The sequence below is a fragment of the Aedes aegypti genome, chromosome 1 (genome assembly GCF_002204515.2).
Source record: "Aedes aegypti strain LVP_AGWG chromosome 1, AaegL5.0 Primary Assembly, whole genome shotgun sequence".
In the NCBI taxonomy this organism is placed as follows: domain Eukaryota; kingdom Metazoa; phylum Arthropoda; class Insecta; order Diptera; family Culicidae; genus Aedes; species Aedes aegypti.
In genome coordinates this window covers 295,613,085-295,757,263 of record NC_035107.1, presented here as the reverse complement: position 1 = coordinate 295,757,263, position 144,179 = coordinate 295,613,085, and the positions used below count along the sequence as shown (strand labels likewise).

The following is a 144,179-nucleotide window of genomic DNA, read 5'->3' as shown; positions in this document are numbered from 1 at the left end:
AATTTAAAGTTCAATACAGGATCCAGAAACACCAGAAACTGTGATAGTTCAAAATATAATTTAATATTTTTTGCAGATTCCTATTTTTGTAAAAAAAATGTGCAATTGTTTTTCATACCAATAATTTTATTGAATTATCAAAGAACGTACTTTTTGCAAAAGTAGATTTTGTTCTAGCATGAAAAGTCTGGCAGAAACTTTGTCGAAAATATTCATATTTTTGTATAAAATGATAATAGCGCGCCGCGCTTCTGATAAAAAATGTCAAAGGGCGCCGTGATTACAAAAAGTTTGGGAACCCCTGCTCTAGCTAATCCATATGTAGTTACTAATAGCTGATATTACCAGTTAGGAATACTACAAGCAACTTCTAAAGGTACTAAAATGACAGGTAACTTCTTAAATTTAGTACCATACACTTCTAGTCAAAAGTTTGGGGTCACCCCTTGAAAAACATGTAAAAGTTTTATGGTCATATCTCTGCGAATTTACATCCGATTTCAAATCTTTTAAGCTCATTTGAAAGATAAGGAATGAAACTAATTTTGTACAAAGTTGGCAGGCAATATTTTTTTACATTTAATATATGAAAAATTGACACAAAAGTCATTTTGGTCATCGACCAAAAGTGTTGGGTCACCCCTTAGTATGAAGCAGTCCATAAAAGTTTGAGTTCATTTTCGTAAGACTTATAATGAGTACTATTCATTATCCTTCACCAGCAGTGTAGAAATATAATTTTGAAAAAAAAAATGATAGAGATATGAACGAAAAATTGTTACATTTTTTATGAAAGAGACTCAAAACTTAAGGATTGCATCATACTAAGGGATGACCCAAAAATTTTATCAATGACATCAGTTGATATTTTTTGGAATACCTTTTTTCCTAGATTTTTCCGCCATGATCTCTTAAAAATGGCTGAGAGGGTATAGAACTAGGCTTCTATTACAACTTTCATCTCAAAATTTGGTAGGCGCAATTGAAAATATCAAAATTTTGGGTCATTTTTCCATACACTATATGGTCGATGTCCAGTCAGACCGGACCATGTATTTTTCAATGATTTTAGAAAAATGTGCTTCAGGCACTTGGGATATCACATCAAACGCTTTATTTTCTGAAATACCATAGTTCTTTTATTATTACATCTCTAACAAAATAGCATCGAAAAGTTCAGAGTTGTCAAAATTGTTGGCTTCATTCCTTGCTTAGCGCTTGTACGAGTCGGTTGACTGATTCCCGGTCTCATCGCACGGCACTCTTGCAAAGTATTTTAGGCCTTTTTCTCCCACCGCCCGCGTGGGTTTTTGGTTCAATTTGTGCTCACAATCAATATTAAATTAGTGCAATTGTGTGCTTAGGCGATCGCGCTTCGCGAAGGAAGCGAGCTAGTGAAACTAGCATCGTTCCACCATAAGGAAAGTCATCACCAACTGCATCAACGGTGATTGATTTTTTTCTCCCCGCACCAAGAGCATCAACAAGGCAGAAGGCAAATCGGTCGTTCTGCTACCTACGGTGCGTGGACGAGCTGCTGTATACGGATAAGTATCAATTTGGATATCTATTGAATTGCTTTTACTTCTCCGAACAAACAGTGCTGAGTTCAAGGTTGTTTTCGCTTCTCCTCTGTCTCTCTCCCGGTGCGATTCTTTCGACCGAATTGGGGAGTTGGGTACAAAATAGCCCACTGATTGGTTAAGTTTTTTTTTTCTTTTTTTTTCCTTTGTAATTTTGCTTTGCTCATTTAGGGGAGGTGTGTACAAAATAGTCCACTGATAGGTTAATTTTTTTTCTGCATATTTTTGTTTTGTTTTTTTTTTATTATTATTATTTTTATTATTTTTTTTTTTTTATTTGATTGCGGTTGATTTTTATCCCGCATGGACGATTCGGATGGAGGCAATACGCCTCCAAAAGATCTCGTTGCTCGAACGCGGTTTTACCAACCGTCTTCGGCTGGGCCTTGGGTTGTCTATTTCCGGCGCAAAAATAAGATTTTGAATGTGCTCTCGATCTCTCGAGAGCTGACGCGTAAATATCCAGGGACCGTTATTCACCAAGTGAAGCAATCCAAGCTGCGTGTAACTGCACCTAGTTACAAAGCAGCGAACGAGATTGCTCAGCATGAGGCTTTTGCTGTGGAATACTTTACCTATATTCCGGCACGAGAAGTCGAGGTGGAAGGGAAAATCATCGACGCGAGTCTGACATGTGAAGACATTAAGACTGGCAAAGGTGTTTTTGATAACCGGTCAATTCCTGATGTGGCTATACTGGATTGCAAACAGTTGCAATCAGTTTCCATGGAAGGAAATAAGAAAGTTTTTTCGCCGTCAGCCTCGTTTCGAGTGACTTTTCCTGGTTCCGTCCTCCCGAAATTTGTTTGCATTGATAGTGTTTTTTACCCAGTGCGTCTTTACGTGCCGAAGGTATTCAATTGTACCAACTGCAAGCAGCTTGGCCACAGTGCTAGCTTTTGCGACAACAAGCCCCGTTGTGGCAAATGCAACCAAGCTCATTCAGAAGATGCTTGCACACAGGAAGCTGAAAAATGCAGCTACTGTAGCAAGGATCTGCATGACTTGCAGAAATGCCCGGCATACAAAAAGCGCATTCGAAATGAGAGTCGCTCAATTGTGAAGCGCTCCAAGAAGACGTATGCGGAAATGGTGAAAGCTTTGAATCCGCCTGCAAAAGAGTCTTCATCAGCCATCCCAGTTGGTAACTCTTTTCAAGAGTTGTCTTCCGATGAAGCGAACGACGACGAAACCGATGGGGGAGATTCTTCGGAGGTACACGCACCCGGTAAAAGAAAGTCTCCATCTTCTCCGGGACTGCGCCGTAAGGTATTGAAATCTTCCCTCAGAAGTTTGCCTAATTCCAAAGGAGGTGGGGCAAATTTGAAAAACCCGAAGAAACAGGTCTTTGATGCTTCCGTTCCGTGTTGCAGCAAAGATCTGCCGCCCCCGCCTCCACAGATAAAATACACTTCGAAAAGAAGCTCTAGACAAGAAAGCAAAAGAAATGCTACTGAAGTCCCTCGCTCTTCCTCGAAAACGGCCCGGGCTAAGCGAGGACTGATAACTTTTACGGCCCTTGTGGATCGCATATGTAATGCTCTCGGAGTTTCAGACTCATTCAGAGGCATACTCGATCTTTTTCTCCCCGCAATAGAAGGATATCTCAGGGAATTGACTATCTCGTGGCCCCTCCTTGCTTCGATCATATCTTTCGATGGCTAATTCATCATGCGAGGTACAAGATATGATCACAGTGCTACAGTGGAACTGTCATAGTCTAAAACCTAAATTAGACACATTTAAGTTTTTGCTTCACAATTCCGATTGTGATATATTTGCACTCTGTGAAACATGGCTTTCTTCTGAAGATGATCTTAACTTCTACGACTTTAACATTATACGCCAGGATCGAGATGATAATTACGGGGGTGTGCTTTTAGGGATCAAAAAGTGCCATTCATTCTACAGAATCCCCATTCCGACTCATCCAGGCATAGAAATCGTTGCTTGCCAAATAAACGTAAAGGGTAAAGATCTTTGCGTAGCTTCTGTTTATATTCCTCCAAGAGTTTCAATAAACCGCCGTCATCTTTGGAATGCAGTTTCCATGCTCTCATTCCCGATTTTAATACTGGGTGATATGAACTCCCATGGTACTGGATGGGGCGAATCTTATGATGATTATAGAGCGGCTATTTTCTATGACTTATGCGACGATTTCAACTTGAACATTTTGAACACAGGTGAAGTGACACGTATTTCATCCGACGGCAAAGAAAGCCGCCTTGACCTGTCTCTGGGTTCAAGTTCACTATCATTCGATTGCATGTGGAAGGTTATCGATGATCCCCATGGTAGTGATCACTTGCCCATAATAACCTCTATCAAAAATAATTGTGAAAGGTCAGAACAGTCAATTCAGGTTCCTTTTGACCTCACTAGGAATATAGATTGGCAAAAATTTGCATCAGCGGTAACTTTCGGTATCGAATCATTCAACACTCTCCCACCGTTGGATGAGTATCGATTCCTAACAGAATTGATTTATAAAAGTGCATTAGAATCCCAAAAGCAACGAGTTCCAAGTGCATCCTTCAAAAGACGACCAGCCACACCTGGTTGGGATGATGAATGCACTCAGTTGTATCGAGAAAAATCTAATGCCTTTAAAGCTTTTCGTAGATATGGTACCTCAGAACTTTATTTAGAGTACTCGAAGCTCGAAAAAAGACTGAAGAATCTTATTAAAGCGAAGAAGCGTAGCTATTGGCGACGTTTCATCGATGGCCTCTCACGAGAAACTTCAATGACGACGCTTTGGAGAGTGGCTCGCAACATGCGAAACCGCTCATCCTCAAATGAGAGTGACGAATACTCCAATCGTTGGATATTCAACTTCGCAAAAAAGGTCTGTCCAGACTCAGTTCCAGCTCATCCGCCTTTTTGGGAAACCCAGAGAGACGATGCGTTGGACAGACCATTCACTATGCTGGAATTTTCTATGGCTCTTCTTTCATCAAACAACTCCTCTCCGGGACGCGATATGATTAAGTTCAATCTTCTTAAAAATCTCCCCGATATCGCTAAAAGACGGTTGCTTGACCTGTTCAACTCATTCATGGAGCACAACATTGTTCCACCTGAATGGAGACAGGTCAAAGTAATAGCTATTCAAAAGCCTGGGAAACCAGCGTCTGATCATAATTCGTACCGCCCGATCGCTATGTTATCATGTTTAAGGAAATTGTTAGAAAAAATGATCCTATCCCGACTCGATCACTGGGTCGAATCAAACAACATGCTTTCCAGTACACAATTTGGCTTTCGCAAGGGCAAAGGAACAAACGATTGTTTAGCGTTGCTTTCATCAGATATTCAACTAGCCTTTGCAGACAAGGAGCAATTGGCTTCGGTTTTCTTGGACATTAAGGGCGCTTTTGATTCAGTTTCCATAGAAATATTGTCAGAAAGCCTGCACAATAGTGGACTACCTGGAATGTTAAATAATTTCTTGTACAATTTGTTGTCAGAAAAACACATGTGCTTCACTCTCGGTCAACTGACAACTTCCAGAATTAGCTATATGGGTCTTCCCCAAGGCTCATGTCTAAGTCCCTTGCTTTATAATTTTTATGTTAAAGATATTGACAACTGTTTGGAAGAACCTTGCACGCTTAGACAACTTGCAGATGATGCTGTGGTCTCTATGAAGGGCCCACGAGCGGAAATCTTGCAAAGACCATTGCAAAATTCCCTTGATAATCTATCCACTTGGGCTAGAAATTTAGGGATCGAGTTTGCGCCGCAAAAAACTCAACTGGTTGTATTTTCTAGGAAGCGGAATCCAGCCCAACTAAAGCTTAAGCTATTGGGAACAGACATCGACCAGTCTTTGACTTCAAAATACCTTGGGGTCTGGTTTGATTCAAAAGGCACTTGGCGAACCCATACTAGGTATTTAACGGAAAAATGCCAACAAAGGATCAATTTTCTACGAACAATAATTACCGGAACATGGTGGGGTGCTCACCCGGAAGACCTCATAAAACTTTATAAAACAACCATTCTATCTGTTCTAGAGTATGGCTCTTTCTGTTTTCTCTCAGCAGCAACTGCCACCTGATTAAATTGGAACGAATTCAATATCGTTGTTTGCGTATCGCCTTAGGGTGTATGCACTCAACACATAATGCGAGCCTGGAGGTGCTGGCAGGGGTTTTACCACTACAGAACCGATTCTGGGAGCTCTCGCTAAGAATACTTATTAAGTGTGGGGTGAGCAACACACTCGTTATCGAAAACTTCGAAGAAATGCTCAAACTGAATACTCGGTCAAAATTCATGAGAGTTTATCTCTACTACATGTCATCTGACATAAGTCTTCCATGTTATAACGCTCCACGTGTACACTTCACCAATGACAGTTCCTCTGTTGAATACGATCTGTCCATGAAACAAGCTATTCAGGGAATCCCAGATCAACTTCGATGTATAACGATTCCACGTATTTTTAACGCAAAGTATCAGAATGTCGATTCCTACAGGAGATATTTCACTGACGGGTCCCGCATCAATGGATCCACTGGCTTCGGTGTCTTCAATGAAAACTCTTCCGCCTTCCGAAAACTTCAGGAGCCTTGCACGGTTTATGTTGCTGAGCTGGCAGCAATCAACTTCGCTTTGGGGATGATCTCAAACATGCCCGCAGACCACTTCTTCATCTTTTCGGATAGCCTCAGTTCTATTGAGGCACTTCGATCGATGAAACCTGTAAAGCATGCATCTTACTTTCTTACAAAAATAAGAGAGCAGATGTGTGCACTGGTCGAAAGATCATATAAGATTACCTTTGTATGGGTCCCCTCACATTGCTTAATTTATGGCAATGAGAAGGCGGACTCTCTCGCAAAGGTGGGCGCTGAGGAAGGTGAGATTTATGATAGAAGAATTTCACACGATGAATTTTTTCATTTAGTACGTCAAAGTTCTCTTCACGGTTGCCAAAGCGATTGGCTAAATGGCCAACTGGGACGATGGTTACATTCCATAATTCCTAAAGTTTCCTTGCGAGCGTGGTGGAAAGGTTTGGATGTAAGTCGAGATTTCATTCGCGTGATGTCAAGACTTATGTCCAACCATTACTCGCTAGGTACACATTTGCACAGAATTAACCTCGCGCTGAGCAATATTTGTAATAGGTGTGGTTCAGGTTATGATGACATCGATCATGTAGTTTGGAAATGCCCGGATATGGACGCCTCCAGAGCGCAACTTTTGGATACCCTTGCGGCCCGAGGTAGACAACCCTATGTTCCAGTTAGAGATGTGTTGGGCACCCGCGATCTTATTTATATGGTCGCAATTTACGATTTTCTTCGCTTGTCCAGTATAAAAGTTTAATTCTTCTGTGTTCTCTTCTCCAGTTTTTCTTTTCTGTGTTTTGTCCCTTGTATGTTGGATTGAGGATCCTGGCCATCCGGCAGACGAATACCGGCAAGAAATTGGTACCAACGCCACTACACGTTAATCGCGATACCACGATATACCTCCCGGATGTGCTGCAGAAAACCCTAAACCCAATCCTTACCATGTCCTTCCTTCCAAAAAATGTGACCATTAACCTCGAGTTGCCACGAGTACCCTGGCTCCTTCCCATACTAATCTTAGTACAAAAAAGTGAATGATTTGTAAACAATACAAAAAATGAATTTCGGCTCCGTAAAGCGTTAAACGCGATTGAGCCTCAAATAAATGAACTAGGAAAAAAAAAAAAAAAATTGTTGGCTTGTCTACACCTGTCCAAAATATCGCCTAGTTCACTCTGACTTGACACCGACCATATGTAAAAATTATTATCTGCAAACTATGTACAAAGTTTAATTCTTTATCTTTCAGATGAGCCTAAAGGATTTGAAATCGGATGAAAATTCGCAGAGATATCACCATAAAACTTATATATGTCTTTCAGGGGGTGACCCCAAACTTTTGACCGGGAGTGTATGTAGGTACTCTATGTGTAGTAGCATTTACCAAAGAACAAACCTTCATCATTTCAATAAACAAGAAAATAATACAATACTATCTACAAATCACCAAACATGAAAAGTCAACTTTACGCACAATAATAGTTAAAATATTATTCTGTCTTTCACACTACAGTAGTTCTTTACAATAAATGAAAGTATCAACGCAATTTTGTCGTTACATCCTCCTCAGAGTCATTAGCAATATTAGCAATGCGCACCAAAAATCACCAAATTTCAAAAACGTGATTTGGTTTTATGGTGCCAACAAATTCAACCAGAATCAAAATCCCAAAATCATGATTCCAAATCCCAGTATCATGATTTCACTTTATGGTCCGAAAATATAATGATAATCATAAACGATGCGCACCAGAAATGATGATTTGGGATCCCAATGGCATGATTTAGCTGCATGATCCTGTAAAAAACGACCGGAATCATAAACCATGCGCACCTGGAATCATGATTCTAAAGCCTAAATATATGATTTCGCTTTATGGCGCTTGCAAACCCGACCAGAATCATAAAGATGCGCACCGGAAATTATGATTCCAAATCCCAACATCATGATTTAGCTTTATGATTCTGTCAAAAGTATAACGCACTGACTGCGTTACGGGTGCACCGAATCATGATATCATGCTTTCGAATCATGGTGTATTTTCATAAACTGAAAATACCCTAGGCTCCAGAAATCATGAGTCTTTTTTTATGATTTTGGGATCCGATTTTTACCCGTGTGGTGAATAACGGTCCCAGGATATTTACGCGTCAGCTCTCTGGAAATCGAGAGCACATTCAAAATCTTATTTTTGCGCCGGAAATAGACAACCCAAGGCCCAGCCGAAGACGGTTGATAAAACCGCGTTCGAGCAACGAGATCTATAGGAGGCGTATCGCCTCCATCCGATTCGTCCATGCGGGAAAAAATCCAACCGCAACCGAATCAACAAAAATTTAAAAAAAAAATGCGGAGAAAAAAAAATGAGTAGAAAAACTAATCAATTAGTGAGCTATTTTGTACACACCTCCCCTATAAGGGCAAAAAATAAATAATAAAAATAATTAAATAAAAAAAAAAAAAAAACTTTCGAAGAGAAAAAAAAACAGTCAGTGGACTATTTTGTACACACTTCCCCTAACAGAGCCAGCAAAATAGCTCCGGGAGAGAGACAGAGGCGAAGCGAAAAACAACTTTGAACTCAACACTGTTTGTTCTGGGAGATGCGAAAGCAGTTCAATAGAGTATGGATAGGTATAGAAATTTGCTACTTATCCGTTCCCGTTCGATGACCGCAAAGCAGCTAGCCTTCCACGTCGTAGGCAGGCAAAAAATCGTATCGCCGTCTTCGCTGTTGATTTGCACGGGGGGAACCAATCACCGGGGGATGAAGGTGACAATGTTTTATTGTGGCACGATACCAGTTGACCCTTGTCAATCTGGTTCGCTTCCTTCACGATGCGCGGTTTACAGCACTACGGTACAATACTGCACTGGTAAAAACCACACGGGCGGTGGAAGAAAAAACCAAAAACTATTGAGGATTTTGCCCTCTAATAGACTCACACCTAAATAATTTTGTCACACCAAAATATTCTCCCACCATGTTTGCCATATATTGGATGGCGTCGTAGCTAACAAAATCAACAAGTAACGCACATGTAACGCATTATGTTGGATTGTACATTGAATGCAAGTTGCGTGCTTCCATTAAAGTGCCATAGAAACTGACGTGTGAGTATTTTTTTTTCCACGTTCAAAATGTGCACGAGAATCTATTCCTCAATAAAACGAACAATACCGACTGCCAAAAACTGAACTGGCTTGTTCAAGCGCACAGCAAGGAATGATGAAATTGCATAATAAATATATTATTCAACCGCCATCATTACTTTTAGTACTTCTTTTTCTTCCATCGATCAAACACAAAAATAATTTGCTAAATTTCGGTAATCATTGCCGAGATTTTCGGCAACGGATTGCCGATCTCTTCGTAAAATTATGACAGTTGAGCTGGTATTCTCATTTTACAATGTAGTCGGCACTTTGAACTTTTACCGAAATTTTCGTCGAGATCTCAGCCGAGGCCGGCGAAATAAATTGAGTGTGTACTTCACACACGTGAATATCCGCAAACACACCTGACGCACACGAGTGGCAATGTCTGCTCTCAAGACCACGTTCTGGTCCATGACATTTCTCAGATGTCATGGATGTCAGGACCGAGACCATAATATCGACTCAGATTTATTATTTAGTTGTAGAACTAACAGAACGCTGTGCTTCAATACCCAACGCTTGTCAATTATTGATGACCGCCAGCAGAAACAACGTTACTGTGGGACTCTATCCACGAAGCTGTGGCAACAACGGCGCCAGAAGTGATTGGCATTGGTCAACAACGAAGACGAAACGGCTGGTACGATGAACAGTGCCAGACCGTGCTTGTGACCGGTACTCGACAGAACAGAGAGCGATACAAGGCAGCGAGAGCCGAAGAAAAACGAATTCACCGCAGAAAGAAAAGGCAGCACGAAGAAAGTGTGTCGAAAAGGGAATTTGCTGACCGATAAAACAGTGGTGACTGCCAAGTGGAAGGAGCACTTTCAGCAATTGTTGAACAGTGAAAATGAAAATGTAGCGAGAAACAGGATGAACATTGATGATGACGATCGAGCTATGGACCCACCAACCATAGGAGAGGTTAAAAAGGCTATCAGCGAGCTGAATAACTTTAAGGCTACTCGGAAGGACAAGATCCCGGTTGTCCTTCGTCGGCGAATACCAAGCTGGTTTTCGTGAGGGCCGCTCAACAACGGACCAGATGTTTATCTTGCAAATGATCCTAGATAAATTCCGGGAGTATAACTTGCAGACTCAACATCTGTTTATTGATTCATGGCGCCGTATATTTCAGTGAAAACAAATGAGCTGTAACAGATAATGTCTGAACATGGTTTTCCGGTGAAACTAATTATGCTGATACGTGCAACGCTGGATGGTTCGAAATCAAATGTTCGATGTCAACCTCGTTTGTGTCGTTAGACGGATTGAAGCAGGGATATGCACTTTCGAATTTACTGTTTAATGTTGCACTCGATGCTATTAGGAGATCTGGCATGCAGATAAACGGCACTCATCACACGGTCGCACATGCTCTTAGGCTTTGCGGACGATATCGACCTTATTTTTGGAATCGATCCTTCTGAAAAGGGAGACGGCGAGGATAGGCCTGACCATTAAGTCTACCAAAACGAAGTACATGCTTGCAGGTAGATGTAGAGGTAAGCTTGGTGGTGTAGGTGTCAAGGCAGTGTTTGATAGGGATGTGTTTGAAGTTGTTGTAGAATTTGTTTAGCTTGGAACACTTGTGACTAGGGTTGTCGCAAAATCCCAATTAATCGATTAGTTGGTAATCAATTATAGTCCAAGAATGCCGATTATCGATCACGTCTAATCGACTAGTATTTTTCGATTAATCGAATTATTCGACATTTTTTCTGTAAATATGAATTCTTACTGCCATATGGTACACCAGAGTAAGCTAAAACGGTCAGGAAAAATGAAATACTAAGTTTTAAACATGATGCCAATAAGTGTTAGCAGATTTTTGTTTTGCTTTCCTTATTTCTGGAGAATAATTTGATCGAATTTCCATTGCTATTTTGTGTCATGATTCATTGTAAATTGTAGGGAATAATTAAAAGAATTTGTAAAACAATTCGTATTTATCAGAACCACTTGAATGTTTACGGGATTGTAACAAAATTTTAGGGATATTTTGAAATGAATTTCTGCATGATTTTCAAATGAACTTTTGATTAAATTTTCAAGAATTTTTAATACCTACTAAAAATATTTAGATTGACTCGGGAATTTCTAGCTAACATCGGCAAGATTCAGTTTTCTCAGGTAAGTTCTGTTTAGTTCCTTCAGAATTTTCTACCTTCTGAATATTTTTTCCACAATTCTGCTAGGAGCAAAACGGCAAAGATTAATAGAATTTTTACTATTAATCCATTCGTTTTTTTTTTTCACATTACAACCTAGCTATCCCGGCATACTGCGCGTTTATGGGCGTTCATTATACAAATTATAACACACAATTTCCTAACGTTATCTTCAAAGTTTATGGAATTTTTCCTCGCACGAACGCGTCGAAGTCATGGACAATTGCATTAGTAAAAAAATGCAATTCCTTTGACCCGTTGCCTTGTCAACTCTTGACCAGGACTGGTACAGCACTGGAACTTTTTAGTTCATTCCTGAAAAAAGACACCAAACTGGAACCAGAAAAAAAAAACAATAAAAAACAAACAAAAATTAAGAAAACAAAAAGAAACTTAACAAGAAATAGGGGATATGAGATCGATTTATCATAAAATCTGACAAGGAATTTCTTCAAGAGTATCTTGAAAATTTTTTTGCATTGCTCGTGACATTATCATAAGTGTTACTTTTCATATTATTTTGTATGCATTTTGTCATGATTTTCACTAGGAATTTCATCTGAATATAAATAAGACTTCCCAGTTATTTTTCTAAGGATGCCTCCAAAGAAACATCAAGGATTTTTTCAGAAATTATCAGTAATTGAAATACCGAATTTAGTACTATACCATTTAAATCCACTACAGTTTGTATCCTTTGACAGGTACGCGTATTTCGACCTCAATTGTAAGGCCGTCTTCAGTGTCGTGTACTAGACTCGACTATGAAATTTTTAGATTATTTTTTTAAATAAATCTGGAATAAATTCTAAAGAAATTTTAAATGACGAAAACTAGCCGCACGGTTAATAGTCACATAGAACGGTACGAGGCGATCTTAACATGACATTTGTAAACACAGTTTTTGAGTAATTTTTTGCATAACAAATTTTATTTTTTTCTCTGTGTGCGACGCTTTGTATTGGTATACTAGTTCGCTTTAAATTATTTGGAAAAAGTATGCAATTATTTGAAGTGCAGATTTCTTTTTAAATACACGGGAAATGGTAGCTTATGGGTCTCCTTCTGAAATTTCTTCAGAAATGGCTGCAAGTATTTTGTTTGAAATTCCTCTAGGGAAGAAGAAGAATTCTTTCAAGAATTCTTTTAGAAATTTGTTTAGGGATTTCTCCAACCATTGCTTCAAATATATCACTTGGCTCCTCCAAAACATTTTCTGTGATTCTATCAAGAGTTCCTCCAGGAATTTCATCAGGAGTTAAACAAATCCTCCAAGAAATTCCTACGACTTTCCTTTATAAATTTATCTAGCGATTACTCTACGCCTTATTCTAGGAATTGTTTCAGTTTTTTTTTTTCAAGAGATTCTACCTGTTTTTTACAGTCATTCCTCCTAAAATCGGCCAGAATTTTCTCAAGTTTTTTGTTTTTATTTCAGAAATACCTTATTTGTTCTTGCAAGATTTCCATGAAGCCTACCGAAAATTCCTCAACAAATTCATCCTGAAATTCATTCCAGGGTATCTGTAGTAAAAAAACAACAAGTATTATTCCTGAAATTCTTTGAAGAATGCCTGTAAAAATTAATCCATTACATTGATACATCTGAAAACTCTTCTTGAAAATGACAGTTTTTTTTTCGGAATTTCTCCAGTTATTTCTTCTGTTTTCTTCAAAAATTTCCTCCAGATTTTTTCCTGGAATTCTTTCAGTAAATACCCCAAGAATTTCTGCAAGAAATCCGAGGAAAATTTTTCATTAGGTATCCCGTTTGAAATCGTAGAAAAAATCTCTTGGTAACGCCTGGAGAAATTTGTGAAGGAATTCTCGCAGGAATCCTAATAGGATTTTTTGGGGGAATCCCTTGAACAATTACTAGAAAAAATCAGAAGGAATCTGTGGACGGCTCCTGGTGGAATTCTTGGAGGATTTTCTGTAAGGATTCCTAGGGGAAAATACTGCAGGTGCACATAGAGGACGTCGTGTACGGTTTCATGAGGGTTTTCCAGTAGAGCGTTCCATAGGAATCCCAGATGGAACTGATAGAGAAATATTTTGGAATGTTTTTGGGAATGGCTGGTGATTAATTCGACACATTTTTTTTTTCTTTCTTTTTGAAAGATGCCTTGAGCAGTAGTCTTGGAAATAATGCCTGGAGGAATCTGGAAATTAAGGAAAGCGGTATTACTGTAGCAACACCTGGAGGAATCTCCATAAAAATTCTTTATTGATTGCCTAAAATAAAATTCGGGACAATCTCTACCAACTTCCTGGATAAATGCCAAGAATCATTTGAAGAAATGCCTGGTTGAATCACGAAATAATTTAGGAAGTAATCCATGAAGGAATTTCTGAAGCAATCCCTGAAAATATGAAGTAATCTCATATTTGAGCTTCGTATTGAATTCCTACAGATATCTACAGGTATTACACAGCTATAAATATTCCTAGAGATCTCTATAAAAAAATCTTCGCAGTGTGATTCCTGGAGCAATTTTAGGATTTATCTATGGAAAGATCCATACAAGTTTATTAATCTAGGAATTCCTGGATAAACTGTCGGGAGAATCACTCTGGAAATTTTTCATGCAATATTTGATAAGCATTCTGGAGAAATTTATGTAGCTCTATCTGTACTGATTCCATGATCTCAGTTATTGGTACCCTGCGACCATTTTTTTTACTTTTGTATTAAAAAAAAATTCGTTCTATCTTGATTTGTCATAAAATGAAGGATTCGGATATAACCTATTCAATATTTGCTATGGTACGACGTCTCTCTGAATGTGGATAAAAATCATGGATTTTGAGCTGTCGATGGTACAACATGATGATCAGAAAATGTCCACACAAAGATCTTCTTCTTCTTGTCAGCTTAGTGTTCTTATAAGCAATTCCACATTAATTAACTGAGAACATGAATATCTTCACATGCTGCAGAAATTCCTTCAAATTTTTTCATGAATCCCAGAAACTATGTTTTTAAGAATTCTTACGAGGTATTTCAGACAACTTTTCCATAAGGATGGTAGCGCATGCGTATCTAATGAAAAAGGGAATTTTGGAAACCTTGTGCTTAAAAAAAGAACAAAAGCAGGAATCGAAAAGAGACCAATCAGAATCCGAAAAACAGAACAGGAATCAAGGACATTTCGCGGAAGGCACTTCATAGATATTCTTAAGGAATTCTGCGTGCAAGTACGCCTGGTATCATACTAGTAATGATATTTTCCAGGAATTTCGTCACGAAATGAGTCGGGCATTCGCCCTTCAGGTATTACCAGAAAAATACTACTGGAATCTTTGCGAACCTGGCTGCAAATCCGACTGAAGTCTTTGCAAATCTGACTGTAAACCTTTTGAATATCACTGGAATCCTTGCGAATCCGGCTGAAAACCTTGAACTGAAATCCATGAGAATCTGAACGGAAGCCTTGAAATCCTTACGAATCCGACTGGTATCCTTGCCGAACCAATATAGATGCTTGTGATTAACACTATAATCTTTGTGAATCCGACTGGAACATTTGCGAATTTTACTGGAATCCTTGCGAATACTACTGGAATCCCAGCAAATCTGACTAGAACCCTTGCGAATACCACTGATATCCTTGCGAATCTGACTATAACCCTTGCGAATATCACAGAAATCCATGCGATTTCGATTGGACTTCTTGCAAATCCAACTGGAATCCATGAGAATCCGACTGAATTCCTTATGAAACGTAATCAAATCTTTGCAAATCTGGCTGGAATCCTTGCGAATCCGTCTGGTATCCTTCAAATCAGATAAGATTCCAGTCTAAATCACAAGGAGTGAGATTTCGACTGGAATCTTTGTGAAGCCAACTGAAATCCTTGCGAATTCAACTTGGATCCTTGCGAAAACCACTGGAATATTTGCAATTCCAATTGGAATCCTTGTGAATTCGACTGGATTCCTAGCGAATACCACTGGAATCCTTGCAAATCTGAATTAAATTCTTACGATTTCGACTGGAGTCCATGAAGATCTGACTGTAATCCTTGCGCATGCAATATGAATCCTTACAAATTCGTATGGAATCTCTGTCAATCTGAATAGAATTCTACTGGAATCCTTGCGAATTCGACTGGAACCCCTTATGAATACCACTGGAATCTACATAAATCCGACTGAAATAGTTGCGAATTCTTGAGAATACGACTTGAATCCAATTCACAAGTATATTATTCGCAAGAATTTCAGTCAGATTTGCTAGAATTCCAGTCAAAATCACAAGGATTCCAGTCCGATTCGCAAGGATTCCATTAGGATTCGCGAGGATTCTAGTTTGATTCTCTGGAACGCCAGTCGGATTCGCAAGAATTTCAGTTGGATGTGCAAAAATTACAAAACATCAAATCTTCTGAAGGCTGTTCGTATTCCTCTTTATGCGCAATCATTTGTGCAAGTACTATTATACGGTCGGTGTTCAGACAAACCAGACCAGTTGAAATTGTGTCCTCAATTTTGATGTTTTCGATGCTATTTTTTATACAAGTATATCCATCAAATAGGCAAATTCCAATATAATATTAAATAATGCAATTTTTTGTTATTCCAAATATTAGGAGTACGTTTATCTTAAACCACTAAATAACACTTGGTCCAGTCGACTAATTTTTCAGGTATTCTTCCTGGGAGTTCCCTAGATCCTTAGGATTTTACCCAACACTTTGGAATTTCAACCGGAAACTTCTTATCCTCTAGGAATTATTCCAAAACGCGTTACTTCGGAGATTTAAAAATAAGTGTATTTGTTTCAGGATTTTCACCACGTATTCCATCAGAGAATTGGCAAGAATTATTAAAGTAACCTCTGATGATACTCCTTAAGAAATTCCTGATGTTTTTTTTGTCACCTGAGGAAGTCGTCTATCAATTCTAAATTCTGTAAATTTACCAGAGAAATCGCTCAACAAACTGGGGAACAATACCTAGATCAATATAAGAAATCTCTGGAAGAATGTATATAGATACCATAGAGGATGTTCTGTAGTTTTATAAAACTCCTAAACGAATGGATTCGTTCAGCAGATTATGAAGCTTGTAGTTTTGAGTGAATTTTGTTTTTTTTTTCACACGAGATGCTTCAATAAAGAGCTTTTACAAGAGAGTCTACAAAACATGCAGACAGTCCTCATTTGTATCAGGGATACCTTCAAAAGCTCCTAATGAGAAAATTCAAATACCTACAAAAGCTTCTTAATTTGCATGGGTTTTACTGAAATGTCTATACCTGTACGTATTGTTACTCGTTTTCAAGTTTTTCTTTAAGGAACTATAGCTAATAACCTGATCCATTTTGGTATTTATTTAGGCTTTATTGAAAATTCACAAAACGCGCTGGTTGAGGCTTTAAATCGGAAAAAAAAAAACGATTTGCAGTTTTGGTAAAGTATTGTGTAACCAAAATTGGACCTGAAAACATAATTTAAAAGATCTGTTTGAGTGGATGTACGCAAGTCTCTAAGAAAATTTCAGAATGGTCATCTGAATAAACTTTTGGGAAACATTTGAGTGAATATGTAAAGTAACTTAAGTATAAATTCAATAATGAGCTTCTTAATAAGCAGCCTAAGATGAACTGTTGAACAAAATTTTAAAAGAACTGTGTAAAAAAATCTATAGTAGTTTGAAGTCGCTTTAAAAGATCTTTTAGATGTAACAAGAGTAGCTGATGATGATTTTAATATTAATCAATGATCGATACAGCGAATTTGTATTTACATACCGATGCTAACCCATCTTGTGTTCTGTTCTGTAGCTCTGGTATTTGATTCCAAAATACTAATTGGAATTTTAAGAAAGAATTATCTTGTTTGCACAGAAATGAGACATATAAAATTCAACTGTTTCGCTTAAACTATCGGAAGCTACATGAGAGTAGTAATTTCTGTTATATTGAGAGAATCCTTGTTGGAATCCACAAAGGATTCTAGAGAGAATCTTGAAGGAAGCTGAATCCTAGAATGTTTCTAATGAAATTCCTGGAACAGTAGCGTAGCTAGGGGCCCCAAAACCGCAATGAAGATTTCTCCTAGCATTAAATGTTCGATGTAACTTGTATGAAAATGACAATTTGTAAGAAAATGAGTATGCAAACATAAGTTTTGGTGAATACTTGGATCAACGATGTACAGGAGCCCCTTGATTATCCCTTATTTTTTTATATTTTAGAGCTAAGTTTATAGTGAACCGAGGGCCCCAGGGACCATGCCTGTGGGCCCCCTTATTTCAGGGGCCTTTCATAAATATTTGTTTTGTAAGTTATTTTCCTTGTTATTGTTCAATAGATTGTACGCAAGACTCTCTCTTCTAATAGCTAAACACGGCCCTGTGGATGTCACGGCTCTCGGTCTAATCACGGCTTGGAATTTAAAAATATTTATATTTCTATAATATTCTTCATGAATTCTGATTTCTAATCAAATATACCCAAGTTTGTAGGCCTCCAAAAATCGGAAGCATTGATGAGCTTTTAACTTGTACACACTTTCTTACGATCTACATACAGAGACCTTCACTTTTCAGCAATCAACATTGAAATTTTGTAGAATGAGTAAGCCAAAGATTTTGATTTTTTATTTACTCTTCAAATCGATGCAAATATGTATTCATTTTCTTTTATGTTCGTGACCACTTTGGAGCCTCAAGGAAAAAAAGGAGTACAAACAAATTTATATACAAAAAAAGTTAATTTTACAAATTTTAGTTTCATGTTTTTATTTGAAGCAGTGACTGTGAATCGAAATTCCTTCAGGTATTATTTTTTAAATCATCCGAAAATACCTACCAGAAATCATCGAAATTTTATTCTGCACGACCTTAAACAATTAATCAGTATATTTATAATGATATTAATTTAATTTATATGAGGATTTAATCAACATTTTTTATTAATCGTATCCAAAGATACATCTAGGATTTTGTTGAAAATACGAGAAAATACTTTCAGGAATTCTTTCAGAAATTCTAACATGATTTCTTCAGAATCAACATTTGCAAAAAAATCCAGAGAACATTTTCCAGTGCTCTGCAGAAACTTCTAAGCAATGACACCAGGATTTAAAAAAAATCTTTTTCCAAAACCACTTGAATATTGCTAGTAATATTTCATCTATCCATCATATATATACATTTATTCATTAAGGGACTTTCAAAGAAATTGCCACAAAGATTCCAAAACTTCCTACCAGGATTTTCTCAAGGATTCTTCAAGATTTTTTACAGGAATTATTCTAAGAATTTATCAAGGTTTCAACCAAGAACTCCACTGAGTAGAACTCTAAACATTGTCCTCTAAAACCACTGAAGGGATTTCTTGGTGTACCCTTGGTGAAGAAATTCCGTGGGTTTCTCTAGTTCTAGTTTTCCTTTACCAATTACTTCAGGGGTTCTTCAACGAATTATTTTATTCATTTCACAAATATACTCCTTGAAATTTATCTGAGGATTTTTTTTCTAGTATTCATATTAGTAGTTTTAATTCCTCAGATAATTTTAAATCCTTTTAGATTCGCCCTTTATATTTTCCAGAGAGCCTTTCTTAGATTCGTCCATTACTACAAAGAGCTCTTCAAGTGATAAAAGCAGTTGTCTCCCCTGAAACTTCTTAGCGATTCTACCAGATTTTTTCAGAATTCTCTGAAATATTCTTGCAATATTTCTCTAAGACTTCTTTTATAAGGACTTTATAGAAAATCCGAGAGTTTAAGAATTTTGACAGAGTTTCAGGAAAATATTTTAACTTCAGAAGAATCTCTGTTCGTTGTTTTTTCGATGTTTATTCCAAAATTTTCGCTAAGGGTACCTCTATGAGTTTCGCTGTGAATTCCTCGATAATAATATATTTAAGAAAATCAAACATTTTATCTTGATTGCATCCTAGATCTGTATCAAAAGCTACAACAAAAACTCAGTGATTAGAGCAATACAGGAATTTGTTCAGCGATTTTACCAGATATTTTCCTATGAATTGTTTCATTCACGACTCTTTGGAGAGTTCAACTAAGAATAACCATGAGCATACTACTTAATGTTGAAAATAACATTTCAATCTCACTGCATTGCAATACAGTGAAGAAAGAAATGTAGATAATAACAATTTGCCATTCATCAAATCACATATGGTCATCCGACATGTGGAACGAAGCTTAGGAAATTGTATCCAATAAAGTTGTTTATCCTATTGCGTTCAATATTGCATGAAAAGCTTTCAAGGGGAACTTGGAGCTTTGCATTATTTAGGCAGCCATTAGATGAAAGATAGACGTGTGCTGTAGTCAATATAAATGTGTGCAATAGGATGCGAACGTGAAACAAGAAATACGCGTGTAAATATTATAGTGTATCGATAGAGTAGAATACTTACTGATAATGACCTGATGAGATTATGTTCAATAAAATTATCCTTAAACCGTGAAGTAAATCAAAGTGTTTTTCATTTGATTGAATTATTCACAACAAATGGTTATGGGCCCAGTGGTTAACTGGCTCTAAACAGTTGGATAAACTGACCATATATCAAATCAGTGGTTAACTGATAGTCGGAAGACAAGTTGACGGACGAGCTGTTGGACGATTGCTGGACGAGACGACTACAGACGATCTTGAAGAGGAGCGATGAACGCAAGTAGCAGCAGTGGTCGGAGGAACGGTGGCTACGAGAGGGGAACTCTCGAGCGCACCATGCCGATGACCGGAGTTCTCATCGGTGGAGACCGCGCCAATGTCTTCGATGGAACAGAAGCCAACTTCGGAGCGTGGAAATGGCGGGTGCAGAATCGGCTAGCGAAACTGAAACTGCTCTACACATTGCTGAGAACCCCTGTAGAGGAGACGTATTATGAACCCGTTGCCGGTGCTACTCCTGATCAAGAGAAGGCGAGGAAGGATAAGCTACAGAAGCGGCTAGATGATGACGTCGAGGCACTGGACGAAATTGTCATGCTGGTTAATAATGACGTGTTGAACAAATTGATCGGCCTGAACTACGCAAAGGAGGCAATGGACATTCTAGTCAAAACCTACGAGAAGACGGGCACTGCGGCGATGGTTAACATGCGGGAGCGGCTGAACACGATCAAATATCGCCATCGAGATTCTCTGCGCAAAATCTTCGATGAATATGACCTGATTGTGCGGGAATTAGAGCGGATGCAGTCCGGCATTACCCAGGAGGAGAAGGTACACGCCCTTTTGTCCGCTATCCCCGAACGTTATAAGCACGTGAAGGGAGCGTTGTTGGTTCTATCGAATCAAGAACTGTGCCAGAAGTCAACGACCGAAATAAAGAGGATGTTCTTGGATGCCGAAGCTGGAGAAGAAAAAGTGGAGCGCAAAAACGTTGCTCTCAAGTCAAAGAAATTGACGACGCGTTGCTTTGGGTGTAATGAAGTGGGCCACTTCAAAAACAAGTGTCCTCTAATGAAGAAGTTCGTAGCAAAAGAGAAGGAGAAGAATAACAAGCGTTCATATGCCATGATGATGAAGACCAATAGGAAGAAGATGAATGACAAGCGCGTACGTTTCGTCGTGGATTCCGGAGCGAGTGACCATATGATCAACAAGGAAGATCTTCTGGAAGACGTTGAGGAACTGCCGAAACCGTTGACCATATCAACTGCCAAATCTGGCGAGAACCTTCGGGCTACGAAGGCGGGTAAGTTGAGGCTGAAGTCAGTGATTGGTTTGAACAAAATAAAGAAAATTGAATTGTATGATGTTTTATTCGTTCCTGGTCTTGAAGAAAATCTTCTTTCGGTTAGAAAGGCAAGTCTTCATGGGAAAAGGGTTACTTTTAAAAACAAAGAGGTCATCTTTGAGCATGGAACCGAAGTTATTGGTAAAGGTGAATTCACTGAAGGATTGTTCTACCTTGATTGCATTTGGGATGGAAAGTCTGAAGCAGAAGAGGCGCGTGGGTCAGCCTATGTTGGAAAACAGGCGAGCTTTGATACTTGGCATAGAAGGCTTGGCCATATAAGCGCTACAGGTTTGGAACAACTGATAAAGAAGGGGATGGTTGAGGATATCAATCTAGCTTCTAAAGATGAAGATCAGTCTGGTGTATGTGATGGTTGTTTGGCTGGAAAGCAAGCTGCTTTCAAATTTCAGGATATGAAGTTGCCAAGATCGAAACGACCGTTGGAATTAATACACACAGACGTATGTGGGAGCATGGAACAGGAAACCTACGATGGATATCGCTATTTTGTGACTTTTATTGACGACTATACGCATTTTGTAGTAGTCTATCTGTTAAAGCACAAATCTGAAGTATTTGAGAAATTTAAAGTGTTCGAAGCCATGGTATCGGCATATTTTGAAGCACGGATCTCAATGCTTAGATGCGACAATGGAGGAGAATACACATCTAACGAATTCCAAAGATATTGCAAACAAGCCGGGATTCAGATGATGTATACAGTTCCATACACTCCACAACAAAATGGAGTTAGTGAACGAATGAATAGATCATTGATGGAGAAGGTAAGAGCTATGCTTTATGAAAGCGATTTACCTAAAGATATGTGGGGAGAAGCTTTATATGCTGCCACATACCTAATCAACAGATCTCCAACAAGAGGGTTAGAATCTAACAGAACTCCTTATGAAATGTGGTTTAACAAGCGACCAAGTTTGAAGCATTTAAAAATCTTTGGATGCAAAGCTTTCAAGCAGATTCCAAAGGAAAAACGTCAGAAATTGGATTCCAAAACTAAATCGTTGATTTTTGTGGGATACGCAAATAACGGTTTCAGATTATGGAACGAAGAAACACGTTCCATTGAAATTGGAAGAAACGTCGTGTTTGACGAAACTAGCATACCTTTCCATGGCAATAGATCGATTGAGACCGAGCCTGGGGAACAGGATTTGGTTCTAGGTGCTCGAACTAGAAAAGGAGAGAACCATGATGCCTTTGATGAAGATCCAAGACAAGATAGTGAAGAAGAGGAATCGTCATCCGATAGAGAGCAACTAGAAGATGATACTCTAATCCAAGAAGGCCAAAACTCATTGGAAGAATCAGTTAGCGAGACTGATTATCAGAGTACATGTGAAACTGAAGCTGATGAAGGTGACAATGATTCAGACGACGACCAAGAATTGAGACGCAGCAAGAGGGACAGGAAACCACCTCATTGGTACTCGGATTACACGGCAAAGAAGGCTATAATTCATAATCATGAAATCCAGCAAAACATTAAGGATCTAAAGGAGCTAGCAGATTGGGAAGAATGGCGACAAGCACTTCAAGAAGAGCTAGATGCATTACATAGTAATGAAACTTGGACAGTGGTTAACTGTGTACCAAAAGGAGTAAAACCAATATACTCTAAATGGATTTTCTCATTGAAAGAGGATGGGCGACACAAAGCACGGTTAGTTGCTAAAGGATGTTCACAACGACCAGGATTCGACTATTGTGAAACATTCGCACCTGTTGCCAAGCTTGAAAGTGTGCGATTGGCACTAGCACTTGCAAATGAAAACAAGTTACACGTACACCAAATGGATGTCAAAACAGCATTTTTGAATGGGCATTTGGAAGAGGAAATCTTCATGAAACTGCCGCCTAACGAAAATGGGGAGATTCAAATTGTTCGTTTAAATAAAAGTTTGTACGGTTTGAAGCAAGCGAGTAGATCTTGGAACAGATGTTTCAACGATGCTATGGAAGAACTAGGATTTATTCCATTAAAGAACGATTGTTGTATTTACATATCGAAAACCACAGGAATAATTCTCATTCTCTATGTAGATGATATTCTATTAATTGCCGAAAATATGGATAAAATATCCTGGATTAAGGAAAAACTTGGAAGGTTATTCCAAATGAAAGATCTTTCCGAAGTAAAGTATTTTCTGGGAATGGAAATATATCGTGACTTTGAAAATCAAATAATCGAAATTTCTCAAGAACAATATGTCGAGAAACTTCTCCAAAGATTCGGAATGGCTGAGTGTAAACCAGTGGGGACACCTCTGGACAATAACACCAAATGGTCAAAATCCGAAGGAAAATTAACTGATCAACCCTACAGAGAGTTAGTAGGATGCCTTCAATATCTCTCTTTAACATCGAGACCAGATATTTGTGCTGCAGTGAACACGTTGAGCAAGTACACAAACTGTGCAACTGAATGGCATTGGTCAGGACTGAAACGAATTTTGCGTTACCTGAGGGGATCAAGTAATACGAAGATTGTTTATTCAAAACACAAAGACCATCCAGCTGTAATAGGGTATGCAGATGCGGATTTTGCAAATGATCCGGATGACAGAAAATCCGTATCAGGATACGCATACCTGGTGTATGGAAATTTGATTTCGTGGTCAACGAAACGTCAACCAACAATCAGCCTATCAACGAGTGAAGCAGAATTAATTGCACTGTGTGCTGCAACAAAAGAAGGTTTGTGGATAACAAAACTTCTCAAAGAATTGGACGTGGTAATAACGCCATTCATCATTATGGAAGATAGCATCCCGTGCATCAGCATAGCAGAGGAGCCCAGATCACACCAAAGAATGAAACACCTGGACATCAAATATCTCTTCATCAGGGATCTCATCAAGCAAGGTCGACTCAAAGTTCAATTTCTTCCGAGTGTAGATCAGCCAGCTGACGCGTTTACTAAGGGGCTACCTAAGAATACGCATAGAAGATTATTCAGCTTGCTGAACGTGCAAATTGCGGGGAAGTGTTGAAAATAACATTTCAATCTCACTGCATTGCAATACAGTGAAGAAAGAAATGTAGATAATAACAATTTGCCATTCATCAAATCACATATGGTCATCCGACATGTGGAACGAAGCTTAGGAAATTGTATCCAATAAAGTTGTTTATCCTATTGCGTTCAATATTGCATGAAAAGCTTTCAAGGGGAACTTGGAGCTTTGCATTATTTAGGCAGCCATTAGATGAAAGATAGACGTGTGCTGTAGTCAATATAAATGTGTGCAATAGGATGCGAACGTGAAACAAGAAATACGCGTGTAAATATTATAGTGTATCGATAGAGTAGAATACTTACTGATAATGACCTGATGAGATTATGTTCAATAAAATTATCCTTAAACCGTGAAGTAAATCAAAGTGTTTTTCATTTGATTGAATTATTCACAACACTTAATACCGTGCAACATAGAGACAGTTATCCAAGAATATCTATAAAGATCCTTTTAAACAGAAACATATAAAAACTTGTGTTTTGATTCTACAAGACATAGCAAAAAAAACTACTTCATGGTGGAAATCCTGGCTACATTCTCGAATGGGTGAATTTTTACCGGCAGAATATTTTTCGACATTTTACTCACGAAAGTATTTCATAATGGTCAACTTTTTCGAATAAAAGGTATATTTTGCGAACCTCTATTTGTAGGGCCCCCAAATCTACCTCCGCACCGGGCCACCAAAACTTTAGCTACGCCCCTGCCCTGGAAGCGTCAAGTCTAGTACACGACACTGAAGACGGTCTTACAAGGGAAATACGCGTATCTGCCAAAGGGTACAAATTCTAATAGAATTAACTGGTACAGTACTAAATTCGGTTTCTCATTTTTTTAGGTATACTGTTGGAGTATTTAGAATTAAGCTGTGGTTTATCTAGACCATTATCTGTGCTGGCATATTTGCTTTAACCCATATTTCCCTAAACGCGAGTTAGCGTGTAAGTTTTTTGCTCTATTCAAATAAATCAGTTACTGAATAAATGATCAACCGATACGGACGTTTTTCTTTTCTCTGCGCGTATTATCTCCCCATTAGGTTATGGGCCGTTCGCGAATGTTCTATCGGTACGGAAAAAGTAGTTTCTCGGTTGTTTTTCGCGAAATCGAATAAAAAGCAAGCCGGAAGCTCGAGCGCTAGCGGTAATAATGCTGCTGCAGCTGGAAGTGGGGCAGTCCACAGCATTTCGAGCCTTCCGGGAATCGCGCGGCTCACAGGACGCGATAATTGGCCGACATGGATGTTTGCTGTACAAACTTACCTGGAGCTGGAGGACCTGTGGAGTGCGGTGAAACCGGAGAGGAATGCGGATGGAACCTACAAGGCTGTTGTTGGGAGGTGTTCGAGGCAGCATAACGAAAAACCAGTTTCTGGAGTACTGTTGTTCGACACACTCAAAACTAGAAATATATTGGTTCTTTAAATTCACAACATTACACGTATTACAATAACTTACAAATTTAGTCTTCGCAATATCAATCCAACCTTCGAACAGTTCAAACTCCCTACAATTTCCTTCCTATTATAAATCAACATTGTACCATTAGTATTTCAGTTTGTACAGTTATATAATTACTACTTACGGCAACTATCAATCACTTTGGTATCGTTTTAGTGCCTTTCTTCTAGCTATTCCAACACTTGCAGCTCTACGGTTGAGGCAATAAGTTAGATAAGCAGATTCAATGGTTACAACTTTTATACTTACTTTTTGCTTGAATACAATTCAAATTCAATTTTATTATCTAAATTATTCTATCTCAATTCCTTTATGTTTAATAATTCAATTAAAGAGCGGCTATCCAATCAACAACGTCTTGTTTGTGGCTGTACACATCAAAGATGTCAGCGCCCTAGATTTGTCAGTCATTGCATCTGTCTAAAGCCTTGACATATTCCACCACACACTTTGAAGGTCGCGTCCACGGAGCGCACCCTTTCTATCCCGGCGTAACATCTCCCCGCCCCGTAAGCCCTGTAGTCGATGGTAGTCACTACTGCGCTTACCACTCTTAGGCTCCGATCTCCAGAATTGCTAATTTTGCCACTGCTCGCTTCTTCAATCCTGTGCTAGTACGTACCATAGCTGATCGTATTCTTCCATCGTTTCCAGGAAAAACGTCTTCAATTACTCCACGCTCCCAAGTTCTTCGTTTCTCTGAATCCGCGACATATACCAAGTTACCAATAGCCACGGGTTTGCTTTCGTCAAACCACTTCGTTCTCCGGTTCAACAAGGGTAGATACTCCCGTTGCCAACGCTTCCACAATTCGTCAGCCAAGTACTGAGCTTGGCTATAGCTGTTTCGTAGTCGATCTGCTAGTTCTGTTGGACTTCTTGATGCCATACAATCTATTAAAGGGCAACTCATCAAAAAATGATTTGGAGTAAGCGCCTCTTTATCCTCCTGTATGTTAGTGGATACATATGTCAATGGCCGTGAGTTGATTAAAGTTTCTGCTTCTACAAGAGTAGTTTGTAGAATTTCGTCTGTCAATTTTTCTCCATCCGCAAATACTGCCATCGCCTCTTTCACGGATCGTACCATGCGCTCCCAAACGCCCCCCATATGGGGAGCTGCAGGTGGATTAAACGTCCATTTTGTTCTCGCTCCAGTGAACGTATCGGCACATTCAGCGTTAATAGTTCGAATTTGTTCTTCCAAATCCCTGTTCGCTCCAACAAAGTTTGTCCCATTGTCGGAAAAAATTTCAACCGGGCTTCCACGTCGTTTTACGAAGCGGCGAATTGCCATTTCGCACGACTGTGTTGTCAGGCTGTGGACAGCTTCTAAGTGCACGGCACGTACTGTCATGCACGTAAATAATGCTACCCAACGTTTCTCACGCCTCCGCCCAACAGTCACTTCTATTGGTCCGAAGTAATCTAGACCAACGTATGAAAACGGATGTTCATTTACCGCCAACCGAGATATTGGAAGTGGTGCCATTCTAGGAACAATTGGCTTCGCCTTTCGAACTTTGCACCAAAGGCAATCTCGTATTACTCTTTCTACCAAAGATCTCAGTCCTGCAATGTAGAATCGCTGAAGAACTTCGTTTATCACCATTTCTCGGCTACCATGACCACATTCTTGGTGATAAAACTCTACCAATTTCCGGACAATCATGTGCTTTTTCGGTAGAATTACCGGGAACCGTACATCACAAGTTGCATAGCTGGCTGCAGTTGTTCTGCCTTCCATGCGCATTACTCCATATTCATCCAAGAAAGGTGACAGCCGGTACAAGGGACTGCTTTTCTCGATTGTTCTCAACTGGTCAATGGGCGAATTTTGATGTTTTATTAACGTCTTTACCTCGTCAGCATACTCTTCACTCTGAGCTACACGCCAAATTAGATTCTCCGCCAACAGATACTCCTCCTGACGTAACGGAACTAGCTTTGCTGGAATCTTCACAGTGCCTTTTTTCGATGTAGGTAACGCTTCTATCGGTTGCTTGTTAATCCTGCGTCGACAGTTCGAAACGAAACGGTGCATTGATGCCACCATTCGAATAAGTACCTTCCATCTCGAGATGTGCTTCACCCTTGATAATACTGCATCTGGCAAGATGATGTCATGGAAAAGCACATTAGCTCGTACTTCTTCTTCTATTTCCAAGGCTTTCCACCTCTGTACTGGCCAGTCGCATTCTGCTTGATATAGGAATTTTGGACCGCAAAACCATCGATTACTGGAACTTATTTGTGTCGCCTCTCCCCATTTGGTAACATCATCTGCGGGGTTGTCTTTTGAAGGCACCCAATGCCAGTCTTCTGGACTCGTTATGCTCAATATTTCTCCAACACGGTGAGCCACGAACGGTTTATAGCGCCTGACGTCTGATTTTACCCATGAAACAACTGCATTCGAATCAGTCCAAAGGAAACGTCTCTTTAACTCGAAGGAATGATTCTCACTTATCGCCTTCAGCAATCTCGCTCCCAATACAGCTGCTTCTAATTCCTTCCTCGGGATAGACAAATGTTGTAAAGGAGCTACTTTTGCCTTTGACTCTACAAACGCACAGTGAACATTTTCTCCGTCTGTAAATCGGAAATATGCTACGCAGCCATAAGCATCTTCTCCAGCATCCGCAAACACGTGAAGTTGAACAGTATCATATGTATTCGAACTCATCTTTCCGAGATAGCAGCGAGGAATACTAATATTGTCTATCAGTGGAAACAATCCTGTCCATCGAAGCCATCGATCATAATGGGCTCTTTCAACTTTCTCATCCCAGTTGATGCCGCTCCGCCACAAATCCTGCATCAAAATACGTCCGTGGATCAATAGTGGCGCCAAAAACTGCTTAGGATCAAACATGCTCATAATACAGCGTAATGCGATTCGTTTTGTGGGCCAAGCTCCTTCTCGAATATATGGCCGCAAATCTTCCCTGAATTCAGTGGAGAACACAAACGAATCACTGTCCGGTCGCCACATAACTCCAAGCACTCTTTCTGCATCAGAAGCTGTATCAAAGGATTTCGTCATGTTTGAATCTGCTTCGCCGAGTTCTTTGAGCACTTTGGGTGAGTTGCTCAACCAGTTTCGTATTTCAAAACCAGCGTTTGCATGCACTTCCCTGACATCTTTAGCTATTGCTATTGCTTCACTTTCCGTATCTGCACTATCAAAATAGTCGTCAACGTAATGTTTGCGAACTATGGCGTCCGATGCTATTGGATGATTCTTTTGATGTTCCTGAGCGTTGAGGTTTTTTACAAACTGTGCCAAGCAAGGGGAACAGCTTGCTCCAAAAATTACCACGTCCATTACGTAAATGTCCGGTTCAGAATTCACATCGCATCGAAATAGAAAACGTTGAGCTTGTTTATCTTCTTGTCGCACCAAAATCTGGTGAAACATCTCTCGAATGTCTCCGCCAAATGCCACCTTTCGCTCACGAAACCCGTTGATTACTCCGGACAACGATGTCATCAAATCAGGTCCCTTCAGAAGACTATCGTTGAACGAGACTCCGTTAGTCCTTGCTGCAGCGTCCCACACCATTCTTACTTTTCCGGGTTTCTTGGCATTAACAACATAATTCAAAGGTAAATACCAACACTGTTCCGGTGGTGTTTCTAACAATTCACGTTCCGTGATCTTGTGAGCGTAACCCTTGACCACATACTCATCAATTTGCTTCTGCAAAATTTCCCGGATACCCGGATGCCGTTTCATTCGATTTTCTAGATTCTTCAATCGCTTGTAAGCCATGTAATAACTGTTTGGAAATCTCGGTGCGCCATCCTTCCAAAGAAGACCGATCTCGAACCTTTCGCCTACTCGTCTTGTCGTCCTTTCGAGAATCTCTCGCGCCCTATAGTCATCCGTTGATTCTAACCTTACAGGAGACACTCCAACGGCTTCAAGTTGAAAACTGTCACGCAACATCTGATTCAAATTGTGATCCGCTTTACTGCACTCCTCGCAGACACATCGATGATGACCAAGGAAGTGTACAACGGACAGTAGATTCGGCCGAGGGCCGTAGATTGTCCACCCTAATTTGCATTTAACAGCAATTGGCTGTCCCTTCTCTCCGATTCGAGATGCAACCGGAGCGATGAGGTGCATATTATCGATCCCAATCAACAGTTTGGGAGTGTCCAACTCATAACTCAATATTTCAACTCCTTCTAGGTGACGGAATTCTCCAATCAACCTATCTGCATGCAATTCTTGAGCCGGAAGATCCAGTTTATTAACCGTCCTTGCTACACACACTCCTGATTCCTTTTTTCGCTCGATTCCCGCAATCTCCATCTGAACATTCCTAGAGTGAGTTTCGGTTCGACTAACTCCATTCGTCCAGCGCATTTCAAATGGTTCGCGTGGTCCATCAAGCTGCAGAAATTCAGCTACTTCATTGTCTATGAGTGATGTAGACGATCCTTCATCTACTAACGCGAGTGTATTGTAACTCCGATGTTCTCCATACAATGTAACGGGAAGTATACGAAACAATACTGTCTTATTCGGTAAACAATGACTATTACAACGTGCCTCTGCTTTGGTCGCCTCCGTATTAACCGGGTCGTGAAGTAATGTGTGATGTGAACCATTACACCCTTCTATTTCACAACGATTCTTCGTCCTACAAGGCCATTTTCCATGGTTGAATATACAAAGTGGACACAAACCCATATGCTTCACAAGCATCCATCGTCGTTCCAAGCTGGTGTTACGGAATTCTCGGCAATCCCGCCCGAAATGTCCCGGTTGGTCACAGATAGAGCAACTGATGTCCTTTCTTTGAGCACTCTGAAATTGTGGTGGTTGTGTCTTGTTATAGATATTACCTTTAGCGCCGATTGTTTCGTTATCTTCTTTCATCATGTGGGTGAAAATTTTGGCCTTTGGTTTTTCCCGTCTTTTCGATGAGCTTACATCAATCCTTTCGAACGTCACCTCCAGTGCTTTATCAACCAAATCCTCCATGAATTTTCCAAAGGTTTTCAAGTCCACCACTTGGAAGTTTCGTTTATATTCCACCCACTGCATGGCATAACACGGCGGAAGCTTCTGTATCAGACTCTGCATTAATATGGGGTTCTTCAAGTGATCATGCAGTTTTGAAACCTCTAGATGTTGCGTGAATTCTCCAATTGCACTTCCAAATTCGATTAGGGATTCCAAATTTTCCGAATCTGGTCCCTCAAGTTTTTGAATCCGTTGTGCCAGCATAGATGACAAAATTTCAGGATTTCCAAAACGTCGACGTAACTTATTGATGATCGTTGGTACATTTTCGGGTAACAGCATCAGATTCCGTACAATTTCTAACGCTTTTCCTTGCAGTGACTGTTGAAGTCTGACGAGGTTCTCTGCATTGGTGAAACCACAGGATGCGTTCGCTTGTTCATAAGCGCTGATGAAAAGTGGCCAGTCTTGTGGGTGCCCTTCGAAAGCAGGAAGATTTCTCGGGAACACCTGACGTGCAGCAATCTGGAACGTTGTCGGACCTACTGCCATGGTGGAACTCCTCTGCTGTACGTGCTCTGGAGGCAAGAAGGAGAACTGGCGATCATTTGCCTCTGAAGCGGTATTCGACTGCCGCAACATCACAGGATCCACTGCGTTACAAGAGTTCATCCATCCCTGTACCTTACTGGTGTAACTAATATCGCTTTCACCTCGCTCGTCGATTTCCTCATTGCACTCGGAATCTTCTTCGACCAATTTAGAAAGTTGTTGCAACTCTTCCAACTCGCGTCGCTGCCGTTCAATCTGCTTCTGCTTTACCTTCAACATCTGTAATTGAGTTTCTTCTTCCAGCGCTTCCAAACGACTCCTTTCCTTCAATTCTTCAATCCGTTTCAACGCCAAATCACGTTTAGAACTACTCGACTTACTGGTGCCACTTATCTTTGAATTTTTACCACTTTTGCTACTTTCCGAACGAGAATTTTCACTGATAATCGAAACGCGACTACGCGACGGCTTGACTGACTTAGGAATACTTGTTTGTCCTGCCGCTGATGTCCCTGCCTGACATGTTTCTTGACCTTTATTTCCTTCTTGCTGGCTTGTCGGCCGTTCAGCCACTTCCTTCTGCCCTTTCGTTCCGACTAGTATATCTATTCGTTTCTGACTGGTCTTATCGCTTATCTTACCGGTGTGATCTTTACCCTTCTTTGCTGCCCTAGAAGGTTGTATACGTGTGACGCCTGGCTGCCCTAACGACTCACGTGCTGAAACGTCCTCTCCGAGGCACTTACGGCAGTACCACACTAGCTCCGCTATGCTTTGGTCCACCCCGACACATGAAAAGTGGTGCCACTTTTGACACCGACTACACTGCACCATCGCGTCATACTGGTCGTCTTCCTCGCAGCACGGGTAGATCACATCCATCGATAAATTTTTTTGAGGTTTGTTGGGAGGTGTTCGAGGCAGCATAACGAAAAACCAGTTTCTGGAGTACTGTTGTTCGACACACTCAAAACTAGAAATATATTGGTTCTTTAAATTCACAACATTACACGTATTACAATAACTTACAAATTTAGTCTTCGCAATATCAATCCAACCTTCGAACAGTTCAAACTCCCTACAATTTCCTTCCTATTATAAATCAACATTGTACCATTAGTATTTCAGTTTGTACAGTTATATAATTACTACTTACGGCAACTATCAATCACTTTGGTATCGTTTTAGTGCCTTTCTTCTAGCTATTCCAACACTTGCAGCTCTACGGTTGAGGCAATAAGTTAGATAAGCAGATTCAATGGTTACAACTTTTATACTTACTTTTTGCTTGAATACAATTCAAATTCAATTTTATTATCTAAATTATTCTATCTCAATTCCTTTATGTTTAATAATTCAATTAAAGAGCGGCTATCCAATCAACAACGTCTTGTTTGTGGCTGTACACATCAAAGATGTCAGCGCCCTAGATTTGTCAGTCATTGCATCTGTCTAAAGCCTTGACATATTCCACCACACACTTTGAAGGTCGCGTCCACGGAGCGCACCCTTTCTATCCCGGCGTAACAGCTGTCGATGCTGCTGCGGATCGCCGAGCAAGGGCGAAAATCATTTTGCTTCAGGAGCCGGAAAATTATGTGCATGTGAAGGAGGCGCAAACGGCAAAAGCCGTTTGGGACAAGCTACCCAAGTAACCACAAGCATTATAACATTGCACGTATTCTACTGCATATCAACAACATTGAGGTAACATTGCTTTTATTCGACATATTTCAAGAGTTGTCAAGCAATAAAGCATTAACTCTACATTTCAAATGTATCAATGCACTTTATCGGAAACCCGGAGCGGCCGGTCGAGGTAAATACAAGCCAAAAAGCGAACCAAAAAGTGATAACCCCAAAGGGCCGAAATGTCGCAAATGTCATAAATTCGGCCATATTGCACGAGATAGAGTGCCTGTAAACAAGAGTGAAGTCATGTTCCAGTTTTGACAGGTCTCCTGCTCAATTGGAACGCGGATTTGTATGGAAATGACAGTTCGTCGCTGTTCCAATTTTGACATTGACGCCACTCTTATCTAGATCCACTCTGGCACGAGAGTGTCGAATCACAAGAAAGGACGATGCATTTTGTGCAGTGTTGTCGACGTTTTCGTCGACGAGGAAAAACGACTGGTTCATCGACTCCGGTGCAAGCGTGCACATGACCAGTCGTCGTGAGATTTTGGATAATGTAAAACCTTCGAATGGAACCGTCGTTGCTGCTAACGGGAATTGTATGAACGTCGGTGGAATAGGGTCAACCACCCTGAAGCCAGTCTGCCAGGAACATAGCATTCCAGTTCAGGAAGTACAATTGATTCCGGATCTTTCGGTGAACCTGCTCTCCGTAAACCAGATTGTCAGGAAGGGGTACACAGTCGTGTTTTCAAACACCGGATGCAAGGTGATTAACGGACACGGTGACACTGTGGCAACAGGTAAGCACGAAAACGATTTGTTCAGGCTCGAACAGCGGCAAGATCCAGACAGCACTCTGGCCTGTACGACGGCAGTCAATCTAGAGACCTGGCACAAGAGGCTGGGGCATCTGAACACAAAGAGCGTTCGTAAGCTAGCCTGCGGATTAGTGGACGGTATTTCGATCGTCGATACTAACGCCGGTGACTGTAAAGTGTGCCCAATGGGAAAACATTGCCGGCTTCCATTCAGCAGGAAAGGCTCGCGTGCTGCAGAGGTGCTCGACATCTGCGGGCCGATGGAAGTGAAATCAATCGGAGGAAGCAGATATTACATCGTTTTCGTCGACGATCGATCAAGAAAAATGTGGGTGTATTTCTTGAGGACGAAATCTGAGCCTGAGGTATTGAGAACCTTCAAGGAGTTCCACGCATTAGTTGAGCGGCAGTCCGAGCGGAAGATTAAAGTGCTTCGCAGCGACAATGGGATGGAGTATCTCAACAAAGGCTTTCAAAATTATTTGAAGCTGCACGGCATCCAACACCAGACGACAAATCCTTACACTCCGCAGCAGAACGGAATGATGGAGCGTGCCAATCGTTCAATAGTTGAGCGAGCTCGATGTCTTTTGTTCGAAGCTGGGATGGCGAAGACGTTCTGGGCCGAAGCTGTGAATACTTCCGTTTACCTGCTGAATCGATCGCCCACGCAGGGACACGATTGCACACCGGAACAGGTGTGGTCCGGACGAAAACCGGATATTTCTCATCTCCGGATTTTCGGTACCAAAGTGATGGTACAGATCCCGAAGCAACGGCGACAAAAATTGGATCCAAAGTCTCGAGAGTGCATTTTCGTCGGATATGATGTCAACACGAAAGGGTATCGGCTCTACGACCCGGAAGCGCGGAAAGTTTTAACCAGTCGCGAGGTATGCTTCATTGATGAAGGAATTTCAAATCCACCGGACTGTGTAAAACGTCGGAATGTCATCGAGTTGGACTACGAATTTGTCACCATGAAGTCAGTCGTAGGAGGTTCGGGCGACCATCCATCCGACGACGAAGAAGACGAGTTCTACACGGACGATGAGAACGCTAGCATCGGCAACGAGGAAGAATTCAACGGTTTTGACAACACAGTGGCCGACGTGACTTCTGTGCTCCCACCGCGCAAAACTTCACATCCGCCTATGTCACAGGTGTCGAGGCCTAGCGGTCGGGAGCACAAATTACCAGGCAAGTACCGTGATTTGGGGTTTCGTTCAAAGGTCTGCCGCATTTCAAATCCTTACAGGGAACCGAGCCGGTTCAAAGCAACCAACCGGTGCAGGACGACGTGCCAGTACCATCCGATGACCAGGCACAGTTCAGCGGGGTCGCAACCGCGATCGACATGGCAGTAGCTAGGAGTCCACTAGTTGACGGTGATCCAGCCACGCACCAGGAGGCCCTGTCCCGGGAGGATGCGAGTCTCTGGAAGCAAGCGATGTGTGCCGAGTACGAGGCACTGATGACCCTCACCGAGCTGCCACCCGGTCGGAAACCGATTAAATGCAAGTGGGTCTTTAAGACCAAGCGCGATGCGAATGGAAACGTGGATAGGCACAAGGCACGCCTAGTTATGAAAGGGTTTTCGCAGCGAAAGGGGGTGGATTATGACGAGACCTACTCCCCCGTGGTTCGTCATAGTTCACTTCGATACCTTTTTGCCTTGTCTGCCAAGCTCGGACTTTCCATCGACCAAATGGACGCAACGACAGCGTTTCTCCAAGGAGAATTGTCGAAGGTCATCTATATAGAACAGCCACCCTGTTTCGAAAGGTCGAATAAACGCAATTTATTTATTTATTTATTTATTTATTTCCATACCAATACATGTAGAGTAAGGTTATTACCTTTTTTAATTCTACATTCAGAAAAAAAAAAACAATATGTATGTGACGAATTCATTTGGTTTGCCGACTGAATAAGGCGTTATACGGGCTCAAACAGTCCAGCCGGGTCTGGAACGCCAAGCTCGATGCAGTTTTACGTAGTTTTGGATTGCTTCGATCCAAGTACGACCCGTGCCTTTATTACTTGATTGATGGAAATCGGATCTTGTTTGTCGCTATTTACGTCGATGACGTGATTATCTTTTCCAACGACGAGGCACTCACTAACGACATCAAGGCGAAGTTGAGCGATGCTTTCCGCATGAAGGACCTAGGAAAGGCTAGCAACTGTCTTGGAATTAGGATCACTCGTGAGAAGAATGCTGTAGCACTAGATCAGGAGGCGTATATCGAGTCGGTGCTGGCTCGATTCAACATGGAGAATTCTAAACCAGTTTCAACTCCGATGAATCCAGGTGTGAAACTGACCAAGGACATGGCGCCGCAGACCGCGGACGAAGCTGAGAAGATGAAAAAGGTACCCTATCAGGAAGCGGTGGGCAGTCTTATGTACCTTGCCCAGTGTACTAGGCCCGACGTTCTCTTCGCAGTCAATCAACTAAGCCGCTTCAACACGAACCCTGGACCTAAACATTGGAACGCTGTAAGACACTTGCTTCGATATTTGCGAGGCACGTCGAAGCTCAAGCTACGCTACACCAAGCATGGAGAATCCGAGTTGCAAGGTTATTCCGATGCTAGTTGGGCTTCAGACTTGGACGACAGGAAGTCAACTAGCGGCTACATTTTCATGTTACAGGACGGTGCAGTGTCTTGGTGTTGCAAACGCCAACCACCGGTCGCTCTTTCCACCTGCGAGGCTGAATACATGGCCCTATCTGCTACAGTCCAGGAGGCCATGTGGTGGCGAGGTTCGACATCACAGTTCAGATTGAAGCAACCCGTCGAACTTCGTTGCGTGAGTGCAATATGCATCGCCAAAAATGGAGGGTACACACCACGTACCAAACACATAGACATCCGACACCATTTCATCCGGGATGCTCTGGATCAGAAGGCTGTCGTTTTGAACTATGTAAGCACTGATCAACTAGTCGCGGATGGTCTGACAAAACCGCTTGACCGCATCAAGCTTGAACGAAATCGAACATCGATGGGAATAAACGCATCACCTTAAGGGGGTGTGTTGGAGTATTTAGAATTAAGCTGTGGTTTATCTAGACCATTATCTGTGCTGGCATATTTGCTTTAATCCATATTTCCCTAAACGCGAGTTAGCGTGTAAGTTTTTTGCTCTTGATATTTTGCTCTATTCAAATAAATCAGTTACTGAATAAACGATCAACCGATACGGACGCTTTTCTTTTCTCTGCGCGTATTATCTCCCCATTATATACCACTAAACAGCTCGAACATTTAATATCACTTGGAAGCTTTCTGATAAGGTCCTGGAAGGTTTCTGATGAAAACTGATGACAACTGATGAAAAGGTTTCTGATATGAATCGTAGAAGGTATCGGATGAAAACTCTGGACAATCCTGATGACAATGCTGGAAGGTCCCTGGTGAGGAATTCTGATGAGAATCCAATAAATATGAGAAACTTGGAAAAATTGTGATGACAATCCTGATTTCAGATGAGATCTCTGCTATGTTTCTGATGGGAATCCTTCAAAGTTTGAATAAGAATCGTGGAAAGATTTGATGTGAATCCTGCATGAGTTATGATGAAAATCCAGGAAGGATTCTGTTGAAAATCAAGGACGAATTTTTATGAGATTCTAGAAAGGATTCTAATCAGAATATTGAAAGGATTTCGGTAAGAATCCTGGAAGGATTTTGATTTGATTACTGAAGGATTCCGAAGCCTGGAAGGGTTCTGTTCCGACTACATTAAAGATTCTTATGAGAATCGTGGATGAATTCTGATAAGAATCCTGGATTAATTTTGACAAGAGTCCTGGAAGTATTCTGTTGAGAAGGTATTCAGTGGAGAATTCTGAGAGGATTCTGATGAGTGTCCTGGAATAATTCGAATGAGTAAACTGGAAGGATTTTGATAAGAATAATGGAACGATACTGATAAGATTCATGGAACGATTCTGATGAGAATTCGGAATCCATGCTGATGAAATCCTGGAAGGATTTTTAAGAGAATCCTCAGAGGATTCTCATGAGAATTTTGAAAGTGTTCTGATGAGAATTCTAAGACTATTCTGAATCTGATTTTAATGAAAATCTTAGGACGAGTCTGATGGGACTGGAGGACTGAGAGGACTCTGATGAAATATCTTAAAAGCTTTTCAAAGAGAATCCCTCAAGGATTCTAATGAGAATCTTGAGAGGACTATGAAGATAATTTTAAGAGCATTCAGATGAGAATCATGGGAAAATTCTGAAGAGAATCCTGATAGAATTTCGATGAGATTTCTGCGAAGAATTTAATGTGATTCCTGCGAGGAATCTTATGTGAATCCTGCGATTATTCTGATAAGAATCCAGAGAGTACTCTGATAAGAATCATAAATAGATTCTAATGAGAATCTTTAGAGTAATACGATGTGAATCCTGCGAGGAATCCAATGATAAAGAATTCTGAGAGGATACTGATGAGAATTCTGTGAGGATTCTGAGAGACCCCTTCTCTCAATGGAATCAAAATTTCAAAAATAAATCCGCGTTTCAGCACAATGATCGTATATATCCAAAATCAACGTTAGCTTTCGATGATTTTACACATTCATAATAGGAGGTGTACACTAATGGCCACCTGTATCCAAATCTTGGTGAAGATGCAACTAATCCCCTTCACAAAAACGGTAAAATTTTAAAAATTGATCAATTGAGTCAAAAGATATGAGCAAAAGAGAGCAACAAAGCATTTTTGACAGGTTGTGAAAAAATACAACAAAAGAGTTTTAGCAATTCTTGTTTTTTTTTTGTAGTAATAAACTGATGCTGCTGATAGAGGGGTCATTCAGTGAATTTATACATAATAAAAACATTTTCACTTCAAAGTTTTCGGCGTAAATCTCAAAATAAGTCGTTCGTTTAAAATAATTTATTTCCAAAATCACTCCTCCAAATCTCGATACACTCTTCAGCCCAAAATTGTTTGCTCGGATGGCTAGAACTACATTGCTATTATGAGATAATATGACACGTGAATGTTGAGTCAGGCAGGTGCGTTCGATTCCAATACCCTTGTAACACGCACTCTGCCCGCGCACATGGAAGATGATTAAATGGCCTTACTTACGTTTCTAGTTCCTACAATCGATATAAATTGTCATAGATGGGATAAAGTTGTACCAAGAAGACAGTAGAAATAATAAATATTGTACGTTTTTTTTTAATGTTAAATATTTTATATGAAATTAAACCTAATCTGGGCATCCTTGGGCTTTCAGCCGAAGGCTCCGAATTGCAAATGCGATTGCACTGGGTCGAGATGGTTCTCCGCGGCTTCTCACATGTTCTGCAGCAGCTCCTCCGTGTCCCGGTTGTAGGCCTCCGATGGATCCGCATCCAGAACCCTTCCAGCTGCGGCGGATGACGTCGAAGTGGAGCTTCTCGGTGTGGCCGCTGTGGTCGCAAGCTGGAACTTGGTTCGCTTCGGGAGATTGTGCTCCAGTTCTTCCTGTTCGTGCAGTGGACTGTCGAAGGCATCCGAATCGCTGAAATCGATCACGGACGAGCTCTTACGGCTGACGACGGACTCAACGTCCTGGCCCGCGGCAGTGGACGCCATTGGACCACCCCCGGTGGAACGACCTTCCATGCCGCCGTCTCCGAGCTCATCCCGACGAAGTTGTTGCCCTGGATGATGGTTGTCTCCGTCCAGGTCTTCGTCGTCATCATCGGCCAGCTGTTTCTTCATCTGATTGATGACCACTTTCTTCTCGTTCAGAATAGTTATACACTTGGTGATCAGTTCGATTTCATACAACCGATTGTCCTCCTCCTGTTGGCGTTGAAACTCAAGAAGCTCTTCGTGCTCCTCCTTCAGCTCCAGCAGAATCTGGTTCCTCAACTGGACTACACCGCGCAAATGGCTCTGGACGTTGATCGAGTTCTGGAGAACATCCGACAGTAGACAGGGTGATCTGAGAAGAATCACCGAACCGTACGTCACGGTCAGCGATCCGCCCAACTTTCGCCAGACAAAGTTGTTGTCTTCGACCGAGTAGCTGAACCCGGGTGCACCGCCATCGGTACAGAGGGCCACCTTGGTCTCGGCCAGAAAGTCTTCCATACTCTTCTCCAACCGGATCGCCGTCTGCTGGAGAACTTCGTGGTCGATTTCACTCAGGAAACTCAACGGAGTGTTGTAGATTGGGCTGAAGACTATGATCTTGAGCAGAATCTTCCTCTCACCCCAGCTACTTTCCACCAGGGCATAGGGTACCATGACGCTGTCCCCCGTGGCCGCCGTTATCGGCAGCTTGTTCAGATAGATATTGTCGTAGTCGGCTTCCATCCTTCGTTGGTCAAATGATTTCGCCAGGGTAAATAGCAAACAGTTAAAAATTGCACACAGAAAATTTCTTTTCAGCAGCAGTAAAAATCTTCGCACGGAACTTGTTTCTTCCTTCTGTCCCTTTAAACACACTCAACAATAATTGGACTAGGCTCTTCTCACTCGTTCGCACTCACGCACGTCGGTCCCTCTTTAAAATATCACCAGGGTGTGTAAATGCAATGGGGAAATCGGTGCGTTTGTGAGATGTGCGTATGCGTCGCGAAGATGTCTTTAGCTCGATGTTTTCCGCGCACCGTGCTTTTGTCTCGTTCATTGACTGATATACGACTGACCGTCAATTCGAACCCATCCTCCAGTGTGCATGAGTAGAGTGGCAATAGTTGTGCTGTACGCTTCACTCCTGTATCAGTCGAACGCGAGTCGAGTGGCTTTTCACGTAAACACACGAATGATGTGTGAAGCTCTACTAAACGCGCCTCTGTCAAACGTCTCGTCTAGTAAAACGGTTCAATGAAAAATTCATTCATTTTATTGATGCAGTTTAGGTTGTGTGAGTGAGTTACGATTGACTAGCGGTACTGTGTGTACGCAATTTCAAAGCGAAGCACATTGGTGGAATCGCTTCATTATGGCCAAAAGAGAAAAATGGATATTTTTCAGCGGGTGGATAGGGGAAATGTTAAACACTATAAGCAAATGGACTATCGAAATACATAGGAACCCCTTTTGAAAATTCGCCACAAGAAATCGGGTTGAATTCATAAATTTGCCTTATGAAATCAAAAACTGAAAACAAAAAAATGTTTTCGCAGCGACCAGGAATCGAATCAAGAACCTTGCGATCGATAGGCCAGTGCATACATCACGCGCCTATCGACGCCTTGTTATAAAGTGATGCTAGAACGATACATAAAGCGCTCGTAATGCAATGGACCATTGCATGAGTTCATTTTTTGACGTTTGAGCGGTGCCGTGTTATTTATGTGGCCATGCAAACGAGTGAATTTGGCACCGCCCAAACGTCAAATTAGTGAACTCGTGCATAGGTTCATAATCGCTCTCGCTAAGAATACTGATTAAGTGTGGAACGAGCAACACACTCGTTATCGAAAATTTCGATGAAATGCTCAAACTGAATACTCAGTCAAACTTCATGAGAGTTTATCTCTATTACATGTCATCTGAAATAAGTTTTCCATGTTATAACCATCCACGTGTACGCTTCACCAATGAAAGTTCCTCTGTTGAATACGATCTGTCTATTGTCGAATTCGTTTTTGAACCTAGGTTGGAACTGGCGCAACCCGTTCTGAATCAACCTTAACCCGATTCAGGTTCGACCGAACTACAATTTGCCTAACGTTGGTTTGTTTATGTGTTGATCACCGACCCAGTTCCTAAAAACGAAAATGACATATGAAACAAGCTATTCGATGTATAACTATCCCACGTGTTTTCATTGCAAAGTACCAGAATGTCGATTCCTACAGAAGAAATGTCACTGACGGGTCACGTATTAATGGATCCACTGGCTTCGGTGTCTTCAATGAAAACTCTTCCGCCTTCCGAAAACTTCAGGAACCTTGCACGGTTTATGCTGCTGAGCTATTAGGGTCCTAAAGCCCTGTCTCAATTTTGGTACCAAACGCTTGAGTTTAGACCAGAAACACATGTTTACGCAATTTTTAAATAATTATCGTTTGTTTAAGCCCAAAAATCGATTTTTGAGATTTTGTCATACCCCTTGGTTTAAACTCAAATTTTGGGTATATTTTGTTTTCCGTGTCCCTTCCGAAATGTCAGATAGGAACAATCCCAGTGGTGAAACTAAAACCCCTGTGGCATTTTTGTCGACAAAGTGAACGTCAAACATGGTCAAAAGTGTCAAGGTTCATATTTGGAACTATTTTTAAAATTGAAGTTTAAAGATGTTATAGCAGTTATTTGAGCTGGAAAAATTGCTGAAGTGGCTGAAAGAACATGCTCTTTCATATTATTAAATAAAAACAAGAATTCATTTAATGTTTTAGGACCCAATTAACTTCGCTTTGGGGATGATCTCAAACATGCCCGCAGACCACTTCCCCATCTTCTCGGATAGTCTCAGTTCTATTGAGGCACTCCGATCTATGAAATCTGTAAAGCATGCATCTTTCTTCCTTACAAAAATAAGAGAGCAAAGGTGTGCACTGGTCCAATGATCATTCAAGATAATCTTTGTATGGGTCCAATTACATTGCTTAATTTATGGCAATGAGAAGGCGGACTCTAAAGGTGGGCGCTGAGGAAGGTGAGATTTATGATAGAAAAATTTCACACGATGAGTTTTTTTCATTTAGTACGTCAAAGTTCTCTTCACGGTTGGCAAAGCGATTGGCTAAATGGATAACTGGGAAGGTAGTTACATTTCATAATTCCTAGAGTTTCCTTGTGAGCCTGGTGAAAAGGTTTGGACGTAAATCGAGATTTTATTCGCCTAATGTCAAGACTTATGTGCAACCATTACTCGCTAATGTATTAAAGTTATGTGTCAGTCCACATGGAAATTAAAAATGAAAACCATGAGCTCTATGGGAATGATCCATGGATAAAATAATTGATTTTTATTCCATACTTGCTTAGATTGAAAACTCTTAAATACAACTCGTAACGAAGTATGGTAATAAATTTATTAGCATTCTTATTACCGTATTCAAACAACTTCATCTAATGAATTAAATTAGTCACAATGTTAAGCAATGTGAAGATTATTGTGTGGTGCAGAATCGCGAATCCACGAACAGTGATGGCATCTGGTTATTCTTGATTGTATCCCAAATAACTCCATGGATGGAACTTCCCTCAGTTGGACTATATATAGACGCTTCCTACTCGCACCTACTGGCACTAGTGGGCAACAATTTTATTTGCTTATTTCTCAATCAAGTGGTGTTAGATACAAAGTTGGTGTCTTGGACAAGTTGAACAACTAAATGAAACTTATATGCCTAAAACCTTATTAGTTCGGAAAACATTCACAAGATGGCGCTAGTGCTTAAAAGCTTATTTTTATATCTCAGTCCAGTGATTAGGGAAAGTGTACCAGTTATGGCTATAGTGGTTCCCTATTTCGTCATGTGTTTTTATAGAAACGTTTACATTTTGAATATTTATATTTATTTTTATATTTGATATCGAACTACTTAAACACACCGAATGATTAAAAATTTGAAGATAATCAAATTATCACATATGGCGAAATAGGGAACCGTTATGTCCATAACTGGTACAACTACCCTAGATACGAAATTGGTGTCCTCGACAAAAGTGTTGAACTAAATGATATCTATACGCCTAGATCTGTAGTTTTTTTTATAATCAGGATTTCCAACACACTATTTTGATTTGTTTTTAGTATCAAGGGTGTAAGTGTGCAAAATTGTAAACCTGTTTGGTTATATTTATATGTATGTCTGTAGTTTCCTTATGTGATAGACCAGAAAATTGGATTGAAGCCACTGAATGATTTAACATTTTTTTTCAATCTTGCAAATATGTAGCCCAGAACCGAAACTAATTTGATGCCCCGAATAAAAAATACAATTAATTTAATAGCTGAACCCTGAGACGAGACTCGCGAAGATGGTCTGTGTCTTTTTCTGTGATTGCTCAGTTTTATTTTACTCTGTGTTTACGACCATCATGTACAAGCCGGTCAAACCCTAACATGAACATCTCAGTAAAACATATTGCATTTGCATTACACCGAAGCAAAAATAGCCTTTGAGCGAAATTTCATGCCAGCAAACGTAGCAGACATTGGAAAAACTGCTCCCACTGAACCCACGACTCCCTATTCGCTAGCTGGGCGCTTCAACCTACAAGCTGCGGAATCCCTTGAGAGACCCCGACGCTCCTTTTATATCCTGCAACTAGAGAATAATAAATACCTCGTGAGATAGGTAGACATAACAGCTCCAAGGCGAACTGAACTCGATTACCCTAAAGCTTCGATCCCTGGGTTCGATCCCCACAGGAGCACGTGGTTTTCTTTACGCAGTTTCAATTTCGATATGTACATTTTTAAATTTTTTTCCTCCTAAATTTCCACAATCTCTGAATTCATAATGAAATTTTGTCAGGGATGTAAGCTAAAATCAACCTAAAAAACATTCATGATACCATGGGAATTACAATTGAAACTACAACGCAATCAAAACCCTTTACAGTTATCAATGCAATACTACCATGAATTACCAGTCAAAAGAGCCGTAGAGATAATCCCACAACTATTCAGAATTTTTTTTTTTTTTTTTGATCTCGACAAATTAGTAATTATCTTGATTTTCCTGGGCATACCGTATCCTCTTACTTGCCGAAATACAAAATTGAATGCAATAATGGTCAATTCGTACGCTCTCAGTTAATAACTATGAAAGTGCTCATTAGAACACTAAGCTGAGAAGCAGGCTCTGTCCCAGTGGGGACGTAACGCCAGAGAGAAGAAGAAGAAAAAGAATGGTCAATTCGTAAAGATAGTTCTCAGTTAACACTAACCTGAGAAGCATGGTCTGTCACAGTTAGGATATAACACCGAAATAAACAGGGTATTTATTCAAAATCAGTTTTCTTATTCCCGAATTTTTCCAAGATTCTTATACAATTAAAAACGGATGACAAAATGATCCTCCTTTTGTTTTTTTTTTCATGCATATAAAGTAAATTTAGAGATCTTGATATAAGTTATTTATGAATTATTTCAGAGTAAATTTATTAAATGATGTTCGAAATCAAAAGAGTTTTGGACAAACATACATAAACGGTTTGTTGAAATATCTAAAACACCATTCCCATAAAGAGAACAGTTCAATAGCCAATCCATTCCCATCTAAGAATGCCTTGGAATCATGCGTTAGACACTGGATTACTGGACTGGATCCGGCAAAGCTCTTGTCGGATCCCAGGAGAGCTATGGATCTAGCCAAATTTTTTGGCATAAATCCGAAAAAGTATCTTCCAATCAATCTATCAAAGATTGTCCTAAGAATCTCTTCAAGAACTTAATAAGAAACTGTCCAAGAATACCTCAAGATACCACGTTGTAAATTTGCATAAATCCATAAAAAGTCTCTATCATACTACATCGAGGACTAATCAAACTAGTAATCTTGGCTTCATCAAGAATCCTTTTCACCAACCTCTACAAATCTATCAGGAATTAAAAAAAAATCAGCCAAATGTCCTTTCTAAGATTCTTATTACCTTTACATCTAAAAGAACTAATAAGAAACTATTTAATTATTACTTTGATTTGATTGATTACTTTGATGAATTCCTGCAAAGATCTCGTTAGAAATGTGTCATGAATTCAGATGGAAATCAATCTACAATTCACCAAGAACCTTGCCAGAAACCCCTAAGTGCCCTTCTAGACATGTTTCATTTAATGACAGGATTTTAATGATGTTCTATAAGAACCCCATTGAATCCGTTCAACATATTAACGCTAGAAATCTACAATTTTACAAGAAAACGGCAAAAAAATGTTAGTAAAATCTACTACTAACCAACTCCCTAGAAAACAAACGATTTTTCACAGGACTTTCATTAAAAATATTTTAAAAATATATAGAAACGTAGAGAGATATACCAACTCATCAAAAGTTAGTCATGCTGTCACACCAAATTTTCAATCAGTCTTCCAGCAATTTCGTTTGCTGAAACCCATTCAGCAATACACAATTTTACTGATTTACAGCACTTCTGAAATTATTTACTGGAATTCAGCAATTCAACTTGCTGGATGATTGTCAACACCATCAGGTTTACTGATTTTCAATAATTTATATGACAGGTGATTGATAATCAGCAATTGGTTAGAAATTTTGCGGTAAACCAGTAAATATAATTACTGATTTCCAGCAACAGTTGTACTTGTCAACCGAGAAACTTAAAAAGAGAAAAAAATTCTCCCACTTTCATTTGCAACAGCATGGAGGTTGTTTATAGCAACGGAATAACATTTTCTATGTTTTTGTTGACGAACTTCACTTAAATTTTGCTTCAATCAGAACGGCGGCCCTAAATTGCTTTAAACCAGCATGAAATCGAACAAGAGTAACAAATAACCAAGTGCTGATCATTCAGCAAATTGAAATGTTCTTTGCTGGATGTTCAATAAACCTGCTGTCATTTTTATGAGAATTTGATTTGCTGAATGATCCAGCAAATTTCATTTTGCTGGATCAATTGCTGAATTTACAGCACAAAAAAAATCAGCAAAAATTTGCTAATTAACAGCAATAAAATTTTGGTGTGTAAAGTACGAGTTGTCAGGCCGTCGCACTGAGAACAGCGTTGCAGTTGAAAATACTATATTAGAGGGTTAAATTAAATACACAACGCCACTTGATTTGTGCAGACTACATTTGCATTTGTTTCAAATATTTTGTGCATTCAATTTTACCATGGTACCATTTCGACAGTAAAAAATACTATATCATGGTTAAAAACTTGCAGCAAGCCAGAATCGAACCGAGGATCTTGCGATTGTCAAGCGCGAACGCTTACCGCTCGGCTATCGATGCGGTTGGATTGAGAGGGATCAAAACGCAAATAAAAAGCGTTCTTGACAGCTCAATCGTGACTGAAATAGTAAATTCAAAAACTTGTTCATGGAAACGCTTGTTTCAGTGCGTGCACTTGCAGGCATTTTTTTTATTTTCACCCATGGTGCTTAAAATTGAAACAAACCGATATATACATCATACTCGCATTTTGCGTATTTTCCCCTGTTACTTGTAATTTCCGGATTTTTTTGGATTTTAATGGGAAGTTTCTCCAAGTGCTTTGTAAAGTTAAATTCTAAATTCCAGAACAATTTTGCTAACTTCGGATATTTTATAATGAGCTGATTTTAATTTTGTAATAATGCAATATAATTATTAATCCTGTGGTACATTTCCGTGAACTGTTAAATTTTCCAAACCACTCGGTATGGCAATATTTACCGAGGTAGACTGAGGTCAATAAAAATGAGAATCATGCGGAGACGGTGAGCGCCACCGACAAACACAATCGAAACTTTTCGCTCCACTTTGGTGTAGGACATTTAACTGTGTGCTCATCAGTGATGCCACATACACAGATTTATCTGTAATTACACAGATTTTTCCTGCTCTTGCCTACAGATATCTGTGACCACAGATCACAGATTTTTGAGATAAATAAGATTTTTAAAATTTTATGATATTTCACGAGTTTAGGACACAGTTCTGGAAGATATAAATCAGAAATACCATTTATCTGTTTAGTTTTTCTCAAATACATCAATATTTCAATATTTTAGAAACTATTACGTACCTTTAACTTTTTGACGTTGGATAACGTCTTACGGCAACATATGGGGGTACAATTCAGAAAAACGAAAAATTGAGCATGTAACGAAAAATGGTCAGGTTTTGACCGCTAATAACTCAGTCATTTATCGATAGATTTTCAATATTTATCCATGAATCGATTGGAAATTTATCTACGCGTCGATTCAAATGGAGGACACTATTGATTATTAGCAACAAACTATTGAAATATCGTAAAATGTTGACCCCTTTCTTATCTAACCAATCACGTTCAAGCACATTTTTCGGTTCCGCTTCCCACTATAAAAGAGCACCGATGCCTTGACGCCTTTGTTGAGTACGCTTCCACCTGGAAAATCAAAATTAATGCCTCCAAAACCCAAGCGGTGATGTTCCTCCATCGGCAGTCCTACAGACTAAAACCCCCACCAAACTGCACTGTGACAATGGATGGCACAAGGGTCGAGTGGTCGTCAGAGGTAGTGTACCTCGGCCTACTGTTTGACGACAAGTTACTGTTTCGCTGCCACGTCGATCGATCTCTTACCAAATACTCAGCCCTTACAAGAAGCCTTTATCCGCTGATTGCCCGCAGATCTCGCCTCTCGAGGGCGAATAAACTGGCGGTCTACAAGCAGGTGATATCCCCTGCATTACTCTACGCAGCTCCGGTGTGGGGTCAATGCGCACAAACCCACATAGCTAGGATCCAAGTCGCAAAAAATCGTGCGCTAAGGATGATCCTTGATAGCCCTTTTGGCACAAGGATCATCGACCTACACGAGGAGGCAAATTGCCCCAGAATTAGCGAGAAAATTAGGTATACGACAGAGTCTTTTAAGCAGAAATGCATAATATCTGAACATGCTCTAATAAGCGCCTTGTATATAGTAGATTAGGTTAGTTTTAAGGTGTAAATAGTAGTTTTAAGCGAGGGGGGCGACACATCCAGATCACCGTTTAGATGCTCTCTGGGATAAAATCCGATTTTTTATATCAGTGTATTATTCTAGATTTGACGTGCTGACATCTTCTGCTGAACGATGCGTGCAGATTGATGAGATGCATGGAGATGTGAATGGGTGGAAGAAGAATCAATAATGATGTTGATGATGTGGAGCGTAGTGCTACAGTTTTTTGTAAACAGTTTGTAGAAAAGTGAGCTTTTGTGTAAAAAGCGAGTAATTGGTAACTATTTATTTCCAGAACTGCGTTTAAGATGCTAAATTATGAGAAATTTTAAGGTAGTTGTTTTTGTTCTGAGATTATCATTATTTACATGCGAGAAAGCGCTTAATAGAAGCAAATCCGACGACCATGATTACGGTACTGGATTTCGGCTTCCGGAAGGGGTAGGTAAATGTGTTCTGTATTATATACAATTTTACTGATAACCTTTCTAATCTTTAGAGAACTGCACAACCGAAATGTCATCCGTAGATATGATAGACCAATCCTCCCCAAAAACATCGGCTTACAGCTTAACTTGCTGCCTCACAGTTTCGTCAAAGTAAACCCGATAGAACTTACGGAATTCCTAGCTTCCGGAAAGCGAAAAAACTATGGCTCTTATTATTATGTATATTTTAAATCAATAAATTGTTCAGGAATTGTCAGTAATGGCATGTACTGAACAACTAGGGAAATTCATTTTATTAATTAACAATGAAAATTCATTCACTACGAGATTCTTCCGCTGCCCCTCTCGATTCAATGCGCCAGGAGGAACCCCGTCAAAATCAATAAACTGGTCAAAGAACGCTATCTGTGGTCCGCTCATGTCCATCCACAAAGCAACTTGATCGCCGAAATGACATTTGTCCCTCAAGCTACATGCCTCTTCTGGTCATCTTCAGTCGAATCTGCCCGCGCCTCTTGGACCTGGCGCCGAACATGACGCATCTCGTCTCGAAGGCAATCAGTGAACAGCTTCTGCTGGGATATCTAGCCAACACATCCGTTCTATTCATCGTTTCCGGTTGCATCATGGGACCGATGACCAGCATCCTGCTGGAACCGGCCCAAACTTCTGACCACTGGTAAACTAGGAGAACATCTACAAGAGTCTGTTGGACTTGAAATGCGTCATGATGTTCGGGAACATTGCACCGATGATGTTCCCACCTCGCGTGCTCTCTTCCTTATCCGTTTTCCTTCAGCAACAATCTTTTACATACTGGAAAATTCGACTTAGTGACAATGTTGTTGTTGAATTAAATTTATCCTACCACTTCAACCTCTATTTTTAAAAAATAAACTATTATAAGTTACTACAGGTTACTACTAATATTTTTGTGATGTTTCGTTGGTCTTCGTTGCTGATCGCAGACGTCTGAATCAATCCGTTAAAACGCTCATGTAAGATGCGGAAAGATGAGCCGGATTTATGAAGCTGGAAAAAGATGTTTAATAAGATGCCACAGATGAAACAAGATAATATGCTGTGAGAAGATTAATGTTCATCTCAAAGACTGGTCAAAGATATCCTAGTAATCTAATATATCTGGATGTGTCGCCCCCCTCGGTTTTAAGTTTGTATATATTTTCCAAATTCCACCAATCCCACATTTGTGGTGAACTTTATATTTCATTTTATTTCTAAAAAACCATTATTATATTTCAAATCGACCACCAAAGATGAAAAGGCATACTCCTGTATCACTTAAAACTAAATATGTAATCCACAAAAACATGCAATAAAGATTATTGAAAGTCAAAAAAAAAAAAGCTTCTTCCCTCATTCTTCTTTTTGCCGTCAGACTGTGAACACGGTCGACGAGCAAATTTCGAGAGTCATTCGCGTCCTCAGTTCAGTTTTCAATAGGACGCGAATACAACACGCATTAGAACCGAAGAACCACGCATTTCGGAGCCGCAGCAACTGAAGCCGCTCATTTGAGTGCACCAGCCAGCATAATCGTTTTCGGCCAGAAATCGTCGCTACCAGCCAGTGCTCCGCTGTCATTGTCATGCGGGAGGCTAGCGCGGTCATTCTGGTTCATTAGATCGAGCGGCACAGCCGTCACCGTCCGTGTAATATTCCCTAATTTGTACGAGATGGCTGAAGAAAATCGACCAAAGTCGCTTGTTGAAGCGCACATCGTCATCCGCACCGCAAATCTCATCGGGCGAGGCAGATTGAAACCAGTGCGCCGTCAAAATGTGTCCGTGTTACGCAAATTCAACAACTCAATCGGCACTTTTCAGAGCCAACAAATGTGTTTAAAGAGTTGATTGTGTAATATTCCCTAATTTGTTCGAGATGGCTGAATAAAATCGACCAAAGCCGCTTGTTGAAGCGCACATCGTCATTCGCACCGCAAGTCTCATCAGGCGAGGAGGATTGAAACCAGTGCGCCGTCGAAATGTGTCCGTGTTACGCAAATTCAACAACTCAATCGGCCCTTTTGAGAGCCAAAAAATGTGTTTTAAAGAGTTATTTGTATAATATTCCCTAATGTGTTTACCACATACTTGCTATAATCTCTTAATTCATCTCATTCTATCATACAATAATTGATTTATTACGAATAATTGACAATACGGCAATTTGAGGCTGTTTCCGAGGACGCAGCGTAGTTAACGTCATGCAATCGGGTCTTGTACACAACCCCCTCTGATTTTTGTATAGAAATAAAAATAAATTAAAATATAAATTGTATGGCGCGTGAGAAATCTGAAACCCCCTCCCCCCATGAACCTTTATGTAATAAATGGATGGCCCCTAAGGATATTATTTCCATGTAATGTAAGGACTAAAGAATATGATTATCTCTGGGATTATTCATAAGGAACGGTCGCATTTCCCAAGTGATCCATTTCATTCATAATTTTCTTGTCAATTATCGCAGTCATGATCATTGATTAGTTGCGAGTTTGGTGATGCATTCCCTATTACGGACATCATTTTCATACTACAAACAGATCACCCAAAACTCTTTCTCTGTTTATTTGAAGAGCAAAAGTTACCGCCCATGCTTCTTCTTCCATCGACCGGTTCTATCGGTGTTGAAGTGTTAACCGAACCAACCAAATAATAACACTTAATATCCATAATAGATCAGAATTGACATGCAATAAATAGTTTGAAAATTGATTAGATTTTTAGATTTCTAGGTAAATCTTTCATAAGTTCGTGACGGTCCTAAATCAGGAAATAGAAGAAGCTAACGTTATCCAACGTCAACTTGGCGGTCGTATGTTGGAAACAACCTCTTACTTTTTTTTGGGGACGGACCTGGTTAGAACACACGCCTCTCACGCCGAGGACCTGGGATCGAATCCCATCCCCGAGATAGTCACTGACAAAAAATTGTTGTGACGACTTCCTTCGGAAGGGAAGTAAAGCCGTTGGTCCCGAGATGAACTAGCCCAGGGCTAAAAATCTCGTTAATAAAGATAAAAAAAAAAAAAAAAAAAAAACCTCTTACTTTTTTAGAAAAATAATTACAAAATTAGAAATTGTTGACATGCCAAAAACAGTCATAATACGTTCGCCATTTTTTTTTACCTTAAAAATGAAAATTTTACATGTTTTTGCGTCACAGATTTTTACCAAGATTTTTGGAGGTTGACTTAAGATAAAAAAGATTTTTTTAGTCGAAAACACAGATGAGAGTCGGAAAAAATGTGGCAACACTGGTGCTCATACGCACGCACATATGAATCAAATAGGAAGCGCAAATGGACTTATCCACGGTCTTCTTTTATCCTCGACTTTCTTTTTCTTTTCTGCTCTAAATGCGGGCAATGTTTACATTAAATGACATCCAGACCAACATCCGGACAACGAATGTTCAGCGAATGAACACGAAGTGGATGAATGTACAACGAAATCGTTCATTTTTTGTAAACACGGCCCGCAGTAAAGGTTTTCTTCTCGCTGGAAGTTGCAGTGTGACGTCATCGTAGATTAGTTCATAGCAACCAAAACAAAGAATCTGATGAACACCGTGAGTGCTATTTTCGTATTTTCGTAGTTAGTCGAACAAAGCTGCTATTGGAGCTTACCTGCTCACCTGGTTGACATTGGATATCAGATGACGAAGAAAACAAAGCCGAATTCGGCAGTGAATATTGTCCTTAGAGGTAGAACATCCAGTGGAATTAACTCCAGGTAAGTGTCGTGGCTCGACGCGAGAGAGTCCTGACCTCACGTACGCCAAGTAGCACACGACAAGCCAAAGGCCTGTCCTGCTCTTATCGCTTACTCATTGTAAAGAGACGAACAAGTCACAACAAACAAATACCTATACGTAAGTACATTTTTATTTCCGAACAGCAGCAGCTGGATCGCGTATCATTATCACTGAAGCTGGTTCGGGCTGCTTCTCCGGGCGGCAAGATTCAGTGTAGAGGAAATCAAGCGTAACTCGGCGGCAGCATCCACGATCAGTAATCGCCAAGGACTCGATCGCGTAACAACTTCTCGGTGAACGATCGCTTCCAGAATACAGCAGAGGAAACATTATTTCGGAAAATGTTGATTCCCATGTGAGCCGTTGATACATTGTACCCCACTTGACGGTGGTTCAACAAATCTGTGCCACAAGAAAGTTGCAAAGCCCCCGAGTCCCCACCATAAATCTTGCTCGCGGGGCACAAATATTGACCGAAGACTTCGACTGTTATTTACACACGACGCCGCTAGCCTCTAAACCAGCCAAACCCTCGGAAATTATGGCGTCGGATAGCTTGCCGTCTTCCTGCGCTCGGATCGGAATTCTGTGGAAGAACTATCTGAATACCAGCAATGACGATCGCGGACTGGACGACGATGGCGATCACAACAACTACAACGACGACGATATGGGATCCTCGCCGCCGTTTGTCGGTGCAAGCAAGGTAATTGCGTCTTTTTAATTTTTACTTGGCGGTACTTTTTATGGCTTAGAATAATTCATAATTATACAGTGATGAATCGAAATCCGTACGATTCGTTTGAATAGTAGGCGGATTTAGATTCGCTCCCAAAGTGAATGAGTTTTGATTTGAAGATTTTCATCCTAGTAACCCGATCATTAGTGTTTAACAAACTTATAACAACCTGAGATACACTCCCACGGTGCCCGACAGACCGTTATTATGCAAAAAAATTGTCCATCAAATTTGAGCACAGGGCTCGGTTCCTTAGGTCATTCTGCACATCTAGGCCAATTTTTTAAAAAAATCCCTAGGAGAAATCTCGATAAATCTTGATATAAACTTTTTTACTTAGAAATTCAATATGATCCATATTAAAATTTTGCAATAGCACTGAAAAAAAAAACTACAAAAACACTCAACATGTTGGCAAAACTGTTCTCAACTAGTATATAACGGTTACCGTTGTTATAGCTATAGTTGTTATAGAAGTATGCCTTATGTTTTTACATGGCTTAAACCAGTAAGCTTAGTTTAATGGAATGAAATCAAAGAAATTAATTCCAGTATATAATTGATGGCACGATAACCGTGAAACATTCAATGCTTAATATTTTTAATTTATAGTTTTTTTTTCTCGACTTTTACACTAAGTGACCAGCCCACCAAAGTCTGCCGTATTTATTTTGCTTAATAAAATTTGCTTTCTTGTACACCTGACACTACTCTTGATGTTTACGTCTAGTTTTCCACCGAGTATTGCAGCACTTTACGTAAAATATATCCTGTTCAAAATTCTTGGCCACAACAGGATGATAACTACACGTGAAAAATGATTGTCATATATATGACATGACATAGGTCACAAGTGTTCGAAGATTAACAGTTTCAAACAAATCCCCAATAAGTACTTCTTTAGTATCAATATCACTAGGACTTCCACTCTATGTACCTGCAATTATTTACTTCGTTTTATTTTTTCGGGATTTCTTCGTCAATCTGTTTATGATTTATAGGTCGCGTTCAGCTCAGAAACGAAAATCTAGTTGCTGCAGCAACTAGCATGAAAATAAGACTTGAAGCCGATGAAGCTGGCAAATACAATCAAGTGCAAGAATTGTTGACGAGGAGCTTATTTTTTGTAAATTTACATGAAATGAAAAGAGATGAGCTTCAGAGTTTAATGTTCAACATTGCGTTTTGTCGCAAATACTCCTTGATTTTGCAGACGGTGACTTTATTGGAGTCGATCGCAGTGCAGTAAAGCAGGTTTTCAGTATTTTACAGATGGACAACTAGGATAAACTTGTAATGACATTCACCCTACCCAAACGTATATGGTTGCATGTAGAGAAAGAAGCTGGGTGAGGTGTGTTGGTGCTAAAGCAAAGCTTTATGGAGATGTAGATGATTTTGTTGAGGAGCCATATAACACATATAATAATGTTTCTCGTGTAGTAAAAACACGTGTACTGGTTGTGAATATCTCCTTTTACGGATTACGTAACCAGCTTAGGGACCTGCAACTTGCAAAGGGAAACTGCTTGATAAAGGCTTATCTGACTTCATAGATCCATTCCCAATGATAGCTGAATAAAAACTTAGTAAGCTACAATGCGGTTTATACATCCTCTTTACAGCTGAATAAACCGTAGTTCAGCTACCAATGTTACCTGGATTTTTTCGTTAACAACTTCGCCAAAACACTTCGCGATCCTTTATCGTACAACAGTGAAAAGTGTATGATAATAATGCAAAGAGAGCAACAATTAATGCAAGCATGCCTTTATGAAACATAATAGTCAATTTGCCCTGTATAAAACGCTTATTCTTGGCTTTAAGCACATTTATTTGAGAACAGGAGCGAAAACTGTTGAGCAAATAAAATAAGCAAACTTCAGTGAGCTGGTCATTTAGTGAGAATGCCGTAAGAAAAAGATGCATCATTCAGGTGGAGGTCAACAGCCCCGTGGAAAACATCTGCGTATATTCTATCAGAATGAATGACGTGAGCGAACCAGAGCAACCAAATCATTCCAGATTTGAAACAAACAGTTGATACTAGCTCTAATTTACTATAAAAGAATTCACATGGCTTATCTTCTAATTAGTATTGTGCTACATTTATTCTCAAATCGTTTTTTTTTTTTTTTTTGAAATAACAACATTGTTAATTGGTTTGATTAAGCTTTCAATCAGTTCAACATAGAAAACAACAATAAATTGAATGTAAACCAGTGAACTATGTAAAAACATACTTTAGTCACTCCGGTAAGTTAAGTCTAAATTATAACAATTACAATAATTATATCAACGGTAACAATTTTATATTGATAGAGAAAAGTCTGGCCAACTTTTTGAGCGTTTTTGTAGATTTTTTCAGTGCTATTGCAAAAATTTAATATGGATCATATTTAAATTTTTAGTCAAAAATTTCAAATCAAGATTTCTCGAGATTTCTCCTAGGAATTTTTAAAAATTTGACCAGAGGTGCAGAATGACCTAAGGAATCGAGCCTTGCGCTCAGCTTACATGGACATTTTTTTTTTTGCATAATAACGGTCTGTCGGGGCACTCCCGTTCAAAGGTTTGGGATAAACCCTTAAAATATACAAAAGAATATTGTCCAGAGAGATTATCTCTGTGATCACACGTCTAACTAAAACTCTTAGCTCATTCAAAAAACAATGAGGTTACTGTTTTTCAACAACAATTATAAATTTAACTTAAAATTATGACCTTTTTCATTGAGTGCTAAGTATACATATATTGAGTATAAGAAAAAAATATTTATATAAAATTGAAAAATAAAGCCAGCGCTTGGAAAAAAAAACACAACTACAAAAACTCATATTTTTGTATTTAATATCGCTTGTGCCACTATAGGAACACATGTGGCTATAGTAGCGCTATTTCTAATTTCTGTTCCTATAGTAGCACTAGTCTCGCGGCGTAGGTAAAACACAAATCATAATCGAGTTTTTACAAAACTTTTATATTTTAAAAAGTATCGATAAGCTTACAACTGATGTCAAAATAATCTTAATTCTTCAATTATGTTGTTTAATAGACAATAGTTTCTCTTACTAGTGCTATAAAAAAAAAAAAACATTGGATCTATTGTAGGTGCAGGAAAGCCTAAATTTCAAGTAATACTATTTATTCCGATCATTATAACTAAATCGAGCTATGAATCAATGGTTCTCAAATAAATAGCACTACTAAGCATCTACTAAGGGTACATCGACCCTATTTTAGTAACTTGAAAATAGTTTTCCTAACAGCGGCTTTACGAACCAAGATTAGAGTAATAACTGACAATTAGTTTCCATACAGACATTTCTTTAAGCCTGCTTGTTGCCTGAATGTATAATTCATCAACACTACATTACTTCCTCACACCTATCTGAACTTATATTATTTTTTATGTGACGTTTCCCCTGAAAAGCAACATATTTAAATATAACAAGCATTGATATGTTTAACAATTGATGATATAATTATGTTACAATTTTGTTACGCATTCCTGATCGGGAATTCATAACTGGTTTCATTCTGGTGATTGAACTCAACTCAAGGATTGCATTACTTATGCTGTTCAATCAATTTCATGTATACCTCTAGAAAGGATTTTGAAACTTTGACGACCATTCCCTTTAAAATCGTATTCATTTTGACCCCTTGCATGATGTAATTGGGGTGACTCCGGGGTTCAACTTTCCGGTTAATAACTGCAAAGATTATCTCCCAGTCTTTTAATTCACAACCGCATTGATTTTTTCAGACTGCATGGTTGGAGGTGTTCCTGTATGAGTTCGGGAAGCTGAACGATGAACGGCGGGCGTACTTTCAGCGATCAAAGTGAGTACACACACAATATACCTACTTAAAATACGAGTACAGCACATAAGAATGGTGCAAGTAGCGGGAATTGCATGTTTGTTTGTACGAATAATTACGTTGGTTGGTGAACAAGTAAATCAAAGCAAATGTTGCAAGAAGGGAAACAGGCTTATCATCGAGCAGTAACGGCAAGATGAGCGACAGGGGAACGATTATCAGCGCGCTGTGCTTTCATTCTAGTTTGTCACTCGAAGGCAACATCATTCATAGGGAGTCGATACCGGTTATGGACCCTTTGCGTATTATGGACCCCCTACAGAAAAACATAAAATTAACACTCAAAGCAACTTTATTCCTATGAAAATCCACCGGGAGAACTTCGATTACATTGTTAATCAGCAGTTTCAGGCAAAATATTTGGTTTGAGACGCATAAATATTTGATATTTGAACAGTTTTGTAAATGAAACCGCACAAGAGGGTCCATAATACGCATTTCCAGGTGGGTCCATAATAGGCTCGTCGGCAGCGAGCCGGATTACATGGGAATCAAATGGAGGGTCCATAATACGCAACGACAAATTTGTAAACAATCCTATTATGGACCCCGGGAGGGTCCATAATAGGCATTCGGACAAAAGTTTTTCAAATGCATATTTCGCTGGAAAAATCGAATGATTTTGTATGTTTCATAGACGTACTATGAAGTAAAGACATTGAATTTGTTGTTAGACTCCACAAAACGTATATGCGTCTGAGATATCATTGCGGAAAAGCGTCTAGAATGAATTTCAGCTACTAAGGGGTCCATTACTAGCATTGAAACCCTATATAGTTTTGACATCGATCAACCAACGCAGTGCGATGACCACTATGGCTTCACGTGGCTTTACCACAAACAACTTTTTATTTTCGATCGTGGATCGTAATCTGATACCTACCTGTTTGGTGGCAAAGAGAGAATGCTTTCTAATAGCCATTGCCGCAACACGTTGCAAAAAATCGTTATTAATCCATAAAGGTAGCTGCCTGTATCTGACTTACAATAATTTATAGGGGACAGAATTATTCCCGCTAACTTATATATTCATACTAATGTAGATTCCAAATTAAGGATTGATGATGGAGGACATTGCTAATAATTTTAAACATCATTTGACCGGAAAGTTTTTCGCTTCAAAAAATTTCTATGTTTTTACATGTCTTACATTTTTTTAGCTTTTTTATTACTAACCCCTAAAGTATAGTATGAATATCTATTTATACCTTTTAGTTAATAGAATTCTGTGAGGAATCTATTAATCAATTCCTGAAGGAAAATGTGGAGTTATTCCTGGATTTATTTTCGAAGGAATCCCTGTAGAATTTTCCATTGAGTATTCCTCAAGCTCCCTCAAAACCCCCTGTAAAACTTTCCTAAAGAAAATCAAAGTTTTTTTTCGAAAACTTCTAGATGAATTCTTAGAAAAACTTCTTTATGAATCAACGATCGATGTATCAGTGATTCCTTTCCTGGAGGAATGCCTTCAAAGAAAAATTTCAAAGCGAAATCTAGATGAGAAAAATCACATGGAGAAATTATTTGAGGAACTAAAGGGTAAGTTCCATTACATAACAAACAATTGTTTTCTCTGACAAGGCTGTCTCCGAGATTTTAATTCTTGAAAGAATTCCTACGAGAATTCTGGAAGATTCCAATTTGCAGTTGAATACCAGACTATGGTATTCCATACGAGATAATTTGCAATACTTACTACCTGAATGAGATATGAAAGAGCTTTGCATAATAGATATAAATAATATCAAATGGTCGGTGTTCAGACAGATTGACTGGCCTTGTAAAGATGAGTCAAGGAATCCATCCATTCTGATTTTTCCGGTACTATTTTGATACAGATGATTCATCAAATAGTTAAGTTCCATTATTACAGCAAACAATGCAAATATTTTGTTATTTCAAATGCTTGGAGTAAGTTTTCCTGAAATCATTAAATAACACTTGATCAAGTCTGTCTAAATATCGATCAATTAACCTTTGTGTCCCTGACCTACAGGGGATAGACAAAATAATAGGCAAAATTTTGCCTAATTTCAAATGCTTATAACTTTATGAAAAATGTATGCAATTGGATGCATCTGGATGCAGTCGACAGCAAATTTGGTCTAGTTTACTTGACCATGCATATTGGCCACCGGACACCGGAGATGTTCCGGATTTTTCAAGGTCATGTTTAAAAGCCATTTTTTTGTCGCTTGTAATGTTTGTGCGTTGTGAAGTTGTATAGATGTAATTTACCTAGAAACAAAAACTAATATGAAGTTTAATGCCGGTGGACGCATTACGATTCGTTGAAAATCTTCCGAAATATGACCATTTCCGTAAAACAGGTTCTGGAAAATATGATTAGTCATGTTTGTATTTCCAATCATGTCCGGAGCTATATCCAAGTGATTATCAAACTTCAAGATGATGCTTCCGGCAGTATATTCAGAACCATTAGACGCACTGACCACTCGATAGTAGATTACAGGTGCTCTGGAGGAAGTGGCCAATTAGGAACATGTTTGGAACCATATCAATATGGGTATCAAACTTCAAGATTTTTGAAGGTGATAATTCCTAAAGTATTCCAGGTGCCTTAGTTTCATGACCTGTACCGGTAATCCAACTCGGACAGTCGGTTCCGGATTTATATGGTTGTCCCGTTCATAACTATTTTGCAAGGGTTAAACAAAACTATAGTGTTTGTATCTGAATCATGAACGATTAGGATATTCCTACTCTTTCAACTCATTTGTACCATTCTGGCCGGTTCCGGATTCCCTAGAACCTGTTCCTGGGCCATCAGTTGGAGACCAAAATGTGATCAGAACAAACCATATCATGCGACACATCAATTTTTAAGATTTCACAACGAGAGTATAATACAATGCATACTGAGTAATTGTACGCAACATAGGGTCGGTCATCTACAAGTACTTTCGGCCAATTCCGGGACCCTGGAAAATGACGTCACAATCCGATGAAAATGTGATCAGAACGAACCCTATCAAGCGACACATCAATCTTCAAGTTTTTTCACCATTAAAGCCTGTCCACGTTAAATTTCGGACACCCAAATAATGGCAGCAAAAAAAAGTTACTCATAATTCAACAAAAACAATTGTTTATTTCAGAATAAAAGAGTTATATCTACAAAATAAACAGTTGACAAGGATGTTAATCCTTCTTTCTGTAAAATTCTCGAACTTTCTGTGGTACACCCGCCATCCGTGTCCGAAATTTATCGTGGACAGGCTTTAGTATAAAACGATGCATATTAAGTAATTTCATGCAACTTAATGTCATTTATAAGTACTTCAGGATGTTCTGGAGCCGAGTCAGGAACCCTGGAAACGGACATCAATCCAATGATTGCAAACCCTATCATGCGATACATCAATCTCTAAGATTTTTCGCCGGGAGTATAATGCGATGCAAACTGAATAATTTCTTGCAACATAGCGGAAAAGGACATTAATCCGATGATTGCAAACCTTATCATGCGCCACATTAATTCATCAAGTAGCTCGGGATTGGCTTCAGAACATCCCGAAAGTACATATAAATGATCCTATGTTGCTAGAAATAATTCAGTATAAATTGTATCATATTCCTGACGAAAAATCTTGAAGATTGATGTTTGCGAGAAAATGTAACGATGTGCAATTACTTACGATAAATGATCGCAGCAAGCCATGCGCGCGACCGGTTGCGTTTTGAATTTGTGCCACGTTAACCTCTTATCGTTTTTTTTTTGATACGGCTGGTGAAAATTAGATTCGGCGGATGGTATTATGCCACGTGCAAATGTTCTGTGGAAACATGTTTTTCAAAATGATAAAAGTGATTATATCTGATTATATCTGTGGCACGGTAAATGGCTGGGCATGGCGTACCATTGGTACCTCGCGTACCTACAGGAATAAAATAGACCCCATTGTGTGGTCCTTAGCCTCTTGCCCAGCAACTCCTATCCCTACCTCCTCGTGGTACTGGCCGGGGTACAAGTAACCTTGGGGAAGATCGGGTAACCAACCCCCGGTGGGAACTTTGGTCGTATGCTGACAGGGAAGGGGGGGTTTGCTTCTGCAAACCTTGAGCGTCTGTACTCCATGTTAGGAGCGGCTCACAGCAGCGTCTGTTCCCCATGTCAGGGGCGGCTGATCATCGTCCGAGTGCCAGAGAAGGACTCTAAGCTAAACTGCGCACTATGGCCCTCCGAACATATAGGGGGAATGGTCCTCCGGAAATCGAGGGGGTTGGTGTCAGGCCCTGCAAGCCAGCCGTAAAAATACACCAGCATAGGAACGTCAACGAGAGAATACGGACCGGAACAATCGGCAAAGACCACAGCGACGAAAATGGACTTGCGATTGGAAACTCGGTACGTGGAACTGCAAATCTCTCAACTTCATCGGAAGCACACGCATACTCTCCGATGTACTGAAGATCCGCGATTTCGACATCGTAGCGCTGCAGGAGGTGTGCTGGACAGGTTCGATGGTGCGAACGTTTAGAGGTAATCATACCATCTACCAGAGCTGCGGCAACACACGTGAGCTGGGAACAGCTTTTATAGTGATGGGTGATATGCAGAGGCGCGTGATCGGGTGGTGGCCGATCAACGAAAGAATGTGCAAGTTGAGGCTCAAAGGCCGGTTCTTCAACTTCAGCATCATAAACGTGCATAGCCCTCACTCCGGAAGCACTGATGATGACAAGGACGCATTTTACGCGCAGCTCGAACGCGAGTACGACCGCTGCCCAAGCCACGACGTCAAGATCATCATAGGAGACTTAAACGCTCAGGTTGGCCAGGAGGAGGAGTTCAGACCGACGATTGGAAAGTTCAGCGCCCACCAGCTGACGAACGAGAACGGCCTACGACTGATAGATTTTGCCGCCTCCAAGAACATGGCCATTCGCAGCACCTACTTCCAGCACAGCCTCCCGTATCGATACACCTGGAGATCACCACTGCAGACGGAATCACAAATCGACCACGTTTTGATCGATGGACGACACTTCTCCGATATTACCGACGTCAGAACCTATCGTGGCGCTAACATTGACTCCGACCACTACCTGGTGATGGTGAAACTGCGCCAAAAACTATCCGTCATTAACAATGTACGGTATCGACGCCCGCCTCGGTATAACCTAGCACGACTGGCCCAACCGAACGTCGCTGCCGCATACGCGCAGCATCTCGAGGTAGCGTTGCCGGAAGAGGGCGATCTTGACGAAGCCCCTCTTGAGGACTGCTGGAGCAACCTAAAAGCAGCCATCAACAACGCAGCCGAGAGCATCGTCGGGTACGTGGAAAGGAGGACATGTGACGATTGGTTCGACGATGAATGCAGGCAGGTTTTGGAGGAGAAGGATGCAGCGCGGGCTGCAATGCTGCAGCAAGGAACGCGACAAAACGTGGAGCGATATAAAAGAAAACGAAAGCAGCAAACCCGCCTATTTCGGGACAAAAAGCGCCGCCTGGAAGAAGCGGAATGTGAAGAAATGGGACAGCTGCATCGTTCACAAGAAACGCGAAAGTTCTACGAGAAGCTTAACGCATCCCGAAAAGGCTTTGTGCCGCGAGCCGAAATGTGTAGGGATAAGGACGGAAGCATCTTGACGGACGGACGTGAGGTGATTGAAAGGTGGAAGCAGCACTACGATGAACACCTGAACGGCACGGAGAACACAGGCGCCGAGGGTCACGACAGCGGAGGAAGTGGCTACGTCAGCACGGCGGATGAAGGAAACCAACCTGTCCCCACATTGAGGGAAGTTAAGGATGCCATCAACCAGCTCAAGAATAACAAGGCCGCTGGTAAGGATGGCATTGGAGCTGAACACATCAAAATGGGCCCGGAGAGGTTGGCAGCCTGTCTGCACCGGTTGATTGTCAGAATCTGGGAAACGGAACAGCTGCCGGAGGAGTGGAAACAAGGGGTCATATGCCCCATCTACAAGAAGGGCGACAAACTGGAATGTGAAAAGTATCGTGCGATCACTATCCTGAATGCCGCCTACAAAGTGCTATCCCAGATTATCTTCCGTCGTCTATCACCAATAACAAATGAGTTTGTGGGAAGTTATCAAGCTGGTTTCATCAACGGCCGCTCGACAACGGACCAAATCTTCACTGTACGGCAAATCCTCCAGAAATGCCGTGAATACCAAGTCCCAACGCATCACTTGTTCATCGATTTCAAAGCGGCTTATGATAGCATCGACCGCGAAGAGCTATGGAAAATCATGGACGAATACAGCTTTCCCGGGAAGCTCACAAGACTAATAAGAGCAACGATGGACAGTGTGCAGAATAGCGTGAAGATTTCGGGCGAACATTCCAGTTCGTTCGAATCCCGCCGGGGACTTCGACAGGGTGATGGACTTTCGTGCCTGCTGTTGGCGAAACCACTGGGCTGTTTCCTAACCCGTTGAAGTGAGTTCCTGAGTATGCCACTCGCTTTAATTGTCCGTCATGCGTTGACAGCTTTGGGGAAACGTCATTGGGAAGATATGTTCATGATCATTCAAAAGCAAACATTTCGAACAATAGAAAGTGAAGATAGAAGGTCGATTTATTGAAGCTAAAGTTAATCCTAAAGTAAAATTCATTGAATTCCTATTATAATTGAATTTATGTACAATTTGTGCAATAGCCAGGTAGATATATATCCTAAATTATAAATGCATTACTCTAAACCTATAAACTACTATCACAGATTGAATTTAGTACGGAGAAAACAGTGAGGACAAATATAACCTAAAATTAGTAAAGAACACCAAATGTAAGTAAACCTTATAAAACTATGAATTTGTCTAAAACTAACATGCAAAATAAAATTCTAGCTTGAAGCTGTTTCTAACGGACTCGCTATCAGGATTGTTCATTCCCGTCCGAACTGAAAGTTCTCCCCAACAAAATCTTCAAGATTTGCGATTGATTCGATGTCCACGTGGTAGTCATCCGGCATAGGAATGGATCCTTCGGAGAGCCACTGTATGTTGTGCAATCGACCAAACAACGTCGACAACCTGGTGCAGTGTGACCGTTGTGATGGATACGTGCATTACTCGTGTGCAGAGGTGGGAGATTCGATTGCCGACCCTGATCGGAGTTTCACCTGTAAGAGGTGCGTCGAAAACGATGATATCGTCACTGTTTCCTCACATCGCACGAGCCATGTAAGCTCCTTACGAACCTCTCGTAGTAGTAACTCAGCACGGATAGCATTACGACTGCAACAGCTAGAGAAGGAGAAGGAAAACCGCCTCCGAGAACTCGAAGACGCAGAGAAGTTCCAGAGGTTGCGACGTCAGGTCGAGGTGGAATTTGAGCAGCAACAATTTGCCATTCTAGATGCACAGCTACAAGAGGAAGATGAACATCGCAGCTTTAGAAGTAGAGTGAGTTCTAAGCAGATCCGAGATAGTACCAGGGAGTGGGTCAGTGCGTCGAAACCGACTGATGTAGTGAATGCCCAGATAGCTACGACGTCGACTCACTTATGTTCCTCCCAGTTGGGTGGAACCCAGCAGAACGCTGATGTCGCATCCATAGATCAGATCGCATCAACAGCAACTAATACCGAGCAAGCAAAAGAGGCAATCCGAACACCGCCGACAGGGGCACAGCAAGGAAGGGCGCCTATAACGTCGACGAGCGCAATCGGTGCATTTAGCGAGCAACAAACCACTCAAATCATCGAACACCAGGGAGAGGCATCGCCAGCTATCATCGGGCCAAGGGCAGACATGCCAGTCGAAACCGTTCCATCATCCCATAGGCATACTGGGGTGCCGAAGACAAATGCGTTTGTACAGCAAAAAACAGCAGAATCTCTGATGAGGGCCAACTTGGAGACGCTATCTCTCGTGGATGGAGCACGTATTGAGAACCCTATCACTGCAGGTTTGTCTACGGAGAGTCAGGTGAGAACTAGTGTCAGTACGTTGCACGTAAGGTTACAGCCTATAGCTGAGGTAACTAGTACACCTTTAATACCATCAATAAAACGAAGCGTAGATAGTCAGTCAGGGCATAAGGCACACCACAAAATTATTGCCCAGCCAAGCAATCAGTTAGGAGTAGTTCAGGGCCAACTAACACGAAATCCTAACACGGTTCCTGGGGCAGAATCGGGTGAACCTCCTCCGGGGTTGAACGTAACAGGGCAAATACCGCTGTCAAAATTCGCGCAGTTAGGCAAATCGAAAAAGGCTGTGCTCCAACCGCCATTGGAGCGAAAGCGTTTAAACGATCCGAATCCGTCCGCTATTATACCCGGTCAGTGTAATGAGTCAACCCTGTTATCTTTGCCACCAACGGGTTACCAGCACTTTAGTGCGTCAAATCGCCAAGAATTACCACCAACATCGGGCCGTGAGCAGTATACAGTGACAAGTGCTAAACATCAATCAGTGATTCAACCACCTCCTGGATACGAAAATTTCGTGAGGAAACCGACTGCAGCATCTGGGATTCAGCCGTGGTCATCAGTCCCTCAGCCTGGAACAAGCAATCTCCAGCCATCATTGCCACATCAACCAGGATACGGCTATCCGGGGTATAAGCTGAATTCGACTGAGTACATGCCGTCAACAAGTCATCCCAGGCTGGAGAATCAACCTGAACAACAGATGTACTCGGAACCACTGTCGCAGTTTAGTCATCAGTTCGTGCCCGATCAGCCGAATCAATCGCGTCGAACAGGGCCCACAGCAGAGCAAATGGCTGCTCGGCAAGTCATCCCAAAGGAATTGCCTGTATTTTCCGGAGATCCTCAGGATTGGCCTCTGTTCCTGAGTTCCTTCAATAACTCGACGGAAGCATGCGGGTACAACGATGCCGAAAATTTGGCAAGGCTCCAACGCTGTTTACGTGGACATGCGCTGGAGAGCGTGAGAAGTCGATTGCTGATTCCGGAGTCAGTGCCGTACGTACTTGCGACGCTGGAGCGTTTATACGGCAGACCGGAAGTGATTATCAATGCACTTCTAAAACGAATGCGGGAAATTCCTTCGCCTCGTGGCGATGATCTGAAAACCCTTATCAAATTTGGAATGGGTGTTGAGAACTTGGTGGAGCACATGATTCTTGCCCAACAATTCCAGCACATCAGCAACCCAATGTTGCTCCAAGAGATGGTAGATAGGCTTCCGCCTAACCTGAAGCTACAGTGGGCGGCCTACAAGCGCAACTACAATCCAGTGAACATGGCAACGTTCAACGGTTTCATGAAGGATCTAGTGACGATGGCCAGCGACGTCACTCTACTGACCAGTGTAGGGCAGCTGCCAGCAGAAAAATACGACAGGGGAAGACGCGAAAAATCCTCTAAGGAAAAGTTTTTTGTCCATCAACAATCCCCCGCTTCAACGGACATGTCTGGGGCCGAATCAAGCGGTTCCATCCCTAAACCCTGCGTCAACTGCTCCAAAACAGATCATCGTATTGCCGAGTGTCCAGTATTCAAACGACTGACTGTGGATGAAAGATGGAAGGTTTTGCGGCAGAAAGGGCTCTGTCGAATATGCTTAGTTCCACATCGATCATGGCCTTGCCGGTCAAAACAAGAATGCGGAGTTGAAGGTTGTCGCATGCGCCATCATGCTCTACTGCACTTAAGAAAAGCGGCATCTGGAGTACCCTCATCGACAACAGCAGCGGAAAGGAACGTCGTCCACCAGAATCACCATTCAGTTACTTCTTGTGCTCTGCTGCGCTATTTGCCTGTGACATTGCACTTCAATGGAAAGAGTGTGGAAATATTCGCGTTCTTAGATGATGGATCTTCGTCAACAATGATGGATGCGGAGGTAGCGGAACAGCTAGGTGTAGTAGGACTTGCTGAACCGTTGTATTTAGGCTGGACAGGCGATATATCAAGAACGGAAAAAGACTCCCAGCATATAAGAGTCGCGATATCCGGATTCAACAAGGCCAAGGAGTTTCCACTGAAAGCCAGGACTGTAGGACAATTAAAACTCCCGAGCCAAACAGTGAACTACGAGGAACTTTGTTTGGATCATCCATACCTTAGAAAGCTACCTCTGTCCAGCTACACCAATGCCGCACCTCGACTTATTATTGGCGTAGACAACGCTAAGCTAATCAGTGCTCTTAAAAGCCGTGAAAGCAGAACTGGACAACTAGTTGCAGTTAGAACTCGACTAGGATGGTGCCTCTATGGACGACATGCCACCACTGACAGCAGCCTTGTAGACTACGTGAACACGCATATGGAGTTGCACGAAGCAGACACAGATTTGCACAATCTGTTCAGGCAATTTATGGCGGTCGATGAAGCAATCGTCAAACGGAGTCCACTTTCAAACGAGGATAAGAGAGCTTTGGATATTCTACAGAAAACAACCAGAAGAGTAGACGGAAGACTGGAAACTGGACTGTTGTGGCGGAGCGATGAGCCTTCTCTTCCAGATAGCTACGATATGGCTATCCGTAGAATGGAAGCCCTTGAGCGTAAATTGTCGAAGGATGACCAACTGCGGGAAAAAGTCAGAGGGTTGATTGAGGAGTACCTTGCGAGCGGATATGCTCATCGGATTACAACGGCAGAGCTGGATACTACGGAACCAGGACGTGTGTGGTACTTGCCCCTGGGGGTAGTGAGGAATCCACGCAAACCAGAAAAGGTCCGTCTGATTTGGGATGCTGCAGCCCGAGCCAAAGGAATTTCGTTCAACGATATGGTGTTGAAAGGACCGGATCTGTTGACTGCTCTTCCAGTTGTTCTATTACGCTTCCGTCAGAAAAGCGTGGCATTCAGTGGAGACATTAAAGAAATGTTTCATCAGTTTCGGATTCGGAAGGAGGACAGACAAGCGCAAAGATTCCTATATCGGGAAAACCCTGGAAAACCACCACAGATCTTCGTGATGGATGTTGCCACGTTTGGCGCTGCGTGCTCACCTTGCATTGCGCAGTATTTAAAAAACAAAAATGCTGAGGACTACAAAGAGCAGTATCCGGAAGCAGCTCGTGCCATCATCGAAAACCACTATGTAGATGATTTTCTGGATAGTGTTGACACGGTGGATGAAGCAGTGGAGCTCATCGAAGATGTGAAGTATGTTCACGCCCAAGCAGGGATGGAAATTCGGAACTTTGCATCCAATTCTTCCGAGGTTCTTGAGCGTATTGGAGAAGCCAGCAGAACTCAACAGAAGTCGATCAACCTTGAAGCGAATATGGAAAGGGTTCTTGGCATGGTATGGAATCCGTCCGAAGATACGTTCACGTTCGAGCTGGACCTGAAGGAAGAGGTGCAGAACATCGTAGCGAACAAAATAGCACCAACGAAGCGACAAGTTTTGCGAACAGTGATGTCTCTATTTGATCCGTTGGGTCTGGTGGCGCATTTTGTTGTGCACGGAAAGCTTATCATGCAGCGAATCTGGAGGGAAGGATTAGACTGGGATGAACAAATAAGCGGCGAAGTACTAGAAGACTGGTGTAAATGGAGCAGATTGTTGACGAAACTTAACGAAGTTACTGTTCCAAGATGCTTCTTTTCTGGAAACGGTAGAGCTCACAACGATGCGCAGATTCACATGTTCGTGGATGCTAGCGAAAACGCGTATGCTTGCGTAGCGTACCTTAGAAGTTACGGCAACGGGCCTCCACAATGTACCCTGATAGCGGCGAAGACAAAAGTAGCACCTCTAAAACCGCTATCGATTCCGAGGCTTGAATTGCAAGCGGCTCTTATCGGGAGCCGTTTACTAGAGACAATTTGCAAGGCTTTAACCATCCCAATTACCACGCGATATCTTTGGACCGACTCTACAACTGTTTTAGCATGGCTAAGATCCGAAACACGGCGATATCACCAGTTTGTCGGCTTTCGAGTTGGAGAGATTCTTACCACGACTACAATCGACGAATGGAGGAAGGTTCAGACCAAACTAAATGTAGCTGATCAGGCGACAAAGTGGAAGGACGGACCTAGTTTTGACCCGGAAGATTGGTGGTATTCCGGACCAAGATTTCTATCCGACCCTGCAGAGAGATGGATTACTGATTTGACTCTGCATTCGTCTGAGGAACTTGCGACAACGGTAGATCTTCGTTCTTCATTCATGCACCATCGATCTCTACATCAACAGCCTTTCATAGCTGTAGACAGATTTTCTAGCTGGCAAAGGTTGCTGCGAGCTACTGCATACGTTATCAGAGCAGCCAAACTGTTCCTTGGACTCAGAGCAACGGGCCCGTTGATACAGGAAGAGCTGGCAAATGCGGAAATACTGCTGTGGCGACAGGTGCAGATGCAGGTTTACCCGGATGAATATGTAACGCTAGTGTACAACAAGGAACATCCAAAGGAAGAACCTAGGCGGTTGGAGAAAACAAGCCCGCTGTACAAGATGTCACCGATACTGGACGACAATGGAGTATTGCGGATGAACAGCCGAATAACCAGAGCACCAATAGTATCCAGGGATTTAAAGTATCCGGTTTTTCTTCCTAAAGAACACCGGGTAACTGCGTTGCTTGTGGAAAGCTACCATAAACGTTTCCTGCATAGAAACAACGAGACGGTGCTCAACGAAATGAGGCAGCGTTTCTTCATCCCTCAGCTTCGTTCGGTTGTGTCCAAGATTGCAAAACAGTGTCAGCATTGTCGTGTATGGAAGGCGACTCCTCAAGTGCCAATGATGGCACCTCTACCCACAATTCGGCTAACGCCCTTCATCCGGCCGTTCACGCACACTGGAGTGGACTACTTCGGTCCAATTTTCGTGAAACAAGGACGCAGTATGGTCAAACGATGGATAGCCCTTTTCACGTGCCTTTCTATCAGGGCAGTGCACCTTGAGGTAGTCCATAGTTTATCAACACAGTCATGTGTTCTAGCCATTCGAAGGTTCGTCGCACGCAGAGGTTCCCCTGCTACCTTTTGTTCCGACAACGGAACTAACTTTGTGGGTGCGAGTAATATACTCAAGGAGCAAATTCGCACCATAGGGAAGAGCTGCGCAGCAACCTTCACAAACACGGATACGAAATGGCTCATCAATCCTCCACTTGCGCCTCATATGGGCGGACCATGGGAGCGCATGGTAAGGTCGGTGAAGGTCGCAATGTCGGCAATTGCAGATCATCCTCGACATCCCAGTGATGAAGTTCTGGAGACCATAGTACTGGAGGCTGAGGCCATAGTGAACTCCAGGCCACTAACCTACGTGCCGCTGGAACATGAGAATCAGGAAGCATTGTCTCCAAACCATTTCCTGTTGTACGGGACACAAGGGATCAATCAACCATGCCAGGAATTAACTGAGGAACACGTACTGCTGAGAGATAGTTGGAAGTTGGCAAAGTACCTCGTCGATACGTTCTGGACTCGTTGGGTGCGCGAATATCTCCCAACCCTTACGAGACGCACCAAGTGGTTCCAGCCTGTTAGACCATTGAAACCGGGTGATCTGGTTGTGGTGGTCGAGGAGGGGAAGCGGAATGGATGGATTCGCGGAAGAATAATAGAAGTTCTACCTGGAAAAGACGGACAAGTACGTAGAGCAGTAGTTCAGACGGGTCATGGATCAATTACCCGGCCGGCCACTAAGCTGGCCTTACTGGAAGTTCAAGGACTGCCAACAGAAGACTCAGGGACACCCAGATATGGCGTACCGGAACTACACGGGCCGGGGGATGTTGGCGAAACCACTGGGCTGTTTCCTAACCCGTTGAAGTGAGTTCCTGAGTATGCCACTCGCTTTAATTGTCCGTCATGCGTTGACAGCTTTGGGGAAACGTCATTGGGAAGATATGTTCATGATCATTCAAAAGCAAACATTTCGAACAATAGAAAGTGAAGATAGAAGGTCGATTTATTGAAGCTAAAGTTAATCCTAAAGTAAAATTCATTGAATTCCTATTATAATTGAATTTATGTACAATTTGTGCAATAGCCAGGTAGATATATATCCTAAATTATAAATGCATTACTCTAAACCTATAAACTACTATCACAGATTGAATTTAGTACGGAGAAAACAGTGAGGACAAATATAACCTAAAATTAGTAAAGAACACCAAATGTAAGTAAACCTTATAAAACTATGAATTTGTCTAAAACTAACATGCAAAATAAAATTCTAGCTTGAAGCTGTTTCTAACGGACTCGCTATCAGGATTGTTCATTCCCGTCCGAACTGAAAGTTCTCCCCAACACCTGCTGTTCAACATCGCGCTAGAAGGTGTCATGCGGAGAGCCGGGTTCAATAACCGAGGTACGATTTTCACAAGATCCAGCCAATTTGTTTGCTTCGCGGATGATATGGATATTGTCGGCAGAACATCTGGAACGGTGGCAGACCTGTACACCCGCCTGAAACGTGAAGCGACAAAAGTCGGCCTGATGGTGAATGCGTCAAAAACAAAGTACATGCTGATAGGCGGAACCGAGCGCGACAGAGCCCGCCTGGGAAGCAGTGTTACGATAGACGGGGATACTTTTGAGGTGGTTGATGAGTTCGTCTACCTCGGATCCTTGTTAACTGCTGATAACAACGTTAGTCGTGAAATACGGAGACGCATCATCAGTGGAAGTCGCGCCTACTATGGGCTCCAGAAGAAGCTGCGGTCGAGAAACATTCACCCTCGCACCAAATGTACCATGTACAAAACGCTTATAAGACCGGTGGTCCTCTATGGACATGAAGCATGGACCATGCTGGAAGAGGACCTGCATGCACTTGGAGTGTTCGAACGAAGGGTGCTTAGGACGATCTTTGGCGGAGTACAGGAAAACGGTGTGTGGCGGCGGAGAATGAACCACGAGCTCGCTAGGCTCTTCGGCGAACCCAGTATCCAGAAGGTTGCGAAGGCCGGAAGGGTGCGCTGGGCAGGGCATGTTGCAAGACTACCGGACAAAAATCCTGCAAAGATGGTGTTCGCGTCGAATCCGGTTGGCACAAGAAGGCGAGGAGCACAGCGAGCGAGGTGGCTTGATCAGGTGCAACAAGATCTGGAGAACGTGGGCCAAAATCGAAGTTGGAGAGACACAGCCATGAACCGAGTAAATTGGCGTAACATCGTTAACGAGGTTTTATCAAATTAATTGATGTAATACCATCTAAATAAATAATAAATCTGAAGATAATTAGTGGAGATTTATTGCGAACTGCAGTTTTTTGACGAACTTTCGTGCAGTATGTGCATATTGATGGGCAGTGCCAAGTTCCGGTTATGCTATTCTTCATTGTTAGAGGAGCGACGGATTGCAGTTTCCAAAAAGGAATTTTATAAGTTTGTTCTGATCAGCAGCGGATGATCACAATGCGTAAATATAAACCATTTGTCGGTCATAACGTCTACCGAACGTATCCTATGGCATTACCCTTTTCATCAACATTCCACAACATCCCGTAACACCTATGAGAGGTCGTAGAGTTCTCTGCATTTTTCTTAAGTAGGTGTTCAAGCAATCATCCTTTCCCATTCCCCCAGCTTTCGCAAGGACGTGGCCAGGACAGCTCTCGACTATTGGAGGATGCGTCAATCTTGTCTAAGAGTTAGAGGTTAGTCCCAAATTTCTGACTTTGGTAACGGGCCGGAAGGAGGATATTACGGAAGTACTTGTAAAAAATCATATGTAGCAAGAAATGTTTCAATATGCATCATATTATACTCTTGGCGGAAAATCTTGAAGATTAATGTGTCGCATGATAGGGGTTGCAATAATCGGATCAATGGCCCTTTTCAGGGTCTCGAAACCGGCTCCAGAACATCCCGAAAGTACTTGTAAATGACCCTATGTTGCAAAATATGCAATCATATTATGCGTCCTCCGCGTTAAGGCTCCCCCAAATCAACGCGATTATTTTCGGCGACATCGATAAAAAATCGCCGCGATTTCGCAGTTGTGTCGTTGCAAGCACTCTCATATGAAACCATCTAGATCTCACGCGACGAAAATCGCAGCGAAATCGCGTCGCTGTGGCTTAGACACGCACATCAAACTGTGCATGCAGTGAAACATACGCGAAATCAAGGCGTCGCAGCTACTTCAAATCGTTTTGGTATCCTCTTCGCGATTATTGCTGATTTGAAGTAACTGCGACGATCTGTTGAGTAATGTATTCAATATTAGTAGATGAATTTATTAAATTCATAAGAAGTCGCTGAAGTGCGTTTTGTTCAATAACATGTTACTCAAACGTAGCATGTGTGGAGCAACACCACGCGAAAGTTTATAAATATTTGACACATCGGAATTTGGTGCCGATGTTGTTTAACCTAGTTTTGGTAAACTATGAACCTGGAACTTTCGGTCTTTTCTTGATTGCTATATGTTTACGTTTGAAGTATATGATTGAATAAAGACGATTCCAACTTCGGACATTGATGAAGAAGGTTCACCTTCCGTGATCATCTTCAGAACTAAAGCAAAGCGTTATAATTACAAAGTGATGCATCACCGGTATCCATTCGAAGTCCTTCTTCACCATTAGGCAAAACCACGATAATACGTAATGCCAAGAAGAAGAAGTTTGAAATAAATTTCACGTGAGGTGGTCTTTGCTTCAAACCGGTTCCAAACGCAAAATAATCAATTTTTAGCGTGAATTGAGTTTTTCACAACACTGGACCTGACACCGGAATCCAGTTGAAGGTTCTTTTAGAATCCTGCCCTTGTTATTCGTGAAAGTTGCTCCTAGCGCTATTTGAGAATGTTGTCAAAGATTTTGTGAAATTTCTATTTTTTATGTTATTTTTTTTAAATTTCTTTATTAGTATCATTCCAAACATTACATTCATTATTTCTTATATCTAGGTGTTCTGTGTTATTACACAACACTATCAGCCTAATTTGGTAAAACAAATCTAAGATTTTATTAACATTTTGTTAATAACATATTACATTCAATATACTTAACCTAACTTAACCTAAACATATAACGCATTAATCGTGGCAATAGAAGATTGTAGCGATTTTTGCCTGAAATTATTGATTATTTTATTTGACATTTGTTCCAATGTTTGAACATTGGATATTCTATGTAAATCATTGGTACTATACCAGGGAGGAAGCCTCAGAATCATTTTCAAAATTTTATTTTGAATTCTCTGCAGAGCTTTCTTCCTGGTATTACAACAGCTAGTCCATATTGGTACAGCATACAACATGGCTGGCCTGAAAATTTGTTTGAATATTTGAATTGTTCTTAAGACAAAGTTTTGATTTTCTATTAATAAGGGGATAGAGACATTTTACATATTTATTACATTTGGCTTGAATGCCCTCAATGTGATTTTTGAAAGTTAAATTCTTATCTAGCATGAGCCCTAGATACTTAACTTCATCTGACCAATTTATTGGAACCCCTCTCATCGTGACAACATGTCTACTTGAAGGTTTCAAATAAAGAGCTTTTGGTTTATGTGGGAATATTATTAGTTGAGTTTTGGAAGCATTAGGAGAAATCTTCCATTTTTGCAAGTATGAAGAAAAAATATCCAAACTTTTTTGCAATCGACTACAGATGACACGCAGGCTTCGTCCTTTGGCGGAGAGGCCTGTGCCATCCGCAAACAAAGATTTTTGACATCCCTGAGGTAACTCGAGTTACCATCAGGTATGTCAGGTATGTCAGATGTGAAAATATTGTATAATATTGGTCCCAAAATGCTGCCTTGGGGAACACCAGCTCTTACAGGAAGTCTTTCAGATCTGGAGTTCTGATAATTAACCTGAAGTGTACGATTTGACAGATAACTTTGAATTATTCTAACAATGTATGTTGGAAAATTAAAGTTTTTTAATTTTACAATCAAACCTTCATGCCAAACACTGTCGAATGCTTTTTCTATGTCTAGAAGAGCAAGACCAGTAGAATAGCCTTCAGATTTGTTGGAACGGATCAAATTTGTTACACGTAAAAGTTGATGAGTGGTCGAATGTCCATGGCGGAATCCGAACTGTTCATTGGCAAAAATTGAATTTTCGTTGATGTGGGCCATCATTCTGTTCAAAATAACCTTTTCAAAAAGTTTACTGATGGAGGAAAGCAAACTGATTGGGCGATAGCTAGAAGCTTCTGCTGGATTTTTGTCAGGTTTTAAAATTGGAACAACCTTAGCATTTTTCCATTTGTCAGGAAAATATGCTAATTGAAAACATTTGTTGAAGATATCAACTAAAAATGATAAGCTACTTTCTGGAAGTTTCTTGATGAGGATGTAGAAAATTCCATCATCGCCAGGAGCTTTCATGTTTTTGATTTTTTTAATAATAGTTCTCACTTCTTCCAAATCAGTCTCCCAGGGATTTTCGAAGACGTTCTCTTGATTGAGAATATTTTCGAACTCCTGAGTAACTTCATTTTCAATTGGACTAATAAGTCCTAAATTAAAATTGTGCGCACTTTCAAACTGCATAGCAAGTTTTTGAGCTTTTTCGCAATTAGTTAGTAATAATTTGTTTTCCTCTTTCAATGCCGGTATTGGCTTCTGAGGTTTTTTCAAGATTTTAGATAATTTCCAAAAGGGCTTAGAGCCAGGGTCCAATTGAGAAATTTTATTTTCAAAATTTTTGTTTCTTAAATTTGCAAAACGTTTCTTGATTTCTTTCTGCAAATCCTGCCATATAATTTTCATAGCAGGATCGCGAGTGCGTTGGAATTGCCTTCTCTTCACGTTTTTAAGACGGATCAAGAGTTTAAGATCATCGTCTATAATCACGGATTCAAATTTTACTTCACATTTTGGAATTGCAATGTTCCTGGCTTCAACAATGGAATTTGTTAAAGTTTCAAGAGCATTGCCTGTATCAATTTTAGTTTCTAAAGAAATGTTAACATCAAGATTAGAGTCAACATACGTTTCATATATATTCCAGTCGGCTCGTAAATAATTAAAAGTGGAGCTGATAGGATTGAGAATCGCTTCATGGGATATTTGAAATATAACAGGGACATGATCAGAATCAAAATCAGCATGAGTAACTAATTGGCTATTCTATTTTTTATAATTCAGGCAATGATTCTGCGTAAACTACTCCCAGGAGATGATAAAATTCATTTCCAGGATTCTGTGAGAATATAAGCCTATGATTTAGTGAAATTATGTTTAAATCTTAGCCTTGCAGCAATGATTTTTTTAATTAATTTATCAAATATACAAAAACGTCATGGTAGAAAAAAATTGATGTAATCCTAGCATGATTTATGTTATACACTTGTTTTTTATATAATGAACCACAAGTCAGATCAACTGAAACCGTTATAGCATTTTTTCACGAGCTCGGCTGTGCGAATCTCGGTTTTCCAATTTTAACCAAGACTCAGGAAACAATTTGTTGGATTGCTTAGCAACAAAGCACGATTTACTGATACTCGGCATTTATTTCCCGAGATCCCAGGAAATTAGTTTGCCGACTACTCGGCTGTGCGAATCTCGGTTAAAATTAGCCGAGATTCGGCATTCTAAATTTAGTATGGGCACATTAGAACTCCAATCGAGAGTGCATATTTGAAGCTGCAAAATATCCAGAAATCCAGAAATTACCGAGCCAAAGTATTAGCCTGAAAGCAAGTTAAAAACTGAAACAATTACCCTTGGTGTGTTCTAAGAACATTGCTCTTACTAGTTGGTAGAATCATCAACGTTGATGTGGGATTGGATTTTCAGTCTTGACAATATTGAAAACTGTTTTTTTTTTATTTTGTCCAACGTTACGGTACGTATGGGACCTTCTTCAGGGACTGAAGAAGTTCCCAAACGGTCCGAAACGTTGAACAAAATAAATAAATAACGTACCATTTTAAAGGGGAAAGAGGAGTCTATGATTACGTGACGAACCATGTATACCGAACGAACCAGGTATAGGAAAATAGGCTACGATGGGGGCCAAAATGCTACGTCATGTATGGACGTTCCCCAACATTTTTTTTTTATTTTGTTAAGAATGAAAAGCCAATCCAACATCAACAAGAAACTACAGTCGAACAAGCTAGAATAGTCAACGACAGTTTCTTCTTAGAAACATCATGAACTCGTCCACTAAACAATCTGTTGGCAAATAATGACCACTAACTCCGACAACGCGATTGCTCATAACAATCCCATAGGAAAGACCAAACTGTGCACACGACACATGTCGAACACGACCTAATTTCCATGATGTAATGCACCGTGAAAGTGAACGTTCCACCCTTTCCGCACGTAGGGACCGAATTGTTTAGTTGCTGATAAGCCCTCCCCGTACCTTTAAGCATGTGGCCCGTAGTGTATGCACAGTGCAAACACTATCACGACTATCCTCAGATTTGCCTCATTGGGGGTTGTTTATGAATCACGTGGACTTTTTTGGGCAATCTGGGGATCTAATCAAATTTGAAGGGAGACAAATCTAGGAGCGGCCCTATATTTGTCCACGTGGTTTATGAACAACCCCTTAAGATAGCATCGTATAAACATTGCACCTATTCATTGTATTTTTCCTGAGCAGCATCTCGGAAACCATACCGTCGGTCTTATCGCGCCAGTTGCTACTATTTATCTACGAGATCTGCGATTCGTCGAAAGGCATCCCGGAGGAACAGACGCCTCGCAAACGTGCCTCGTCCATCACGTCGTCCCTCTCGTCAGCGTCCACGTACATGACGGCCCGCAGCGGAACGACTGACTGCGTTGCCAATTCTGCTTCTGCTGCTGCAGACGACACCAACCACGACGACCATACGTTGGATCTCCTACTGCCACAAGCGTCTGCTACCGATCATAATCAGCAGAACGATAACAAGGTAATTTTCTACAAGTGTGTTGTGTGGAAGTAAACCACCACCGTCCGACGGAACTTTGCATGTGGCCCACATTTGATATCTTATCGTCGCGGATGCTGGACGTACGTGTGTTCTAATCTCACTTTCTTCGTTTTACATTTTGTTAGATCGAAGTCGATTCGTTCGGTGGCGATCCCGGCGAGGATCGATGCAGTGCACTGAGGGAATTTCTTTTGGAAGGCATTGGAGGACGAATCCTGAAGGTGCTGGATCAAATCGGAGCCAAAGTAGGTTGAAGTTTTGTAGATTCGCGAAAATGATATTTGATGATCGATTTTCCTTTCACAGGACATTGTCAACGCGCGGGAGTTTGCGGAGGTGTTGATCCAGATTCTACCGACTCGAAAAAAGTGGCTAAGCCTACAAACCGATCTAGAATATCAAGTAGAGTACAACGCGCAGTTGTTGAAGGTGTTCAAAATGCGCACCGGAAACAGTGATTGGAGGAACGGCGCGAAGCGCAATTCTCTGAACATGAGCTCATCGCAAATCATCGAATGCACCAGCCCGGTGCTGACTTCGTCTCCGCCGGCGATCTGTCGGATGCTGTCGTGTCCACCGGTCCCACAGGAGCACAAGCCTACACAAGCATGTGCCGATCATCCGCAACCCACAAATCTCGCCGACTATCACACCGAAGCGTTCAACGCGAATCTCCACACGGCTTTGAGCCAAGATCGGCTCACCATGATCGTTCTGAATCTCCTGGAAAGTCTAGTGATACACGAGAACATTTTCATGATCGACGAAAAGTCCGTCACCATCAGCTGCCTCCGCATGGCAATCGAACGGCTTCGTCGGCAGGAAGTCCTAGAGGAGAACCCTCGCAATCGGCAGATCCTCCGGCACAAACTCCTCGGAATATTAATGCTTAGTTTGAACAATCTGTTCTTCCTCGATACGCTGGAGAGTGATCACGTTAGCTTGAAGCAGATCACCTCCGACGTCATGGAACTGCTGCAGAAAGAACTCGACGCTGGCAGTATAAACCCAATAAGCTGTGATTTCGTGTATAATCTCACGTACACGATCGTGTCAACCGTAAACCAAACCTTTCTGCATTACTGCGAACATTTGGTCAGCGAGCAGTTCTTCAAAGCGATTTTCCGCTTGCTGGAGAGTAATCTGGACATCGTCAAACACGTTTATGGTCTGCTTCACGAGCAGAACGGTATCAACGGGACACATCAATCGTCCGTGGTTGACATCCTACTGAAGATGCTGCAGAACTTCATCCTCGTCCTCGCTCCGAATCGTGCTTCTGGCAAGAAACCTCCTCGAGCTCGACACAGACTGCACCATGCGCGGCAAGATCCCAAAACGGCGTACATCTGCGCGCTGGAAAACCTCCTCCTCAATATCCTCCCCGTTGTCAAATACTCCGACCAACGCATGCTTCTGCACTTCTTCGGCGAACATCAGATCTGCTGTTGCAACGCAACCATCGAAACGCTGGAAGCCCTTCTGGTGATCACCAACGACGATCTGGTGCCGAGAATCTGTTTGAACTTCGCCAACCGTAGTGTGATATGCGCGATCTTCGGCCGATCCAGCTGCACCCAGTGCGAAGGCGAACGGTATGGCGATCGGTTCGACGAACGCTTCGAGCGCCTTCACCGGCAAGCGTTCGAGGCGTTTGCTCGCGCGGAGAACAGACCTCGGATGCCGATCTTGCTGAAGTACTTGCAGGATGTCGTGAAAGTGATTCCCGCACCGTTGGAGAGATTTGTCTTGTTTGAGTTGGTGCTGCCACAGCTACGCAAGGAAAAGGCGGAGTTCGCTGGAAGAGTGCTGGATGATACGAGTAAGGATCTCGTCAACGGTTGTCTGACGATCGTTGGAAGGTGCTTGAGGAATGCTCATCTGTTTGAAGAGTTTTTCACGGAAGAGAACGTGGCAATGCTGAGGGATCTTTCGAGGCGAGCCGAGTTCGTGTATCATGTTGGAGTAATTTTTAGGATCGCGTTCGATGCTGCGGATGTACTGGACGTGATAGAGGATCAACTCGGGAGGATCATTTTGGACAACCTGCGGGATTTGGCCGAACGTTTGGCCACGCTTTTCGCAATTCTTAAGACGAGTGATGTGCATATCAGACTGAAAGGTCCCGCGGCCAAGGGTGAAGATAGTTTGCCAGAAGAGGAGTCAACAAACAACGTTTTGCAGGTGTTTGCGGAACACTGGAAAATTGTTCGGTACCTGATTCAAGTGAACGATCATTTCTACGATGCCTTTTGCAAAACATTCGGTGAATGTGAAGACTTCCTACGCTTAGTGAGTAACCTCTTTAGTGCAATTCTATACCACGACAAACCGAACCGGAGTGAGTTGTCGCCCGCCAGGTCATCCACGCTTGTGTTGACGGAGCAGACTAGCCCAGAACGTCGTAGTATTTTGAACATCTTTCACTTCAACGATCGGCTGATCGATCACCAGCTTCAGAGTGAGCAGTTCGTCTTCAGCTGCAGCTCGATCGCTTCCGACGGGCTCGAAGACGAGGAGTACTCCCTTATTCGGGAGTTGGCCGTCGAGAAGCTTTTGCAGATCCCGTCGGCCACCCAAGATCAGCTCAATAATGGCAAGTTGGAACGGAGTTGGTCGCTGTTCGATAAGATTAATATCCGACAATTGTTGGCCGAACTGGTAGATGAATACTTTCCGGGTTCGGTGAAGCACCGGACGCGATTCGAAGAGCTTCCCGAGCAAGCACGGCAACTGTTGGCCACCGGTGGGTTCATACGGAAACGGTTGGCCATGTTGGTGGAGCTTATTCTCAGTACGTTCCAAGTTCTGGTGGACAAAGACAACCGGTTGGGTGAGTATCTCTAAGATTGCCTTTTCCTCATTTCATTTGTTTGAGTTGCAATACGACTCACTAGCGTAATCTGATACGTTTCATTTCTGTTTTCTTCGAGTGGAAAGCACCAAGCAAGTTGTGCTCGTGCGAGGATAATCCACTTCGTTTCAAGTTAGGGTGGTCCTAAAAGTGAAAATTGAACTATTATTCAACGAGAATTACAAAATCAGGATATCATTGGGGCAACTAACACTTCGAGTAATTTCGGTAATTAGCTCAAGAATCACCCTAACATTGCTGCGAAGCGAGCCATCCACACGGCAGCTCATGAACCGCGAAGCCTTACAAAATATCACGGTCGTCTCCCTTTCATACACAATCGAGTATTACCTACGTCAGTCAGTGCAAAAGCACACAGCAAGACCACGCCAAATCATTGAACAATTTCCATTCTGCGTGTGATGGTTTCAGCAGAACTGTGCTCGGTTCATTATCGCCTTTCGCGTGCCTTCGGTTAATCAATCAGTCAGTAATCAAATTCCATTTCGCATGTTACAGAGGACGCCATGCAGTCGGCACTGATCGAACTGAAGAAATTGCTACTCAGCGGAGCCCTCGAGCATTGGGATTCGCCGGAAGTGACGAAAAATGTGATGAACGCGCTCCAATCGCTGCTCAAGATCGCCGAAGTGCGCAGTGCAGTGACCGGTTTCGAAATAATCGATGCTCAACAGGCGAATGAGTACTACTTTCCGGCACAGTCGTTCACCAGCGTCGGAAGGAAGTCCGTCAGTGCAGAAGATGAGGTCAGTTCAACAGACGAAAGCTACACGACAGCCTTCGACGACGGATACGACGGGGACGTGGAGAACGATCAACTGTTGACGATCGTTTCGCGCAGGGGTAGTGGATCGCGATCCCGGGAGATCGGGACTACGAAAGTCAACCAGCATATTTGCAACATTGTGGTGGACATATTGGTTGAGTTGTCAAAGAAGTGTGCTACAGATCCACAGAACTGGTGTTCTACATTGTCGCAGATGGTCTTGAAGCTCAACGGGATTAAAAATCATCTTGGAGGATCACTGTACCTGATCACCGGATTCGGTCCTGTGCTGCAACGAAGTGATGTCCGCTTGAAAGAGCTTCAGACGTCCATACTGGAGTTGATCACCGATCTGGACAGTCCAGAAGTGTTCTCCAAATTTCTACAGCTGTTGAGTCTCGACGATCCGCCAGTTCAACTGATCCTGACCAAGCTGATGAACCTGGTAGACACCACTTTCAAGTTGGAAAGTTACACCGAGATCAGTTTTCCCGATCCAAGCGATGACGGAACTCGGATATCCACGTGCGATGTTCTGCTCTCGAAGAAGATTAGTTATCTACGGGAACATCACCGTTTTTACAACATCCGATCGCCTTTCACGTGCTCCGCCAAGATGGTCCCGTTAAGCTACGTGAACTTCTCGCCGTGGAATGCCGAAGGCTGTACAGCTTCAGTTTGGTTCCGGTTGAGTTCCACGCAGCAAGACAGCAATCGCCTCACAATCACGCACCTGATTTCCGTCGGCAGCGAGAAGCAAATCGTTTCAGTGTTCATCAACCGCCAGCGTCAGTTTACGGTGCGCTTCAACAAACCTGATCGGATTATCACCAGTGCCAATACCAAGCGCTACCTGGCTAGTGCTGTCAATGTAAGCTGTTGTGATACGTGTGTCAAAGAGCTGTCTCACATGTGGAGTTACAAAAACTTCCTTCGCTCGATAGAACCTTCCGTGTCAGTCTTCCGCATCGACGCTCCAGGAGCGCAGTGCCTCTATTGCTACAAACATCTTCCAGTAGGTAAAACAGAAGCGAGCACCAGTCTCTCCAATGACTACTTCTACGACCTTCATTCGGAACAGTACACGATCAAAGACCTGCAACTGGTGGAAGATCAATGGACGTCCCTAGTCCTTTCCGTACAACAGCTAGATAACTCCATATCCATCGTCCTAACACTGGACGGCGTTCAACAGCAAACTCTCACCATAACTGATCCTTGCCAGATCCACATCGACACGGCCCTTCCCGTGCTTGCCCTCGGTCATCGAATCGGCGTTGAAGATGATTGCCCCATAAACTACTCCCTTTCCAACGTTCAACTCTTCAGAAAGAGCTTCACGGACATATCCACCCTGGCAAACCTGTACTCGCTCGGTCCCAACTGGATCCACCTAGCAGGATTCCTGAAAGGTGAGATCGTCCCAAACTACGGCAGCCTCAACTTGACCAAGCTGTCTCTCGAAGACCTGCATCCACGGAATCACTTCCACATGCTGCACCGTTCGCACGTCGGTAGCTATGCTGCTCACAAACCGGATGTTTTCATCTCCGGTAAACCTGGTTATGGCAGGATCGCGCTAGGAATGCTCAGTTTCTCGCCACGAATCGTGCCACAGGAAAACCTCTCCCTGCAACGATCGATACAGCTGTCGGGAGGCATATCTGCGATGCTGTTCGCTTTTGCCCGAGTCGTCGAGCTGTCCGACTCGCCGAGAATACACGCCGACGCGCTGAATCTACTGTTGCGGATAGCACACGACAACAACGATTTCTACAACGAATTTGTCCAACGAGATCTGCTGGAACTGGTGGGGATCGTTCTCAAGAACAAGAAATGTCACAAAGAAGTGTGCGTCCTGGCTGCCATGTTGGAGGTAACGTTCGATCAACCGATCTTGGTTTACCGTGGCGATTCGTACAGCGTGCTGACCAACTCCGTAGCCCGGATACGCTACCCGGAGATCATCGTATTCTTCTTCGAAAACTTCCAAATTTGGATCGACCACTCGGAAGAGGTGTTGAATCTGGTGTTCAAAGTGCTGATGACGATCACCCGCGACAAGCACCCCGGTATGGATTTCAACTGCAAACGTCTGGCCGATGCGGGTCTCGTGCCAACCTTGATCGACTTCTGCCGGATGAACTTCGTCATTCCACCGAAGACCGTAAAGATATCAGAAGCCGCTGCAGATTGGCTGGTGGCGCTCATCAAGAATCTCTCCAGCAACCCTCCAAAAGTGAGTTTACTGAAGGAAATCATCGATCTACTGCTGCTCATGCACAAACCTACGGATAGCTACGTCACCCACGATCGCCAAAAGTTCTACTTCAACATCAATCCCCATTTGCCAAACAAGAGCACCAAGACCAGTGAGAACAAACTGTCGCAACGCCTCAATCTCCGTGAACGACGTCTCAAGTATTCCCAACTGCGTAAGATCATCCCTCTGGCTATCACCAACACCAACAACGCTTCGTTCGAATCGACCACCAGCTTCATCGAAATGGGCAAGCTGGAGAGCAAGACGATTGATTCGTTCGAAGCTTCACCACAAGTCACGCCCAGATCCCTCCATGGTAGCCCTACTGCAGGAAACTATCAGGCTAACTACAACAAGTTGAACCAGGCCCTCGCAAAAGTTAACATTCGCCGAAAGAGTTTGAAAAGCGAGAAACGCAAAGTTCGTCGGTTGCAAAGTCCGACCACTAGGATCAGCTTGACTCCTAAGGAACGATCGTCGCCTTCTAAGCTTTGCCCGAGGAAGGAACTCAACCAGTCAACGCAGTCGCTACCCACCAAGTTCAGTAAGTTTCTACGGATTAGGGCTTCTACAGAATACTAATCACTTCATTCCTATTACAGAATTCTTCGAGCAGAACTACTTCGGGACCGGTAACGACTTCATCCAGGAGAGTTTCCTGCGGGCAATGTGTGACTTGCTGCTAATCCTACCGGACCAAGAAGCCAAGCAGTTCTTCTCGGCGGAAAACCAAATCATCGAAACCCTTCTTATCCTGGCCAACAACTCGAATATCCGGATCCGGACGATGATCATCAACCTGATCGCGGTTATCAGCGATCGGATACTGTGCAGCAGCTACACCGAGGAGCAGTTCAAGATCTTTTGGCACCACCTAGGCAACCAGATCGGGTCGCATAGTGTCAGCATTGAACTGTTGAACAGCTGCTTCCGATGGATCACAAAAACGGGTTCGGTGCTGGCGTTGGAATCGTTGATCTTGGAGTACCACGTCAGTGTTGTGCAGGAATGCGGGCTGAATGTTCTGATGGCGATCCTGCCGCAGTCACACATCGACTCGAGGCTGTTCCAGCTGGTGCTGCATCTGATGGACTACATCGGCGTGAAACATCCGAAAGCGACGCAGTACATGGTGGACAACGGACTGGTGGGAACGATCGTCAAGACGGCAGTCAAAATGCACGAGAAGGACGAGACTGGTGAGGTGATTGCCAATCGGGATAGTTTTCTGAGCTTTATCACCAACTTTGCGCAGCGAGCGTTGATATCCGAGAACTCCATAAATGTGAGTGTTTGAGTAGGTCTGAACTGCGTGGAGATGATTGATCTTTTTTGTTGTTTCAGCCTTTCTGGGATCTTATTAGTGGTTTGACCCTCGCTGAGGGACACAAGAATCCAAAAGTTACACAGGGACTTCGAGATATTCAGGCTCTGTTCTATCGTAACTTGTTGCAACTTTTCATCTATAGGCCAACAGACTCGATCATTGGACATAAAAATAACTGTAAGTTCCCTATTTTAGACCTTAGATTAGACTTATTATTGATCGCGTGTTTTTCCCATTCAGCTTTCACTGTGGACCTCCCGGGCAGCGCAATCTCAAAGGCAGAAGCGAAAGCCCGCTTCAACCAGATCCACGACAAGGCGGTTCAGTTCATAACCAACTGCGATGCCGATCATCAGGTCTTCGAAGCGGAAGTTCTGCTGATCAAGAGTCTGATGAACAGAACTTTGAACGGGAACCCCCGCGGCGGTAACATCATCCTGTGGTGTCTTCTTCCGAAACGTCCGGCCAGTTTGAAGCTGTACACGATTCGACAACTCGGGCAGTACATAGATAGTGGGAATTACCTTTCGTTGATCTGTGATGTCCGTATGCTGAAGGTATTTAGCAACAGCATCTTGTTGCTCAACCACAAGGACTTGAGCGTCGAGGATCTTGCATTTGTGAACAGCTTTTGCAAGGCAATCGATGGAACGCACAACATCATGTGGACGTTGACACAAACGATAGAAGAGTTTGACTATCTTCGGAAGACCAACATGAACGAACAAGAACAAACGATCCAAAAGTCGATTAATAAGCAGGAAAAACTAATTCACACATGCACGATCGCTGCTATGGAGATCACCCGGAACATAGTAGAAAAGCAGAACAAGCTACGCAAGGAGTTGATCATTCAGCTCAAGAAGGACAACGACTTCAAATTCTTCAATCAATGGAGACAGATCATCGCGCAGATGACCCACGAAGACGCTCCATGGTACAATGAAAAGCTGTATCCGACTTCTTGGGAGTTGGACGACACGTACGGTCCCGGTATGGTCCAGAACCGGATGAAGCGATGCCACCGAACCGTAGAGCAACGATTCTTGCAAAAAGACTTCAGAACTTTCGACGATCAACCGCTGAAGCCGCTACTGGACTACTTGATACCGCACAACCGGAGTCAGGAGTTTTCGATGGAGAATCAAGTGCTGTACACGTGGACTGTGCGACAAATTTCGCCCAAAGAGGAACGTGACTGTGAGTGCATTTTGACGAGTACGGAGCTGGTGTTGAGTCTCAGTACTGGCGATATTTCAATCTATGATCTGCACGACATCACTAAAATCTGGAAGAAGCGCTACCAACATCAGGAAACGGCTGTGGAGATCTTTCTCCAAAGTGACAAATCGCTGTTCTTGGTGTTCGACAAGTCCCTGGAACGGGAGCAGTTTGTCGGATTTTTCCACGATCTCGTACAACGCGAAGGCCGACAAGAGCTGGAAGTTCATACACAGGCTTGGAAAGAGGGATTACTAAGCAACTGGGAATATCTAATGCACTTGAACCAGATTTCAGGTAGAAGCTACCACGACCTTATGCAGTATCCGGTGTTTCCTTGGATATTAGCAGACTACGAAAGCCAGACACTCGATCTCCTCTTAGAAAAGACTTTCCGAAACTTGGAAAAACCTATCGCCGTGCAATACAAAGACCAGGAGAAACACTACATCAACAATTACAATTACTTGAAGCAAGCAGAAAGCGATTTACATAGCAGACAACGGATCCACCCGTACCACTACAGCTCTCACTACTCGAACTCCGGAACGGTGTTGCATTTCTTGGTTCGAATGCTGCCGTTCACATCACTCTTTCTGCAATATCAAGACGACAGCTTCGACATCCCGGATCGAACGTTCCACTCACTGGCAACCACTTGGAAGTTAGCCAGCAAAGATTCTCCCACGGACGTCAAAGAACTGATCCCGGAGTTCTATTGTTGTCCGGAATTCCTGGAAAACGCCGAGGGGTTCGACTTCGGGTTGCGTCAATCCGGCGAACCGGTCGATCACGTTGAACTGCCACCTTGGTGTCACCAATCTACGCGACTGTTCATACTGATCCACCGTCAAGCGCTAGAGTGCGATTACGTAAGGCGACGGATTTCCAGCTGGATCGATTTGATTTTCGGCTACAAGCAAACTGGTTCGGCTGCCGTTGACGCGATCAACGTGTTCCATCCGGCGACATATGCGAATTTCAACGCTACTGATATCGACGATCCTGTGGAAAAACTCGCTCTGGAAACCATGGTCAAAACATACGGTCAGATGCCCCGGCAGCTGTTCGACAGTCCCCATCCGCAGTCAAACGTGACGCCACTCTGGGCCAATCCACCCGAGGTCATTGACAAGGTCAGTGGTTTGAAATGGGGTCTGTATAGCGGGTCACCTGTGCTTCCTAGTCCCAAGATCGTAGACATTCGAGCAACCCTCAATAACCTCGCCACCCTGACGCACATGGAAGGTAACCGGGTGGTAGGTCTTCCCTCGCGGATGAACATATTCCGAGGACAGCACACCAAAGCTCACTATCTGATGAATTGGGGTCACCTGGACGACGTGGTACGATTCCGATCGATACAGGAGAGCGACACGCGATCAAGCGAGCTGGTCTACAACACCAACATGGATCCCATCACAGCATGCGGAAGTGATCCCAACTGTCCGGATATATGGTTCGGGCATCGATCCGGTCGGATCGCCGTGTTTCAGCAGAGACAACAGAAGAAAATGTCATTCTTCAATGCGAACATTCAGCCGACGGTGACGCGATCGCGATCCAGCTCGTTCCGGAAGTGGATTGATCGCAAGAGCGCAACGCTGCGAAGAAAGTTCGAAGGCGATGAAGAGGGAGAAGAATCGACGGGAGGTGTACCGATCAAGTGGAATTTCCCGGTGATTCTGATCAAACATCGGGCAGAGATAACGGCGATCGCGATCAGCACGGAGTTCAAGATTGTGGTCAGCGTCGGCGTGGATGGGACCGCTGCAATCTGGGACTGCAATACGTTGAGTTATGTGCGGGAGATCCCCAAACCGGTCAACGGGATCAACTCGAAGATCAGTTTGGTGGCGATCAGTCCAACGTTGGGAGATATCGTGACGGTTCATTCGAGTACGCATGCGGCATCGATGTCGAGTCGATCGAACGATACCACAACGCTGGTGGACGACGAAAGTTTTGAAGTGACGGAGAACTACAACATGGACTACGTGAATGTGGCAATGGTGTCCAGTCGCGATCAACTGCGGCTACATACGATCAATGCCAAGTACGTGGAGCACGTGTTCATGGAAAGTCCGGTGATGGCGGTGTGCTACACTTCTGTGAAGGAGGGTTGCGGAGTTAATTGTATAGCCGTGGGAATGGAATGCGGCGTGATAAGACTGTACAGTAGCTGGAATTTGGCGCTGGTTCGGGAGATCACCACCAACCTGGGTGATCCTTTCGGAATCATCAGGTTTGCCTTAAATTACCATTCAAATCAATCGATCATAGATAACGTTTAAATATCTTTTCAGCCTCATCTACTCGAAGAACCAGCATCTGGTCGTACTAATGTCAAGCAATGTGATTCAAACGTGGAAATCCGAAGGTCTTCCTGGGACATCACCTCAGATCTCGGAACTACCGGTTCGGCGATCGATTGGCTAAGAGCCAAAGCGAGAATAGTACTTCATAGGAACATAACCCGAGAGCTTTATCAAAATTGTTATTATATGTTTTGTTGGAATGTAATACAAGTAAATGATATTATATTTTTTCTAATTTAAAACTAAATTTATTTCCACCCTCATTTATCTATTGAGAAACTTCAAATCTTTGTAACAAATGCCATTCTGCAGCAGAACTTCGATGAGGTTCGCCGCTTTCAGTACGGTTCCGGACACCAAATGCGGGAACTTCTGAACCTTCCCTTCGTGGTAGTTGAACGCAATCCGTTTGCTGGTGAAATCGGAGTAGTAGCAAACGTTACCAACCGCCATGAAGTTCTTCGATCGTGGACTGTAAACCTCAACATCCACGCGCATCGCCTCCGATGCTTCCAAGCGATGAGCTGGAACTTGCACCAACCTGTAGCTCAACTCCATTTGATCGTAGAACTTCTTGTACAGCTCAACTGTTTCGTCAAATATTTGAACCGCTTCTGGTCCTTGCTGACTGGCGCCCAACATTTGTACCGCACTGGTTTGCGTCTTGTCGTAGAAATACTGCTTGCCGATGGCAACCAATCGCAGCGGTAGTGCCGTCGGAAACACCGAAAGCTTGGTCAAATATCCGAGGAAGCTCAGCATGGATCCTCCACCGCACAAGTGCAGCAGGTTCAGTTTGTGTTCCAGATCCACTTCTTCGTTGATGAGGTAGATCGAGTTGGGGTCCACTCGAGCTGCTTCCACCAGAACACTGCGCGCGAAATCTGGATTGGAGAAGAGTAGAAATCCAGCATCCTGCAGTACACCGGCACAGTTCATTGGCAGGAAGAGGTCCATGAAGGCGGCATCCTCCGTCATGTAGAAACTCGTCGAATCGTACTTCTCCAACCATTCCTCTCCAATCGGGCTAGCATTTCTGGACGAACTCCGCTCGTGCAACACCTGTTCATGCTCCGCCGGTGTCCTCTCGTGCAGCTCATTCGGAATGGCGAGGAATGTTCCAGCGACGAACTTATCCGCTACTGCGTAACTACTTTCCTTCAGGTTCTTCAGATCATCCCTGGCGAGCGTTGCCTGCATCTTCAGCTGCTTGATCTCGTCCTCACATTTTGATTTGTTGATTTGCTCCTTTAGTTCAACTCTCCGGGCTTCGATGTCCCGTTTGCGTAACTGCATCGACCGGTAGAGATCCCATTGATTCTTGAGTTGTTCAAAATCCAGCTGGTATCGCCGAAGTTTCAAATTCCGCTGAAGCTTCTCGAGGTCCGATAGTTTTGACTGGAAGTCCAGGTAGGGCACCAAAGGAGCATACTGTTCCTTGGCTTTGTCACCGGTGATGTACAGAGCAGAGGAGTATGGCCTTCGCGGCAGCCAGTGAAGTAAACTTGTTCGAAGCATTTTCGAGTCAGCTGTTGTTCATAACTTGAGGAAATTGAAGGGGGTTCAATGTAGATCAGAACTTCAAAAAGAGGATATGATTACAACACTTTAGGCGCATACCTGACATATGCTTGTTATCATGTGCACTGAGAGTACCGTTTGTTACGAAGGCGGTGGAGTAGTCAGACTGTAGAGAATGAATTGAGTTACGAATTGTGAGAAGCGAGTCTTGTAAATGAGACGATGGTGAACCGGTTGAATATGGGAAGCTTAACCCTAGAAGGGGCGCCACTTTTATTCTAGCTTTTCGTTGCACTCCGCTGATTTGATTTTTTCATAGTTCTTAAAAGGATAACAGACAACGCTCATGATAAAAATGTTTCATATCTAATGTTTATAGACGCTTCTACATCATTTAAATGTGAATTCATTATGTTTTCAACTACTTTTGAAATTAACACATCCTAGTTAAATTAAATTTTTGTTCCATTACAAACAACATGAAATATTTCAATCAAAATCGAAAGTGTAAATGACACGCTACACAATTAGGAACAATTGTCTTTCTAATTAAATTTCAAAAATGCGTTGTTCTCGTGAGACTATGTCACTAAAATAAAGTAATTGATCTTATACTTACCTGATTCCCAGTCAATGCTCTGAAAATAGACAGAAAATAAATATCTATCATGATAAGATTTCACAAAAAAAAATCTTAGAAATAAAAGCCAAAGGCTTGTAAAAAAACGAAATAACCTTTCATAAGCTGGACATTGGGGTGAATATCGGAATAAAAAATTAAAATGAGGAAATAATTAAAAATTGCGTTGTAAGGGGTAACCTTTTTTTACATATTCAGAAACTACATTGAACCATGGGACAGAAATCAAATTAAGAATTTTCAATGGCCTGGAATACATTTTTGAAAAGCATTTGCAATCAATATGGAAATCATCTAACGTAAGTTTTAGTACGGAACGAGTTGTCATTATATGAATTAAGATGTTATTAAGCCTGTAGATTTGAATGTTTTTAATCGTTTAAAAAATCAAAATTTATATAAAAAGATATTATCAGGTATCACGTTGTTTTCATTGTAACACTTTGTTACAATATGTTTAGATTTTTGGACCATCCTTGGGTTCATCCTGAAACCCTTCGTCAATACGCCACTGGACCTAATGGATCTACTCGGATATGTTGTGATTCAATGCAACATGTTGCATTTTTCAAGTCTTGTTTGGGGAATGTCCAGTTCCCCCTTATGTTAGGATTGAACGTCGATAAGGAAAAGCATCCTGGAAATACCGAAATGTCGTCCAGTATCTTAATATTTGCAGCATATTAATGATTTGATACAAATACAGCGGGGATTCGCTGGTTGGAACACAACTGCCTTCCATGTAGCGGATCCGACCCGGTTAATCGGAGCGACTGACAGCTGGTGAAAATGCTCCATACTAGCGCATCTGGAGAGAAAATCGTCACGAAATGCACATATACATTTGCGTCTACGATGGTAATTACCACAGTTGACCCTATGCGTGAAGCTCAGATTATTTTACATGGCAAAGCATAGGAAGTCAATTTTCAAATGCTTCTAAAAAATTCAAAATCCTTTTTAATTAAATTCTGTTAAGTGTACAGGGTTAGACTATTGATCAACTATAGAATCAGCAGCATATTGAGAAAAAAATATAAAACTAAAAATGATATGCCTATAATGTAGCCCATCAAAAGTATATCAACATATACTGAAAAGATTTTAAATAACAATTGTAGATAATTTTATATGAGCTTTTGAAATTTCGCTTCCTATACCTTGCCGGGTTAAATTTTCGACGCTTCACGCATCGAGCAAACTTTTCCCAGATGGCAGCACCGTACCTGCGTACACTCAAATACGCATTTGTTCTATATATGGAGACTTCAATGCGACGGTACTCAGACGTCAAAGTAAGTTTGACATTTCAGTGCTTTTTAGTTGAAATATTTTCCAACCAGCGAACATCCAACCATCGAGTCATTCCATGTAACGGACCCCCAACGAGTGAATTCCCATTGTATTACAATGGCCAGGCCCACTGCGAAGACTTGGGTTTTGAAGATAATTCAAACATTCCCGGAGATCAGATTATTTATGAATGAATAACAAGATTGACGATTTTTTCAAATATTGCGATGGAAAAAATGAAGACCATTCTATTTAAGAGGATAGGTAAAATAGTTGGGAGGTGTTGCTAAGAGAGCTTATGTGCACTCCATTGTTGTCTGTGGTCCTTTTGCTAGGATGGGACAGGTATTTCTCCCGTATGTCATGGCTTTATAGCCTAAGCTTAAGTGCACTTCCTTGCATTTTTTCAACATTTTCCGAAACACATTTTTTGAAACACAGCCACAGCAGTAGCACAATTCAGCAGCAAATTGATATCAGAATTTTGACATATTCTGGTCGGGTTTTCTAGCAAACACAATTTTAAATTTTCACAAAACGAACACTATCCCCTCGTAAGACATTTCTTATCACAGCAACCCATCACATTCAAATAAAGAAGCCATCCTCCAAATGTCAACCACCACATCATCACCTTTGGGCTGTTTGGGCTGTTTGGGCACGGCAGGAGTTAATCATCAATGTTATCTTCCTTTTCCCGAACAGCCTAGATAGCCGTGTAGTGTCGGTAGCGGTTGTTTCAATTGGCTAAGAATTAACACTACGGACTGCCTGTTCCGGTGGTAAAAGTCCATCTCACAGGTGACCCCTAATTCATGTCGCTTTAAGCTTACCGTGCCTAAGAATGAATGGTTAGGGGGGTCTAAAAAAACCTAACCGCAAACGGAGCCTGTGGAGTACCAGGGCGCCCTCTACAGTATTGTGCCCTTCCTGTGCTACCCGGAGCAATGGTGCAGGTGACCTTGTGCTTCTCCGAGACAATCCGCTTCTCTTCTTCAGTCTCAAACCTGAGGCTAAATAAGGGTGGGATTATAAGGATGTTGTAAATTAGTTTAAATTTTTCACCCTTATGGCTTCGCATTATGCGTTTTTTTTTTTTTGTTGGGGCAGCAGGGACGAAAGTCCAGGGGCTTAACGGACCCCCCCCCAGGACCTCTGCGAGTTGGGGAGTTGCCCAGGATGTGGTGAAGTTCGCAGTGGGCTCTGATGAACCTTCATAAAAACCACAAAAATCCGAATGCAACTCTGTCACAGCGACCGGTGCCGCTTAAAGTACCCTAGCCCAAACTAACAGGAGTGCCAACCGGCACATCAGGATTGATACCAGTGAGATCCTGATTATGGCATACTGGTCGCGATACAAACGGACAAGGCATGGAATTACGAGTAGGAGTGCTTCGAGCACATTGGGACCAACGCCAGTACGGCCCCAATTATGTATACTGGCAGCGCACGACAAAGGACAAGTAACGGTATATGTACTGGATAATATGCTTTGAGGCTGACAGCGGCGACATTCTACTCCCTTAGTAGGGTCGGGTGACACTGGCCCGAAACGGCGAGTGGGTTAATGGCGCAGGCTGCCCCCGTCCCGTAAAACCGTGGCAGGCCTTAGAGTACGTTCCAAATCCGTCGCCTGGTTGTTCCAACTGGGCGGGAGTAGGCTCAGATGCCATTACCTGACCTGCGCCGATCTGGCTCTGAACATAGTACCTCATAAAGGACTATGTCAACCCTAGCATGGCCTCCCTGCTTGCATAGATAACCATGGGATCATAAAGGCGACTATTCCAGCGGAGATGGATAGCGGCTCTTAGGGGGACCCATAAGAGATGATCAACCAAAACAAACAACCAGCGGAATGTGAAGGAGAGGCTTCTGGACCTATCAGTAACCGGCTAAGGTTCCCGCCAAGGAAGGAGGCGACCAACTTTATTGAAAACAGTGTGGGCAAAAGCCTAGATACTGTGACGACGGCAGGCACTGGCCGCTCCAGTGCAACATGTGTGGTGACCGATGGCCCGGGACTAATCGAGGCCATGGATCGCAATAGGGAGTACCTCCCTAAAATGCAGGTAGCTGCTGAGCAACTTGATGTCATCATCGAATATGTTAAAAGCAAAACAAATATCAGCAAAGACTTGAAAACAAGTCTACTGAAATTGCGACAATCAGTCCTAGCTGCAAAGCAGGACTACGAGAAAGCCAAGGAACAACTTGGCAAGGTAGAAGGCCAAAAAGACACTAGGTCGTGTCAGACCGAAGTGTTTTCCTTCACAGGCAACGCGAATATATCTGATGATATTATTCGATATGCGATGCGGAAGAGGGAAGCTTCCGGGGATGAATACGTGGCGAAAAGACGTATGGTTGCTAAGGGAAAAGTGACCTACGCGGCCGTCCTCCAGAGCGGAAAAGCTGGCACGAGCCAAGCACCGCGATCAAGAGGACATGGCAACAAAGGAGAGGCCAACACCAAGCCTAAGGCCAAGAAAGCCAAGAAAAAGGAGCCACGGGTTAACCGGAACCAGGCAGTGCATCCACAGGAACCACGGGCGCAAGGCAACAGCAACCCGTGGCTACGAGTTGGAAATAAGAAAAAACAGAGGAAACCGAAAACGGAGCCCAAGGAGAGCGCTAAACCGAAAACAGCGAAACGTAGGAATTTAGGCGAAGCCCTCGTTATCAAAACGGAGGAAGCAAAATACGCCGAGGTTCTGAAGGCGATGCGAAGCACAGAGAAGCTATCGCCATTGGGCGCAGACGTGCGAAGCATAAGGCGAACTAGGATTGGTGAAATGATCCTAGTCTTAAAGAAGGACGCCAAGGAAAAGGGTGCAGTCTATAAGCAACTGGCACAAGAAGTACTTGGTGACGAGGTTGATGTAAGATCCCTTACTGCTGAAGCGACTCTCCAGTGTAAAAATCTGGATGAGGTCACCGATGCAGCGGAGGTCTCGGCTGCCCTCAAAGAGCAGTGTGACATCGACGTAGCCAGTAAGGCCATCCACCTTAGAAAGGGCCCGCAGGGCACCCAGGTGGCGGCGATCAGGCTGCCGGTCGCAGAGGCCAACAAAGCGAAGAACTTGGGCATACTCAAGGTAGGCTGGTCGGTTTGCCGGCTGAGCATACAACAGCCTCCTGAAGTTTGCTTCAAGTGTTTCGGGAAGGGCCATAAGTCGTGGAATTGCAATGGTCCCGACAGAAGTAAGATGTGCAGAAAATGCGGCGCTGAAGGCCATAGGGCAAGCGATTGTAAGCAAATCGCTAAGTGCCTAATATGTGTCGACAGAGCAGACAACGGACACTTAACGGGCGGACCCAAATGTCCGGGCACAAGCGGAGTATCAAAGCAGCCAAAACGGAAGTAACACAGTTAAATTTAAACCACTGTGATGCAGCCCAGCAGCTGCTTTGGCAGTCAGTCTCGGAAACCAAGACTGACGTGGTGTTACTATCGGACCCATACCGCATACCAGCCAACAACGGGAACTGGGTGGCGGATAGGTCTCAACAGTTAGCAGCTATAGGGACGACAGGACGATACCCAATCCAAGAAGTAGTCTCTAGCTCAAATGACGGTTTTGCGATAGCAAAAATCAACGGCGTGTTCTATTGCAGTTGTTACGCGCCCCCAAGGTGGTCGATTGAGGAATTTTCCCACATGGTCGACAGGATGATAGCCGAACTAGCTAATCGGCAGCCAGTAGTGATAGCTGGCGACTTTGATGCATGGGCAGTGGAGTGGGGTAGCCGCTGCACCAATCAAAGAGGCCAACTATTGCTGGAATCCCTGGCCGCTTTAAATGTAGAGCTGGCAAATGTGGGTACAGTGAGTACCTTCCGCAGAAATGGTGCAGAATCGATTATCGACGTGACGTTTTGTAGTCCTAACCTTTTAGGTACCATGAACTGGCGCGTTGATGACGGTTATACTCATAGCGATCATCAATCGATTCGCTATAGTATAATACCAGGCGGGCGGAAGGCAGCGCGATGTAACTCGACCCAAGCCCGAGGATGGAAAACAGCGCGCTTCGACGGCGAAGTATTCACTGAAGCCCTGAGGCGCGAACGAAACACTCTGGACCTAAACGGTGAAGAGCTAGTTGCTATGATATCACGAGCGTGTGATGCTTCCATGCCGAGAAAAGCCCCTCCTAGAGAGAACAGGCCGCCAGTGTATTGGTGGTGCGAATCAATTGCAAATCTTCGAGCAATCTGCCTTCGGGCTAGACGAAGAATGCAACGCGCACGCACAGAAGCACAAAGAGAGGAACGCGGTGCAGCATTCAGAGAGGCAAAGTTGGCTCTCAAAAAGGAAATCAAGAGTCGAAAACGGGCATGCTTTGAAAGTCTATGCGAGAGTGCCAATTCTAGTCCATGGGGTGACGCCTACAGAGTGGTAATGGCTAAGACCAAAGGAGCCATAGCGCCCCAAGAGAAATCGCCCGAGTTGCTGCGATCGATAATCGATGTACTTTTCCCGCACCATCCCATAAGCCCATGGCCCCCAGCGCCGTATGCGGCAGATGAAGAAGAAGAAGTGGCGAGAGTGACGAACGAAGAGCTGGCAGAAGTCGTGAAATCATTCGCGTCAAACAAGGCACCGGGACCCGATGGTATCCCGAATGTTGCCTTAAAAGCGGCAGTGAACACGGATCCGGACATGTTCAGAACCACGATGCAACGCTGCATTGATCAAGGAATCTTCCCGGATGTATGGAAGCGACAGAAATTGGTGCTACTACCAAAGGCGGGGAAACCACCAGGTGACCCGTCGGCGTATAGACCTATCTGTCTACTAGATACGACAGGCAAGTTATTGGAGAGGTTGATTCTCAACAGACTAGTACCGTATACGGAGAGTGCGGACGGCCTGTCCAACAACCAGTTTGGATTCAGAAAAGGTAAATCTACTCTGGACGCCATCCAGTCGGTCGTTCAAACAGCTGAGGTGGCAATCGAGCATAAAAGGAGCGGCATCCGTTACTGCGCGGTTGTCACTCTGGATGTGAAGAATGCGTTCAACAGCGCAAGCTGGGAAGCAATAGCACACGCGCTTCACCGCCTCAAGGTACCGGTGCAGTTGTGTAAGCTTCTAGAAAGCTATTTTGATGGTAGGATTCTACTGTATGACACAGAGGAGGGGCAGAAAAGCGTTCGAATTACCGCGGGAGTACCTCAAGGTTCAATCCTGGGCCCGCTGTTATGGAATGCGATGTACGATGACGTACTGAGGCTGCCCCTTCCGACGGGTGTTAAGATTGTTGGCTTCGCCGACGATATCACCCTAGTGGTCTATGGTGAATCGATGGAGGAAGTAGAGTTGACAGCAGCGCACTCTATTTCCCTGGTTGAGGAATGGATGAAGTCTAGGAAACTAGGACTGGCCCGCCACAAGACTGAGGTGGTGGTGGTCAACAACCGCAAGTCCGAGCAACGGGCGCTTATCACGGTAGGTGATTGCACCATAGAGTCCAAACGATCCCTTAGGCATCTTGGGGTAATGATTGATGACAAGCTGAGCTTCGCTAGCCACGTTGAATATGCCTGTAAAAGGGCATCTACGGCTATAGCGGCGCTTTCGAGGATGATGTCTAACAGCTCTGCTGTAATTGCCAGCAAACGCAAGCTGCTGGCAAGCGTGGCGCTATCCATACTAAGGTATGGAGGACCAATCTGGTCAAAAGCGCTTATAACGAGAAGAAACCTAAAGCGGTTGGAAAGCACGTACAGGATAATGTGCTTAAGAGTAGCAAGTGCATACCGGACGGTATCTAAAGAGGCCGTGTGCATCATAGCCGGGATGACGCCCATCGGGCTCATCATCAAGGAAGATGTTCAATGCTTCAACCAAAGGGGTACCAGAGGAGTCCGCGACACGTGTAAAGAGGAAACGCTCAGAAGCTGGCAGCAGGAATGGGATAACTCCACTAAGGGTAGATGGACCCATCGACTAATACCAAATGTGTCAGATTGGTATGGTAGAAGCCATGGGGAAGTGAACTTCCACCTGACGCAGTTTCTGTCAGGACATGGTTGCTATAGACAGTATCTGCATAGGTTCGGGCACTCAGAATCTCCTGCGTGCCCCAATTGTGCTGGTGTAGAGGAAACAGCGGAGCATGTCGTGTTCGATTGCCCCCGTTTCATTGTTGTGAGAGGTCGCATGCTCACTACATGCGGAGGGGACACGTCCCCCGACAATATTATAGAGAGAATGTGTGCGGATGCCGAGTGCTGGAATGCAGTAACTACGGCTGTCACTCACATTATGTTAGAATTGCAGCGTCTATGGCGCGCCGACCAAGAGTTGGCTGCAGAGGATTAGCACTGCCGAGGCTGGTCCCTTGTAACATTGTTTAAGTCGGCTAGGAGAAGCAGTTTGCCTAGGCTACTTCTGCTACACGTGTTGTGCTATATGCACTGGTCCCTTCCCGAAGAAATACCGTAAGGCGGTTCCGGGGAGATGAGGGTCTGAGTCCAAGGGTCATGTCGATTCACTGTTCACCACTTGAGCAATTCTAAATGAATTGCTCATGCACAGTGCATAGGCTGGTTTTAGCGGGTCGTCGTTGGTGCGTCATCCCCGCATTCCCTGAGTTATCTTCTCAGGGGATCTGTTTGCAGATTTCCCCCTTGTAAAAAACAAAAAAAACATCATCACCTTGGTATCACATGATGTACCCGATCATCCGCATGATTTTTTCACCCACCAGTCGGCAGCGGGAAACCTTTTCGATTCCCAATGCTTTTAACGATAAGCGACTGATTGTATTTCTATCTAAAGATTTCTACTATTTTCCATTTAAACTTAACATTAAACTGGAACGATATTCCGAACTACCACACACGCGACAACCATCACTTTAGAATTAATTTTCAACTCGAATTTATATGTTTTCGTTGTATATTTTCATCAATAATACCAAATATAATAAAGTATGGCCACTTTCAATGGTAAAACACTGAAATTCTTGAGGAAACTTCCGGGAATTAAATAACCATCAGACGAAATTCGGCTGACCTCGAAACGCGATATGTGGCACGGAGAAAAAGCACGAGAACAGAAAAAAAGCGTCCGTCCACGCGCACAGCACACTACGATCCCCCGAAACTTTGCGTGTTTCTATTGCAACAAAACTACACGCAAAAAATTGTGCGGTAAAAACTACCATTCTAGGGGGTTAACTTAAGCGCTCGCACCGGAAATTTTCAGCAGACCAGAAATGCGCTTGATTTTACCATGTTGTGGTAGCTAGAGTTGATTGATTGATTTTATATGAGCGTGCATGTGTGATTTGAGCGTGCATGCTTCATATGAGTATTAATGCTTAGTCATGTATGTTTCATTTAAGCGTGTAAGTATTGACAGCTAGAAAGCTCGAAAAACCGCGCACAAGACTGTTTAGTTTAGTGAAAGATTTTGTGGCGAGCGGTTGTGCTGGCTTGTAACTAGCACATCCGTGTTCGGCCGATGGCGGAATCGGCCGAAAGTGGAGTGAAATATCGGATTCGGATACCACACATGTCTGTTGTCGAAATCAGATTGTTGTAAATTATTTCTGTCAAATGTACCAGTAATGTGGTGGGATGTACCGTAAACATAGTAAATTGGTCTGAAATTCCATGGTAGTTTCAAGAATTGGCGTAGTCAGCTAAAATAGTAATTTTTACCACAGAATTTTTTCCGTGTAGGTAAATACATTTTCATAGCTGTCTATTTGCCTTTCCAATGCCCTGGGCAGCAAGATGTATTTTAGATTAAAATAATGTATATTTAGGGCATGCGTTAAAAGTAAACAAAATAATGAGTCCATTGGCTACCTTTCAATGGTTTTCTTTACCATCTTAATGATTTTTTTTTTGTTGGAATCAGGATTCAAACCCACAACTAGGATGATGGTGTGCTGGATGCCTGATGCGTTGGTGTCCTGCGCTAAAGCTGCTGATGTGATAAGGTAGGATAAAAGATCCTTATAAACGAAGTCACTGTGTGTGTTAACCATTACTATTCGCCCAGTTATTACGAATAGAAAGAATTCTGTTCGGCGATTGTACCACAGTGATTTCCTTTCCTCACCAAATAAAACATCAATGGGGCTCTGCACTGTTTTGATTTTGTAGGGGATTTTTACGTTTACTGGCCTTTTTGTTTACAAATTTCATGTAAGAGTGAAAGAGAGGGGAAGATTTTTGTGCAGTGACCCATAGAAAGAGTTTGATCACCATTCTTTCTCGTACACTTAGGCAAATGGACTATCGATAAACATAGGAACCCCTTATGAAAATTCGCCACAAGAAATCGGGTTGAAATTCATAAATTTGCCTTATGAAACCAGAATTTGAAAACAAAAAACGTTTACGCGGCAACCTGGAATCGAACCAAGAACCTTGCGATCGATAGGCCCGAGCGTACATCACGCGCCTATCGACGCCTTAATGTGGAGTGATTCTAAAACGATACATAAAGCGTTCGTATTGCAATAACCGTTCCACCTTTCATAAGGCAAAATGTATGAAATGCGATAGTCCAGTTCGCTGCGAGTAGAGTAAATAACAGAACTTAACCCATAAAACAAAGCCCTAGCGCATTAAAAAGATTTCAAGGGAGAGAAATTGATCGACATTTCTTCTCGCTCCATATGAATAAAAGAGTCTCATAGATAAAATAAAATATAATTCTGAATGAATACATACATCCGTAGATCATGAAATGGAGGTTTGAGAGTGCAAAAGTGATCGATCGTCTTACTTATTTATTACAGATTCGAGTGCGTTCAATGAGGTTACGTAATCTTGTATGACAGCATAACTGTATATTCACTCTGAACGCTTAACATAATGCTGAATTAAAATAATGCTACAGAGCATTTACAATGTTATTCAAATGGATCATTGAGTCATTAACAGTTATTGAATAAATGCATGATAACATTACACTGTTCGACAAAAAAAGTCGATCTGAATGCACAGAGTCGGGACACCCCGGACTTGAAAGTATAAAAATAAACAAAAATAATGGCGTTTTCAGAATGTTCGTGTCTGCCCCTGGTCATTTTTAAAATATACTTGAATATTTTGTATGTTTTGTTCATATATATAATCTAATCAATAACCCGACAAAGTGTTTTATATTCAGGACAGCAGAATTCATGTGCCCAATTAAATTTTAAGCTTGAAATTCAATATGAAGAGTTGTACTAAGATTTGCACCCTCCCTATTTTTAAAGTATTGCAAATGATGGAATATTTGATACAAATGATTGAAATAAGAGATTTTAGTGATACTACAATCCACCAGCTATCTCTCCAGAAATATCGTGGTTTATGCACAACCCCTTTACCATACTGTAGAACCGTCCATAAATTGTGTGTTCATTTTAGGAATGGGGGGGGGGCTGTTCAAAGATTATGTTCATGTAAATAAAAATAAAAACATTGAAGAGTTGACCACAAGGGAAAGGGGATGAAAAATACCAAAAATATAATCACGTGGTTTATGAAGGGCCCCCTTGCAGGCTATTTTGTTTCATGTTTATAATATCCAATTTTAAATCAAGGGGCTATCCATAACCCACGTGACTTTTTTTAAATATGTACATGGACAAAATACCACGATGGGGGAGAGGGATCTTGATTTCCAAAAAAAAGGTCCACGTGGTGTATGAATGTTCCCTGATAGATCAACGGACTTTGAACTAATTTTTAATTAAACCTATGCTTGTGTGACTACACCGAATATACAATCATTATGGTGCAGTCCGTAAACTGCTTTGTTCTAGGTATTAAACATTGAAGGACAAACAATGCAATGAAGCTATTGGACATCGGTACATTTCACATTAATTAATTGTAACACAAGCAATACTTGTACCACCTGGCCAACGATTCACAGATAAGATCAATGTATTGAATATAGAAAAGCGATTGATTTTTGTTGTTATCACGGTAAAAAGAAGCAAGGTATTATACTCCGAAAAATGACATTTGGCATTGACGTCATTCCTATCGCAAACTCGAAAGAGTGCAAAGGAAAGCAAGGCCCCATGCTTGACGATAGGAATGACGACACATGTTTTGATGGAAAATCGTTGTTGTGTCTACCGTGGTTGTTATCAAACTTGCTTTTTTCGACCTTTGAATTCATTTATACAGTCAACCCTCCATGAGTCGATATTGAAGGGACCATCGACTCATGGATATATCGGGTCATCGAACAGCAGTGCTATGGAAAGCCGTTTAAGGGGACCATCATAGTAATCATGAAAATTGATTTTTAATATGGTTCCATTAGTCGATATCGAGTAATGTACAGCCGTTCTATGAAAAACTGATCTAGTGGGCCACCGAATTCCATGTAAATTTGTAAAAATGTTTGTTTGTTTGAAGGCCTCGGGACAAAAGGGGCTATAGCTGTTCTCATTTTTGATTGAAAGTTCATAAAATTTTACATTTATGTCTTTTAAGTAGATGAAAAAACCGAATTTAGTACTATACCATTTAAATCCACTAGAGTTTGTATCCTTTGACAGATTTCGACGTATTTCGACTTCAACTGTAAGGCCGTCTTCAGTGTCGTGTACTAGACTCGACTTGAAGAAAACCATCGTATGCACACATTATATATTAACACTAGGTATAAATGTATTTCCCTACCCATTATTATTTTTTTACCTTGAAATTTATGAGTTTTTAGGTACATTCCATCCCTCTTTTGTTGAAGCTTTAAATGCTGAAAGGTACATCACGGGAACGATTAGTAGGTACCAAGTTGAATAGCCATGGATTGCCGTTGCCGTTGTCTCTGTTGAGTAGCGTCGTAGGTACCTGTTCGCAAATTTCCAGACTCTCCGCCACATCCAGTTTCCAAGGAGAAGAAACATTTCTCAAAATTTTGATATCGGCCGTCGTAAATGTATGTTCTCCTTGTCTATCGTCTTCTGAGCTTTTACGTGTTCCTTGAATCTAATCTCGAGAGACCGCTTTGTTTGACCAACGTAGACCTTGCTGCAGTGGGAACAGCACATGAATTTTGCTGTTCTGAATATAAAACACTTTGTCGGGTTATTGATTAGATTAGATTTTTAAACAAAATATACAAAATATTCAAGTATATTTTAAAATTGACCTGGGGCAGACACGAACATTCTGAAAATGCCATTATTTTTGTTTATTTTTATACTTACAAGCCCGGGGTGTCCGGTATCTGTGCATTCAGATCGACTTTTTTGTCAAACTGTGTTATTAATGCAAAAAATGTTGACTTTCGATCAAATTAATGCAATGATATAATGCTTGTGGTTTCCTTCGCGACCCACAACTCAATAGGTCATATGAATAAAACCGAGTACTTGCTCATGCTCAACCCGATTCGAGCAAAGTAAAGTCTCTGAGCATTTACTTGAAACCGTATGAATAAAACGATACTTTGCTCAGAGTAAGTTCGAATTTCGAACTTAGCTTTTACTCTGTCAAAAAATGTTGTTTATGTTTTGGCTAGCTGATTTTTGCGAGGGAGCAGAATCCGAATGGTGCAAAAAGTATTGGTTTTGCAGATCTTAACTGAATTTTGCCGATTGCTGGAACCTCACAACACCCGGCAAAGCCCAACCAGGAGTAATTTGAAAAACCCTGTGCTACCTGCAAGGACTAAAAACGGGCTGATAAAGTTGCAGCCGATCCGTCTACAACAGTAAGTGTTTTGCGCTTGTGTTATTTGTTCATATAATTATTTCTCAGGTGCTCAAATGAAGAGACTGTTGGTGTGCAAATACCAAGGCCATCCCTTTGCCGATGCAAACATAAATAAACTAAGCTACGAAACTAAAAATACGTTACAATTTTTCAATGATTTTCTTAAGTAATCATATCACAAATAACATTTGCGTCTAAAGATAATTCTCTGAGAATTCTTGAAGTTCTTCAAAAATATTGGCAGCTGCTAAAAATGTCACCAGATGGCATTTATTGGTTTCGACAAGAATACGCAGATTTTGCAAATAGTTATTCAAAATCTTCAGGATTCTTGAAAATTTGAAATTTGGCTTCGATTCATCTTCACCTGAAAGAATCATCTTTTAGAGCTTTTGGGATATCTATTAATTACGAAAGACAATTTACAGAGTTCTTAAAAAATGTATTTTATGCATGAGGTTTAAAAATAAATTGTATGGCACGTATGGTATCTCAGACCTCTCGTAATAGGGCGATATTCAAAACTGAAAAGGCAATAGATGGCTCTTTTTCAGTGGTAGTAAAAACGAAATCCTGAAGCAAAGAAAGCTCTACGGAAGATGAACTAAACACAAAAAGTTATGTATGCACATTACACTTGATTTCTAATCACTACTTTTTTGATCCAGTTTCCAAATTGCAAGTAATTTACGTTTTTCATTATTTTCCATACGTTTTGACAGTTCTCCGACTACCATTCTTCCATGCGCTTGTGTTGAAAGTTTGAGAAATTTGAGAATCCAGCGTAGCGTGATCAGTGGGAAGAATACAAACAACAGTGTCGTCGCTCGACGGCCGGTGAAAGAAACTGAATGTTCGAAAGGTTGTTGCCTGTACTTTTTGCCGCTGGCGCCAACTGTTAGCGATTAAGAACGAAATAAACAGTCGTTACCCTATTAATAGACGGCCCTTTCTGTAAAAATTACGCGCAATTTTTCATAGTAATCTTTCTTGCAAATCTATGAGAAATACCGTAAACTTAAAAGATTCATACATGAATTAAGAAACGAACTCGATAATTCTTCCAATTTGTTTCTAGTACTAATCCAAGCGTTAATTTAGATTTTTAAGAGCTTTTTATGGATTTGTACAGTTTTACTAAGAATATTCTAAATAAATTATCCAGCTTTTTACGCTCGCCATAAAAACAATATGCTATAAAATATTTGACAGAAGCTGACTTCCACCACTGAACTGAAACTTGGAAATATATTCTCAGCATGCCGTGACGAACAGTCGAATTTCATTGTTTTCTTCTTTCTGTCAAACAAAGGTTTTTTTTTGGATTTGCGGAAATAATCATGATTTGTTATTGTAATATTTCTCAAGTTAAATTTAATTATGGAGAATTCTTTATTTTATTTTAGGCTTGAATAAGTTGATGATGATGGAGTTGGTTTCCCATACATACCTCAAAACAACTTGAAGAAGAGATATTAAAAAGACCCGGCTTAGCTTTTCGAATTTCGCAAGACCAAGGCTCACAAATTTTCAAAAACAAAAACAAATTGAGCAAACATATCCTCACTAAGTCATAGGAGGAAGTCTCAAAAAATCATGTTAAAAGTTTTATCACATTTATACAATCCTGGAAAGAATTTACGCAGCATATAATCATGCCGTAATTCTCACAAAGTTCAAAGCATAGTTTTCACATATTTCTGTGTAGGATTATGATAAAATCCTGGACTATATCCTTACAGATTCCATGACAGGATTGTAGTTTAGAATGTTGGACAATGTTCTGATGAAAAGTTCATTACAGATTCCAGCACACGATTCTCACTTAATCTTAGGAAGAATTGTTACTTAATTCTGTAGATTTTTGCAAAATCCTTTACAGTATTCTTACAAAACTCGAAGCTTTATTATAGTTATTTGGCGAGATGCTAGAATTATTGCAAAATCCTGGAAATCATTCTCACAGATTGGAAAGAATTGTTCTTAGAATCCAGAGCTAGAGTCCAGCGTAATATTAAACACGATTTTGATTGTGGGCAATATTATCATAAAATCCTGGAAGATGTTCTCATCTCACAATATTTTGTGCAAATTGCACAGTAGTAGAGATTTCAGTTTTCACGACAAATTACATTCAATTTTCCAGACAATTCCTTGACTGATTTTCATTTCATTTACGTAAGTTTTGCACCGCACTATATTGTTTGAAAGATTTGGCCTACAGCTCAAAAGGTATAGCGGCCATGATCTAGAGGAAACCTAAAAAAGAAAGGGAATTATCAAGCGATTAAAACATAATCAATGTAAATCGGAATTAGATTTTAGTTTGAGTGACAGAAAAGCAATGAAAATTATTTCAGTGATGGATGGGCTACTAAGGATTTATTTTCGAGTTTCAGTTCAGTGGTGGTAGTGAGCTTTTGTCAGATATTTTATAGCATGGCAAGCGTAAAAAGCTGGATATAGATACCTCATAAATTTTTCTAGTAATTACCTCAAGTATTTGTTCTGCAACTCTCTCCTTGAAAGTCTTCTAAATAAATAATCGATATATCGAAAAATGTCTTTAAAAATCCTAAAACGCGTAGAATGCACAAATCTAAAAGAAAATTGGGCATTTTTGCGAGAATCCCTTGAAATTCTGTGAGATTTTTTGGAGAGACATCATTGAAGTTTTATTGGAGGAATTGTTTAGAGTATTTAGACAAAACTCAAGAGGGGCATCTGAAAAAATATTTTAGCTAATTTTAGTTAGAGGTGTTCTTAACAAATTTATGGATAAATTCCTGAATGCATGTTATTAATAGTTTCTTAATTAATTCCTCTTGGACGAACATTTTGGCAAAATTTATTTTATATACAGTATTGGACAAAAAATTTGTAACTTTTTCGATTTTCCATACAAAGTTAAATCTCAGTTATTTATGGACCGATTCGAATGAAATTTTCACAGAACATCATATTTAACTTGAATTTTGACATATATTTTTGAATGATGTTTACAATCACGAGTTACTTAAATAACGGTTTAACTAAAGTGCAATTTTCGACGAAAAATTCAAAACTATTTATCTCAAAATCTGAAAGCCCTACACAAAAACTGTCTTCAGTAAACTTGTTCCTCTCGGTAAAATCTACAACTTTGTTGAAGATACCATGAAGCTATTTCTATATGTTTAGTTATGTCATCATCAAAAAATCACTTCCGTTACTGCTTTTGAACTTGTGATCGGAAAAATCACTCAAAAATATATGTTAAAATTCAAGTTATGCCTAATGTTCTGCCAAAATTTCATTTAAATCGGTCCATAAATAACTGAGATATAGCTTATCAAAGTTGGTCATTTTGTATGGAAAATCGAAAAAGTTGCAAGTGTTTTGTCCAATACTGTATTTATTTTATCTTCTTTTTCTTCTTCTTCTTCTTGGCATTATGTTCTCACTGGGACAGAGCCTGTTCTTCAGCTTAGTGTTCTTATGAGCACTTCCACAGTTATTAACTGAGAGCTTTCTTTGCCAAAGTTGCCATTTTCGCATTCGTATATCGTGTGGCAGGTACGATTATACTTACTCTATGCCCAGGGAAGCCAAGGAAATTTCCATTACGAAAAGATCCTGGACCGAGCACGAATCGAACCCAGACACCTTCAGCATGGCTTTGCTTTGTAGCCGCGGACTCTAACCACTCGGCTAAGGAAGGCCCCATATTTATTTTATATAGTATTATTTCATAAAAAATGATAATCAAGTAGCGGAATGTGTTTAACATTGACTTTTTTGCAGGAATTAGTAAAATTGTTGTTGCGGTCAATCAATATTCGAGGAAACACATCCTTCTTTTTTCACAAATTTTCAACTGAGCATGGTAGGTAGGTGACTCAGGATTTTCTGAGCTTTTGCTACTTTATTCATACGAATTCGGATGTTCGAAAAGTAAATGCTCAAATGCTCAGTTTTATCATACCGACTTGAGTAAATGCTCAAGAAAATGATTTGACAGGTGGATTTGAGTAAAGTAAAAGCTTTTGCTCAGTTTATTCATACACTCAAAAAAATCCACACGTCAAGGCTACGTGAAAAATCACGTAGACCCCTTAGAAATGAATTTTTCTAGAAGTTACCTGACATATGTACCAATCACCGGATCATCGATAGAAATGGCATAAACTGTCTGTCGTATTTACTGTCGTGCCCTATCAAGCTTACGTGAAATTCATGTACCAAGGCATGTTCATTTTGACAGCTGTATGTTGTGTTCATTCTCTATCATACCTGTGAAACAAGATGGTGCCTATAGAAGAAAAACTTTCAACAACCACTAGACAATTTCAATATTGGGACTCATTTTGGTAATATTTTGAGCTAAAAGGAACGAAAGTGAACTGAACTACTGCATAATTGTGTTTTATCTTTTGGATCGGAAAGTTTATGATCCATGAAACGGATCAAATCCGCTCATCAATGGAATAAACGGAACCAAAACACTATTATTTTCCTCGAAGACAAGATGTAAGTAAATATTTATATTGTAATAGTGCAATTAATACATATTTTGTCTCCGGTATGTTTCCGCAGGAATCTGGAATCATAAATCATAATGGCAAAGGTGCAGCTCTGGACTACCAAAACGCTCATGGCCAAACAAAACCAACTTGCGCTCCTCAAAACAACTCGCGAAACAACAATTAAAAGAATCAACTATATATGTAATAAAAAACGCTTCAACGATTATTAATTTGAATTATTTGAAATCATTTGAGTGTTCACATATGATGGAAATCAACTCGAAACAACGTAATATACATCTCATTTTTTGGTACAACGCACTGGATTTTCATCTACGTTCTACAAATGCATTCTATCAAACATACCAAAAAAACACGTCACAACTACCGGTCACGTCGATGAAATGAATGAAGTTCATCAATTCATGCGTTCATTCATCTTCACCTTCGATTCACGTAAGTGCTACGTGAAAAGTGCGATGGAAAAAAACTACGTATGTTTTCACGTAGCCTTGACATGTGGATTGTTTTGAGTGTACGACCTAATATGTCATCGGTCTGAAACTATTCTCACTTCGCAGTGTGAGAACGCTCTCGCTCAGGTGAGCAATACTCATGAATGAATCCTTCGCGCCTGCACTCACACGCATGGAGCGCGTGGCCGATAGTGTAAACAAAACGGTTTGTTGTATTCATTCATGAATGAAAAACACTCGATATTAGCGGCTTCGGGCGGTTTGAGCATGTGTAGGTTTGTTTGTGATTGTTAGGTGATGTTTTTTAAATACTATGGACCGATGCACGAGTTCACTATCTAACGTTTGAGCGGTGCCGTGTTATTTCCGTGAACATGGCAACGAGTGAATTCGGCACCGCTCAAAAGTCAAATTAGTGAACTCGTGCATTGATCTATGGACCAATGCACGTGTTCACGACTTTGACGTTTGAGCGGTGCCAAATTCATTCGTTGCCAAGGTTACGTAAATAACACGGCACCGCTAAAACGTCAAATAGTGAACCCGTACATAGGTCCATACACACATTCAACATCCCTTTTACTGAGTGACGCTCTCCCGCAGGTAAATAATTCGGCTCGAACTCGTGTTTTAATTGCGAGTCTTCTTCATTGAAGCACAGTTCACAGTTCCCTCTAGTATTACTAGCGAATCTACGCGAAGAGTCCCCGGCGGGGTGTGGTGTGATAACAAACAATCATCTGAATTGTACAATTTACACACTGCCTGCCCGTCAAGAGAGTATGCGCTTGTAATTAATCCTCCTTCTAGTCGGTAGATTGTACAAAAGTTAGTCGATTGGCGACCGGTCGTTCGAGTGGTTCAAATTTTCAGTATTTGCGAAAAGATTAGTTGTAGATTTTGAGTGATGGCTACTTCAGCGGGACTCGATGATAGCAGGTTCATAATCAGTGGCGGACCCGTTCCGCAGAATGTCACCGAAGGGCATGGATCCCTGGGGGCGTACCTCAGGAATCGCATGCGACTCAATGGCAACGATGTCGGTCTTGTAAGTATATAGCCTAATAGTGCTGCTAGCAGGGCTGGGAGCGATTAAGTGTGTTCAGAAAAGGAGACCTCTTGCCTGAGAAAGAGACCAAAAAGAGGGAAAAATTTACCAGATGGGTAAAAAAAACCTCAGCGGTTCCAACAGGAATTTCAAAGATTTTTTTAAGAAAGTCCCAAATCTTCATGAATTCAACCAGTATTTCTCCAATGTTTTTTTTCCTACTAAATTGTGATTTCAACCTGATTTTTTTCTAAGAATGGTTTCAGGAATCACTCCAGAGTTTACCCTTAAGATTGCTTCAAAAACATTCTTGGAGAAATTTCTCAAAAATTCCCCCAAAGAATTTTTCCCAGTCAGTCTTTCAAAAAATGGGAAGTTTTCAGAAAAATATAATTTTTTAGAAATTGTTTGTTTTTTTTCTCTATAAAAATCTTAGGAAGATCTCTTTTATCAAAAACTGGGAAAATAAGTGGAAGTATTAGTCAAAAATTATCTGAAAGATACCCTGAAATAATCTTTGAGGAATTTTTGCAGCATTTTTTGTGGAAAATATAGTAAATAGAAGCTTTGGGGTGCTTAAGGATTTCCTGGATAATTTCCTCTAAGCATCCCTTAAGACACCGCTGGAAGAATTTTGAAAGATTTTGTGATACCTTCACAAGAGGAATTACTGGGGGATCTCTGAAGAAATCCCTGAAAAACTTGTGAAGTAGTCGCACGATAGTCTCTGAAAGTTTCTCTGGAACCTCTAGGATTTGGCAGCAAGATTCAGGGTATTCAAAATAATGAAAAAAGTGACTTTAGAGATGATTTTGGTGAAAATAGAGAATTATGAGGCATTCAATTGAAAATAGGGACCTGCTACCAGCCCTGCTGGTAGTGGATGTATAGTGGCGGTAAACCAACTGTTCGACCTTCGACTGGATAGTACAAGCGAGGGGTTAATTAGATGCGATTGCACTATTTTATTTTTTGTATCCCCATTACATGACTAGATCGACGGAGTCTTCGGTACGGAGCTGCGCTATCTGGAACTGCTGGAACAAACCGTCCGGCTGGCCGAGTGCTTACGAACGCTGGCCGATGTCCGCGTGGGAGACGTCGTAGGGATCGTCAGTGAAAATCGGCTCGAGTTCCCCGCTGCGTTGTTTGCTTCGATCTTCCTGGGAGCGACCGTAGCGCCCATCAATCTGACCTACAGCGAGCGTAAGTATTATCCCCAGTAATCCTACAAAAGTGTTTTGATTATGCTGGATCATGCAGCGCACAGTGGGACAAATCCAAACAGTAGATGGTCAAAACCTCTGTAGGTAGAGGTAAAAAATGCGGAAATCCTCATATCATGTTGTATAATAGTTTTCAAATAAAACTATAGAGTATGGACCACTTGATCAATCATGGCGTTTTCGGAGTTCCTCTTAACGATTTGTTAAGTAATTTATACGGAACCTCTACAGCATAGTCTGTTAAACTTGTTGGCTGAATTGACGCAGAAGTTTTTAGAAAAACATTTTATTTTATTTCTGGATGATGATTGGATCAAAAATTGACACTGATATGTTGTGGCATGATTCATGAAACTTGTGCAAATTATAAACATGATATGTTCTACAAAATTTTATGTATTACATAATACATAATAGATGTGAACCCATCACAACGAAAATATTGTGAATATATGGCAAAATTGCGATAATCCAAACAGGAACTAAGAGATGACAATTCATTTCAGACAATTATCATTGATATTTCTTTTTGGTTTTGGGAATAATAACAAGCATTACTGCTCCCATATGTTTGTATTTTCCCTGTAACGCGGGTATATCACCTTTTCGAGGTGCGTTGCGAGGTAAGATCTACCATATTATACTCGTGTCGTCTTGATAATACTGATAAGTTATGGTTGGAAGAGTATAAGAAAGATAGTAACAAGTCACTAAGACCCATCTATTTGTCCCAAATGATACGGGTATACCACAAAAGGCCGAATCACAAAAGGCCGAATCACATAAGGCCGAATCACAGAAGGCCGAATCACAGAAGGCCGAATCACAAAAGGCCGAATCACAGAAGGCCGAATCACAAAAGGCCGAATCACCAAAGGCTGAAATTTTAAAATAAATTTTGGGGAAAGCCACATATATTCAGCTCATTTTTCTACAATATTATGGATATTTTTACAGTAGGGTAAGCGGGACAAGATGCACAAGTAACATTACTAACCGAATAAGAGTGTATGGTTAGTGGTTTTTGGGTGTGTCAGCCGGTCTATTCTTAGCTGACACACCCAAAAAAAGTTCTATGATTGAAGCTTAAAGTAGTCGTGCTGTTGTTTTTTTTTGTACAACATACACACTTAGAACAAATCACCGACGTCGGTAATTTATTTACCCAAATCTCAACAGCTGAACGATCGGTAATCAGTTCGGTAAATGAAAAGATTACCGAACGGTCCGTAATTTGCTTTCCGGATGGTAATTGTCAAAATTACTGAGCGATCGGTAATTATTTACCGAAAATCTGTAACTTCGGACCGGCGCTTTTATCTCGTAAGATTGTTTTTAGCATGAAAAAAAAACAAAAATATAGGATTCTTCCACTACACTTTATTAACAGTAGTAATTAACTATTGCCACTAGGCTTGGCAATTATTGGGGACATGTCCATGCTGCATGCGTCGAACTCAACCAAATGAAACTGTAACGTGGAATCTTCTGTGTGGTGCTGGAAAGGAGCAGTGGAAAGGCTGCAGACGGACGTGAACATAAGCTGTAAACGATTTAAAATTATATACTCAATATAATCTAAATAATTTGCTTTATTTACCTTAACTTTATATCATCATCCGCACTAAATCTTTAAAATAATTGTTGTACTAAAATGGTAGGAAAAATCGAAATTCGAACTCCATAAGTAAATAGCTAAAGGTTTGTTTTGACGTTTCGAACGGGCCAGATTACTGAGCTGTCGGTAGTCTAACTCATTGATTACCGAATAGTCAGTGAAATATTTCACAGACTTCGGTGATATCGTAGATTTACAAAATGTTCGGTAATTTTTAATAACAGCTTACCGAAATTCAGTAATTTTGTTCGTGACGCACCGTCAAAAGCTGGTCAATTACCGAAACATCAGTATTTTTGTGAATTACTGATCGGTTTCGGTGATTTCGTTTACCGAACTCATAGAGTCTGTTTAAGTGTGTGAGTGTAAAAACCTCGCGAAAACTGGAAGGATATACAGTGCCTGTTCGATTTTGGCAACATGCCAAAAATTTTCTGTTGCCTAAATTGAACCGTTCCAAAATTTAATGGCTGTTTTTATTAAAACTTGTATCGCCGTAATAATGACCACGAATTTACCTATTTTGAATATGGTAAGCCTTACGAAGGCCCACAGAATCATTGAGATTGACAGGATTTGTGACTGACCATGATCCATTTGTGTGTACATGGTTTTCCGTGTTGCCAAATTCAAACCGAGTAAACTTAGTATTCTTATGATCGCTTAAGGAGCGCTATTTGGTTCTCAAGTCTTGTGCTCTTGAAAATTTGAGGTGTGGCACCTTAACCCCTCTACCGGCAGCTTCATTTTTTCACCATAGAAAATATTCAAACAGCGATAACTTTTTTTTTTTTCGATATTTTTGCACCATTTTTTCACAAGCTCTCAAAAAACTCTTCAATTTTAAAAGTATGTATCAATATTGATCATTGATCATATGGTTTTGAAGATATTCAGATGTTCCTTGGGGGACCGACATTCCCCATACAAAAATTCTTTAGGCGCCATTTTGTTTCTAGTCAATTTATCAAAAAACTAAAATGTGGGCTATACAATGTCAGGTTATAAGGAGCTTCACTGAAAAAATCATACAAATCGGTTGAGTAGGCCTCAAGAAATCTGAAAATTACAAAAAGACGTTTTTTGAAGTTTTTAAGATCTTCATACGGCCAGATTGGTACCAGACACATAAATGTTCGTTACTCCAAAACGGTTGCACCAATTTGCTTCATTTTTTCACAACAAACTCTCATTGAAGTATTGTTTCGAACAGTGAATGACCGAACATGAAAAAAAATCTGTAGCCTGAGATATTTACGTAGATTGTAGAAAAAAGTTGGTCCCGCAAGAAATTTTGGAATATTTATTATTTATTATTATATTTCACCGTCTTCGTCTACGACGTACAGACTGTCTTAAAGTTAATTAAAATTTGATAAACCTAAATTTTTAATCCTAGTTTTGAACATCACTTTCGACAAATTAAAATCAAACCGATCACTAACGTCATTAAAAGCTCTAACACACAAACTAAAAGAGTTATTTTGACCATAAGCAGTCCTGTGATAAGGAATTGTCAATAAAGAGGAACTACGAAATCGCCGTGGAGGAACGTTGAAAGAGACTTCACCGAGAAGAGCAGGACAGTCGAGGTTGCCACATATGGTGTCAAAGATAAACAATTGCTGCAGCTGGGTCCTCCTTGCCGACAGAGTTTCCAAATTGATGAGTCGGCAGCGGTCTGGGTAATGAGGAAGATTTGTAGGATCAATCCACGGTAAGTGGCGCAATGCAAAATGCACAAATTTCTTCTGAACACGTTCAATCCTCAACGTTTGCGTCACATGGTATGGTGACCACACGGGAGCTGCGTACTCTAGTATGCTCCGACATGACTGCATTTAACAAAGCATGGACTTGTTCTTTTAATATCCAAGCTTTATTCTTTAGGTTTGTAACTCTAATTCGGCCTTCTGTGATTCGGCCTTTTGTGATTCGGCCTTCTGTGATTCGGCCTTCTGTGATTCGGCCTTTTGTGATTCGGCCTTCTGTGATTCGGCCTTTTGTGATTCGGCCATTTGTGATAATCCCAAGAAAACTGGTCGCATTGGTTCATTCCGAACAGAAACAGATGTATGTATATTATCAAGAGGTTCTTACCAAAGACAAATTAAAGACCCCCATGTCCCTTGCAATTGCCCAAAATTTTATGGCTCATAAGGTAATCTAGAATGTCGTTCAAAGTGTACTGCGATCTGTCAAACTTGGGTACCTTTTGCACTACCGAGGGACCAAATGCAGTACTAGAAGTGGTACCCAATCTGAGTCCGAGTGGGAAGGACCTGTTCTTACACTAATTTCTCAAAAATATCGTTCAGGATTCCGTTAAGATTTCAACCAGAAAGTTTTTTTTAGGACATTTTTAGAATATTCTCCTGAAATTTCTCCGAGGATTCCTTCAGATTTTTCCAGGGATGTCTCTAGGGATGTCTGAAAAAAATGAAAATTGTTTCCCTGAATAATAACTTTTAGGATTTTCTACAGAGATTTATTGAAAAACATTGAACTCGATCCCTGAAAAAAAAATGTAGCAATAATCGGAAACGTTGCTGTAATATTGGCTTTTGTGAAAACTTTTTCTAGAGAAATTGCTCAAGAATTGTGTAGAAGAACTGCTGGATGAAATGTTGGATAACTTCCTTGAAAAAATTCTGAAGGAACTTTATGCGGAATCCCTGATTAAATTTACTGAGGAATTCCTGAAAGGATGAACTAATGAAAAAATCCATATAAAATGGCTGCGATATAACTTGAAAAATTTATGTAGGAACTCCTTGAGGAGTTCTCATAGGGTTTTCTGGAAAAATCTTTAGCGATTTTGTTTTCAAATACTCAGAAATAAACTTTTGAGGGTATTTTTGCAAGAATCTACTGGTGTAACTACTGGAGAAATCGGTGGAACAATTGATAGAAAATCCATCTAGAAAATAGTATCTAGGTAATTTATAAGGCTAATTTTGTAAAAATGCTGTAAACATCCCATGAAAAACCTCTGGAAGAATTGTTGCGCGAATATTTGCTAATTTGTGAAAATCTTCAAAGAATTTTCTAGAGGGAGTCCCTAGATATTATATGGAGAAGAATTCCTTAAGTTTTTCTAGTGTAATCCGAGAAGAAATTTCTGGAGAAAAATCAATTCAGTATCTGAAGGTTTTTCCTGGAGCCTCTAAAATCCATTAGGAAAGGCGAATTTTTAGATACTTGCATTGATATAGTGACCATGGAACGGCTTATTTTCCTGCACTAAATTATGCTGTTTCATAAGAACTATAGAGTAAAAGCACCGGTTTTGGCCAGCCTAGGAGAAAATGTTAAAAATTATATGCGAAGCCCTATTTATACTACATATACGTCAAATGTAAGCTTTTCATCCATATTGTGTATAAACAATATCGAAACTGAGCTGAAGTATTTTTTTCGCTTTATTGGCTCATTATGCAACGCTTTTCCATTACACAACGCTTTTGAATCGCATAATGAACCATTACACAACAATTTTCAGAGATTGCGAAACAAAAGATTGATGCATTTCAATCTGGTTTAGATACAAAAAATGTTGTACGTAGCTCGTTGCATAACTCGATTTTTACAGCACTCGTTGTAATTAGACAACTCGGTAAGCCTCGTTGGAAACTTGTTGCGTAAACTACTATTAGCCTTTGTTACTGTTATTACATATACATATATTACTTGTTTCTTAAATCTTTCATGCACACTGTGATCGAAGACGATTCATTGTCGTCAATCAACAACTAGGTCATAGATTCCCAAACTTTTCGTCTGCGCGACCCACCTAGTCATCAGGAGTATTCCTCGTGACCCATCAGTAAAACATGTGAAAAAATGGGTATTGTACTAAAACTTTCGTGATTTTCCATTTCTTTGTCAAAATAAGCAACGCTGTAGTTTTTAACTTGTTCTCGTTATTAGAGCGATAGGTAACGAATATTTTTAGATTAGCTCTGCACAGACATCTAATTGAGGTTTAAAACGAACTATCTATTATCACAACATATTATTTGCACCCATTCATTGATAAATGTAGTAAGAATGCTGAAATTGTAAATAGTGCTCAACGTCGACTTAAAGATCATGGGCAGTATTTTCATAAGTTTGTTTGAAATGTCTTCAAAAGTTGAAAGTTTTAGCTAGTTTTTTTTAATTATTTCAAATGAAATTATTCATGAAATGTTTTTACCATCTATTTTAAGTTTAGTCCCACTGTCCAGCACCCGCAGGTATCTAATCTGGTTAACCACCAAATCAGCATATAACAACAAGCTAGATAACGAGAAAGAGAGCGCACCGGATTGCCGCTATCTACACTGGCTTGCAACTCCAAGTGCCCATTGAACTGATAAGAGCGTTTGTTTTTCACCAACCCCCGCCCCTCACAGGTGAACTGGATCATGCCTTTAACCTCTCGAAGCCAAAGGTCATCTTCGTGTCGCCGTTTTCGGCCGATCGGGTTGTGGCGGTGGCCCGGCAAAACCGGCACATCGTCCAGCGGGTGATCCTGTTCGGCGAGGAGAACCCCTTCGGAAGCGATGTGCAGCTGTTGGAGGAGTTCCAGAAACCGGTCTCGTTCGTCAACCCGATGAACTTCTACATTCCGCCGGTCGATGTGGACAACCATGTGGCGCTGATCATGTGCTCGTCGGGGACGACCGGACTGCCGAAGGGAGTTCAGCTGACGCACTACAATCTGATGGCCAGTATCGCGCTGTTGAAGTGAGTATGTTGGTTGGAGATGGTTTGGATGGAAGTTCGGGTATCGCATATTGGAAAATGTGTCTAAAATCGTCATTCTCTTAATTTCTATTCGCATTTTTGCAGTTTCGCCAGAGAAAGGGATGAGGTGCCATCTGGGTAAATGATTCAAAAGAATAGTTTTGAAACTTTTGAACTAATACGCTCGTTTTGACGCCATTGAATGTTTTCTGACTAAAACCTTATAGCTTGGTAGACTAACATATATAATAATACAGCTTTAGATAATCAAAAAGTATTTTTGAGTATTTTGTACCATTTAATTTCGCTTTAATTGCTTATCTTCTGACTGATACTTCTCCTTCTTCTTGGCATTAACGTCCTCACTGGGACAGAGCCTGCTTCTCAGCTTAGTGTTGTTATGAGCACTTCCACAGTTATTAACTGAGAGCTTTCTTTGCCGAAGTTGCCATTTTTGCATTCGTATATCGTGTGGCAGGTACGATTATACTCTATGCCCAGGGAAGTCAAGGAAATTTCCATTACGAGAAATCCTGGACCGACCAGGAATCTAACCCAGCCACCTACAGTATGGCTTTGCTTTGTAGCCGCGGACTCTGACCACTCGGCTAAGGACAGCCCCGCATTTAGAATACCACTTGCAGTCCTCTTCAGTATCAGTTACTGAAGAAGACTGCAAGTGGTAGTCAAAATACGCGCAACTGTCAAAAGATGAGCAATTATGGCAGAATTAAAAGTGATACGGAATACTTAAATCTACTTTTTGATTTTCCTTATCTGTAAGTCTGCTCCGAGGTTACTACTATATGAAAGAATTGCTTTTCAAATTAATACTTATGCTAACAATTGTGGAGGTTGCTTTAAAAAGCAAAATGGAAGTATTTACGTTCTACAGCTTCAGTATCACTAACTACTAACCTTCAGATTTTGTAATGAACTTTTATGATTTTGGTAGAATCTATTGTATGTTGGTAGTAAATTATGAATTCTATTGTTAGGACAAGTTAAGAGTTTATTAGAACAGAAATTTGTCGACTTTGTTTGCAGTTGTTCCTTCGTAGAGAGTAATTAATTTGACATAATGCCCATTTTGCATAACATGAAACCTGTTCATTTTCCACGAGTGCCGGATTGTTATGTCTTGGGGATATACATTTTATGTGCTCTCAGCACTTCATCACTCATTTTCTCCTACCGGAATCATTTGTTATGAATCCTTAAGATCTCACCCAGAATCTTTTCTTAAAACACGTACAAAATAAGTCGAATCAATCCATAGCAACTGTCAAATCAACTTTGTTGTCATAAGTTAAGTCGCATAAGATTACAGATTATTTCGCAATAGAATCAATACACTCGCATTGAATGCCAATTTTCATCTTACAAAATATTCACATATATTGTCTTCAGTTTTGTACGGCCATTTGACGATATCTTATAAGGAAGCTTTGCACATTTAAGCATCGTATAACGCAAATGTTAATTTCCTCATACGTACATTTTGGTTGTGAAGTTCCTCAGTTTTGTGAAGTTTCACAAGGTTTGAAAGAATTCCTGCTGAAAATTGCAATCAAATTATATCAAAATCTGTTCTATTAGGTGTTTACGGAATTTCTGCCAGCTTATTTATGAATTGCTCCACACAGTGCTGGAAAGCGTCAATGTAAATAGAGGGTGTCGCGCGACTTTTACATAGGTGTTCCTCTCACTGTCATCGGACGGCGAGACAATGATAGAAGCTTTCTTCAAATTCTCCTTCATTTTTCCGTCGCTACGGCTTGTGACGGAATTGTAAACTAGACCATTTTTATTTAATTGTCAGATATGATTGTTATTCATATCGCTAGAATCATGAAAATATATCCACTTTACTTATCTAACACATTTGCTTCCCGAAATTTTTCAAAATTAGATAGAAATTGTTAAAGCAAAACAACTTTACAATTGCTCTCATGAAAGCCCCGTCATTGCGACCTGACGGAGTGGGCACATGAAATATAGCTTCGCCTAGTGACAGTAGACTGATTTCGTTGGTGTCGCAAGCCGGTCATGATTCTTAACAGCTCTGGCCTCCACATTTGTTGAAAAATGAAATACATACCGTAAAACGGGGTAACATCGATCACCGGGGTACCATTGATCGGTGTGACCCTTCTCGTAAAAAGTTCGAATCAACTTGTTTTGTTGGAATATTTTGAATTGATGAATATTTTTTTTTATTTATTCATAAGCTCATAAAAATGTGTTTTTATGAAAATCGAGTTTTGTTCATGCGTAAATTAGTCAAATTTTCTAAACAACTATTCCCATAATTATGGATGACACTACCTAAGATTCATGCCTCACATGAGTTCCGCAAATAATATAATCAAGAAAAATGCTGTTCCGCTGTCATAATTTCAATAAGTATGTTCGATTCAACAGAATCAACGAATTGCTATAAATAATTCAGAACATCCTTACCCAAGTAACAATTTTAGTTTTACGAATTACTTCCAGGGTGCTATAAATAAACGCCCATAAAACCACGGTCAAGGCACTGTTGCCTTCATAGCATCCCTCATAACCTCTTGTAGATTAGAACGTGACTGGTTGGCCCACTCTGAAAGAGGCTATGAAGTGTATAGTTATGTCACACGAATAAAGCAAAATACCATTTATGGTAGCTTTTTAGAGGCCGCCTGTTCTAGATGAATGTCGCTTCATCTTGAAAATGATTTTATCATAACGTCGATCTTGCCGGATTTATTCCAACATAAATAAAACAAAATAAGATTTAAAACACGACTGTAGTAAATTGTTTCGTAGTGCGTGTTAAATATTCGAAGTGATTTATTTTGATATAGTGCTTAAATCTCTAGTGCCGAGTGAGATTTACTGTGAAATGTGATGAAAAAGAAGTTAAATTGCGTGTCCCCCCTCTGAAAGTGTTATATTTCAAGTTATTTAGCATTTGTTAAAATGAATCGCCAGGAGAAGAGTAAATCTTATTCAACATTTCTTGGTTTGTTTGGGCAGTAATTGTGCTTCAAATAATAGCATGTCAGTTTATTCATCATACCATAGCATCTTATGAGCGAATTCACGGATATAATTTGATTTGAAAATAGTGAAATTTGGCAACAGGAGTGAAATTAATATGACGGAACCATAATTGATAGATTGCCATCGACAAATGCTCTTTTGTCATCATGAATACACAAATAAGGGCACCTTGTTATGATTCGGCATTTGTGGATGTAAAATTGTCTTAACAAATGCTGATTGAAGATGATTCAGCTTTTTTTCCGCTTTTTGTGGTAACTAAGCAGCATTCAACAAAATTTGACATTTCGGGTGTGCTGTTTCGAAGAATATGAAAAAAAAAATGAAAACGGTTTTGCATTTTTTTATCAGGAATAATTGTTCCTTAGTGATAACGCAATATAAGTGACGTTATATTGTAGTGACAAGTATTAAATTTGCAATGCTAATGATGTTTTCGCATCTTATGAGCCCAAATACTGATTTGGGAGGTGTAAATAAGGTAAGTCATCTGAAACCAAGTGGAAGTCATTTAGTTTAAAAGCAGATTTTATGACAACAAGGTGTATTATATGAGTCTTTTATCAAAGCCGAAATAAGAGTCGTTCAGCCACGGCAAGCAGTTGAAATAAGGTATTGTATGCTGCAATAAAGCTGGTTTTGTAGCCACAAAATTTTGACTTTATGTTTTGGCTCTAAAAGGTTTTGAAAACAGCCAAGAGCCGAATTACAAAATATCATCTTTTGGCAACGTTAAATGTCGCCTCTAAGTATTGTAGCAATCACGTAACTGTCATAAAACATTAACAAATCCACACGAAAGTCAAGTTGCTGTTGAATTGTTACTTGGGTAGGGAATTACCCTACCTTTAGGCGTTTCCCGCTGTTCAAAGAGTTTTCAATATTAGAATAATTCAAAAAGTAAATGACTAATAACAGTTTGGTCTTCATATTCGGCTTCTGGGGCGATGATTTTGATAAATAACGGTATTTTAAATAACACCGAACATTGTTCACAAGGGTGATCAATGTTACCCCAAATCAGCTAAATAAAAATGAGCGATGTATGCCAGTACTTGTTTTATAAATATAAACTTGCAAAATTTGAAATTCTTAAGAAAAAACAAAATTTAATGTTTCAAAAATCTGTTCAATGTTTCCCCGGATTGCGGTACTCGAAAACCTTTGCTTGAAGTATAATCTCTACAATTTTCTTAATCATGGACTGTTGTAAAACTTTACCAAAATCCCGAGATTATTTCTAAGAATACCTCTCAACAACTCCACGAATTTTCTGAAGTATCTTACCGTTTAATCTTGTCCTTTTGTAACGTTATGTTCTACGTAATGGCTATAGCGATACGAAATCCGTAAAAGAGCGCATTCGCAATACGTCGTTTCACCTAACGGACCACTTCTGTTACATGTCACATCTGTTGCAAGATGAACAAATTCTTCAACAACGTCAAACAAATCTCCTCTAAACACTACATCAGCACAAACACACTTAGATCTCCCTCTATCTGTACATATTGGAATGTACTTTATCCTGATAGAATTACTGATGCTTCGAAAAAAGCTCCTGGAGAAGCTTCTGTGCATGCGTCTGGAAAAGTTTCAGGAAAAGCTTTTAGAATGTTACAGCTTCAGCTTCTGGAAAAGCTACTTGGAAAGCTTCAGCTTCTGGAGAAGCTTCTTGGTAACGTTCAGTTTCTGGAGAAGCTTCTTGAAAAGTTTTAGCTTCTGTAGAAGCTTCTTGGAAAGCTTCAGCTTCTGGAAAAGTTTCTTGGAAAGGATCAGCTTCTGGAGAAGCTTCTTGAAGCTTTCCAAGAAGCTTCTCCAGAAGCTTATCCTTTCCAAGAAACTTCTCCAGAAGCTGAATGTTACCAAGAAGCTTCTCCAGAAGCTGAAGTTTTCCAAGAAGCTTCTCCAGAAACTAAAGTTTTCCAAAAAGCTTTCCAAGAGGCTTCTCAAGAAGCTGAAGCTTTCCAAGAACCTCCATCAACAGTTTTCGGAGAAGCTTCTGAAGAAGATTCTTGTAAAGCTCCAGCTTCTGAAGAAGATTTTTGGAAAGCTTCAGCTTCTGGAGAAGCAACATGAAAAATGTCAGCTTCTGGAGAAGCTTCTTGAAAGGCTTCAGCTTTTGGAGAAGCTTCTTGGAAACCTTCAGCTTCTGGAGAAGCTTCTCGGAAAGCTTTAGCTTCTGGAGAAGCTTTTTCAAGAGTTGCAGCTCTTGATGAAGCTTCTTCAAGAGCTACAGCTTCTGAAGAAGCTTATTGGAAAGCTTCAGCTTTCTTGAGAAGCTTTTTGGAAAGCTTCCTGAATAAGCTTCTTGGAAAGCTCCTGCTACTGGAATAGCTTCTTGAAAAGCTTCAGCTTTTAGAGAAGCTACTTGGAGAGCTTCAGTTTTTGGAGAAGCCTCTTGGAAAGCTTAAGCTTCTGGAGAAGCTATTTGGAAAGCCTTGAAAAGTTTCTGGAGAATCTTCGTAAAGCTTCTGAATGAGCTGTGGGAATATTATGATGTAATTTTACGACAAGTTTTGTGGAAAAGTGTCGGAAAACTTATGGAGATGCTTCTTGAAAAGCTTCAGGTATATCATCTGGAGAAACCTGCAGTAGCTTCTGTAAGAGGTTCTGGAAAAGTTTTTATATGAGCTTCTGGAAAAACTTTTTAAGAGTTTCTGCGGGAGCTTCTGAAATTGACTCAGCAGAAACTTCTAAAAAACTGCGGAAAGGTCCTGTTAAAAATGTTGATAGCTTATGGGAAAACTTCTAAGAAGATTCTGGGGAAACCTTTGGAGAAGCTTCTGGTGAGCTTCTTAAAAGGCTTCTGGAGAATTTTCTGAATAAGCTTTTGAGAAAGCTTCTGGGGAACCTTCTGGGAAAGCTTTAGGCGAAGCTTCTGTGAAAACTGTAGAAGACGCATTGGAAAGCGCTTGGATAAGCATTAAAAAGTTCCCGGAAAAGCATTAGAAAGCTAGTAGCTTCGGATGACCCTGAAGAAGCTTCGAAAAGCTTCTGGAAAAGATTCGAATAGCTTCTGGAAAAGCTTCGAAAAGTTTCAGCGAAGCATCTGGAAAAGGTTCTGAAAAAGTTTCTAAAGGAGGTTGTGAAAAAGCTTCAAGATCAGCTTCTGACAGCAGAGGCTTCTGGGAAAAAACAATTAATTGAACTTTAACACTTCACTTCACTTTTATGAGAGATAAAATAAAAAAAGTGTAGAGGAGCTTCTGGTTTTACATAGGATTTTGTAGAGGTTAAAAACATTATCTGCAGTATCTTCGAATAATTGAAGGAAAAACAATGACAAGCTTTTCCTGTAGAAGTTTCGGTAAAATTCTTCTTGATAAACTTTTGAAAGCTAGGATTTTTCCAGCATTACATACTTCCAAATATTACTCCTGCAGTTTAACCAAATATTTCTTAAGATTCTTAAAAAAATCTCAGGCAGTCTACAGAATTTTTTTTTCGAAAAATCTGCTTAGAAAATTCTGCGGAATACTATCCTGAGATTAGATTGATTTTTTTTTCGATTACTTTAGCAAATTATCCAGGAAAAGTTCTAAAAATTTCTTAAGAGTCCAGGAGTTATTTCAGAAATCCTTGTTCATTAAGGGTAATTTTAAAACTTACCCATGTTTTATCAGAGGTTACTTTATAATTTTCTTTAAAAATATTTCCTTGACATTTCCACGTAGATTTTTCTTAAAAAAAATCCAGACTGGCTTGAGCAAATCTCAAACAATAAGTTGAAGAATTTCTGTAGAAATTTTATAAGCAATCTTTAAAGCACTTGCTGAAGGTATCTTCAAATCCGTGATTTAAATCTTATATAAATCCCTAAAGACAATTTAAAAGAAAATCCTTAGAAATTTCTGGAGAAGTTATTGATCAAATTTTCGAAGACGTTTCGACCGAGAACCTTGGAAGGTGTAGGACTTTCTTGAAAAAGATCTCAAAGAATTCTTGTAGGAATTCAGATGATTTCTGAATCAATCGTTGGACTAATTCTGTTTCTGTGGTTCTCCTTCGAAAAATCCAGGTACCCTAAACAAAATTCTTGGCGAAATTCCTTAAGAAAATACGTGGAGAAATTCATTGAAAAACAATCACTAAATGAACTCATTTGTTAATTCCCGGAGTAAATATCTAGACATTCGTGCAAATACCTGAACAATTGATGATGAAATTCATGAACAAACACATAAAGTAATATTTGTTGTAATGTCACGAGGAATTCTCGAAAAATAATCTTAGATCTGAGAGAAATGTTTGCTCTAATGCTTTAAAAAATCATACTTTTATCTCCTGGCTCCTATTAGGATTCGTTTTGTTTTCTTGGTTCCTGTTTGGTCTCTTTTTGGCCTTTTATTTTGGTTCGTTTAAGGTCTCATTTTTCTGGCAGGAGGTCTTCAATTTCCTATTTTAAAAGCACTCAGTCGCCAGGCTAGTGGTGGTGTGGGCTTCGTGGCCGTGCGGTTAGTGTTACCAAGCATTTAGCCGCATCGTGTCCAAGAGTGTGGGTTCGATTCCCGCTTCAGTCCGGAAAACTTTTCGTCAGGAACGTATTTCGACTGTGCCACTGGGCGTTGCATGCTAGTCCGTTGTCTAGTGTGATGCTTCCTTCAAAGGGCAAATCGCCCACTGGAAGCATTGACGAGCCGGCGTCTTTTAAAAAAAAAAAAAAAAAAAAAAAAAAAAAAAAAAAAAAAAAAAAAAAAAAAAAAAGACAAAAAGCTATCTTGGGGTAACGACTGGCATGAAAATGAGAGGGGTGTCAGTGACAAAAACCTAGTTTTGAGAAAATCTACCGAAAAGACTTAAATTTTCAACAATTTTTCATTTTACACAAATTGTATGAGAGTCAAAAAAAAAACAAGTCAGTCTTCTAAGAATTAGGGCGTCTGTACCAGTGATAGTGGCAATAGTAACGGGTTGACGAATAAAAAATCGCCAAAAAATAACGGAAACTCGTTTTTTATATCTGAATACGTCATTCGAAAGCTTTTTTATTACATTTCACGTAAAAAATACTCTTAAAATGATAAAATCATTAAATCTATCAAAAAAGCATTTCCTCCATTACTGGAACACGTTCCAGTAATAGTGGTATTTGCTAACTTTTGTTCCTATAATAGTGGTTTACATTGATTTCCCATTGAGACTCACTATTATAGGAACGCCCCACTATAACTGGTGCAAAGGAGCAAAAAAGTTAAGGATTTTAATTGTTTTCTACTATTTCCTGACTATTTCACAAGATTTTTTGTCACACATTCATATCATTTTGACAATGTCCATGTTAGAAAAATACACATAAAAATAAAAATTGGCTATAACACGCTTGAAACGGCACTACCACTATTATTGGTACACACACTATGACTGGATCAGACACCCTATGTAATTTTTTTCTGTTGAACAGAACGTTAGATTGCTTGGAAACAGTAGAATGTACACAACTAAAAACCGACCAAAATTTCACTTTCCCCCCGTTTTTGTTTCAATCCCCAAAATATGATAACTTTCAATTTCAAATCCAGAGTTATTTTTTTCTTAACTTCACTGTGCACAAAATATTTGCTAACGCTTGTCCTACCCATGGTTTCGAACGTGGACGCGCCTCTGCTTTGAAAAAAAAAGCATTGAACAGCTGGCAGTTCAACCCTTTTTGCAAACGATTGTTAATCAATTTCGCTCATAAATCTCGGATGATGAATGCCTTATTTTCAAGTTAATTCCATTTACAAGTTTCTGGAGAAAGTCTTTAAATCTCTCGATATATTTTTGTACAAGTAATAAAGGGAAAGCGATTCTTTTCAAGGAAGTGATATATTTTTAAATTTTTGGATAACTACTCAGGAGACTTTTGAACAAAATCTAGGATAATTTGTACCTTCATATTTATGAAAGCTTTCTTGAGGGACTTCCTTTGAAGGAAGGAGTTATTGGAGTATCTTTTCGAAAACTTCCTAGGACTTTTTCAAAGATTTTGTTCTGGGATTTCTCTAAGAGTCTTCATGCTAATACGGAACGCTTCTAAAATGTTTTTTTTGTTGCACGAGTAATTTTCAATTATAGTCCAGTGGGATGTAAAGGTTCCTTCCTTACATAATCAAAAATTTCTCCAAAAAAAATTTCATAAGTTTTTGAGCTAGAAACAATTAACCCGGTAACTTTCAGGACTATGAATTATTGTAAACAAGTTCTGACGAAATTATAAGTGCCGAATGATTTTTTACGAACTACTGGAAGTAGTCACATCGGCACAAATCAGAGAAACCAGAAAATCGATCACGCAGAAAATTTCATCGACTGATGACCATCAGCGAAAGACCAATCAATCAGGTCTTCAGCTTAAACAGATTTCAGGTTCTGCAGAGTTGGGCTTTTGAAAATTTGAGATTTGGCTTCGATTTATTTTCTTTTTAAGCAGCTAAAAATTCCGGTCGGACTTTATATATTTAAACTTGGAAGTGTTCCATCCACATCTACATTTGCAAATTTAGGATAGATTTTTATCAGTACTAATCTTCTAATCCACTACTAACCTTACATATTCGCTAATGAATCTATTGAACGAATACTAATCCAGTATCAACCAGTAAAGTTTACGTACTAATTCATCCTTGTTCGCTCCCCTACCCCCACAGAGAATCCTCGGAACTGCTAGAACCCCCACCGGGAGGAATCGTCCTGCTCGGCGTTCTTCCGTGGTTCCACGCCTACGGCTGCATGACTCTGATCAACGTGGTGTGCAACAAGCAGCTGCTCGTATCGCTGCCCAAGTTCGAGGAGGGTCTCTTCTTGAGCTGCATCGAAAACTACCGCTGCACGATGGTATTCGTGGTGCCCCCGTTGGTCGTGTTCCTGGCCAAGCATCCCCTAATCGAGAGCTACGATTTGAGCAGCGTCGATACGCTGCTTTGTGGAGCGGCACCGCTGAGCAAGGAGACGGAGGATTTGGTTAAGAAGCGGTTGAAGGTGAAGCACGTACGCCAGGGATACGGCATGAGTGAGACTACACTCGCCACGCTGGTTCAGAGCGGCGAGGGACACAAGTCTGGGAGTGTGGGGATCGTTCAGGTGGGAACACTGGCGAAGGTGATCGACCCGAACACGGGTAAGGCCTTGGGACCGAACCAGCATGGGGAGTTGTGCTTCAAGGGGTCGCAGATTATGAAGGGCTACATCGGTAATGAAGCGGCTACGAAGGAGACGATCGACGCGGACGGGTGGTTGCACACCGGGGACATTGGGTACTATGACGAGGATCATGAATTCTTCATAGTGGATCGGTTGAAGGAACTGATCAAGTACAAGGCGTACCAAGTGCCACCGGCGGAGTTGGAGGCAATTTTGCTGACGAACCCGAAGATCAAGGACGCCGCTGTGATCGGGCTGCCGGATGAGAGCGCCGGGGAACTTCCGTTGGCGTTTGTGGTCAAACAGGAAGGAGTGGACATGAGTGAGGCCGAGATTAAGAAGTACGTTGCCGATCGGACGTCACCGGCCAAGAGACTTCACGGCGGTGTGAGATTCATTGCGGAAATTCCGAAGAACCTAAGTGGAAAGATTCTGCGGAGGGAGCTGCGCGCACTGCTGCAGAAACCGAAGTCGAAGCTGTAGGGTTTGGGCTGTCTGTGTGTGAGTGCAATAATGGTTACCATGAAGGGGACTGTAGCTTCCAGTGGAGTTCCGAGTGGTTTTTAATTTGAATAAACGCCTACAGTACAGCTATAGGGAATGGATCTATTGTGTTTTATTCATAGCCTGTTTCACAGCGTCCGGTAGCTTAGCTAGGATGTCCTGGTGTGAAGTTCCGCTAGCGGTTCCGAGAACTCCGCAAGCGTTTGGGAAACTGACGTCCTTGCCATACGAGTAATGTCGGCCGAGAATATCGGTCAGCATTCCTCCTTGAGCCTCGAGGACAGCTTCCGGGGCACACGTGTCCCACTTCTTGCACCCAGCGCTTGCAAACACGTAGGCATGGGCATTTCCTTCCAGCAGTTGGAGAACTTTGTAGCCAGCTCCGCCGACTCGAAGGACTTCGTCCGGAGAAAGGGCGTCCAAAGCTGACTGCACCAGTGCATTGGAATGAGATCTGGTGGTCGTCACGATGAACCGGTCCGATGGAGGCTTAACCGGATTAAATCCACCTGCTCCGATGCCCTTGACGCCCCAGATGGTTCGTCCCAGCGAACCGTTGTCTGTTTTGAAGTACGGTTGGTGAATGACTCCTCCAACGGCGCGATCATTCACGGAAATCCCAATTAGTACGGTAACTCTCTCGAGGAATCCCTGCGTATACTCGCTGGTTCCATCCAGTGGGTCCACCCAGATGACCAAATCTGATTCTTTGACCTGCTTCAAGCCATCGGGGCAAGCATTCCGCTCGAGGAATTCGCTGTTCATTTCCGTGACCAACCAGTCTTCGGGTACCTGAAAGCCAGTTTTCCAAAAGTGATTATTTGACCCCATTACAGACCCCATCACTGACAGGTAAATTGCCCATCAACTTACCTTCAAGTCGCTTTTGCCCTCTTCGCCAATGATGGTCACGTTCGGGAACAGGCGCTCCAGTGAGGCCATGATGCACCGCTGGGCCGATCGATCCGCCTCGGTTTGCAGGTCATCCTTGCCCTTCTCGACGATCCCGAGGTCGCCTTTGGCCATCACGTCCCGGATGATTCTCCCGGCGCGGCCCGCAATCTGAATCGAGCTGGCCACTATCCGCATCAGAAGCGGGGCGGCACTCGCCGCAGCCGTAACACTGGCCATTTTCTTTCGCTTCGGATCTGTTATCTAGCGCTGGAAGTGTCGCAATCGAATGTTGCGACAATTGCTTCGAGCGATGCACCGAGATTCGTCCACTGGCAAGGAGATAACACCAGCGACTGACCCACTACTAGATGGTGCGAACAGAGATAGCAGAAAGAAGCGAATGACTCTCTCTTCTGGCTGCAGTCAAAGTTCAACTCAGCTGATGGCAAAATAGTTTTGCGCTAATTCATGAATGGTTCCAATTGGATTCAGAGAGTTGCACTGCCAGAAAGCGAGAAAAACTTATTTTGACGGGATTCATTCATCCCTCCGAGTTGTCAGTCGGCGACGAACGGCACTTACTTTGGCTAGACAAGCTACGCAACGTACCGTTATCTCTTTTCAACATGATCCGAGTCGCACGGTGGTTTCCAGACCGTTATTATAAAAAAAATGTCCATTGGATTAGCGCTCATCATTTGTTTTCTATAAAATGGCTCTGATGCATGTCAGGACGAAATAAAAAAAATCGTGTTGCCCGTTTTAAAGTTAAATCCTCTTCATAAGTATTAGTCCAAAAATTCAAAGGAAATCAGAGATATTAAAAAAGTATTCTCGTTACGTTATATCGAGATTGCGTTATATTGAAGCTAAAAGTTTTTTACTAGCTTTTGTTCAAAATATATTCTTTGACGTAAGAATGAACCTATAATTTAGATTATTCACTTAACTTTTACAGTGCTGGGTGCCAACATCAAGATTTCAAAATTATTTAATTTCGGCATTACTCGATCGATTTTTATGAGATTTTTAGTAAAAATCACAAATATGTTGAATTTTTACCCTTCTTACAACCATAAGAAGGGTATAAAGATCGCTTGAAAAAACCGACTTTTGATCCGAGGCCCGGAGGGCCAAGTCTCATATACCAATCGATAGAGCTCGACGAACTGAGCACATGTCCGTGTGTGTGTATGTGTGTGTGTATGTGTGTGTATGTGTGTGTGTATGTGTGTGCGTATGTGTGTGTGTATGTGTGTGTGTATGTGTGTGTGTGTGTTACAAAAAATGTCACTCAATTATCTCAGCCGTTTGTCAACCGATTTAAACACTTTTAGCTCTAAAAGAAAGCTACAACATTCCCATAGAACGCTATTGAATTTCATTGCGATCGGACATTTCGTTACAGAGTTATGATTCAAACAGTATCTTGAAGTACTAGAAAAAGCATATTCTAATATTTTCAACTGTCTGCATTTTGATCGATTTCTCAGCCATTTTTGAACCGATTTAAGTTCTTTTATCGGCTAATGAAAGCTCTAACATTCAATCATAAGCCTTCAAATTTTCATTGAAATCGGATTATTTGTTACAGAGATATCAATGGAAGAATTTTTTAAGGTACTGGAATTTTTTTTTCCAAAATATTCAACTTTTTACATTTTGATCAATTTCTCCGCTATTTTTAATCCGATTTAAGCTCTTTTTTCATCGATTGAATGCTCTGACATCATTCACAATCATATTGCAATCGAACGAAAAGTTACAGAGATAAAAATCATTTTTTTTTTCAAAAATCTCTAAAATTCCCCTTTTTACCCTTCTTACAACCATAAGAAGGGTATAAAGATCGCTTGAAAAACCGACTTTTGATCCGAGGCCCGGAGGGCCAAGTCTCATATACCAATCGATAGAGCTCGACGAACTGAGCACATGTCCGTGTGTGTGTATGTGTGTGTGTATGTGTGTGTGTATGTGTGTGCGTATGTGTGTGTGTATGTGTGTGTGTATGTGTGTGTGTGTGTTACAAAAAATGTCACTCAATTATCTCAGCCGTTTGTCAACCGATTTAAACACTTTTAGCTCTAAAAGAAAGCTACAACATTCCCATAGAACGCTATTGAATTTCATTGCGATCGGACATTTCGTTACAGAGTTATGATTCAAACAGTATCGTGAAGTACTAGAAAAAGCATATTCTAATATTTTCAACTGTCTGCATTTTGATCGATATCTCAGCCATTTTTGAACCAATTTAAGTTCTTTTATCGGCTAATGAAAGCTCTGACATTCAATCATAAGCCTTCAAATTTTCATTGAAATCGGATTACTAGTTTCAGAGATATCATTGGAAGAATTTTTTAAAGTACTGGAAAAAAAAAAATTTCTCTGAAATATTCATTTTTTTACATTTTGATCAATTTCTCAGCTATTTTAAATCCAATTTAAGCTCTTTTTTCGTCGATTGAAAGCTCGAATATCATTCACAACCATATTGCAATCGAATTATAAATTACAGAGATAAAAATCATTATTTTCAAAAATCTCTAAAATTCCCCTTTTTACCCTTCTTACAACCATAAGAAGGGTATAAAGATCGCTTGAAAAACCGACTTTTGATCCGAGGCCCGGAGGGCCAAGTCTCATATACCAATCGATAGAGCTCGACGAACTGAGCACATGTCCGTGTGTGTGTATGTGTGTGTGTATGTGTGTGTGTATGTGTGTGCGTATGTGTGTGTGTATTTTTTTTTTTTTTTTTTTTTTTTTAGTAGGGTTTAAAAAAGCTTCAAAAGCCTGGCCTGTTGTGTGTTGGCACGGTGTGGGACTCACGTTAGGCGTGCTTAACCACTAAAAAACTTTCCCTACTGCTCCTGTGCCTCGATCTCCCCCGGAACTACATCAGGCAACTTCATCGGGGGAGGGCTGTGCTCATGCACTTCTGTGCTCATGCACTTCTTCAATCTCAGCCTCTAACTGTTCTGCTAGTTCGCTGTTGGAGCGTTTTGCCCAATTGGCGGTTGAACCTCTCGCCGGGACTTTGGACAGCTTTCTGTGCGACGACGCATACTTCCCTTGGGCTGGCCTCGCATCAGAGCTCTGTTGATCTTCTACTGGACGCTCATGTGCACTTCGTTGCTCTACGACGACTTGTTCTCCGCTGCTGCTGTTCGAGCTCTCCTTGTTGACCAGTTGGATGCCGAGGTCGGTCCAGCGATTCCGGTTGGAGGATGACTTCCGGTTCACTGGCGCCCAGACGACCCAAAACTGGTTTGTGACGATCGATGCTACTCGGCTTAGTCCCCGACGGTGGAACTAGCCTACTCCGGCTACGCGCTTCTTCATGATTCGATACAGGCCGGTGGAGTGCCGAAGTCGGTCCAGCGATTCCGGTTGGAGGATGGCTTCCGGTTCGCTGGCGCTCCGACGACTCAAGCCGGTGATACGCTACGTACTACTCAGAGTAGTCCCCGGCGGTGGATCTATCCTACTCCGACGAAGATTTCCCCGGCGGCGGAAGATCTCCCGAACCGATGCTATCCGGGCAGATGCCGAGGTCGGTCCTGCGATTCCGGTGGAGGGAAGCTTCCGGTTCACAGGCGCCCCGACGATCATTTGCCGGTGCAACAACGCGATCTACTCAACTAGTCCCCGGCGGTGGACTTAGCCTACTCCGAAGCTGGCCGGGCAGATGCCGAGGTCGGCCCTGCGATTCCGGTGGAGGGAAACTTCCGGTTCACAGGCGCCCCGACGACCATTTGCCGGTGCTATTTCGCGAATTACTCAGCTGGACCCCGGCGGTGGACTCAGCCTACTCCGACTCGACGTTGGTCGGCCAAGTGCCAGGGTCGGTTCTGCAATTCCGGTTGGAGGATGGCTTCCGGTTTGCAGGCGCCCCGACGACTATTAACCGATACTACGCTACGCCCGCTCTACTCGGTCTAGTCCCCGACGGAGGATCTAGCCTACTCCGATCGCGACCCGGAGCTCTCTGGTCTTCACGCCATCTCCTTTGCAGCAACGACATAATCGCCGTTATTCCCCTGTTCACCGCATTCCAGGTGCTTTCATGCTGGCACATGTTCTGCACGATGTTGTCCGGATTTAGAACGCTTGCGGTTTCTGACATCATCTCGCTTCGTATATCCCTGAATCGAGGGCAGTCGAATATAACGTGCTCCGGTGTCTCCTCGATATTTGGACAGGCCGGACAATGTGGCGATTCTGCGTGTCCGAATCTGTGCAGATATTTCCGGAAGCATCCATGGCCTGACAGAAACTGGGTCAGGAAGAAGTTAACTTCTCCATGTTTTCTGGTCGTCCACACCGACACGTTAGGAATGAGCCTGTGGGTCCACCTTCCTTTCTCCGAGTTATCCCACTCCTGCTGCCACCTGGCCATTGTGTCCAACCTAATGGTATTCCTCACATTCCGTGTGTCCCTTTGCTGGTAACATGCGATGTCTTCAGCCAGAGTGATGCAGATGGGGATCATTCCGGCGATAACGCACACTGCCTCCGATGATATAGTGCGGTAGGCACTCGCAACCCGTATAGCCATGAGCCGGAACGTACCTGCCAGCTTATCTCGATTACGTTTGGTTCCCAACGCTGCAGCCCAAACCGGGACTCCATACCTCAGTATAGACGATGATACGGTCGCTAGAAGACGCCTCGTGCTGCTTCTTGGTCCTCCAATGTTGGGCATGATCCTGGCTACGGTGTTAGCAGCTTTCGCTGCCTTTTCGCAGGCATAGTCTACGTGGCTGTTGAAGTTTAGCCTGTCGTCGACCATTACTCCGAGATGCTTTAGAGAGCGCTTCGATGGGATTGCGTGCCCTCCGACGTTGATTTCCAACTGCTGTACCGCCTTGCAGTTGCTGACCAGCACCACCTCCGTTTTATGATGAGCCAACTGCAGCTTGACTCCAGTCATCCACGATTCGATGGTTTCTAGCGATTCCGCCGTCAGCATCTCCACCTCTTCCGCAGTCTCACCAGTTATCGCAAGAACGACGTCGTCTGCGAACCCGACGATCTCGACTCCATTCGGCAGTGACAAGGTTAGCACTCCATCGTACATCATGTTCCACAATGTTGGACCAAGTATGGATCCTTGTGGAACTCCCGCCGTGACTTTAATTGACATCCGTCCCTGATTCGTGTCGTAGACCAGTACCCGGTTCTGGAAGTAACTTTGCAGAACTTTACACAGATATCCGGGAACCCGCATTCTGTGTAGGGCTGCGGCAATAGCCTCCCAACTGGCACTGTTGAACGCGTTCTTGACGTCTATTGTTACCACTGCGCAGTATCGATTGCCTCTCCTCTTCTGCTTGGCCGCTTTCTCCGCGCACGCGATGACTGCCCGAACAGCATCCACCGTCGAAGTCTTTTTACGGAATCCGAACTGCCTTTTCGACAATCCGTTCTCGCCTTCCGTGTAGATCGTCAGCCTGCCGAGGATGACCTTCTCCAAAAGTTTGCCAAGAGTATCCAGCAAGCATATTGGTCTATATGAAGCAGGATCTCCTGGCGGTTTTCCCGGTTTTGGCAGTAACACCAGCTTCTGCACCTTCCATCTGTCTGGGAAGCAGCCTTCCGCTAGACACTTCTGCAACGCTGTCCTGAATATGTCTGGGAACGCCAAGATTGCTGCCCTTAGCGCAACATTAGGGATACCATCTGGTCCGGGAGCTTTGTTCAGCTTCAATCCTTTCGCAACCGTTATCAGCTCGGCGTTAGACACTTGTATACCGGCATTTTCCTCATCTACGTCAGCGTACGGTGTGGGCGGCCACGCTGTTGGAGCATGCGTAGGAAAGAGACCGTTCACTATCGCCTTCAGTTTGTCGGGACACATTTCAGCTGGGGTAACTGGGCCCTTGATCTTCGCCATCACTACTCGATAGGCGTTGCCCCAGGGATTTGCGTCAGCTTCCCGGCACAACTCCTTGTAGCAGTTCGTTTTACTCGTCGATATTTCCCGTTTGAACGCGGCTCTGGCCAGTCGGTAGGTCACTTTACGCTCTTCCATGCTGGCTTCGGATCTAGCTCTCTGCACGCGTCTTCTGGCTCTTAAGCAGGCTGCGCGAAGGGTGCTGAGTCTGTCGTTCCACCAGTATGCAGGACGCCGTTGATTCCTTGGCTCCAGTTTTCTCGGCATAGTCGCGTCACACGCTCTTGCCAACGCTTCTGTCAGCTCTCCTGCATCCATGTTTGGAGCGTCGCTTACTGCTCGGAGTGCTTCGACGAAAAGATCCTTATCGAAATGCTTCGTCTTCCACCTTCGTTCTCCATTCCTCCTCTGCCATACTGCACAACTTCTCTGGCCAACGCAGTAGTGGATCGCTTGATGGTCACTGTGGGTGTATTCTTCGCTAACTCTCCAGTTCATATTGGTGACTAGTGACGGGCTGCAGAAGGTCACGTCGATGATGGACTCCCTACCGTCTTTGCGAAATGTGCTAGCGAGACCGTCGTTGCACAGCCTTACGTCGAGCTTCGCTAGAGCTTCCAGCAAACTGTATCCTCTCGCGTTGGTCAGTCTGCTACCCCACTCCACGGCCCAAGCATTGAAGTCTCCTGCTATTATTACCGGCGTTCGACCGACCAGCTTGTCGGTTAGCACATCCAACATCTGGGTGTACTGCTCCAGTGTCCATCTCGGGGGGGCGTAACAGCTACACACGAAGATTCCGTTAATTTTAACGATCACGAAGCCCTCGTATGAGCGTTCGACAACTTCTTGGATAGGGAATCGGCCCATTACTTGAATCGCCGTCGTCTCTGCTCTGTCTGCTACCCAATTGCCGTTATCGGGAGGAACCCGATACGGTTCTGCAATGATCGCAATGTCGCACTTTGTTTCTGTTGTCGACTGCCACAACAGTTGTTGTGCGGCGTCGCAATGATTGAGGTTCACCTGCGTTATCTCCATCATCATTACTGCCCTGCCTTCGCCTTCTGATATTTGGGGCACTTGAAGCCACCCGTCGTATGGGCGTTACCTTCCTCCACCTTACACAGCATGCACCTAGGTGACTTCAGGCAGTCCCTGCCAACGTGACCTTTTTCACCACATTTCCTGCAGTGTTCGGACCTGTCCGGGCCTTTGCAGTTTATTGCCCGGTGGCCGAAATCCATGCATTTGAAGCATCTCTCCACCGGATTTGTCTCCCGAGGGATCAGTTTCAGCGGGCAAACCGACCATCCCACCTTGATCTTACCAGCCTCGACGAGTTTTTTGGCTGCTGCGACTGGTAATCGGATCGTCGCTATTTGCATACCTCCGTAAGCTCTCCTCAGCCGGATGGACTGTGGTGCTTCTTCCAGGTTGCATTGAGATAGCAGTGCACCCCTCACGTCGTCTTCTGTTGTGATCTCGTCCAGTTCTCTACATTCGATCACTGCCTCCTGGGATAAGGCTCTCACGCGTGCCTCGTTGCCCAGCGACTTCGCGATGAGCTCTCGGCAGGCCGAACTCTTGATCGACGGATCTTTTTTAAGCTCAAAGAGCATGTCACCTTTCTGGGTGCGCCTGGTTCTCACCACGTTTTCACCCAGCTCCTTAAGCTCTGGGTCCTCCCTCACTCTCCTGAGAATCGCCGCGTAGCTTGTCTTATCGCTTGCCTCAATGACAAGAGCATCGCCCCTGAACCTCTCGCGAGGTGACCGTTGCTTTTCTTTCTTCTTCGGTTCCTTTTTTTGCCGCTTCCTCTCCTTACGAGCTGTATTCTTCTGCTTTTGACCTTTCACGGTGCGCCATCCACTGCCGTTCTGCTCACTGACGCACTCATTGCCGCTTCTCTGCTTTTTGGGATCTTCCTCCTCTCCTGGTGTATCCCTCGTTCTTTTTTCCGTGCGGGTGGTCGGATTGCTCCTAGGCGTCTCCTGTTCAACGGCTGTTGCATTCACCGAAGTTAATGCTTTTTCGGCTTTTTCCGCTCTACTCCGCAATTCCTTCTGCCCGCGTTCTGCGGCTGTAACGGCAGACTTGATGCTCGTGACCAGCTGCTTGATTCTGAGGTGGACGTTGTTTTTCGTCTTGACGAACTCATAGAGTTCATTGACCTTCCTCTTTACTTCCGACAGCTCCGACTTATCATGCTGCCGGTCGTCTTGAGCGGTGCTACTCCCCGACTTTGGTGTGAGCACTTGACTCAGGAAGCCTGCATCCCGCTGGTTTCCCGGTAGCTCACTCGGTGTGCTGCATTTGCTAGTGCTGGCTGCTACCGTCTGTGGTATCACTGGCGATCTCTGCATCTTTCCGCTCCTTGCGAATACTATCGCGTCTTCGTTCCCTCCACTAGATTCTCCATCCAAATCGATTATTTGCTCCATTCGATTGGGTCCCCCCTTCGAGCCGCTATCTCTACTCGTTGTAAATAGTCGCCTCTCGTGATCCCATGGTTGTCTATGCAAGCAGGGAGGCCATGCTAGGGTTGACACAATCCTTCATGGGGGTTGTGTTCAGAGCCGGATCGGCGTAAGTCAGGAATGTTACATCTGAGCCTACTACTCACCGAGGTTGGTGACGAGTTTCGAACGTACACGAAGGCCTGCCAAGGTTTTATCAGGACGGAGGCAGTTTCCTCATAGTCCTATTCGCCGTTTCAAGTTGGTGTCACCCTTCCTTACTCAGGGAACAGTAGAGTACGCTGCCAGCCCACGACTGTTAGTCGACGTATCCAATCCGTAATCCGTGTCCTGTCCGTTGTTCTGCGTTGTGACCAGTATACCATAATCAGGATTTTACTGGCATCCATCCTGATGTGCCGGTTGGCACTCCAGAGGGCTAAGGTACTTTGAAAGCGGTACCAGGTCGCTTGTTCAGGGTTACTTGCAGATATGTGGTTTTTTGGAGAGATTCACCAGAGCCCACTGATGAAACCCCGCCACATCCTAGGTAGACCATGCTTGAGCCCCTGGTCAGATGGACCAGACGCTCGGTCACCTCCCGAAGGAAGTACTAAAGGTGGTATTCCATACGGCTGTATGTACGAGTTTCGCTTGGAAAGGGTAAAAATCCCAAGCTCCCACCTGGCACCTCCTCACTCTAGCTGATGTCAGAAGGACAACAGTGCCCAGGTTGCACTACCAGCAAAGTACGCAACCCTTTGCTGGCGGTCTTTGTCATCGTTAGACCCGTGGAAGCGTGAGGTAGGGGCTTGTGAGGACCAGAGCTATGTTGGACGCTCCTTCCTGGTTGTCGACTCACCATTTTGCAACCCTATGTGTGTGTGTATGTGTGTGTGTATGTGTGTGTGTGTGTTACAAAAAATGTCACTCAATTATCTCAGCCGTTTGTCAACCGATTTAAACACTTTTAGCTCTAAAAGAAAGCTACAACATTCCCATAGAACGCTATTGAATTTCATTGCGATCGGACATTTCGTTACAGAGTTATGATTCAAACAGTATCTTGAAGTACTAGAAAAAGCATATTCTAATATTTTCAACTGTCTGCATTTTGATCGATTTCTCAGCCATTTTTGAACCGATTTAAGTTCTTTCACAGATAACAGATGTTCAAGTCCGATTACAAAACTGTGTAAGGCAATAAATGGTCATTTTATATGGCAACACACTGTGGTGGCGCTGTTATCGCTAAGTTCCCATGACGATGTGAGTGGTGAATATGAAATATTTCAAGATATCTATATTCACCACTGATTGACGCAATTCGTTGTGTGGCGGCGCTAGTGATTGCAAGAAGTTTCTGTTTAAATATTTACACAGGTTTTTACTAAATTTTTGTTCTAGCATAAACATCTGTTATCTGTGGTTCTTTTATCGGCTAATGAAAGCTCTAACATTCAATCATAAGCCTTCAAATTTTCATTGAAATCGGATTATTTGTTACAGAGATATCAATGGAAGAATTTTTAAGGTACTGGAATTTTTTTTTCCAAAATATTCAACTTTTTACATTTTGATCAATTTCTCCGCTATTTTTAATCCGATTTAAGCTCTTTTTTCATCGATTGAATGCTCTGACATCATTCACAATCATATTGCAATCGAACGAAAAGTTACAGAGATAAAAATCATTTTTTTTTTTCAAAAATCTCTAAAATTCCCCTTTTTACCCTTCTTACAACCATAAGAAGGGTATAAAGATCGCTTGAAAAACCGACTTTTGATCCGAGGCCCGGAGGGCCAAGTCTCATATACCAATCGATAGAGCTCGACGAACTGAGCACATGTCCGTGTGTGTGTATGTGTGTGTGTATGTGTGTGCGTATGTGTGTGTGTATGTGTGTATGTGTGTGTGTGTGTTACAAAAAATGTCACTCAATTATCTCAGCCGTTTGTCAACCGATTTAAACACTTTTAGCTCTAAAAGAAAGCTACAACATTCCCATAGAACGCTATTGAATTTCATTGCGATCGGACATTTCGTTACAGAGTTATGATTCAAACAATATCGTGAAGTACTAGAAAAAGCATATTCTAATATTTTCAACTGTCTGCATTTTGATCGATATCTCAGCCATTTTTGAACCAATTTAAGTTCTTTTATCGGCTAATGAAAGCTCTGACATTCAATCATAAGCCTTCAAATTTTCATTGAAATCGGATTACTAGTTTCAGAGATATCATTGGAAGAATTTTTTAAAGTACTGGAAAAAAAAAAATTTCTCTGAAATATTCATTTTTTTACATTTTGATCAATTTCTCAGCTATTTTAAATCCAATTTAAGCTCTTTTTTCGTCGATTGAAAGCTCGAATATCATTCACAACCATATTGCAATCGAATTATAAATTACAGAGATAAAAATCATTATTTTCAAAAATCTCTAAAATTCCCCTTTTTACCCTTCTTACAACCATAAGAAGGGTATAAAGATCGCTTGAAAAACCGACTTTTGATCCGAGGCCCGGAGGGCCAAGTCTCATATACCAATCGATAGAGCTCGACGAACTGAGCACATGTCCGTGTGTGTGTATGTGTGTGTGTATGTGTGTGTGTATGTGTGTGTGTATGTGTGTGTGTATGTGTGTGCGTATGTGTGTGTGTATGTGTGTGTGTATGTGTGTGTGTGTGTTACAAAAAATGTCACTCAATTATCTCAGCCGTTTGTCAACCGATTTAAACACTTTTAGCTCTAAAAGAAAGCTACAACATTCCCATAGAACGCTATTGAATTTCATTGCGATCGGACATTTCGTTACAGAGTTATGATTCAAACAGTATCTTGAAGTACTAGAAAAAGCATATTCTAATATTTTCAACTGTCTGCATTTTGATCGATTTCTCAGCCATTTTTGAACCGATTTAAGTTCTTTTATCGGCTAATGAAAGCTCTAACATTCAATCATAAGCCTTCAAATTTTCATTGAAATCGGATTATTTGTTACAGAGATATCAATGGAAGAATTTTTTAAGGTACTGGAATTTTTTTTTCCAAAATATTCAACTTTTTACATTTTGATCAATTTCTCCGCTATTTTTAATCCGATTTAAGCTCTTTTTTCATCGATTGAATGCTCTGACATCATTCACAATCATATTGCAATCGAACGAAAAGTTACAGAGATAAAAATCATTTTTTTTTTCAAAAATCTCTAAAATTCCCCTTTTTACCCTTCTTACAACCATAAGAAGGGTATAAAGATCGCTTGAAAAACCGACTTTTGATCCGAGGCCCGGAGGGCCAAGTCTCATATACCAATCGATAGAGCTCGACGAACTGAGCACATGTCCGTGTGTGTGTATGTGTGTGTGTATGTGTGTGTGTATGTGTGTGTGTATGTGTGTGCGTATGTGTGTTTTTTTTTTTTTTTTTTTAGTTTTAGAAGGTGGTAAATTACATTTACGAACTAACCCAGCGTTTCACGTTCGATATGGAGGCTAGTCATATCGAATTCGTCCATCGTGCGCCAGAGTGTCGGACTCTTTTATACCGACTAAAGTCCACCTTCGCCCACGAGCCATTCCCCCCGGAACTGCCTCTTGGCATTACTTCATGGGGGAGGCTATTGTGCTAACCACTGCACTGCTCCTTGCTTCTTACGCTCCTGTACTTCCTTGCTCTCTTCGTACTGCTGGCATCACGCCAGGGCCATGTTTCTACTGCCGCTTCTGTCATTGCTACGCTTCGTTGCTGCGACGTGTTTGGGGCTGGCATCTCGCCAGAGCCCTGCGCAACTTTTGCGCCTGCTGCTAATCCGCCGATTCTCGAGTTCTCCAGGTTGGACCAGTTGGATGCCGAGGTCGGTCCAGCGATTCCGGTTGGAGGGTAGCTTCCGGTTCACTGGCGCCCCGACGACCCAAAACTGGTGGTTGTCACGATCGCTACTCGGCATAGTCCCCGACGGTGGATCTAGCCTACTCCAGCGGAGAGCTCCTAACGTAGGAATGTCTCCCGAAACCGTTAACGTTACGCGTTTGTTCCCGCTTCACTGCTGCTGACCGGTGAAGTGCCGAGGTCGATCCAGCGATTCCGGTTGGAGGATGGCTTCCGGTTCACTGGTGCCCCGACGACTTAAGCCGGTGACTCGCTACGGACTACTCAGAATAGTCCCCGACGGTGGATCTATCCTACTCCGACGAAGATTTCCCCGACGGCGGAAGATCTCCCGAACCGATGCTTTCCGGGCTGATGCCGAGGTCGGTTCTGCGATTCCGGTGGAGAGAAACTTCCGGTTCACAGGCGCCTCGACGACCATTTGCCGGTGCAACTACGCGTTCTACTCAGTTAGTCCCCGACGGTGAACTTAACCTACTCCGAAGCTGACCGGGCAGATGCCGAGGTCGGCCCTGCGATTCCGGTGGAGGGAAACTTCCGGTTCACAGGCGCCCCGACGACCATTTGCCGGAGCTGTTTCGCGATCTACTCGGCTAGTCCCCGGCGGAAGGACATAGCCTACTCCGACGCGATGTTGGTCGGTAAGTGCCGAGGTCGGTCCTGCAATTCCGGTTGGAGGATGACTTCCGGTTTGCAGGCGCCTCGACGACTTATTACCGATATTACGTTACTCCCGCTCTACTCGGTCTAGTCCCCGGCGGAGGATCTAGCCTACTCCGGTCGCGCCCGTAGGTCTCCTTCATATGCTCGCTTCAACAGGCTGGTTTGTCAAGCGCCAAGGTCGGTCCGCCGATTCCGGCTGCCCCGACGATTCAGAGCCATGTGCTGTCCGCTGTGTTGAGTTCCGCTGCTCCTCTCGCCATCTTCGTTGTAAAAGAGACATCATCTGAACGATAGTCGTGTTTACCGCGTCCCATTTCTCTTCGTCGGCACACATTCGTTGGACGATATTGTGCACATTAACGTCATTGCCGACGACGGATGTCATCTCGGCTCGCTCATGCTCGAAGCGCGGACATTCGAAGACCACGTGCTCAGGGGTTTCGTCAGCATCGCCGCACCCGGTGCATAACGGCGATCTTGCGTGTCCAAACCTATTGAGGTATTTCTTGAAACAGCCATGACCAGACAAAAACTGCGTCAAGTGGAAATTCACTTCTCCGTGTTTTCTGTTTACCCACGTCGACAGGCACGGAATTAGACGGTGGGTCCATCTACCGTTCTCAGCGCTATCCCACTGCTGTTGCCATTTCCTCATGGTTTCATCCCGGGCTCTTTTCCGAATTCCCCGCGTGCTTCGGTCCCTGTAGCACTCGCTGTCCTCTTCGAGTTGAAGGCTTATAGGGATCAATCCTGCAATCACACAGACTGCCTCCGATGAAATCGTACGATACGCGCTCGCCACACGCATGGCCATCAGTCTGAACGTACTGTTCAGCCGGGAGCGGTTCCTCTTCGTCTGCAGTGCTGTCACCCACACGGGGCCAGCGTATCTGAGTACCGACGTCGACACGCTCGCCAGTAGTCGCTTCTTGCTGCTGCTGATCGCTGAGTTGTTGGGCATGATCCGGGATAGAGCTGATATCACCTTCACGGCCCTCTCACATGTATAATCGACATGGCTGTTGAAGCTCAGCCGATCATCGATCATCACTCCTAGGTGTCTGACTTCCCGCTTTGAGTCGATGGTACACTGTCCAACCGAGATTCTCGCCTTCTGCACTGCCTTTCGGTTGCTTATCATCACAACTTCGGTTTTGTGATGGGCTAACACAAGCTTCTTCCCTCGCATCCATTCTTCCACGGCGTCTACTGCTTCGGTAGCAAGTATCTCTACTTCCTCTAGTGATTCGCCGATGACTACGAGCACCACGTCATCCGCGAAGCCGACGATCTTCACACCCCGGGGGAAGCTCAGCTTCAACACTCCATCATACATAGCGTTCCAGAGAGTCGGGCCAAGAATAGAACCCTGTGGGACGCCCGCTGTGACTGTCGTGCACCTTTTCCCAGCGTCTGTTTCATAGATCAGTGTACGATTTTGAAAGTAGCTCCTCAAAATCTTACAAAGGTACTCGGGAACCTCCAATCTGTGCAGCGATTCGGCGATCGCAGCCCAACTGGCACTGTTGAAGGCATTTTTTACGTCTAGAGTGACCACACCGCAGTACCGATTTCCTCTCCTCTTTTGCTTCCGCGCCGTCTCCATAGCTTCCACGACCGTTCGGATGGCATCGATGGTGGATCTACCCTTCCGAAAGCCGAACTGCATGTCGCACAGGCCGTTTTCTCCCTCCGTGTATTTCGTAAGCCTGTTTAGGATTACTCGCTCCAGCACTTTGCCAACTGTGTCCAGCAGACATATCGGTCTATATGCTGAAGGATCTCCAGGAGGCTTGCCTGGTTTAGGCAGCAACACCAGCTTTTGTCGCTTCCAAATGTCGGGGAAGTTACCCTCCTCGATACATTTTTGCAGCACGGTCCTGAACATATCCGGGTTTTCTTGGATTGCTGCTTTCAGAGCTACGTTGGGGATACCGTCTGGTCCCGGAGCCTTCCTGGTTTTTAAGGCTTTTGCCACCGCGATCAGCTCATCGTTCGTTACCTGGGCTTCTTCTTCGTCGTTCTCTTGTGCTCCGTAAGGTGTGGACGGCCAGCTCGTCGGTTCGTGCCGGGGGAACAGCACTTCAATGATGGTCTTCATCTTCTCCGGACACCTATCGGGTGGTACAGCTGGGCCCCTCAACTTCGCCATTGCAACTCTGTAGGCGTCACCCCACGGGTTTGAATTGGCGTTGCGACAGAGCTCCTCC

General features: G+C 42.0%; 4 protein-coding genes and 1 long non-coding RNA gene across 8 annotated transcripts; 3 read left to right on the top strand and 2 right to left on the bottom strand.

The window, feature by feature from the left end:
* The first annotated feature begins 52,362 nt into the window (after positions 1-52,362).
* On the top strand, positions 52,363-88,972 carry LOC5568525. Of its 3 annotated transcripts, none has more exons than XM_021838227.1 (11): positions 52,363-52,519; positions 52,688-53,247; positions 57,050-57,126; positions 77,637-77,934; positions 78,081-78,200; positions 78,262-80,788; positions 81,329-84,403; positions 84,462-85,144; positions 85,204-85,363; positions 85,427-88,652; positions 88,714-88,972. In XM_021838227.1, exons 2-11 carry the CDS (start codon positions 53,083-53,085, stop codon positions 88,844-88,846), a joined length of 10,464 nt encoding a protein of 3,487 aa, XP_021693919.1. In that variant the 5' UTR covers positions 52,363-52,519; positions 52,688-53,082; the 3' UTR covers positions 88,847-88,972. The 3 variants fall into 3 exon arrangements, with proteins under 3 accessions (XP_021693919.1, XP_021693920.1, XP_021693918.1); XM_021838228.1 differs by having other exon boundaries at positions 52,685-53,247; positions 77,640-77,934; XM_021838226.1 differs by having other exon boundaries at positions 52,685-53,247.
* LOC5568524 (serine--tRNA synthetase-like protein Slimp) lies at positions 88,946-90,383 on the bottom strand. The gene has a single exon (XM_001652301.2). It carries the CDS (start codon positions 90,241-90,243, stop codon positions 88,990-88,992), a length of 1,254 nt encoding a protein of 417 aa, XP_001652351.2. The 5' UTR covers positions 90,244-90,383; the 3' UTR covers positions 88,946-88,989.
* Positions 90,384-107,922: 17,539 nt separating this feature from the next.
* On the top strand, positions 107,923-108,620 carry LOC110674193. Its single transcript, XR_002498722.1, has 2 exons — positions 107,923-108,388; positions 108,455-108,620. It is a non-coding gene; the product is annotated as an uncharacterized LOC110674193 (long non-coding RNA).
* Positions 108,621-109,464: 844 nt separating this feature from the next.
* Positions 109,465-128,258, top strand: LOC5565951 (4-coumarate--CoA ligase 1). 2 transcript variants are annotated; one of them, XM_021838224.1, is made up of 5 exons: positions 109,465-109,908; positions 110,904-111,114; positions 117,150-117,483; positions 117,589-117,621; positions 127,161-128,258. In XM_021838224.1, exons 1-5 carry the CDS (start codon positions 109,768-109,770, stop codon positions 128,134-128,136), a joined length of 1,695 nt encoding a protein of 564 aa, XP_021693916.1. In that variant the 5' UTR covers positions 109,465-109,767; the 3' UTR covers positions 128,137-128,258. The 2 variants fall into 2 exon arrangements, with proteins under 2 accessions (XP_021693916.1, XP_021693917.1); XM_021838225.1 differs by lacking the exon at positions 117,589-117,621 and having other exon boundaries at positions 109,487-109,908.
* LOC5565930 (3'(2'),5'-bisphosphate nucleotidase 1) lies at positions 128,246-129,552 on the bottom strand. The gene is made up of 2 exons (XM_001650258.2): positions 129,031-129,552; positions 128,246-128,949 (listed from the first exon to the last, which is right to left on the bottom strand). The coding sequence occupies exons 1-2, from the start codon at positions 129,286-129,288 to the stop codon at positions 128,260-128,262; spliced, it is 948 nt and encodes a 315-aa protein (XP_001650308.2). The 5' UTR covers positions 129,289-129,552; the 3' UTR covers positions 128,246-128,259.
* Positions 129,553-144,179: the final 14,627 nt, after the last annotated feature.

What these genes read in the sequence shown, in the direction of transcription:
- LOC5568525 (XM_021838227.1), top strand. Translation starts at nt 53,083, where the DNA reads ATGGCGTCGGATAGCTTGCCGTCTTCCTGCGCTCGGATCGGAATTCTG. An exon ending in ATCAGCAGAACGATAACAAG is followed by an intron (nt 77,935 to 78,080) that starts GTAATTTTCTAC and finishes ACATTTTGTTAG; the next exon opens with ATCGAAGTCGATTCGTTCGG. An exon ending in TGGATCAAATCGGAGCCAAA is followed by an intron (nt 78,201 to 78,261) that starts GTAGGTTGAAGT and finishes TTCCTTTCACAG; the next exon opens with GACATTGTCAACGCGCGGGA.
- LOC5568524 (XM_001652301.2), bottom strand. Translation starts at nt 90,243, where the DNA reads ATGCTTCGAACAAGTTTACTTCACTGGCTGCCGCGAAGGCCATACTCC.
- LOC5565951 (XM_021838224.1), top strand. Translation starts at nt 109,768, where the DNA reads ATGGCTACTTCAGCGGGACTCGATGATAGCAGGTTCATAATCAGTGGC. An exon ending in ATGGCAACGATGTCGGTCTT is followed by an intron (nt 109,909 to 110,903) that starts GTAAGTATATAG and finishes TTACATGACTAG; the next exon opens with ATCGACGGAGTCTTCGGTAC. An exon ending in GCCAGTATCGCGCTGTTGAA is followed by an intron (nt 117,484 to 117,588) that starts GTGAGTATGTTG and finishes GCATTTTTGCAG; the next exon opens with TTTCGCCAGAGAAAGGGATG.
- LOC5565930 (XM_001650258.2), bottom strand. Translation starts at nt 129,288, where the DNA reads ATGGCCAGTGTTACGGCTGCGGCGAGTGCCGCCCCGCTTCTGATGCGG. An exon ending in AGGGCAAAAGCGACTTGAAG is followed by an intron (nt 128,950 to 129,030) that starts GTAAGTTGATGG and finishes ACTGGCTTTCAG; the next exon opens with GTACCCGAAGACTGGTTGGT.